This window comes from Geotrypetes seraphini, chromosome 1, assembly GCF_902459505.1.
Source record: "Geotrypetes seraphini chromosome 1, aGeoSer1.1, whole genome shotgun sequence".
Classification (NCBI taxonomy): domain Eukaryota; kingdom Metazoa; phylum Chordata; class Amphibia; order Gymnophiona; family Dermophiidae; genus Geotrypetes; species Geotrypetes seraphini.
In genome coordinates, this window is record NC_047084.1 from 469,796,344 (window position 1) to 469,940,522 (window position 144,179).

At 44.3% G+C, this 144,179-nt stretch overlaps 1 protein-coding gene across 1 annotated transcript; it reads right to left on the minus strand.

Moving 5' to 3' along the window:
- Positions 1-6,100: 6,100 nt before the first annotated feature.
- On the minus strand, positions 6,101-111,927 carry LOC117350295 (annexin A1-like). The gene is made up of 13 exons (XM_033924533.1): positions 111,778-111,927; positions 91,668-91,747; positions 81,707-81,797; positions 73,666-73,760; positions 55,624-55,737; positions 53,871-53,961; positions 42,897-42,976; positions 40,005-40,061; positions 34,713-34,806; positions 25,805-25,900; positions 23,990-24,048; positions 19,829-19,951; positions 6,101-7,450 (listed from the first exon to the last, which is right to left on the minus strand). Exons 2-13 carry the CDS (start codon positions 91,731-91,733, stop codon positions 7,388-7,390), a joined length of 1,029 nt encoding a protein of 342 aa, XP_033780424.1. The 5' UTR covers positions 91,734-91,747; positions 111,778-111,927; the 3' UTR covers positions 6,101-7,387.
- Between the last annotated feature and the right edge of the window lie 32,252 nt (positions 111,928-144,179).

The following is a 144,179-nucleotide window of genomic DNA, read 5'->3' on the forward strand; positions in this document are numbered from 1 at the left end:
GGCTTAAAAATAGCCATAAAATGAAAATAGTATTTTTGCCAAAAAATCACGAATAACCGAATCCGCGGATACTGAAACCGCGGATTCAGAGGGAGAAGTGTAGATGTCTTCTTTTCTTTACAGAATACTAGTATAATAGCTCAAAAATGTGCCTATACATTAGGCGTGAGCACGAATGACAGCCTTACAGCTGGTATAAGTGCAGGCACCTAAGTAGAAGAGATATGCCCATAACAAACCAGTCTATAAGTTACATCTGTGAGCGCTGCTCCCATGAGTACACCCTTTTGTTGTTAAAGATATGTGCATAATTACAGAATAGCACTTACAAAATGTGTATAGATTATAGTATTCTAATCTAATCACATTTGCTAGTATATGCCACATAACCTTGGGCTCTTATAGAATTATCCTGTTAGGAGGGAATTCTATAAAGGCACTGAAAAAGATTGATACTAAGCATTATTCTATAAAGAGCGTGTGATCTTATGGAATAATTCCTAAGTGCTGATTCCCGCACCCATGTCTGGGCACCAGACTTATATACATACACCTGCTGAAACCTGTGAAAATCTTAGTGCCCAATTTGGGTGCATTAACCCATCATTCAATAACACTGTGTGCAAATATTTGGAATGTCCCTGACCCACCCATGTTCCTCCCAAGGCCACACCCCCTTTTGGGTTGCACAGTATGGGATTTAGGTACCCAGCGTTATAAAATAGTGCACAGCTAGAGGTGACTGAATTTTCATTCCAGTTTTGGATTCTGCATTCTGCACCAAAACTGACCCTAAATCCTGGTTCAGGTTTTGGCAAAAAATGCAGTCTGTGCTACCACTGCCTCTAAAAGCACGGGCCAGCCCCCAACACAAAACATGCCATCTCGAGCTGCTCACCAACTCAGCCCTTCCCCCGCCCCTCATCTTAGGCCCTCTTCGAGCATATCCTTTAAAAACGTTGGTGGTCTAGTGGCTTCTTCAGAACAGGACCTATTTTTAAAGGCTCCAATTCTCACTCCTGCTCCAGCCCGCTGCCTAGTGAAAATGACAGCCACAAATTCCTGCAGCAGCCTCACAAGATTTTTGTAGGTCACAGCTGCCATCTTGAGATTGGAACCAACACTGATAGTAGCAATCCTGTCACTCTTGCTCATGCCAAGGCCCTCCCACTGCATCCCAAGATGCATTGGGAGGGGAAAGGTCCATCATTCTGAGCACACAGCCCTATAGGCAGAAGGGAGTGGGCTTCCCTCCTGCTGATTTGTCATCTGAAGGTAAGAGTCTGGGGGGTCTAGGAATGTTGGAAGATGTGTAGGGGGGAATGTCAGTGTGTGTGTGTGTGGAGGTGTAGTGCTAGAAGCAAGCAACCATTTTTGTGTGCAGCTTGAACAAAGAACTTTTGTGTTGGATTACATCATTAATACAGTTTTCTAATCTTGTTAGCTAAAATGGCAATTTAGAACATTAAAAGGTCGTAAAAGTAGGGGAAAAGCCTGTTTTCAAACCATAACAGGAACTGTAATTATATTTCAGGAAATATAATTACAATCAGACAGGTGGATAATGACCGTCCACATTTTCATGTAATTATGTATGCTGTTCTTATTAGTAAAGTTTTAAGTGATGTTTTGCGGTGATTAAAGTACCTGATTATGAGTTATAAGCTGCTCCTAAAAGCGGAACTTGAATGATAATGTATATTTACGAATGTTGAACTTAATTATAAGCAATTCTGAAAAGCAGTTTTGTGTTAACGGAAAACTCACATACAATATTTATTTTATAAGTGTGTTTATCTCACTTAGGGCTAGATTCACAAAGCAAACCGATTGTGTACCGATCAGTTTGCGACCCCGGCCCGATTCACTTACCTGTCTTCCGACCATCCTCCGATCCGCGCATGCAAATGAAGGCAACGGCATGCAAAGTAGGCAAAGTAGGCGAGTCACTAAACAAAACCCTGCAACACCGACTGGGCAGGCCAATCAAAAAAGAGTGACTTCTGAGGACCTGTTGCTGAAGCTCTTTGCGACTGCCCTGCTTTCTGCAGCCCTGCTCTCTGCCCTGTCAGCCCCGATCTCCTGCTGCCCCGAATGCCTCCTGCAGCCCCGAATGTGCCTGCCTGCCTGTCCCGAACACGCCTGCCTTCCAGCCCCGATCCCAAACACCCTGCCTGCCTGCCCCAACTCTCCCACCCTTCCCTGCACTGCAAATCTGTGGTTTTAACCCACGGGCTTAAGTGGGTTAAAACCACGGGCTCCCAAAAGTTCCTCGATCGCCTATTTTTAAAAAATCTATGCCGGCCCTGAGGTCCAACACTTTTCAGGTTCCATGGCTGCGCTTAGTGTAAAAAAATAGAAGAAAAAAAAAAAAACAACAACTCTGATGGCCCGGAGGTCCCGCACATGCTCAGACCATCTACAGCGTGATCCGTGCCTGCAGATGGGGGCATTCCTCCGATCATCTGCATGTTGGAGTTTGCTTAATTCGTCAGACCTGCACCGATCGGGCAGGTTAGTGAATCCTGGTCTTAATGACCTAGGGACAGGAATGACATTACCTATCCTGAAAAACAAAGTTTTTGCAACTAATTTACTGAGATTAGGAGCAATAATTACCTTTGGTTCACTGGAATCTGGCCAGTTCCGGAGTTTTTCAAACGTGGGTGTTTAGGCCATAAAATGCCAGTTATTGATTAATCAGCTAATTATCCAGCTTGGATAAAGTATAAAAGGGAGCAAGTGATAGTTAAACATCGGAGATATTGTATGTGTGGACGTCCAAAGGGCTGTTTGGCCTGTTGAAAGCTCTCTATCTTTGACTGCAACTTGGATCTCTCCAGTCACTGGCATAGATGATGTGTACCTCTGCTTCAACGGTGATGTATCTTTACTTTATGTTTATTTTATGTATAAGCGCATGAACTGTTTGTTAGACTGATGTATAGAGAATTAAAGCTTACTCTTTGCATAATATTGTGTCTTGTATTATCTGGCACAAAGACAACCAAAAGAATACCACAAAGCAACACAGGGGGGTCCAGGAATGTTGGGGGATTTTGGTGGGTCCAGGGATATCGAGGGGGGGGGGGTTTCAGAGATGTTGGGGAATGTCAGAGGGATGTTGGGGGGAGAGGTATAAGGCCCTTTTTCTATTTGGTTAGTTTGGAGGTATACTGGAAGGGATCCTGGCAGGGGGAATCCCCATCAGCTGTGCCAGCAGGAATCCCTGAAACCGGCTTAGCTGATGGGGATTCCCCTGACACGGTCAGCTGATGGCAAGCCAATGTACTGTTTCCCCCCAACTTTGGGTGGTGGGAGGGGTGTTGATGACCACTGGAGGAGTAAGGGGGGGGTGTTATGCCTTAATCCCTCCAGTGGTCATCTGATCAGTTTGGGCTGCTTTGGGGCACTTAGACACAACTAAAACAGGTCTAACTGCTTGTGTCAAAGTTCCATCTAGGATGTCCTGGGAAAGCTTTGATTATCACTGCATTTTGCTTATGCTCCACTGTGCGAGTTTTTCCTGCTTCTTCAGCCCAGTACTACGAAGACTACTTTTTCAGATAAGTGTTAAAGTATATTTCTTATTGATATGAGTATATCAAAATAACATCACACTTATCTGAAAAAGTAGTCTTCGTAGTACTGGGCTGAAGAAGCAGGAAAAACTCGCACAGTGGAGCATAAGCAAAATGCTATTCAATCTCCACCGCTTGTAAACTCTCACCACAATTTCCGACAGGGCTCCCTGTTTTGCAAACAAGCTTCAGGGAACTGAGCATAAATGATCCAGCTTCACCACCTATTGTATGTATGATTGTTTGTAGTGCTGGGTGGATTGTTGGATGTTTTTTGTTGAAGATGGATGTGTGTATGCCATTATAGGCGATATTGAATACTATAAGATATGCAAGTTAGACATTTAAACACAGGCCCCCACTCAAGTGTATGTCTATATGTAATCTACATGCTATCAAACATATGTGCATTGTTATAGAACAGCATGTAGGCATTTATCCACATATGTACAATACACACAAACACACATATGCTGCTATTCTATCCATTTAGGTATGTAATCGGCCTATACATTTTTATGCCTACTTTATAGAATCCACTTTGCATGTTGTATACTTCCCTCATCCCTTCCTCTTTTGGAGCCTCCCACTTTATCCTCTGCTGCCACCTCTTGTTGTGCTTTCTGCTTGTCTAGTTCAGACTTAAGGGCTAGATTCACTAACCTGCCTCTCCACGCCCGATTGCATGCAGGCTGACAAATTCACTAAAGGCCTGTATGCAAATGGGGACGATCGTTGGAGACTTAAATTAGTGCCTTTTTGGGCTTTTAACATAAAAACATAAGAATTGCCCTACTGGGACAGACCAAAGGTCCATCAAGTCCAGCATCCTGTTTTCAACAGTGGTCAACCCAGGTCCCAAGTACCTAGCTAGACCCAGTAGTAAAACAGATTTTATGCTGCTTATCCTAGGAATGAGCAGTGGATTTCACCAAGCCATCTCAAAAATGGCTTATGGACTTCTCTTTTAGGAAATTATCCAAACCTTTTTATACCCCGCTAAGCTAACTGATTTCACCATATTCTCCTGCAAAGAATTCCAGAGTTTAATTACAAGTTGAGTGAAGAAATATTTTCTCCGATTTGTTTTAAATCTACTACTTAGTAACTTCATCACAACCTAGTATTTTTGGAAAGAGTAAACAAGCGATTCACATCCACCCTTTCTACTCCACTCATTATTTTATATACCTCTATCTTATCCCCCCCGAGACATCTCTTTTTCAAGCTGAAGAGACCTAGCCATCTTAACCTTTCCTTATAGGGACATTGTTCCATCCCTTTTATTATTTTGTCACCCTTCCTTGTACCTTTCCTAATGCCCCTATATCTTTTTTGAGATATGGCGACCAGAACTGCACACAGTATTCGAGGTTTGGCTGTACCATAGAGGACACAAGGGCATTATAACATTTCCATCTTTATTTTCCATTCTTTTCCTGATAATTCCTAACATTCTATTTGCTTTCTTAGATGCTGCACATTGAGCTGAGGGTTTCAACATATTAACAATGACACCTAGAACCTTTTCCTGGGCAGTGATTCCTAACATAGAACCCAGCATCACATAGCTATAATTCAGGTTCCACTTTGCACTTGCTCTCATTAAATGCCATCTGCTAGTTTGAGGCCCAGTCTTCCAGTCTCACAAGGTCTTCTTGCAATTTTTCACAGTTCACCTTTATCCACATGTTCATTCACCCCGTCAAAGAAATGCAGTAGATTGATGAGGCAAGATTTCCCTTGACTAAAACCATATTGGCTTTCTCTCTTTAATCCATGCTTATGTATATGTTCTGTCATTTTGTTCTTTATAATAGTCTCTACCATTTTGCCTAGCACTGATATCAGACTCACCGTTCTATAATTTCCCAGATCATCTCTGGAACCCTTTTTTAAAATCAGTGTCACGTTGACCACCCTCCAGTCTTTTGGTATTATGCTAATTTTTCAATAAAAATAGCAAATTACTAACAATAGCTATGCAAGTTTATTTTTCAATTCTAGCAGCACTCTGGGATGTATACCATATGGTCCAGGCGATTTGATACTATTCAGTTTGTCAAATTGACCCATTACATCATCCAGTGTTATAGAGATTTGTATGAGTTTCTCTGATTCATCAGAATTGAATACCATTTCTGGTACCAGCAACTCACAGATGCCTTCCTCAGTGAAAACTGAAGCAAAGAATTAATTTAATCTCTCCATTATGGCCTTGTGTTTCCTGCGAGCCCCTTTTATTCCTCAGCCATCTAGCAGTCCAACCGATTCTCTTCTCGGCTTCTTGCTTTTAATAAACATATCCTATCATAAAAATAGCTTCTATCTATAACAAAAGCAAACAGAAAACTTTTGACACATCTCTGATGCAGAATGAAAAGAACAAATCTTCTGCTCAGCAACACAGACCATCCAAATGAATGTACATGTGAAGTGACTTTAAATAAATAAAAACAATGGGAAATGTATACGTTTCACTCTCTGCATAACAAAGCTCAGCCAATGTAATTCCACCATTTGTTTTAGCTAGTTATGTTTATTTTCATTTAAGTGAATACATTGTTTAATAAAAATGCAACATATTTAGCTAAGTACAACTCTAGCCTCCTCTCAGGACAAATACTTTCAGGGCCTGATTCACTAGAACCCATGGGAGATAGCTGGTGATCTCCGACCGTCAGCGGCAATACTGGAAATACAATGTCAGTCCCATATCCAGCTACCGCCATTGAATTTCTGTTCTATATTTGGCCAGCTGAGACATAGCCAGCTATGCCAACATTCAGCAGCTAGCCACCTAAATCTGCTATACCACCCTTTTAGGTGGCTGTCTTTGGCCGAACTTAGCCGGTGAGCTGCTGAATATTGCCAGTGATCAGCTATGCTGTGCGACACAGCTGGTCCCTGACCAATCCTTAAGCTGGATATTATTTGTTATTGTTACTGATATGAATATTGTGTTGCACTTTTTGTTAGTAATGGAAAATCAATAAAGATTTATTTAAAAAAAAAAAAAAGCTGGCTATCTCCCGATGAATATCAGCAGTTAGCTGACTATGTGCTATTAAACAGTGGAGAACCATTCTCAGCCCTGTAAATAGTGCTGAACATTGGTTCTCATGTGTTAATTTTGGCAATTATTACATAGCAACTGAAAATCCTTAGCACAGCTTAGTGAGAACCTTCCTTTTTTAATTTTTCCATCCTGTGCCTACAAGGGAAGAAAACAGTGAATCAGGCTGTAAACTGGAGAGTTTCACTCAATTGCAGGCCAAGAGTTTCTCTGGAATCTATGGATGCATTCTTGTTTTAAAATGAGATGAAAAACACCAACAATATTTGCTAAAATATGTGTGTGTGTGTGTGGGGGGGATTTCCATTTACCACCTGAAATAACATCAAACTAACAAAATATTGTTCATGACGTTTATGGATCAACACACACACACACTATTCACCAAAATTAATAAATGGATAAGGTCATGGATATGAACCACAAAGAGAATGGTCCAAAATGTATGCTCATTGTAAAATGCATATATACCACAAATAATAGTTTATGCCATTGTAAATAGTTTATGTGTGCGCTTTGTAAAAATATTGCTCATTTTAAAACAAAATAAAAAATTTACATCGGAAAACAAAATAAAAACAATAATGTTTTCCATACGTACAATATTCCAATTAGAATCCAGGCAAAACAACTGAGATTTTGGTTTCAAAGCAGATGTACAGTACAGAGTCAAGATATATGTAGTTATATGCATTAATATAAAATTGGCTTAATGCACAGCAGAATGAGTTTAGTTGTCCTGTCCAACTAAAGCCATGAGAATGGTCTCGTAGTCGCCTTTGATTTTTTCCGCCTGTAAATCAAAGAACACAACAAATTTAATAGTAAAAGATAAGTCGTTGGGTCATATCATGAGACTTTTAATTCAGAAGCTCTTTAGAATTTGCTGTGTTGCTAGATATTCCACATGATATCGACCTTTATACGTATTTACTCCATTTCGGGAAAGATTTATCTTTTTATTGGGGAACATAATGGATTTCATTGACATTAGGTGGCAGCTGCAACAAAAATCACATCAATTTAAACACTAGTGTAAGGTTCGTGGACATAGCCATGGAGGCGGGGTTGGGGGCTATGTTCCGTCTAAATCATTGGTCTCAAACTCGCGGCCCGGGAGCCACATGCGGCCCGCCAGGTGCTATTTTGAGGCCCTCGGTATGTTTATCATAATCACAAAAGTAAAATAAAACAGTTTCTTGATCATATGTCTCTTTAGCTATAAATCATAATATTATTATTAAGACATAGCCAAAAGGAAAAATTTACCTCATGCAAAATTGTCATTTCTTTAATAAGACATTAACTATGTTTTCTGAAGCCCTCCAAGTACCTACAAATACAAAATGTGGCCCTGCAAAGGGTTTGAGTTTGAGACCACTGTTCTAAACAGAGCGCATGAACAATTGGTCATACATTCTAGGTCTATCACTCAGAGATTTTACATGGTCACTCACAAAAATACTTTTAAATTTGGTTTTTAGAACTTGTTGGGCACACGAAAAACACATTTTTAGAAAGTGATCCTCATACGAAAAAAAAAAAATTTGGACATACCCGGCCAAGACTTAGAGGGAGGTTGGTACAGACCCACCCCGCCCCCACACACAAACACACACACACACACACACAAGTCCCTCTAGTGCTCCTGGAAAGAATCCTTGTTTTGGTGGGGATCTCAGGAGCTGCCAGTCGAAGGTACCTCTGTTGGAGCAACTTCTCCACTCTAGCCACAGTCAGCAGCAATTACAGAATGACTGTAGCACAATGTAAAATCCACACAGCTCTGCAGACTCTGTAACCACAATGAAACCTTGCAGGTGGCACATTCTATTCATGATCTTGTGGGATTATGAACAGGACTTGCTGCCTGGGAGGTGCTCAGATTGCTGCTGTGGCCAAGACTAGAAAGGACAGAGCTGCTGGTGACATTGCTGGCATGAGTTTTAGGAGACAGGGGAGAGACTTGTGGCATGAGGGGAGGAAGTCTAAATGAGAGACTGTTGATGCAGGTTGAGGTAGACCAATGCCTAGTACCCCTCCATATGAACCTTGGGAACCTCAAAAATCATTTCTGACTATGCCACTGGTGAAATTAATATATATGTTCAAAATCACCTTATGTATATGCTAGCATATAGGTTCATATGATGCCAATGATTCCCAGACCTGTCCTAGGGAACCCCAACTAGTCGGGTTTTCAGGATATTCTCATTGAATATTGCAATAAGCCTCTTCAGGATTAGAGTGGATTGGAGCTTTTCAGGAAAGGATTCCAAACAAGTGTCCAGGTTTTGAAGTCCTGCTCACACAGACTATCTCTGGAACAAAACTCCCACTCACTCCCTTTTTATAGTTCACTTAAAGTCTCAATTTGTAAATCCACTGGCTATAAAACTCCCCAGCTTTTCCAGTCAAAGAGAAAAAACAAAATTGTTTTCACCAAAAATAAACAAATGTTAGGAGTTCAATCCAAGGCTGTAAAGTGAGTTGGTCTCAGTTTTTACCCTTTAAAATCTTCCAGGCCCAGATGCACTAAAGCCAGCTTTAGCGACGATCGCATTTGCTGAAACGATACACAAAATGGCTCACTGCGCATTTTTTCCCTCAATCGCCCATTTTCTGATCCATCCCCATTCCACCCTACTATGGTGCCCCCCTCCTACCCCCATGTGAGAAAAAATGGCAGGGTTGCCCCATTCCCTCCTGCCATGCAAACACCTTCCTCCCCACCCCCATGGCAGCAAAATGGAAGGAGAGATGCCCACTCCATTCTGCCATTGAAGGCCCACCCCTGCACCAGGCACCCCTAAAACATTACCTCCCCACAAAAAAAAGGCAGGAGGGAGGGTTGCTTACTCCCTCCTGCCAGTGGAGGTCCCCTGAACAGTCCCCCAGCTCCCGAACCTCCCTGTACCTTTTAAGGAAGTTGGGAGCAGGAAAAATGCTCTGTATCTCCTCCTCTGAGGCCTGCCTGTCCAAAATGGTGGGTTTTCCCCTCCCTGGTGCATCATGTGATGCATGGGGAGGGGCCTAAGGCCATGATTGGCTCAGACACCAAAGGCCACTCCCCTTGGATCTTAGGCATCTGAGCCAATCAGAGCCTTAGGTTCCTCCTTCTGAACCACAGCCTTTGTGAGTTGGGATTGTCTTATTTTCTTAGCCTTTTGGGAATGAGGTTTAGTATGCTATATATTTTTCATATGCTTTGCTTAAGTAATGAGAATGGGAATTATGATAGGTTTAAAAAGATATGGGGGCCATTGATTGAATATTCAAATGATTAGACACCTTTAAATGTTTGAAATTTTATAATAAGAAGGGATATAATACATATATGAATGAATTTTATTGATATAGGGAGGGCTGGGAGGATGGGATGGGGGGGTAATTTAAAGTATTTAAGATTTATGGTTAAGAATGTACAAGTGATTTTGAATATTATAAGATATCATATTGTATACTTGTTAATTGAAGTGAAAATGAATAAAGAATTAAAAAAAAAAAAACCCAAACATCTTTTGACCTTAATATCAAATTGGAGTCCTCTATACCCCAAAAAATAGAAGCCCCATTCACCTATATGTGGACACCTCCAGTACGCCTAAGACATGCCTAAGTTGCGTCCACCTAACTCAAGCCTATCTAGTGCCCAACTCACGCTCAAAGGATTTAGTAGGCAATGTACTCGTGTGTGTGTGTGTGTATATATATATATATATATATATTTTATTTTTTTTTTTTCATGAACTTTGAGGAACAGAGGCCAAAAGAGGAACTGGACAAGTGTTGAAGGTACATGTTTAATATTTATCCTAGAGAAATGACTGCTTGTAAATCAAGATGACATAAGCTTGGCTTTGGAATTGACATGCAGTTTACTATCCGAGTGCGTGTGGTGCAATGGATAGAGCTACAGCCTTAGCACCCCCACTGCTCCTTCTGACCCTGGGCAACCAGAACTGAAGAGAAATATGATAAAGAAGCCTTCGGGGGGGGTGCAGACCTTCAAGGGGGTGCAGGCCTTCGGGGGGGTGCAGGCCTTCAAGGGGGTGCAGGCCTTCGGGGGGGTGCAGGCCTTCAAGGGGGTGCAGACCTTCGGGGGGGTGCAGACCTTCAAGGGGGGACACAGGCCTTCAAGGGGGGGACAGGCCTACAAGGGAGAGGGACAGGCCTTCAAGGGGGGGACAGGCCTATAAGGGGGTGGGACAGGCCTTCAAGGGGGTGGGACAGGCAGACCTTTAAGGGGGGACAGGCCTTTGGGGGGGACCCTGGCTGAGAAGTACACGGAGGGAAGGGGGTGTTCAAAGAGACGTGCATATGCCAAACTTTGGGGGGGGGGAGGAAGAAATAATGCGTCTGAAAATAGAGGAGAGGGAGAGAGATGATGGACCATGGGATTTAGGGAGGGAAGGAACAGAAAGGGAGAGAAATTGGACACAAGGGATGGTGTGGAGGAGGGATAGAGATACTGAATAGGAGGGTAATTGGGAAAAGAAAGAGAGAGATGGTGGACTCTGGGGTGGTGGGGAAGGAGGAAGAGATGCCGGATGAAAGGGTAGTTAAGAAAAGGTGGATCTGTGGAGGGAGATGAAAAAAAGGAAAGATACCAGACTTCCTGGGGAGGGGAGGGAAATGGAAAGGGAGGACAGAGTTGGCAGATGGATGGTTAGCACGCAGAAAGAAGGAGACCCTGGCAAGCAAGTTATCAGAAGAAAACCAGAGCCTTGGACCAACAAGATTTGAAATATAACTAGACAACAAAAGGTAGAAAAATTAATTTTATTTTCTGTTTTGTGATTATAATATGTCAGATTTGAAATGTGTATCCTGCCAGAGCTGGTGTTGGACTGCAAACGTGAGCTAGGATTTAACAGAGAGAGGAAAAGTCCTTTTTGTTTCTTTATTTTATTTACACCACAGCGCCAGTGTGGTTAGGAGAAGCCAAAGGGGGTGAAAAAGCTATAAAACCCACCAGGAGTTTTGAAAAAAATCACCCAACTGGGCAGGAAAATCGAATTGAAAAACCAATTCAATAGGCTGAATTGAATCGAAATTTTTTTTCCTGAATCTGGCAGCATTAGTTTGCGCTACTGTCTTAGACTTTAGGACCTGGGATTGGGGAGAGATGGCATCCTCAGTACTTTATAATGCAAGTGAAACGAGGATTTGGTCAGACTTTTGAAGGGTCTGCAGAAAAAAAATATTGTATAGGCCAGGGACATGAGACTGCAGGAAATGGGAACTTTTCTTCCTTCTATTTTTGTGAATGGAAAAGCTGAGGATGTCAGAGAGCTCAGTTAAAATATGTGCTTTATAAGAAAATATAATAATGTGTTTTATAAAGTTTATAGCATAGCTGGCCTGCCCAGTGAGGTGTTCCTAGTGGTGGTGGTGGTAGCGTGTCAATGTGTTGAGAGGAAGAGGTGGTCTGGAAAATTCTGCTGAGCAAACTCCGGGCCCATTTCCACCCCCCAGTTAGTCCACTCAACTCAACTGATTCACACACTGAGTGGGTCTTTGGGTGTTGTTTTGGGATCTCTTCCAGTGGTTTATCAGTATCTCCTTCTGGTCCAAGGAAGGAAACTTTGTTATCCTTAGCATTGACCTACAGAATATATTTGTAACAGCGCTGCTTGTGTGGCATTAGGCTATGTGGTGATCGAAAGAAAAAAACAGACCTTTGCACATTTTTGCACTATATGGTGGGTGTATGAGGAGATTCACATTTCCTGCACAGCTAAGTCCATGTGAAGTTACCTTGTGCTGTATTTGACATCTAGCAAGGTCTCTGTTTGAAAGGAAAGATCTAAACTTAAAAATGAAGTGGCCAGAAGTTATGGTAAAAGCAGATAGTGTAGCTGGTTTTAAGAAAGATTTGGACAAATTCCTGGAGGAAAAGTCCATAATCTGTTATTAAGACATGGGGGAAGTGTCTGCTTGCCCTGGATCGGTAGCATGGAATGTTGCTACTCTTTGGGTTTTGACCAGGTATTAGTGTCCTGGATTGGCTACCATGAGAATGGGCTACTGGGCATGATGGACCATTGGTCTGACCCAGTTAGGCTATTCTTATGTTATGTTCTCATCTGTAGGGGCCTTTGTTTTCACTTCTTATTTTAATGTATTTTTTTTCTGGGAACTTATCAGTGTTTTTTATAATGGGAACAAAAATGGAAGAGAATTAATGTGTGTGGGATGAGGGGGTAACTAATTTCTTCAGCTAAATAATTCAATCCACCTCAACCAGACATAGGAGAACTCACGCACCATTCACACACCCTCCAACCAAAAACGTCAAAAGAAAAAAACAGTTCGATAACCTCCTAGCCATTCGAGCTGCAACACTCGACCCCCAACTCTACAACCTATTGACCTCGACCACAAACTACAAAACTTTCAAAAAAGAAATAAAAACCTTTCTATTCAAAAAACACATAAAACTGAACTAACACAATCAGGGTCCCCCCCAAAGGCCTGTCCCCCCTTAAAGGTCTGCCTGTACCACCCCCTTGAAGGCCTGTCCCACCCCCTTATAGGCCTGTCCCCCCCTTGAAGGCCTGTCCCTCTCCCTTGTAGGCCTGTCCCCCCCTTGAAGGCCTGTGTCCCCCCTTGAAGGTCTGCACCCCCCCGAAGGTCTGCACCCCCTTGAAGGCCTGCACCCCCCCGAAGGCCTGCACCCCCTTGAAGGCCTGCACCCCCTTGAAGGTCTGCACCCCCCCCGAAGGCCTGTCCCACCCCCTTGTAGGCCTGCCTGCCTGTCCCCCCCTTGAAGGCCTGTCCCCCCCTTGAAGACCTGCACCCCCTTGAAGGTCTGCACCCCCCAAAGGCCTGCACCCCCCCTTGAAGGCCTGCACCCCCCCTTGAAGGCCTGTCCCCCCCTTGAAGGCCTGCCTGCCTGTCCCCCCCCTTGAAGGCCTGTCCCCCCCTTGAAGGCCTGCCCCCCCCCCTTGAAGGCCTGCACCCCCCCGAAGTCCTGCACCCCCCCCCCCCCGAAGGCCTGCTCCCCCCCTGAAGGCCTGTCCCACCCTCTTGTAGACCTGTCCCCCCCCTTGAAGGCCTGCCTGCCCCCCTTGAAGGCCTGCCTGCCCCCCCTTGAAGGCCTGTCCCTCCCCCTTGAAGGTCTGCACACCCCCCCGAAGGCCTGTCCCCCTTTGAAGGCCTGCCTGCCTGCCTGTCACCCCCCTCTCCCTTGAAAGCCTGCCTGCCTGCCCGCCCGCCCCACCCCGAAAGACCGCTCGCCCCCCCTGGCCTCCCCGCACCACCTATGAAGCAGCACTACCTATGCTCCCGGCCTTGCCGTTCAGTCCCCCCACCACCACCCCCGAAGGACCGCTCGCCCCACTGACCTTCCTGCACCACCTATGAAGCAACCACAGCAGGATCGCGACGTCAGCAATCCCTGCGCTGCGGTCCCGCCCCTCCTCTGATGTCAGAGTAGGGGCGGGACCGCGGCGCAGGAAGCAGCGCCCAAGCAGCTCAGGGATCGCTGACGTTGCGAACCTGCTGCGGGTTGCTTCACAGGTGGTGCAGGAAGGTCAGTGGGGCGAGCGGTCCTTTGGGGGTGGGGGGGACTGAACGGCAAGGCCGGGAGCACCCCCTCAGGGCTGGCACCTGGGGCGGACCGCCCCTCCCGCCCCCCCACTTGGTACGCCACTGACTAGGGGGACACTCGATGATACTGCAGGGAAATACTTTTAAAACCAATAGGAGGAAATATTTTTTCACTCAGAGAATAGTTAAGCTCTGGAACGCGTTGCCAGAGGTTGTGGTAAAAGTGGATAACATAGCTGGTTTTGAAAAAGGTTTAGACAAATTCCTGGAGGAAAAGTCCATAATCTGTTATTAAGACATGGGGGAAGCTTCTCCTTGCCCTGGATCGGTAGCATGGAATGTTGCTACGCTTTGTGTTTTGACCAGGTACTAGTGACCTGGATTGGCTACTGTGAGAACGGGCTAATAGACTTGATGGACCATTGATCTGACCTAGTAAGGCTATTCTTATGTTCTTATAAGTGGAATATAAATAATTAAAAGATAGATAAATAAAATATAATAGTGGTGCCAGCATTTTACCGCATACAATTTTAATGTAAAAAAACAACAGCATAAAATTGCCTAATGATGTCATAATTCTAACACACAATAACGTTATAGACGTTATTAGGATGTCTATGCAGTGCCTAAAAGGTGATTCCGTAAAGGACATCTAACAATATAGACACACTTAGATTCGCTCAGCACTGCAGAGCGTGATTCTCTATAGTGCCTCTATGCATTATAGACTCAAACTCAGCATTCTGCTGCAGAATGTCTAAACAATGCCTAATTTTTAGACATCCTTTACAAAATCTGGCTTTGTGCCTATATTCTATATTAAATACAGCCTGAAAATCAAAGCGATTTAAATGATCTGTAGAGACTCCTGGCTTTTTAAATTGCTTGCTCAAGACTAACCGTGAATATTCATCAGTGCTTAACCAGATAGTGCAGCTTAATGTTTGAGGTTGGCACCTGAGCTGAAACTGGCTAACTCTAGGGGTGAAGTTGGCACTTGTGTGGTTAAGTGCTGATATTCGGACCTTAGACACAAACTACTCTCCTCTTTATCTGGTTCATCTTACATGGTTAAAAGCTGAATATTGCACTTAACCACTTAAGAACATAAGAATTGCCACTTCCAAATTGTATTTCCTTCCCCATCCTTTCCTCACATTTTATTATGTTAGTAAAGTTAGTCTTCAATATGTTTTGTAAGGTTCAGTTTTTTGTTAGTTTTGTTGTCCCCCCCCCCCCAAGCTTGTAATTTTATTGATTTGTTCATCGCTTAGAATTTTGAATAAGTGATTAATCAAATTTTATAATAAACTTGAAACTTGATCAGTGGTCCATCCTGCCCAGCAGTCCGCTCACGCGGCAGCCCTCTGGTCAAAGACCAGCACCCTAACTGAGACTAGCCCTACCAGTGTACGTCCTTGTTCAGCAGGAACTTGTCTAATTTTGTCTTGAATCCCTGGAGGGTGTTTTCCCCTATGACAGATTCTGGAAGAGCGTTCCAGTTCTCCACCACTCTCTGGGTGAAGAAGAACTTCCTTATGTTCGTACGGAATCTATCCCCTTTCAACTTTAGAGAGTGCCCTCTCGTTCTCCCTACCTGTCCTTATCTACTAAGTCTATCCCCTTCAGCACCTTGAATGTTTTGATCATGTCCCCTCTCAATCTCCTCTGTTTGAGGGAGAAGAGGCCCAGTTTCTCTAATCTTTCGCTGTACGGCAGCTCCTCCAATCCCTTAACCATCTTGGAGGGTTATTTTCGATAGTGTGTCTAATTCTAACTTTGGATGTATCCAGCAAAATGTCCAAATATCAGGGCGGGCAAACATTCATTTTTGAAACCGCTAGACATCTAAATTTTATTTTTAAAATAACATATTTGGACATCTTGGCCTTTAGGACATCTAACTTTTTTGGTCATTTTCGAATACAAATACGTCCATGTTCAAAACATCCTAATCCAGACCATTTGGACATGGGAGAGGCCAGAATAGTCATGGATTAGCCACACAGACATCCCAACAGAGCAGTGAGGGCAGTTTAGAGAGCACTGCTGTGAACTTCACATCGATGATGTCAGATGTACGATATCTCACCATAACCCCCTTATAATTTATGATGAGCCCCCCCACCAAACCTACTATACCCACCTATCTACCTCCTCAATTGCTCTTATGGCTGTACGGTTTGGGTGGGTTTTGATGGACTCAGACTTAATACCATACCAAGGTTTTCCAGGTCTACATTTCCTGTGCCTGTCTTTGTGAATTGCACCTACATAGGTGCTTTAGGTCACCTAACACCTCTTCTGGCATTAGCCACACCCACAGTGGTATTAAATAGCCTAAAGCGCCTATAGAGGCACGATTCTGGTGATTTTTTTAGGTACCGCTAGGCGCTTTAACATTTTTTGCTGTTTTAAAAGGCATTTCTTAATTAACTTAGGTGCCGGTAGGCGCCATTTGTAAAATGTTGTCCTGTATGTATGGATCCTGAATTTCACGTATGTGTTCCAATTGAGCAATGATTGATCTTCATTACTCTTGGGATCCAAGATTGTTGCTTTCACAGTATTCTTAGTCCCTTCCATTCCAATGAGCAGGTATAATCTCCTACAGAACTTTGTGCTGTGCTGCCATTTTGAGGATGCCATCACTAGAGGCAGGAGCACGTGGGATTCACTTCAGCCCCCATCAGCCTCATTAGACTATCAGGGATCAAAGATAGGTTCTGCAGTGGATGGATGGGTGAGTGGGTGGGTAGGGGAGCTGTTAATGTCACAGACTGGAGAAGGGGGCTCAAAGGGCTCCAAAAAGGTGTTCAATAGTTAACTGGGTGCTAGCCTATATTCAGTGCTGGCATCCGCGAAGCTAAGCAGCTGAATTTAGGACAGCTTTTGAGCTGGCACTGTGGCAAATATTGCTGGCACCCAAATAACAGCCAGCTCCTCCCCTGTACCACTTCTTTTTATGGCTGGTTGGAGATAATATTACATAACATAAAAATCAATTTCTATGCTGCATAACCAGTAAGTTCTATGCGGTTCACAAAAATGAAGAAATAAAACAATTGAATGAAATATTTCAGTACAATAAAATTTAGAAAACAAATATGTTTTCAATTGCTTCCTAAAATGCTGGTAGGACATAGAGCTCAATAACGTGGAGGGGCATAATAAAAACAAAATGTCTAAGTCTCCTTTTGGCCTAAGTCAGCAGACGCTGAAGTTGGCAGCAGGGAAATGTCCATTCTCAAAAAAAACCTCCAAATTGAGGGTTTTTTTTGAGAATGGCTTACCTGCAAGTTCAGCAATCCACTGGCCGAGACTGCCACTACGTCTATCCCTACACCACATTCCCAACCAAAAAACTGCCCAAGTCCCAAACTCCCAAACCCAGACCTTTTAGGAGAAGGAGGGGCCAATCCTTTGCCTAAAAACAGGATTCTGTAACCGACATCTGTCAAAAAAACGGCAGTTACAGTATCCTGCAACTGGCCCACCTGCCACTGCAATGATCGTGATCCCCATCCCCTCCTGCCCGACAAAACCCCGAACCGGTAGGAGGATCCCAGGACCTCCTGCCCACGGTGCACCCCCCGACACCCCCACCCCCCCTCGAATATGGGCAGGAGGGATCCCAGGCCCTCTTGCCCATGGCGCACCCCCGACCCTATTGGCGTGTTCAGGGGCTACAGGCTAATCTCGGCTTCAGTAATGAATCTTAGTTCTTGTTATTCATTATATATATTTGTGTGCCACACACCAGTGGGAAAAATCCAGACCAGGACCTCTCACTTCACAAGCTGAACAGGAACTCATGAAGTGATAAGTTTCCACAATATCAGCTTGTGAAGTGAGAGGTCTTGGTCTGGATTTTTCCCACTGGTGTGTGGCACACAAATATATATAATGAATAACAAGAACTAAGATTCATTACTGAAGCCGAGATCAGCCTGTAGCCCCTGACGACGCCAACAGGCGAAACAAAGATTTGTGTTGGGCAATTGTGCTCAGTTTATGGTGAACAGCGATACAAGGAATATGGAATAACATACTCATGAAGTGATAAGTTTGCACAATATCAAGAACTTTTTTGGCCAGTATATGGACAGTATTGCAACAGAGTAGTTTTGAAATGAACTTTTAGTGGGTTGGTTGGGTAGGTTGTTAAGGTTTTAGTAAGTTATTTATGTGTATATTTATAATGATATGAAGTATTAACACGTGTGGGGTGAAAAAATCTTTTTTTTAAAAAGTATAAAATAAATAGAAGTGATTAATGAATGTGTGGAATCTTAGTTTATAAATTTATAACAAATATAGCTCTTTGTGTTTATAAAATATATTTTAATATAGTAGAGCTATTGAATTGATATTATAAATCCCAAAATTGTTTAATGCATATTCATTGGGGAAATCCTGAACACCTGACTGGATTGCGGCCCTTGAGGAGGGACTTTGACACCCCTGCCCTAGACCCACCATTCCGAGGATGGCGAGCCTATCAGCCGGCTGGAATTGGGACTCGTGCATCTGGCCAATGTTCAGGTAAGTTGGAAGGGTATCTGGGGTTAGGGGGGCCCGGATAGTGTGTGTGTGTGGGGGGCTTTTGAGGGTTTGACGGGTGGGGGTGTCGGGGGAGCACCGTGGGCAGGAAGGCCTGGGATCCCTCCTGCCCATATTCACAGGGGGGGGAGGGGGATGGCGGTTCGGGGTGCTGTCTTCAGCAGGAGAGATTGGGCATCCCTCCTGCCAGTATTCGTGGCAGTTCGGGGAGGATCGCGATCGCAGTAGGGGTTGGGCAGGTTGCCAGGGCTGCTGAGCTGATCGTGGCAGCCACAATCAGCTCAGCGGCTCCTATTCAGAACTTATGCCTGTTTTGACTTAGTCTAAGTCAAAACGTATAAGTTCTGATTGGGCAACCTCGTTAAACTTTTGATTATACCTGCTGTACAACTAAGTCTAGGTCGGCCCACCTCCCGCCCTTTCCCCTCCTCCAAAAATGCCTCTTTTCGTTCTTGGCGTTCAGTGGCAGGGGAAAGGCCTAAGTTGGTTTTAGATACGTCTAAAACCAGCTTTGATTATCGGTATTTGCATGATCTGTCTTTTTGATCGTCCAAGTACTGATTATGAGCCCCATAGGCTTTAAATCTTTGTCCCAAGAAGGTGCTTGAAAGGAAAAAAGGCGCTGGTGATATTTTTAACTGGCAACCTTTAGCCGATGGAAAAGTAAAAAGTGCATGGGAACTTCGAGAACGCATTGGCTTGGCAAAAAGTAAACAAATCTGTTAACTGTGTGCCAGATCATTGAAGACTTTAACAAATATAGCTGAACTTAAATTTAACGCGGGCCTCAACAGGCAACCAGTGCAGTTCACGAAGAAAAGGGGTAACATGATCATACTTTTTCACACCAAAAATCCATCGAACAGTAGCCTTCTGAATGATATTGAGCTGCACTGCTCAGTTAAGCACCACTGAATATCAGCAGGCAGAAGCTTCTTCTGGCAGAATTTAAGCAGGCAGAAGCCTCTTCTGCCTGCTTAAACCATGTTGATTATCATCCAACTTCTGTTTTTCATAAAAGTATTAAGAAAATACACAAAGCAGTTCATACCAAAATAGCCTGGCGAAGGGACACGCCGTACATTCGCTTGTACTGTTGCTTGATCTGATTGAGGTCTTTCTCGTAGTGAGAAATCAGAAGTCTAATCAGTTGTTTGTGACGCGTGCCAGAGCCCTGTTCAAAAGAAAACTTTTGTTATACACGAGCATCTCCGTTGCTGGATGCTGCACCATTTAGCATGCTTAATAACGGCGGTCGTCATGCCTGCCTCTACTTCCGTCTCTATTTGTGTTTGTAACTTGCAAAATATATCTCAATAAAACTCTTAACAATACAATCAAACCAACATCCCCCAAATCCCTCTATCTGTAATATGTCTGCTTTTTTAAGGGGCCCAAACACAATCTAAATTTCTCCCCACTCCTAACCTGAGAACTGATCCCTAAGCATCCCCAAAGTTCTAACAAAGGGGAAATCCCGTATGTCATACCCCTAAGATGACGCAATTCCTCTTTTCTCAGACAATACAGATCCTTCTCCCCCACTGACAACATAAAGGGGCAGCTCAAACCTTCTCATCTGGTCTTCAAGTGAAAATCAGGCAATGAGAACATTACCTTACCAGCAATTTTATAAGGAGCCACCCATTTTTTTTTCCAGTTATTTATTAAGCACATAAATTACCTCTTATAAAACGCTGACTAGTATGAGCTGTTTCATGGCATGAGCAGAGGAGTAGCCTAATAGTTAATGCAGTGGCCTGCAAATCAGGGGAATTGGGTTCAGTTCCCACTGTAGCTTCTTGTGACTCTACACAAGTCACCAAACCCTCCACTGCCCCGAGTACCACCCCCTCCCCCTTAGATTTTGAGCCCATTAGAGATAGAAAATATATCTTCATATAATGCATAAACCACTTTGATTGTAACACAGAAAGCATTACATCAAATCCATAAACCTACTTGCAATGGGGAAGAGTCTGGGTGAACACACATTAAATTACAATGCTCCCCCACAAATTTGAGGTCGCAGACTCAATCATTCGTGGTCTACTCCAACGGCCTCTTCCTTTAGTAAACTTGGGCTACACCAATCAGGAGCTGCGTGTCAAAGCAGCTACTGATTGTTGTAGCCCAACTTTACTACAGGAAGAGACGGTTAGAGCAGATCGCGAGTGATTTTCTTCATCCGCCGGCGCTCCAGCTGCCCTCTCCTGCCTCCCCTGCCTTTTGTCAGGCGATAAACCGCATTCATGGTTTTTTATAAATTTGTGGGGGTTCCTGGAATGGAACCTCCGCAAATTTTTGGGGAGCACTGTACTTAATTTGCATTTGTACAAGCAGAAAACACACTCTACCCTTTGCATCAGCCCTCAAGCTGGTATTAATTGCTAGTGCAGTGTATCGTGAACTGTGTGCCATGGTGAGATTCAGGGTGTGCCGTGATATGGCAGCGAGGAGGAGAGGCACCGGTGCCAGCTGACTACCTACAGGATGTGCCTTTTTGTAAGAGGAATGTCCTGTAGGCAGTCAGCCGGCGCTGGTGCCTGTCCTCCTCTCCGCACCTCTCCTCCCAGGGTTAGCAAGCTCAGGGTCCTGTCTGGAGGGCCTCCGCACGTGTACAGACGTCAACATAAATGTCAACAATTGCACATATCCAGAGGCCCTCCAGCCAGGGCCCTGAGTTTAGATTGCCAAGGCTTCAAGAAATTAACGAGACACTGTGCTAGTGCCTACATGTACATGCATTCTTTTGTACCTACTGTATAATTAATATTTTATAAAGTCAAATAGGCACAAATTGGCTTTATAAAACTGGCATCTGAAAACACACTTTAATTAGGCACAGCTTTATGAAATTACCATCCACACGGCCAAACAGCTGAGCATTTGACATTGGTACTGATGATACTGGGGTTGGATGCTATCCTCTTAGGCATAACGTTCTAGCACAACCCAGGACCACTCCTTGTCCTTCCCTTTTTAAATGTGAATAACTTCTGCCCAAACACTGTGCTACCTGGCCAAAAGCTATCCAAGAGCTGGCCCTGAATTTTCAACACCAAGAGCTTTTGCAGTCAACACCCAATGATAACCATATAAATCATTTTGAATACTGAACTCACTGTTTAAAGAAATAGGGAAATACTTTTTGAAACCAATGGGAGGAAATATTTTTTCACTCAGAGAATAGTTAAGCTCTGGAATGCATTGCCAGAGGTTGTGGTAAGAGCGGATAACGTAGCTGGTTTTAAGAAGGGTTTGGACAATTTCCTGGAGGAAAAGTTCATAGTCTGTTATTGAGAAAGACAGGGGGCGAGTCACTGCTTGCTCTGGATCGGTAGCATGGAATTTTGCTACTCTTTGGGTTTTGGCCAGGTACTAGTGATCTGGATTGACCACCATAAGAATGGGCGACTGGGCTTGATGGACCATTGGTCTGACCCAGTAAGGCTATTCTTATGTTCTTAAGTAACACTGCCTTAACTATAGTATAGTCCTCATGGCTCTTCTGTATACCAAATCCAAATTTTACCTACTCTGAGGTCTATTTGCTAAAATCTATTATAGCATGAGTGAGGGTTGAGTGTGGGTCTTCAAAGACAGAATCAGATAAGGGTATAAAAGTAAAGCACCACTCTAATAACACAAAATATGCTGAAGCCTGTTACTCCACAGGTACATTAACTGGAAATAAAATCTCTTTAAATAGGCTTATTGCTGACAGGCCCAAACATCACAATGCTGGCCTGGCTCCAGTCAAGTCTCAAGATTCTCACAAGATTCTAGATAAAGCTTTGCCTATCTTATCCAGGATTCCAAAAGTGTATACATTTCCAGTGAAAATATATGCTGTAGCACTGCTTCTATCTTCCCAGGCCTCCCTGGCTCGAGAGAAAAAGAGATGTGCTTTTGGGGGGCCGGAGCTGGATGGCATAACAGGGCGGGGCCATGTGTCCGGGTTTTCCCATCGGCAAATCTGGTAACCCTACTCAAGGGGAAGGTGAAAGTTAACTGGAGGAGATGGGGTAGGAATGGAGATTGGGACTAGGCAGGAAGGAATTGAAGGAGCGTGTACTTGGAAACAGGGATAGAGAATATATGAGGGGAGGCCTCCCCTTTGCTCCACCCAGTATGCCATCGACTTTGTCCAGCGATGATCTTGTCTCTCACACTGAAGTTTTGTTTTGCTAGCATAACCTCTGCTAGAAAATTGGTGAAGGTCACTGGGTTAACCTTCCTCCATCTCCCTAGACCATTTATCAAATATTACCCCACTTTAACAACTGATAGCCTTGACCCTAGATAATGATTAAAAATAGCAGACCTTCACTCCCTCCCATTCTCATTCGCTTTCTCCTCCCCAAAGCATAAAAGCAGCTGCAGCAGTGGTGCCAGCAGCAGCAGTAGTCAGCACAGGGCCTTGTGTGTCTGTGTGTGCTCACAGACCCCAGTACTCTGCATGGGTTTCCAGTATAACAAATGCCCACACAGAAGGAGGGGGCAAGGCCTGTGGATGTTCACCATCTTACAGGGCTCCTGCTGATTGCCATTACTGAGCCAGTGGAGGTCCAGAGAAAGGGGACAATATTTTAACCAGAGTGCACACTAGTTGCAACGCAGGGAAATTCCCAAAATGTCTGGTGTTCTCCTGTCATTTGGGGCAAAAATGATGTGAAATAACAAGGAAAATGCTAATGTTATTTTCTATGTCATTTCAAATGAATCCCAAGGCTGCACTAGATATAGAACTCATATAACATCTGCCAGTCATGTTGAAGTCTCGATGGAGAATCTGCTGATCAGTTACTGCTGGAACAACTGATGAGGTTGCCTGACAGTGGGAGTAAGGAACATGAGGAAACAAGAAATGGGAACTAAGGGAACATACACAATGCTGCCAACCTATCCTCCTGGCAGTGTTCAAGGCCCAGTTAAAAGCCCACCTCTTCAAGAGTGCTTTCAACTCCTAACTCCTCTCACCCCATTCATCCCTAACCCTATATGTCATGTCTGTCTGTCCAAGTTAGATTATAAGCTCTTCCGAGCAGGGACAGTCTATTAAATGTCAAAAAGTACAGCACTGTGTATGCCTTTCAGTGCCATATAAGTGATAAATAGTAGTAGTAGTAGTAGGCCTGAGCTTCAGACATTTAACATACTGCACAATTAAAACAAGAACAAAGTGAAACAGGTAAACATTCTGACATACCTTCATTGCTAAGTAGAATTTCTCAGCAAAGTAGGCATCTTTGTTTGAAGCATATTTTACTGTAATGGAAAATGGACAAGGCTGTCATGTGATCTATTTTTTAATAAGAGAACTATATATAATTTAAGATAAACGCAGAATATTTAGGATTCTCAAAAATATATATGAAATATATGAATAAGAGCTACCTTCTTCATGTCTTTCCTTGACAACTACTGGGAGCAGAGTTGCACTAATCACCAGAGGTTTAGGCCTTCATTAGGCAAATAGCTGCAGAGCACTGGGCTTTTCACAAATATCTACTGTCATAAAAAGACATTATTCCTGATTTACCAATATGCATTAATGTGTTAATGCTCATTAATACACATTAAAATGCACTACTGCAAATTAAGCTCTCTGTAAAAAGCTCCACAATTGTTAATGGATCCAAGTGTTCACATGCATTACATCATATGCTAGTTAACTCTAGACCTGTGTTTGTATACTCATCAAAAATTAATTGGAAAGTTGAATTAGACTAGTGTCATGGTGTGGAATGGATAAAAGTGAATCCAATTTTTTTTTTTTTTACAAAGACTAGGGGACACTCAATGAAGTGGAATGGAAATACCTTTAAAACCAACAGGAGGAAACATTTTTTCACTCATAGAATAGTTAAGCTCTGGAACTTATTGCCAGAGATTGTGGTAACAGTGGTTAATGTAGCTGGGTTTCAAAAATCGGTTTGGAAAAGTCCATAGTCTGCTATTGAGACAGACATGGAGGAAGCCACTGCCTGCCCTAGTACAGGGGTAGGCAATTCCGGTCCTTGAGAGCCACAGGCAGATCAGGTTTTCAGGATATCCACAATGAATATGTATGAGATGGATTTGCATGCACTGCCTCCTTGAGATGCAAAATCTACCTCGTGCATATTTATTGTGGATATCCTGAAAACCTGACCTGCCTGTGGAGGACCGGAATTGCCTCCCCCTGCCCTAGGATTAGTAGCATGGAATGTTGCTACTATTTGGGTTACTGGATTGGCCATTTGGAAGTAGGATGCTGGGCTAGATGGACCACTGGTTCCACAAATGTTCTTGCAGCTGTCTGGGTGGTGCTGTGTCTGAGTTTGTTAACCAAAGTTTCAGCTATCAGCAAGATTGCTGAAATACTGGCAAGGAAACTTGGATGAGGCACCACCCAGATAGTTAAGAACCATTATTTGGAAAGGTTCATGAAATCTCAGCGTACACTAGAAATAGATCCCTTCTATCAGTGGCATAGTGAGGGTGAGAGGTGCCCTGGGCAATGATGCCCCCTCCCCGCCCCCCCCCCATCCCATTCCTTCCCCACCCCCCTGCAGCTTGTACACACACACCTTCCCTACCCTGTACCTCTTTTAACTTCCCTGGTGAAGAGCAGCATTACCAACTCACTGCCCGCATCAGATCTCTCCCTGCCCTCACTTCCTAGGCACGGGTCCTGAAGTCAGAGGGAGAGCAGACGCTGGTGCAAGCAGCAGGATGGAGTTGCTGCTTATGCCAGCGAAGAGATCAAGGTACTATGGGGTGGACATAAAGGCATGCATGGTGGGGGGGGGGGGCGCAGAGAGGAGGAAGAGTGCCAGCGCCCTCATCAAGACAAAGTCCCGGGGTGGACTGCTCCCCCCCCCATTGCTATGCCACTGCCTTCTATATTCTCCATCATTGGGTGTCACCCTACTGCAAATACTGGCGAAAAGTGTCAGGTCTGGTCAGAGTGCAAGTCATTTGAAAGTGGCCCTCACGCTGCAAGGTAAGGGCCGAGTATATTAATCACTTGGTTACCCACCAATAGACGTCAGGCAGTTCTCAATATCGCCCTTCAGCTCCAGATCCAGTGCCTTGTTCATGTCATGCTTGCTATATCGGCAATACTGCTGAAAAACTGAAGGGAAAATTCACGGCAGTCAAATTGCAGTTCTGCAGTTCCTTAAATACAACATCAGATAATAAACAGCTGAAGATTCTGTGGCTCTGTCATTCTAAATGACACCGACTAAGGGTGTTATGCTGTTACCCAAGGAGTATCCACAAATTCCCACTGAAACATGTAGCATTTTAGTGGTCGACAGGCACTAATTTGCTAAGTGTTATAGGAAAGGGTCGTAATCACTTTGGAAGCACTACTGTCACTTATACTGTGACATGTTGAGGGGCATTCTAGAAAGGACATCCAATCAGCACATTACAAATGGATGACCCATCTCACATGTATTATAGAACAGGATACTATCTGTTCTATAATACTTGGGGGATGCATGTCTATGTGCTGAAAACACTCAGCATGAGCATCCATTTTACAAATTGAAATGATCATAAGAACTGCCGCTGCTTGGTCAGACCAGTGGTCCATTGTGCCCAGCAGTTCGCTCATGCGGTGGTCCCCAGGTCAAAGACCAGTGCTCTAAATGAGTCCAGCCTTACCTGCGTACGTTCCAGTTTAGCAGGAACTTGTCCAACTTTGTCTTGAATCCCTGGAGGGTGTTTTCCTCTATAACAGATTCCAGAAGAGCGTTCCAGTTTTCTACCACTCTCTGGATAAAGAAGAACTTCCTTACATTTGTAAGGAATCTATCCCCTTTTAACTTTAGAGAGTGCCCTCTCATTCTCCCTACCTTGGAGAGGGTGAACAATCTGTCTTTATTTACTAAGTCTATTGCCTTCAGTATTTTGAATATTTCGATCATGTCCCCTCTCAGTCTCCTCTTTTCAAGGGAGAAGAGGCCCAGTTTCTCCAATCTCTCACTGTACGACAACTCTTCCAGCCCCTTAACCATTTTAGTAGCTCTTCTCTGGACCCTTTCAAGTAGTACCGTGTCCTTCTTCATGTACGGTGACCAGTGCTGGACGCAGTACTCCAGGTGAGGGCACACCATGGCCGGTACAGGGGCATGATAACCTTCTCTGATCTGTTCGTGATCCTCTTCTTTATCATTCCTAGCATTTTGTATACCCTTTTCGCCACCGCCGCACATTACGCAGATGGCTTCATCGATTTGTCGATCAGAACTTCCAAGTCTCTTTCCTGGGAGGTCTCTCCAAGTACTGCCCCGGACATCCTGCATTCGTGCATGAGACTTTTGTTACCAACATGCATCACTTTACACTTATCCATGTTGAACCTCATTTGCCGTGTCGATGCCCATTTCTTGAGCTTGATTATATCATGTTGCAGATCTTTGCAATCCCCCTGTGTCTTTACTACTCTGAATAACTTTGTATCGCCAACAAATTTAATCACCTCACTCGTCATACCAATGTCCAGATCGTTTATAAAGATGTTGAAGAGCACGGGTCCAAGCACCGAGCCCTGCGGTACCCCACTGATGACGCTCTTCCAGTCCGAATATTGTCCATTTATCCCCACTCTCTGTTTTCTATGCTCCAGCCAGTTTTTAATCCACGTAAGTATTTCGCCCTCGATTCAATGGTTCGCAATTTTCCCAAGTAGTCGTTCATGTGGAACCTTGTTGAACGCCTTCTGAAAATCTAGATATGCAATGTCGACCAGGTTGCCCTTGTCTATCTGCCTGTTTACTCCCTCGCAGAAGTGAAGTAAGTTCGTCAAACAAGATCTACCTTTGCTGAAACCGTGCTGGCTGGTCCTCATCAGACATGTCCGTCAAGGTGATCAATGATGCAGTCCTTTATCAGTGCATCTACCATCTTTCCCAGTACTGAGGTCAGACTCACTGGTCTGTAGTTTCCCGGATCTCCCCTTGAATCTTTTTTGAAGACTGGCGTAACATTCGCCACCTTTCAGTCTTCGGGAATCTTTCCTGATTTGATCGACAGATTGGATTTTAGTTGAAGCAGTTCAGCTATAGTCTCTTTTAGTTCCTTGATAACCCTTAGATGGATGCCATCCGGTCCCGGGGATTTATCGCTCTTAAGCCTATCGATCTGCCTGCATACCTCTTCTAGACTGACCATCAACCCTGTCAGTTTCCTGGCTTCGTTTCCAGCATATAGCTTGATGGGTTCCAGTATGCTGTGTATATCTTCTTCGGTAAATACAGTTGCAAAAAATGTGTTCAGTTTGTCGGCGATTGCTTTGTCCTCCAACGGTCCCACCGCTTCCTTCGCGGGACGTCTGTGGCAGCAGAGGAATATCTACATTACAAAATGATCACACAAGCATTTGTAAGGAAGAACACCTGGAATGCTCTCCCAGAGGAGGTTATTGCAGAATCCACCGTTCTAGGATTTAAAAGCAAACTAGATGCACATCTCCTTACGAGAGGCAAAGAGGGTCTGATCCGGAGATGGCAGTTCTTATTAAAACAGCCGACTAAGAACCATGTCAGAGATGCAGAGTCACCAGTTCAAGTCCCAATACACCTTTTTGTAATTATTATTTTCTACTTGACCAAATAGTTTTGCCAAGGCACCTTAAACCAGCCTTGCACATCTCTTGTACTCCTCTACTCCTGAAGCTTCTCCCACCCCCCAAATTTATTTATTTATAAGATTTCTTAACCACCTATAACTAGGCAGCTTTACAAAAAGAACAATCATATAAAAATAAGAAACATACAACATATGTTATACAAACAATTCCTCCCTCAAGAATACCCCCCTTCAGAGTAGAATCTCCCTACCTCCCTGTAGCTACCTTCCCCCACAAGCCTGTGAGTATCCCTGGTGGTCAAGTGCTAGGCGGGCAGGCAGGCAGGAGCCCACTAGATGCCAGGGAAGCCTTGAGGTGGGCCTGGTGACACTTACAGAGTGGTGAGGGATTTGTAGGGAAGGGGTCTACTCAAAGGGGAAGCCACAGAGGAGTGTCTGTAGCAGGGAGAACTTTTTAGGGTGCCTCCTGGAAGCACTGGGCTGTGGATGGAAGAATCCCACCAGGCTTATTTTTTCAGCAGATATAAACCATCAGTTTTAATACCTATATACTAATCTGGTATGTATGGCACATGAACACTATGAGAAGTATGCTATGAAATGCACTTCAAGCACAGCATTAGTGAGATATGCATGCTCGTAAACGCAAAAAAACAAACAAACCCTGAAACTCCCCTATGATCTACCTTCCTACCTGATGAAAGAAAACTAATATTGTGATCCTCCATGATCATCTCTCCTATTCTGCTTACTTAAAAAAAAAATCCTATCACAATCACTTTTCCCATTCAGAGGTCAAAAAATGCCCTCCAGCACTGATCCCTCTCCAAGACCAAGCTAGCAATCTTCCACCACACAATCCTTGTTCCTGCCTTAAGGAAAAAAAGACTCCTTACCCTCAAGAGGCACAGTCGGAGCATTGCAGGATGCTGGACTGAGAGGAGGCAATGCCCTCTTCCTCTGCTGATCCAGCATTAGAGATGTTTGTGGAGGTTTGAAGGAATAGGAGGCATAGGGGTTATTTTTCTTCACCAGAGCTGAAAGGGGATTTGGGTAAAGGGGGTTCATTTTGACTTCAGGATAAGAGGATTGACAGTTGTGATTTTATTTGTATTTCCTCAAGCATGTGGGGTGATTAGTGAGTAGTAGGTAGGAACATTTTTTAGACCATGAGATTAGTGGAAGTTGAATGAAGACCATTTCTTAGACCACTGGTCAAGTGTAAAAGAGGCAAAAGTAGGAGGAATTGTTAATGTCTACAAGGACAAGCTCCTTCCCTTACCACGAGTGAATTGATAGTATGCCAGTTCGATGTGCTAATGGTTTACTTCTATCCCAAAAGCATCTCAATTTTACACGCTTAAAAAAGTGCTTTAAAATTTAGCTTTTGCTCTGGGTCCTGCTGTGCTTAGCATGTTAATGACTATCGAGAGCTTTAGCATTCTATACACCTGTTTTATATATGCTAGCCCAGGGGTGCCCAACGCGTCGATCGCGATCGACCAGTAGCTCAGGAAGGCAACTCGAGTCGATCGCACTCGTGTTGCCGTCCTGATCTACGATTTCAGCCCCTAGCGAACTTATGCTCCGGGCTCTAACGTGTGCGTGCAGGCTTCTCTTCTCTTCCCTCCGAAACCGGAAGTTATGCCCGGGGAGGGGGAGGGGGGGGAGAAGGGAAGCCTGCACGCACATGTTGAGAGCCCTGAAGCAAGCGTTCGCTACGGGCTAAGGCGGGAGACATGTTAGTGAAGCATTTCCTCTTCTTGCTGCCGGGTCCTGCCTACTTTCTGTTTCCGCGAAGGCAGGACCCGGCAGCATTTCCCCCAACAGTTCCTCGCGATGCTGGTCGGCCGAAGCAGGGAGAGGTTGGGGCGGCGTCGGCTTTTGGGCGTGTTATTGGCGTCGGCTTTCGGGCCTGTTATTGGTGGCGGTTTGGGTCCTGGTCCCCGATGGCAGTTTGGGTCCCCGATGGCAGTGGCAGTGTCTTGGGGGAGGGCAGGGAGAAAGAAAGAAAAAGGGCAGGCAGGGAGACAGAAGGAAAGAAGAGAAACAGAAAAAAATGAAAGGGAGGCAGAGAGAAAGAAAGGGCAGGGAGAGAGGAAGGAAAAGTTGGGGGAGGGAATGAGGTGTGGAGGAGAGGAAGCATACAGGCTGAAAGAAGGGAAGAAAGACTGGATGCACAGTCAGAAGAAGAAAGTGCAACCAGAGACTCATGAAATCACCAGACAAGGTAGGAAAAATGATTTTATTTTAAATTTAGTGATCGAAATGTGTCTCAATTTATATCTGCTGTCTATATTTTACACTAAGGTCCCCTTTTACTAAACCGCAATAGAGTTTTTTAGCGCAGGGAGCCTATGAGTGTCGAGAGCAGCGCTGGGCATTCAGCGCAGCTCCCTGCGCTCTAAAAACTGCTATCGTGGTTTAGTAAAAAGGGAGGGGGGTATATTTGTCTATTTTTGTATGGTTGTTACTGAGGTGATAGTGCATAGAGTCATCTGCTTTGACCTCTTTGAAAAACCCTGGAATAGGAATGATAATTAACATTTTCTATGCGTACAGTGTGCGTTGTGTTTTTTTTAAATTTTATTGTTGGTAGATCATTTTGACTTGGTCATTTTAAAAGTAGCTCGCAAGCCCAAAAAGTGTGGGCACCCCTGTGCTAGCCTATTAATATTTAAAAATGTTTGCATTGTATGAAACCGCATTTTTGTTAAATACTTACTAGGAGGCTTTGTGACTATTGCATTAGTTATCATGCAAGTTAGTTTGGCCTTAATGAGAAAGTTCCGCAAAAATAAAAGTGGGTAACGCTGATGATTTTTGTTGTCGTTTTTCACACATTGGAAAAAGCAGCAGCAGTTCAACTGCAAATATGAAGAAAAAAAAAGCCTTGTTTAATTATAAGTAAGGATCCTTGCTGGACCCTCACTAGCCTATCATATGACTGCAAATAAGAGCATACCAACTTGGTGTAGAGAAGAGGTGTGTGCCATTTGGTTATAGTATCCTCCTTCTTTGATGGATGCAGTGATTCTTCCTGCCGTTATACAAGAGAGACCTCTGAAAATGTTATGGTGAATTTTTAGGTTGCTTTGTGGATTTACTGATGAAGCAGTGTGCTTTTGAGATTCAGCCTTTGGTCCTACTTAGTTTATGTTCAGTGAAAGCCTCCCTTGAGTTTTCAGTTTATGCCTAGTGTGAAGTCAGTGTAAAAGAAAGGCTTTACTCACCTTTCTGCTTGCTACTGAATTACAGAGTGGAGCAGCAGTCTGATCCCTCAAAGCAGAAGGGAGAAGGAGCCTCAAGCCTCACTCAGGAGTTGGGTAACTGGAAGTGGTATTGTATGCAAGATGGTTCCTGCTTGGAGAGATCTGTGTGGAAAGGGATCTCAGAGATAAAAGACTGAAACTTGAACCAGAAGGGAATACAGTGGTACCTTGGAATCCGAATTTAATCCATTCCAGAACCCCATTCGAGTTCCAAAACGTTCACGTTCCAAGACAATTTTTCCCATTGAAAATAACAGAAACTGGATTAATCCATTCCTTGGTCCCACAAACTCAGACAGCAATACTGGAATCCCCACCGGCAGAGACAGCAAGATCAGGTCACCCACCGGCAAAGACAGCAAGATCGGGATCCCCACCGGCATAGGCAGCAAGATCGGCAACGTCAACTGAAAGCGGTGCTCAGCCCAAAGCTTCCCTCCCAGGTGGAAACAGGAAGCTGCGTCAGAGGGGAAGCATTGGGCTGAGCACTGCTTGCAAATCAGATTCCAAAGCAGCGTTCGGATTCCAGGGCAAAATTTAAAGAAAAAAAAGTTTGGATTCCAAGTTGTTCGAGTTCTGGGCTGTTCGGATTCCGAGGTACCACTGTACCTGGGAAACCCACGACCCCAAAGGATGGTAATTTTGAGAGAGATCATAGACACAGATAAAGGAAGTGTGTGGTGTACTTCAACGTTTAATAAGCTGTACAACTTCAAGCAGCGTTTGACTTGCACTTGTCTTCAGGAAGGAGAGCTTTGAGCACCCCACATCTGTTCTGAGGAATCCTTATACCAGGGCCTTGAAAGGAAATCCATTCCCTCTGGATAGAAATTGCTCCCTTGAAGAAGAGTGAGCATTGGGATTAAATAAATATAATAAGTGTTCTATTGGGGTCCTGGGGGGTGAATCTGTCAATAAACATTACATTACATTAGTGATTTCTATTCGCCATTACCTTGCGGTTCAAGGAGGATTACACAACAGTTGTCAGGAGGTTACAAGAGTTGTAACATTACAAAGAATTGTCGTAAGCATTACATAAGAATTGTCGAGAACTTAAGAATTACATAAGAATTGTCAAGAACTTAAGGAGCAACATGGTAATTAGAAACATTTTAGGTTGGATATGGGTGGAGTGTGTGGTGATGAGAGAGGAGAAGGGGGAAAACCGCTGCTGTCTGGGGCCAAACTGGAGAAGATGTTGAGGGCCAACACCCCCACCATCCCCGAGACCACCAGATTGGCAACTATACCTCCAGCCGCCAGCACTGAAGCCTTGTCAGGTGCCAACATAAATTCGGGGGGGGGGGGGGGGAACCCTCAGCAGCCCCAAGGGACTCCCTTCCACAGCAGGGGACCCAGCACAAACCTGCCCCTGTTTCTCCAAAACAGGGGCATGGTCACCTGAGGACAGTGAGAGGAAGGAGGTGTTTCCTGCCAAAAAACGGGCCAGAAAGCACTAAATTAAGAGATTGAGACCTGCATTGGCTAAAAAGCCTGGGTTTCCTGCTGCTAAGGCAGACGAGCTCTCCATCGCGATAAGGGAATCCCCAGCCGCTACGGCGGTAAGGGAATTCTTTGTACCCTGACCGTCGGTGGCTGCAGAAACTCCCGCGTGGGCGGAGGGGAAAGCCCAGACTTCCCCCTAAATCGTGCAGACTCACAAAGTACTTGTGGCGGGATTCCCAGGTCACTGGCACCCGACACTGACGAGGATCACCTACCGCTCCGGCCTGTGCAAACCTTGCACAGGCCGGCCGCGAGTGCCTTGTGGCTGGAGCACAATGAGCACTATCTCTCCTTCCGAGGGCTCATTGTGCTGTAAAACCAGAAAAAGTACTGGTTAGATGAGAAAAAATAGCAAAAGACAGCCAAGTGAAGGGAAAAGAACCCTTTTTTACCAGCACAGCCTCAGGATTTTTTGCAGGGTAATTTTTTTCCAACAGAACAGACTCCATAGCTCTCAAAGTTAGAGGCCTGGCCAACCAGGAGGCCAGCTGAGGCCCTCTACAAAAATGTGGGGAGGTGGAGGAAGGGGGGGAGGGACCCAGCATGAGACCCACCGGGTTTAAAACCCCTGAGGTCAGATAGATCCCCAAACAGAACCCATCCAAGCACTGTCCGGCAAAAAAGGGGAAACCAGGAGTCCTAAACAAATTCCAACAGACCTAAGAAGGGGAGCCGAATTAGTCTTATCACCTGCTTGGAGACTGAGAAAGACTTTATTGGTAGGGAAGTCTCTCCTTAATATACAAGTTTTGGTCTCAGTCTCCATCTGCTGGTCATGGTGAGGGATAAACCAATTTGTAAGAACTATATCGGTCTATCAGGCGATACAGAACCTTGGTTTGCGAGCATAATTCTTTCCATAAGCATGCTTGTAATCCAAAGCACTCGTATATCAAAGCAAATTTCCCCATAGGAAATAATGGAAACTCACGACGATTCGTTCCACAGCCCAAAAACTTTAATACAAAATACTATACATACTCGTTAGCAAGACCTTGCTCATTTAGAAGTCACTACACTCCTGCAGCGTCAGAGAGAGAACCATTGGCTCAGTTGTGATGATGTGATGTTTGTATACTTGTATTGCAAGACATGTGATGTATGTACTTGTATTGCAAGACATTGCTTGTATATCAAGTTAAAATTTAATAAAATGTTTTTCTTGTGTTGCAAAACACTTGCAATCCAAGGTTTTACTGTATATACTAGTAATTCACTTCTGTCTACATGTGGTTTTCTTGTCATTTGTGTAGGCATCATAGCAAATGTCATGTAGATAATGTTTAGGATGGTGCACTCCACTGTTCTCTCTGAGCGGGTATCCTCCAACAGCATTATCAATAGGGGGTGTTACTTCAATGTGTTTTCAATCTTTAGGTTTAGGCAGGTTCTCTGGAGTTCTGCAAAACTTTCCTGTCCTTCACTATTGAAAATGTATTAGTGAAACAGCACACCCTACTGGCAAGACTATATAGATGGAGGACTCCTGCTCAGCTTTGGGGAAACAGTGGCACTGTACTGTCCCTTTTAAAAATTGATATATAGTGACAAACCATAGCTCCTCACCTTTTCGGAGTTGTGGAAAAGATCTTAAAGTAAGGATGTTGATGAAAACATTAACATCAGTTCCTTTTCTCCTTTCTCCAGCTTCATACAAGGCCTGATTGAAATTGTAAGGTAACAGAATGTTTGTCATTCCATAATGGCACATTATCTTGATTATACTGCATAAGTACAGTAATTACATTTCCACGAGTTGTATTTTAAACCATTTCCAGAATCTGGAGGTAACTGCATTATATAAACACACAAAATCCATCTGGCTTTCCTGTTATAAATTGCATACTCTATACTGTATCAAAAAATGTATTCTGTCTCTTCTAAAACAAACAAAACAAACATTACTCCTAGCAAAATTCTATACAACAGCACAGTGCAGAATTTGCACAAATTCCCCATCCATGTATAATTCTGCACATACTGTGCAAAATTCTGTGCAAACCTTCCATTCTGCCCTTGTTCCCGCCTCTTTTCCTCCCGCCGATCACCCCTCCCCCTCCCCTTGAGATTACATAAATCTACAGGCCTCCCAAGGAACCAGTAGTGGTGGCAGCCAGCCGGCAGATGCAGAACTGTGAACAGGCTGTTTGCGGCCAGCCTCACCATGGCCTTCCTTCTGCCGTATCACTTCCTGTAGATAGATGACGTGGCAGAGGGAAGGCCCTGGCAGGGCCAGCCGAAAGCAGCCGGTTCACAATGCTGCCTCTGCCGGCCAACTACTGTCACCACTGCTGCTTTGGATGTCTCGCAGGTATGTCTGATTTCACGAGGGGGGGGGGGCGGTCAATAGGAGAGAGGTCAGACCCGCACAGGGGAAGAAGGGACAGGAACATAGATGCTAGATCACAATTTGAGGAAGGGGAAGGAGGGAACATAGATGCTAGGCCCATGGTGGGGGAGAGGAGGGAACAAGGATCTTGGACTGCAAGTAGGAGGAGGGGATATGGATGCTAGACCTGTAGGGGGAGGAAGAGAGGAGAAGGAAGGAGACATATATGCTAGATCTGCAGGAGAAGAAGAGGGGAGGGGGACATGGATGCTGCACTGCAAGTGTGGGGGAGGGAGAGGAGGGCACATGGATGCTAGACCTATAGGGGGAGGAGGAGAGGGGAGAGGACATAGATACTGGAGACATAAGTAGAGGGGAAAGGGGGTGAGAAGAAGAGATGCTTGACCGCAGAGAGGGAGAAAGATGCCAGGCCATGGGGAGTAGGGAAGGGATTCATAGTACAAGCGAGAGAGATGGTGGGTGGGGTGAGGAGAAACTGTTGCAGAACCCGCAAGTTGGGGTGGGAGGATGGTAGAGATAGTAAGAGAGTGTGATCAAAACCAGAAAGGGGATGGGAAGGGAGGAAGAGATGCCAGACTATGGGGGCCAAAGAGAAAATTTAGGGTGAAAGTGAGAGAGGGGTGGGATTTAGAGGGAGACAGAACTGCAGTTGGGGTGAGAGAGGGAATGGAGGAGGCTGGAATCTGAGAAAGGAAAAGGCAGGAAGAAATTTCAGGCCTCAGGATAGGATAACTCTATACAAAACACTACAAATAAACTCTGCAGAATTTTGAAATATTGTGAGAAGAATTTTCAAAAAGTTTGCTCAGAATTTTCAAAACTTTGTACAGAATTCCAAACATTTCTACATTGAATATTGATTTTGCTTGTGGTCCCATAAATCTTTTGGACTGCTTATCTTGCAGTTAAATTGGGATGCCTCAACCTTACTCACTGCCATTTATAGGAGATGAAGCATCAGAAGGAGATTCCACAAGTCTTTACTTGTGGTAGTATTCTCAATCCAAACCAAAAAAACAGGAAAAAGAAAGGCGATATGTGATGGAGAAGACTCGGTTGTGAATTTCAGAAATAAATCTGTCTGATATATTTCCAAGCAATAGATTACCAACAAACACAGGGACCGATATTCAGCGAGCCCAGAAATTCAATGGTGGGATGGATCCAGCGACCAACATTGAATTTCTGCTCTTTTTTTAGCCACTTTCAACAAAGCCGGTTAAGCCAATATTCATTGGCTGGCAGGCTAAGTCATAGCAGCCAAAGATAGACTTGCTATTTACGGGGTCTATCTAGCTGCTAAACTTAGCCAGTCGGCCACTGAATATCGGGGCTAACAAACTATGTTGTGCAATATAGCTGGTGGCTGGATTAGCTGCTGAATATTCAGTTAGCTGACTTAGCGCTATTTAACCAGCAGGTGGTGATCCTGACTGGTTAAAAAGCACTAAATATTGGGCAGACAGACCTTTGCTGTCACAGATATTATTATTATTATGGACAAAGACCAACTAGAGAATGACACGGGGAAAATATTTTTCCCCCCGTCCCCGCAGGAACTCAATTTCCCCGTCCCGTCCCCGCGAGTTATGTCGCTATCCTTGTCCTTGCCCCATTCCTGTAAGCTCTGCCTTAACCACACAAGCCTTACAATGCTCGTGTAGATGAGGATGGAGCTTGAAGGAATGGGGACAGGATGGGAAAACGAGTTCCCGTGGGGACGGGGAAAAATTTGTCCCCGTGTCATTCTCTAGTCTAAACTTGTCTGAGCCTCAAAAGCTATTTTTGTTATGATCAATTATTTTTGTTTGAGCGCAAAGCTAATTTCTGTGAGTTTTGAGACAGTAATAGCCTATATGATGCAGCCATTACGATGGTTGTCTAAGAGAAAATGATCAGATGTCATGCCCTTCTTAGTCATGATATCTATATTCTTCCCTGTCATTCCCCTGCATGCTCTTTTACAACAGTTTTAGATAAACCATTGATTATAATGTATATATAAGCTATGATGTACACAATGGTGTAGCCACAAGTGAGCACAGGTCAACCCATTTTTCCAGTCTAATGGCCCAAGACACCTCTCTCCTCTCCTCTGCCCCAAACCAGCATCTGCTCCTTCTGGGGGGCCATTGCCTAACATCTGTCTATCTTTCTCTGAAACACCTCCCTCCCCTGGTCTCCCTCATAGCGGTAGCTGGCAGTGATTCTTATAGATTTCCTTTGATGACATCATTTCCTGTTTCTTTACAGTCGAGGATACGGTAGAGGGAAGCCTGCAGGGCCAGCATAGGCTGCCTATAAAACTTGCTGCCAGCAACTGCTCTGAGGGTGTTTCAAAGAAAGATGGGCAGATGCTGGGACAGTACGCAGACGGGATAGTACGCCTTAGAACGCCAGACGGGAATTATGTGGAAACAGATTCTGAAAAAGCCAAACTACTGAACGATTACTTCTGTTCAGTCTTTACCTGCGAGGCGCCAGGGCAAGGGCCACGGCTGGAAGCAAAGGAAAGCAAGGAAGACCCATTTCTGAATTTTGAGTTCACACCAGCTGATGTTTACAGAGAACTTTCAAGACTCAAGGTGAACAAAGCCATGGGACCGGACAATTTGCACCCAAGAGTGCTCAGAGAGCTGTGCGATGTTCTGGCGGAACCGTTAGCCATGCTCTTCAATCTCTCCCTAAGTACGGGGAGAGTCCCCCTGGACTGGAAAACAGCTAATGTCGTTCCTCTGCACAAAAAGGGTTGCAGAGCAGAGGCTGCGAATTACAGACCAGTGAGTCTCACATCAATAGTGTGTAAACTCATGGAAACTCTACTTAAAGGTAAATTAGACACGATAATGGATGAAGGGAATCTAAGGGATCCCTGTCAACATGGATTCACCAGAGGCAGGTCATGCCAATCCAATCTTATAAGCTTCTTCGATTGGGTGACAGGAAAGCTAGACCTGGGAGAGTCTCTGGACATAGTGTACTTGGATTTCAGTAAAGCTTTCGACAGTGTCCCACACCGTAGACTATTAAACAAGATGAAATCGATGGGTTTGGGTGAGAAACTAACTGCATGGGTCAGGGATTGGCTGAGTGGAAGACTTCAGAGGGTGGTGGTCAACGGCACCCTCTCTGAGACATCGGAGGTGACTAGTGGAGTGCCGCAGGGCTCAGTCCTGGGACCATCCCTTTTCAACATATTCATAGGGGACCTGACCCGGGGGCTTCAGGGTAAAGTAGCACTGTTTGCCGACGATGCCAAACTGTGTAACATAGTAAGTGAAAGTAACCTCCAGGATAGTATGACACAAGATCTGATCACGTTAGAAAACTGGTCCTCGACATGGCAGCTAGGCTTCAACGCTAAAAAATGTAAGGTCATGCATCTCGGCAGAGGAAATCCATGCAGAACATACTCCTTGAATGGAGAAACGCTAGCTAGGACTTCAGAGGAAAGGGACTTGGGGGTAATCATCAGTGCAGACATGAAGGCTGCCAAACAAGTAGAGAAGGCCTCATCAAAGGCAAGGCAAATGATGGGATGTATTAATAGAAGCTTCGTCAGCCGTAAACCTGAAGTCATTATGCCACTCTATAGAACCATGGTGAGACCCCATCTGGAATACTGTGTGCAATTCTGGAGGCCACATTATCGGAAAGATGTGCTTCGAGCTGAGTCGGTCCAGAGGATGGCCACTAGGATGGTCTCGGGGCTCAAGGGTCTCTCATACGAAGAAAGACTGGGCAAACTGCAGCTCTATACCCTAGAGGAGCGCAGGGAAAGGGGTGACATGATTGAGACATTTAAGTACGTCACGGGTCGTGTCGAGGTGGAAAACGATATATTCTTTCCCAAGGGACCCTCGGTCACAAGGGGGCACCCGCTCAAATTCAGAGGAGGAAAATTTAGTGGTGACACCAGGAAGTATTTCTTCACAGAAAGGGTAGTAGATCACTGGAACAGACTTCCGGTGCAGGTGATCAAGGCCACCAGCGTGCTCGACTTCAAGAATAAATGGGATATCCACGTGGGATCCCTACGAGGGTCGAGTTAAGGAACTAGGTCATTAGCATTCAGACTTAATGGGGTGGGTCAATAGAGTGGGCAGACTTGATGGGCTGTGGCCCTTTTCTGCCGTCATCTTTCTATGTTTCTTTCTTTCTATGTTTCTAGCCCCCCTCCACCCCCATGCTAGTTTGGGGCGAAGAGACCAATAAAGAAGTAGAGGCAGAGGAGATAGAAAGGAAGAGATGGATGCGGGGGAGGAGAGGAAGGTTAAAAAAAGATATATGTACAAGGGTGTGGCCAGGGTCCACTCAAGTTAAATCTGGACCCACCCAAACTGGCAGGTCAGCCTACGTCCCTGAATGTACATATGTAAAAAGGAGACCAAGAGTATACCAGAACTGCATTCTGAACAGTCATGCCCATAGTTTCAATCAGTGATAGGAAACTACAATCAAAGGAATCAAGGATACAAAACTTGAAGGAAATATAAAAGGTTTCCTACCCTGGCATCGTTATCTGCAGCATCTTCATTCACACGGATATCTTCACTACGTTCACCCTGAAATTAACAGTTCCTATGCATGAATTGTTTGTTTTGTTCCCTGTAACTAGGAGTTTCTGTAACAGTATACAGGAATAACTTAAAAGTATCCAAGGCTGGCCCAAAAGCAGTGTTCAGAAAATTATTCTTCAATCTCAGTTAATATCAGATTTAACAGAAATCCAGATACACAGAGCATCTAGCTCCCACAGATTTATTTGTTAAAGAAATAACTTTTTTTTTAAAAAAGCTTTAATGCGATAAGTTTTAAAAGCAAAATTTGTATTTTCACTTTTTGTTAGAACAGGCAATACAGTCTCCGTGGAAACTAGCCACCATATTACAAGATTTTAAGACTAAGAAAAACCAAAACCTGAGCATGATACACAATATAGAATGGGTTCTATAAATAGCGCCTAAAAAACAACAGTGATGAGTGCCAACAGCCAAACGGTGGTCAAAGTTAGTTGCCATTGATTGAATAGCATTTAGCGTTGGGAATCATGCTTAACTCTGATGTGGCCATTTGCATCAATTGAAAGAGATGTAAATCCTCACCCCCTGGTCCACCCACAACCCTCCCATGGCCAAACCCCCTCTTTGAAATGGCACATAAATTTTACTTAAATCTAACTAGCACCCATAATGGCTTAAGATTCCAACTATCAGCACTAATTGGCTTTTTCAATTAGGCCCTCTTTTACTAAGGGCTCCTTTTACGAAGGCACGTGAGGGCCTTAACGCACAGAATAGCGCGTGCTAGCCGCTACCGCCTCCTCTTGAGCAGGCGGTAGTATTTCGGCTAGCGCGCCCCCATCCCCATGAGTTTTGTCGCTGTTTCTGTCTCTGCCCCCATTCCTGTAGGCTCTGCCTTAAACGCACAAGCCTCAAACACTTCTGATTTTAAAGTGTATGAGGCGTGTGCAGATGAGGGCGGAGCTTGCAGGAACTGGACAGATAAGCAAAGAACTCACGGAGATGGGACGGGAAAATGAGTTCCCACAGAGACAGGGAAAAATTTGTCCCCGGGTCATTCTTTAGTAGAAACCTCTACCGTGGCTTAGTATGTGTGTGTGTGTGTGTGGGGGGGGGGGTTACATTGCATGCCCATTAATCAGTGGTGACTGCTTTTTTTTTTTTTATGGACTGTTGACATCTAGTCTGGGTTTTTTAACCAGCATACTGTATACCATGGCAAACTAGTATACCTTCAGGCCTGATGTGTATGCCATGGAAAAACAATCGCTATAAAAAGAAAAAACTCTCCAATAACAAACTCTAATTCAGCACTCTGACACAGTAGATTATGTAAGGGAGCCCTCAATTATTAATATAAATACCCACCTTTCAATGGTATAGCTTTCATGGGTAGTACGCTCAGAATTATGCCCAATGTTTACTCAGGGTTCAAGAGCTTCCACTTAACATTCCTAGACGTCTCTCATTTTATAAACACATGTGAAGAATTTCAACTTTCCAAAAATGTCCCAACATAAGAGTGACAAATATAAATATATTAAGAGCTCATCTAAAGTCACTTATCCTGCTCCGGAGCCTGTAAAACAAAAAAAAACCCAACACATTGACGCTGTTCATATTCAAACTGCTGCTTCTGCCACAGAATCTCTCTTGCAGCGCTGGCCAAACAGTGCTCTAGGTCTGAACTAGGTGCCCCCATTTCAAAACGTCTTCAGGAGCCTTCCACTTGCAGTATGGGCAGAAAATTATACACTGCAAGGAGCAAGCAGATGGACAGCGATTGTGTTATTTCTCTGCTTTCAGAGCAAGGTTAGAGTTATGGCGAAACCGTCATCTTCAGTCCGTGCTAATGTTCAGACCAGCACATGGCTTCTCAGCTTCTCACAGTAACACCACTGGTAGCACTTCCATGTGCAAGAGCTCCTTTCAGAGCCCAGGTAACCTTCCTAGTGCACTGGTGACCTTATTTTAAATAGGCTATTGTCTAATACCATTTTATTGCACTTTTTTTTACAAACCTTATCAACCATGGACTCCTGAAGAAGGCGTGTGCTCCGAAACACGGACCGTGTCGGGTCTCTTGGTTTGTAATAAGGTGGTAACATTTAACTGCATTAAATATTTGGTATAATAAACATAGCCTGCATCTTGTACATACTAGTCTGCAGTTTTCTTTTTGCTTCTCGCTTGCCACTTTTGCACTGCAGATCTTGTTGGACTTCTTTTGCTGTTAGCCTTCCTAGTACAACATGAGCCCCAGAAGATGAGGCATGGATGGCGGCCAGGACCAGTTTAGTGCAGTACACACAGTCTACATCAGGGCCTCCTCTATACTCTTCTGGGAGTCCTCTTGAGCTCTGGCAGGGATTTCAGTTCTTCCTTAGTCCATCATTTGGCCATATGAATCTTCTCCCATCTCCACACTACCTTCCATGGAGGCTGGTGTTCCATTCGACTCATTTTTAAAAAATGTAGATATGCCCTGGGCTTGTAAAGGTCAGAAACACTAGACTTAAGCATCATCTCCTAATTCTTGTCGGGATGTTTTAATAATAATAATACACTGTTTTAAGTTTTCTGCAGCATCTGAGGGAAACATAACACTGAAGGGGCAATTTTCAAAAGACATGATACATTCACTAGCAGCTAGTGGATACTTATTGCTTAAATACCTAGGCTAATATTAAAAACAGTCCCCCAATATTCAGTGGGACTTAGCCAGCTGAGAATGGCTCCCAGCCAAATGCAAATATTCAGTGGGAGATAGCCAATACGCTTTTGGTATTGACAAGAATTTTTTTTTTTTCTTCATTTGATTTGATATCATGTACACAATTGAATTTGAGCGGACCAAAATTGCTACTGTAACCATACCTTGCAAAGGGCAAGTAAGGCCTTCTGAAGAGAACCAGATGTATCAGAAGCAATGTCTTTTTCCAGATCCTTTTTGAACTCTGCAATAAAGAGATCACCATTTAAACATGTTCACTATATTCTATTTCTAAAACAGTTTTCCGTAACATGTAGAAGGGTTTGTTTTTGGGTTTTTTTTTGTAAATCTCCCTATTAGTTTTCAATTATTAACAGTGAATTATACTGTGAATTTAAACATAAACGAATCAAACAAAAGCACTTTAAATATACAAATAATTAAACAGCAAACATTTTCACCCCCCCCCTTAACTAATGAAAATAAAACTACATGTATAATTTCAATAAAATAGATATAATGAATAATAATTATAATGTTTTCCCATTTCCCTCCCTCCCACCCTGGATATGTAAGGAGGACAAATAAGAAGAAAAGGTACATGACAACTATTGTGACTCATGTAGAAGTTTGGAAAAACAAAATTTTTTGAATGCTGGACATGTTGGGTAACAAAATGATCCAGTTCAAGCAATATTTGTATCAGGTGTAAAAAGACGTCGAAAGTAATTCTATAAAGAGTACCTAAATATAGGCACCAATGGAGCCTTTAATTTATAAAATAGGCACATTTACTATGGGTGAATAATGTCACAAATTGGCTTCTACATATGTTTGTACTAGACACTGTTCTAGCACATAACAGCAAAGGGACTGTACCACTGTGTAAAGCACGGGTGTCTCATGGGCGTTTCACCTAGCAAGATGCAGTTAGGTGGCACAGCTTCCTCCAGGCCAATGGAAGACATAAGCTGGCGCACCAAAGCAGCTTTGTGCTACTATTCTGTAATAAGTTAGGCGCCTTAATGCCATTGTAGAATTGACACTATGCACGCTTCAGTTGCCACCTTAAAAAATTGCCCCCAACATATAGAAAGTTAGATAGCAATACAAATGACAGCTGTGTTCTGTACTCAAGTCAGGGAACAAGCAAAGATGGAACATAAAGATAAATAAGAGAGAGTAACAGGAGTGACTAATTTAAAGAAACTAACAGTAAGGGACTAATTTAAAGAAAGTTGCATGAGAAGTCAGAAAGGTGCATGAATATAATCTTAGCTAGGAAAGGAGTGGGTAAGCAAATCCTGCTTTAATATGTTTAGCCAGTGTCACGCCTTGTATGTGTACATGTGACTAGCGAGTTATTTACTTCTTAAAGTGCTTTGTGGTATCACTGATCTTTTTTTTTTAAAAAAACACATTTTGGGAGGGAGCATACCGTGGTCAGAGTGTTGTGCCACTCTTGTGTTATCCAGCTAGTGTGTTCTGATTAGCACACACTAAGGGGGAATTCATTAAGGTGCACTAGCCAATAGGAATATATTTATTTAAAATATTTATATCCTACATATCCAAAAATCTTTGTGGGTTATAGAAAAAAACAAAAACAAACATAATATAAATAAACATACACACCCTAGCATTAAAATACTAAACACAGCACACTTACCCTCTCCTCCCCCCTTTCACAAAATTGTGCAAGAGGTTTATAGCGCAGGCCGGTACGCTGAATGCTCTGCGCTGCTCCAATGGTAATAGAGTTCCTATGAGCGTTGGAGCAGCACAGAGCATTCAGCACGCCAGCCGACGCTAAAACCCTCTTGCATGGTTTTGTAAAAGGGGGAGGGGGTTAAACTTTCTCAAAATACGCATACTTACATGCTAAAAAAAAAAAAAACCAAACCTAAATAATAATCTAATTCTTCAAAACATAAATAAAAACAATAATGTAAAAAAACCCATCGCAGATCTTAAAAAAACCTTCTGCAAGAAGTAAACTTTCAAACATTTACAGAAAAGTAAAAAAAGAAGAAATTTGACGAACATAATATAATGGGTGTCTTTGCATATAGCATGTGCTAACGCAGTTAATGACACTTAATGAATTCCCCCCTAATTGGCTAATGCTCAATTAACGCGGGAGCACTTAGGCCCTGGTTTTGTATAGGACGCCCAGGAGAGGTGTCCTATTCAGAATCGGGCCTACACTAAACCCCGATTCTGTAACCGGTGTCCATGTTACAGACGCAGGTTAGAGAATCGGGTTAGATTAGACACGGCCCGCTACACTTATCGCAGCAAGGGATCTCTCTGCCGCTATAAGTATAGCAGGCCGCAGCCGCCTGTCCAATTGCCAGCAGGAGGGTGCCCAAACCCTCCTGCCAGAAGATGCCCCCCCCGACACTACCGACCGCCCCCCCCACCCCCGACACTACCGATCGCTGGCAGGAGGGTGCCCAAACCCTCCTGCCACAAGATGCCCCCCCCGACACTACCGATCGCTGGCAGGAGGGTGCCCAATCCCTCCTGCCCGAAGACGCACCCCCTCCGCATCCTCCCCCCCGCGCTAACAGCCCCCAAACCTCCACCCTACCAAACTAACCTTTTCTTTTCGCCAGACGGGTCTTGCCCGTCCAGCCGGCAGGCCCGCCTCGTCGAAATGAGGCGGGCCCGCCCCTTCCCGCCGAAGCCTAAGGCCTGATTGGCCCAGGCTCTAGAAGCCTGGACCAATCAGGCCTAAGGCATAGTGGGTCCGCCCATCCCCACTAAGTCTAAGGCCTGATTGGCCCAGGCGCCTAGAGCATATAGCATATGTCTATATGTCTAAATTGCAGTGTTCTAGTCCAGTGTGACATAAGAGGGAAATCACTGGTGGGCCAGTCTATAAGGAATGTTGTCTGTGTTCCAATTCTTTTATGCCACTGTGACCTGGGTTTGAGGTTAGGCCTGTGTACAAACAGTCAGACACAAGCACCAAAGGTAAAGAAAACTCTTTATTAACTCAAAAATCCTGGGTCCTATTACTTCACTGGACCAGGCGTTCAAGGAACAGTCTCTTGGTTCACTAAACAAAAAGTCCTTAGATGGGTCTGGAGCTGGTACTGCCATGCCTCAAACACAGACTGCAAAAAGTCTTCCTTAGTGAAGTCTGGTCCTAGCCAGACCTTAGAACAGGGCTCTCATGTAGTTAGCACAAGAGGTTGGCTTACCTCAGCCAAGCAGAATATCTGGAAGCAGTGGCGTACCTAGGGGGGGGCGGGGGGGGGAGGGCCGCCCCGGGTACCAGCCCTGAGGGGGTGTTCCCGGCCTTGCCGCTCAGTCCCCCCCCACGCCCGAAGGACCGCTCGCCCCACTGACCTTCCAGCACACCTATGAAGCAGCCCGCAGCAGGATCGCGACGTCAGCAATCCCTCAGCTGCTTGGGCGCTGCTTCCTGCGCCGCGGTCCCGTCCCTCCTCTGACGTCAGAGGAGGGGGCGGGACCGCGGCGCCGGAAGCAGCGCCCAAGCAGCTGAGGGATTGCTGACGTCGCGATCCTGCTGCGGGCTGCTTCATAGGTGTGCTGGAAGGTCAGTGGGGCGAGCGGTCCTTCGGGCGTGGGGGGGGGCAGTAGCTTAAGGTAGCCCGGCGCAGGAAGCAGCTCCTAAGCAGCGCAAAGATAGCTGACGTCGCGATCCTGCTGCGGCTGCTTCATAGGTAGTGCGGGGAGGCCAGGGGGGCGAATGGTCCTTCGGGGTGGGTCGGGGCATCAGGCCTTCAGGGTGGGGCGGGCGGGCGGGCAGGCAGACTTTCAAGGGGGAGGGGGGTGACAGGCAGGCAGGCCTTCAAGGGGGGGTGCAGGTCTTCGGGGGGGGGGGGGTGCAGACCTTCAAGGGGGTGCAGGCCTTCAAGGGGGGGACAGGCAGGCAGGCCTTCAAGGGGGGGACAGGCCTACAAGGGGGGGGGGACAGGCCTACTAGGGGGTGCAGGCCTACAAGGGGGGGGGGACAGGCCTTCAAGGGGGGACAGGCCTTCAGGGGGGGTGCATGCCTTCAGGGGGGGTGCCGACCTTCAAGGGGGTGCAGGCCTTCAAGGGGGGGGACAGGCAGGCAGGCCTTCAAGGGGGGGGACAGGCCTTCGGGGGGGTGCAGGCCTTCGGGGGGGGGTGCAGACCTTCAAGGGGGTGCAGGCCTTCAAGGGGGGGGACAGGCAGGCAGGCCTTCAAGGGGGGGACAGGCCTACAAGGGGGTGGGACAGGCCTTCAAGGGGGTGCAGGCCTTTGGGAGGGTGCCAACCTTCAAGGGGGGGTGCAGGCCTTCAAGGGGGGGACAGGCCTACAAGGGGGTGGGACAGGCCTTCAAGGGGGTGCAGGCCTTTGGGGGGGTGCCAACCTTCAAGGGGGGGGACAGGCCTTCAAGGGGGGACAAGCAGGCAGGCCTTCAAGGGGGGGGACAGGCCTACAAGGGGGTGGGACAGGCAGACCTTTAAGGGGGGACAGGCCTACAAGGGGGTGGGACAGGCAGACCTTTAAGGGGGGATAGGCCTTCAAGGGGGGACAAGCAGGCAGGCCTTCAAGGGGGGGTCAGGCCTTCAAGGGGGGGGGACAGGCCTTCGGGGGTGCAGGCCTTCGGGGTGGGTGCAGGCCTTCGGGGTGGGTGCAGGCATTCGGGGTGGGTGCAGGCCTTCGGGATGGGTGGCCTTCAGGGGGGGACAGACCTTCGGGTGGGGGGTACAATCCTTCGGGGAGGGTGCAGGCCTTCAGGGGTGGGGTTTAGGCGTTCAGAGGGGGACAGACCTTCGGGTGGGAGGTAAAGTCCTTCGGGGGGTGCAGGTCTTCAGGGGTGGGGTGTAGCCCTTCTGAGGGGGGACAGACCTTCGGGGGAGGGGGGTCCTGGTGTAAAAGTACACAGAGGGAGAGAGGGAAGGGGGGGTTCAAAGATACGTGCATATGCCAGACTTTGGGGGTTAGAAATAATGGGTCTAAAAACAGAGGAGTGGGAGAGAGATGGTGCATAATGGGATTTAGGGAGGGAAGGAACAGAAAGGGAGAGAACTTGGAAACAGGGGATGGTGTGGAGGGGGGATAGAGATACTGGATAGGAGGATAGTTGGGAACAGAAAGGGAGAGATGGTGGATCCTGGGGTGGTGGGGAGTTGAGAAAAGGTGAATCTGTGGATGGAGACAAAAAAAAGGAAAGATGCCAGATCTCCGGGAGAGGGAAGGGAAACGGAAGGGGAGAACAGAGATGGCAGACGGATGGTTAGCACGGAGAAAGGAGACCCTGGCAAGCAAGACAACAAGAGCCTGGGACCAACAAGATTTGAATATTGATCAGAGAACAAAAGGTAGAAAAAATAATTTTATTTTCTGTTTTGTGATTACAATATGTTAGATTTGAAAAGTGTACATGAGACAGCTTGAAATGGGAACTTTTCTATTTTTGTGAATGGCAAGGCTGAGTTCAGTTAAAATATATGCTTTATAAGAAAATATAATAATGTGTTTTATAAAGTTTATAAGCATTGCTGGCATACTCGGTGAGGTGTTCCTAGTGTTGGTGGTGGTGGTAGCATGTCAGTGTGTTGAGAGGAAGAGGTAGTCTGGGAAATTCTGCTGAGCAAACTCTGGGCCCATTTCCACCCCCAGTTAGTCCACTCCACTCAACTGGTTCACACACTGAGTGGGTCTTTGGGTGTTATTTCTGGGTAGTTGTTTTAGAATCTCTTCCAGTGGTTTGTCAGTATCTCCTTCTGGTCCAAGGAAGGAAACTTTGTCAACCTTAGCATTGACCTTCAGAATATGTTTGTAACAGCGCTGCTTGTGTGGCATTAGGCTATGTAGTGATCGAAAGAAAAAAACAGACCTTTGCACATTTTTGCACTATATGGTGGGTGTATGAGGAGATTCATTTCCTGCACAGTTAAGTCCATGTGAAGACAAGGTCTCTGTTTGGAAGGAAAGATCTAAGCTTAAAAATGAAGTGGCCAGAAGTTATGTTAAAAGTAGATAGCGTAGCTGGTTTTAAGAAAGGTTTGGACAAATTCCTGGAGGAAAAGTCCATTGTCTGTTATTAAGACATGGGGGAAGCGTCTGCTTGCCCTGGATTGGTGCACTCAGCAGCAACAAATACTAGTTTTGGCTGGCTCTTTCCCCGCATTTCTCCTCTCTTCCCCACGATTTAATATCCAGTTCAGGCAGTAAGTAAATGCATCGGCAGGGGGGGTCTGGTAAGTCTTGGGGGCTGGGGATGGAAGGTGAGAATCAGTTCTGTAGGCTATCAGAAATTTGCTTAATTATCTACTCACACAGAAAAGCAGTAAAGTCAATAGGTTCTCTGAGTGGGAACAACCTGTTTGATCTTGCACTCTTGTGATTGACCAATTGTTTATCACTGTTTAATTTATCACATTGATTAATTTGAGCACACCTGAGGTGTCCTATGATGGTGTGCACTGCAGGCAGAGGAGCCTTATTGTGTAAAGCACTGGAGAATTCTCTCCTCTCGCTTACCTCTCACGCTGAGGACACCCTGCTTCAGTATAATCATTTATATGATTTATCTTATAAACATTATTACGTGGTCTTTTCCTCAAGTGCTGAGACATCAGGTTGTTCCCACTTGGAGAACCTATTGACTTTTACTGCTTTTCTGTGTGGCTTTAACATTTTTGCTATTCAGTATACCTAAACTATTATTCAGTAGAAAAAATTTGGTTTGTTCAATCAAATCCTGTGTGGACATTGGACTTCTATGAGTGAATGTTCTGCTTGATTGAACAAACTAAATTTTTTCTACTGAATAATAGTCTAGGTACAATGAAAGTAAATAGCAAAAATGTTTGAGTAGATAATTAAGGAAATCTTTTTCATATTGCTTGCTTATGGACTGGGAAAAAAGACTGTTCAAGCAAATGTCTCCAGAACTGCTTTAATGGAAAAATGTGATTTTTTTTTTTTTAAGTACTTTGTGAAATTTATTGTTGTTGTGAAATTTATTGTTATACTTTGTTTAAACTTAAAAAGCGGTGTCATTAACAGTGAATCTAATCGAAAAATCGATTCAACAGGGTGAATCGAATCGAATGAAATATTTTTCTCTGAATCGGGCAGCACTATTGGCTACCATGAGAATGGGCTACTGGGCATGATGGACCATTGGTGTGACCCAGTTAGGCTATTCTTATGTTATGTTCTCATCTGTAGGGGCCTTTGTTTTCACTTCTTATTTTAATGTATTTTTTTCCTGGGAACTTATCAGTGTTTTTTTATAATGGGAACAAAAATGGAAGAGAATTAATGTGTGTGGAATGGGGGGGTAACTAATTTCTTCAGCTAAATAATTCAATCCACTTCAAACAGACATAGGAGAACTCACGCACCATTCACACACCCTCCAACCAAAAACGTCAAAAGAAAAAAACTGTTCGACAACCTCCTAGCCATTCGAGCTGCAACACTTGACCCCCAACTCTACAACCTATTGACCTCGACCACAAACTACAAAACCTTAAAAAAAGAAATAAAAACCCTTCTATTCAAAAAACACATAAAACCAAACTAACATAATCAGAACTGTCCCAAGCATCACCTGCAACTACTCCATATGTACTTCTGATGTCATGACAATTCCGACATAATTTATGTTATGTTATGTTTGGAATAATGGTTACATAAATGAGGTTCAATAAAAGAAAATTTTCACTGCCTGTTTCTATTCTGACCATTTATTCCATTTCATGGTTATTGCAAAAAAAAAAAAAAAAAAAAAATTTTTCCATGAGGGGGGGGGGGGGGGTGGTCAAAAAATGATGGGCCCCGGGTGCCACATACCCTAGGTACGCCACTGTCTGGAAGCGATAGTCACGAAGTATGCTGGGGCCACTGCTTCCTCCTACTCTCCTGGGCCTCCTTAACCTAGCTCTGGCCCTATCTCTTATACTTCCTCGAAGCTGCTTTCCTGACTACTCCTTCTCATGTTACTTCTCCCTAAGGAGGAGCTTCCTATGTTAAGGTGGCTCTGACATTGTGAAGGAGTGTCCAGCAGAGGGAGTTGTAGTGTCCTATAGACCAGTGTTCTTCAACTGCCGGTGGGTGGACCGGTGCCAGTCTGCAGAAATTTCCTGCTGGTCCACAGGGCCAGCATGTGCATCGGGCCTGAAACAGTGTTCTTCAACCGCCAGTCTGCAGTACAATCGATGTGACGTTATCTTCAGGTTGGCTCCCTCTTCCTCACTGCCATAGTGCACAAAGCAGCGGGCTTCCATATGAGTTGCAGGATGCGCAAAGAGCCACTGCCCATGGCTTTGTGCACTGTGTCAGTGAGGAAGAGGGAGCCAGCCGGCAGATAACGCCTGGGGCAGCATAAAACGGCCAGGCGAGAGCAGGCCAGAAATTAAGGCACAGCATGGAGGGAGAGAGACAACAAAGGTAGGGGGAATGATTTTATTTTTAAATTTAGGGCTCCTTTTACGAAGGCACGTTAGTGCGTGCTAGTCCCTACCGCCTCCTCTTGCGCAGGCGGCAGTTTATCGGCTAGCGCGCGCTAATCCAGTGCATGCGCGTGCACTTAAAACGCTAGTGCACCTTCGTAAAAGGAGCCCTTAGTGATTTAATTGTGTCAATTGTGAGAATGTACATCTGCTGTCTGTATTTTGTACTGTTCAGGAAAAAATGCATTTGTTTCTATTTCTCTGGGGTTTGTACTGTATGCAGAGTCTTGAATCTTAGGGTTTCGTTTGTATATATTAGTACTTTTAGTTTTTGATCCTGTATTTGCTTAGGGGTTATCTGTGTTCTGGTAGGATTGAATGTTGAGACGCATACAGTGTGTTTTGTGTAGTTTAATTTTGTGGTTAATAAGATTATATTGTGTGTATAAATGAAAAGTGAATGGAAAAAATAGTGTTACAATTAGTACTATTATGGGAGCGGGATATGGGGCGGAGATTGGGCAGAGATGGGTGGGGTCTGGCCTACAACTTAGTCCAGTGTTCTTCAACCGCCAGGCCGCGGACTGGTGCCGGTCCACAAAATAATTCTTTTATTTCTGCCAATCCATAGGTGTTGCCCACCCCTGTGCTAGTTTATTATTTGTCATATTTAAACTTGACACACTCACTTCTATACTTCTACAATTATTTAAAGTCAAAAGAGTATTGGTAATAATCACATATAACATATGTTAGTGATAAAAATTAATAAAGAATTAAATAACAACTCTATAGACTCCCTTACAGCCATGCTCTGCAGTGTATGCCTTTGCCTCTGTGATATTTTAAAGACTTTTGTCAAATTTTCCACACCATTTTGGACAGCTACATTCTTAGGGTGTACGTTGATTGGGGCTCTATTTACTGAGCTGCACTAAAGAGTGGCCTTTGCAAGCTCTCACACGTTACATTTTCTGAATTAATGGCCATGCACTAATGTTCAGAATCCAAGATGGAAAAAAAAACAAAAAAAAACTTCAATTTGGGGTACAAACCCCTAAAAGGCGTTTTTTATAGAATCAATCATTGCACCATTTTGAGTAAAAAGGTAATAGAGAGTGCTTGTTGAGAAACACTCGAGTTAAATGTCCTTAAATGTCCAATAAAGTGATTATTCTCCAACTACTATATGAATTCTATGAGTTTAAGTTCAAAAAATAATGAGAACTTATCTAAGTGGGTTCAGATAGCGTTGACCCGGCGAGGTTCTCCGGGTCAACGCCGGGTCAACGCTATCTGAACCCACTTAGATAAGTTCTCATTATTTTTTGAACTTAAACTCATAGAATTCATATAGTAGTTGGAGAATAATCACTTTATTGGACATTTAAGGACATTTAACTCGAGTGTTTCTCAACAAGCACTCTCTATTACCTTTTTACTCAAAATGGTGCAATGATTGATTCTATAAAAAACGCCTTTTAGGGGTTTGTACCCCAAATTGAAGTTTTTTTTTTCCATCTTGGATTCTGAGCACCTTTACTCGTTTAAAAAGGTATTCTAAGTAGCTTGTTCCTTTATTAGTTGTTTGCCTATTCAGACATTTTGGGAACAAACCTCTTTTTGAAATTTTTCCCAGTTGTATATATTGGGCATGCACTAATGTTGTCATTAGCACAAGGCCATTAACAAAAACTAGTGCATGAGCATTTATCAGCACTTATTTTGTAGGCAGTAAAGTCTTATGTACTAATTCTGCGCTAATCAGTTGTAATGCAAATGCACTAATTGATTAGGATAAAAATGTCCATTCTTTGATACGGTAACTGAGTTCAAAGAAGCGTGGGATGAACACAGAAAATCTAGAATCAGAAAATAATATTAAATATTGAACTAAGGCCAGTACTGGGCAGACTTGCACAGTCTGTATATGGCCGTTTGGGGGAGGATGGGCTGGGGAGGCCTTCAATGGCTGGGAGGGTGTAGATGGGCTGGAGTAGGTTTTGACAGATTTCGGCAGTTGGAACCCAAGCACAGTACTGGGTAGAGCTTTGGATTCTTGCCCAGAAATAGCTAAGAAGAAAAAATTAAAAAAATTTAAATTGAATCAGGTTGGGCAGACTAGATGGATCATTCGGGTCTTTATCTGCTGTCATCTACTATGTTACTATGTTAATTAATGTGCGTTAGATCAATTCAGTGCACCTTAGAAATTCCCTTTTTAAAGAGATGTGTCAAACCAACAGAAAAAATGCTATGAAACTGGGAAAAATTTAAGAAAAACCAAATACAAACAAAATGATTCTTTCCAGCAAAGATCCCTATGAGCTAGGTCACTGGTCAGTTACCTGGGAAATATACAGCCAATACAGCTTTTCCCAAAGGCCCTGATTGGTTCACACGCCTAAGGCCCCTTCCAAGGGGTAGGGTCTTAGGCGTCTGAATTAATCAGGCCTTAGGAACCTCCCTATGTATCCAGGATACTGAGAGAAGAGCCTAAAGCCTTGATTGGTCAAGCCCCTCCCCATGTATAACATGATGCACCGGGAAGGGGAAGGCCCATCATTTAGACAAAGAAGCCTGAAGCAGGAGCTCCTCTGTGCAAATCATTTGCATGCAAATTTGATAGTGCATCGATCGCTGTTGGAGAATCGGACAGAGAATTGGCTGACAGTGATCGAGTCAGTATCTTTAGTGCATCTAGCCCTTTGGGTCTAAGCATTAACTTACCTTCCTTGTAAACCTTCTTAATCTCTTTGATCTCGTTGTTACTGCTTGATACCAGAATCTCAATCAGAGCTTCTTCGTCAGTTCCAAGACCCTATGGAAGGAGGTACGGTTAATCTGTTCTGTAATTTAATAGCCTACAACTAAAACATGAGATGGTAAAAAAAAACCAAAAAAACAAAGAAAGGTATCTGAAGGAAAAAGTATGTGTCACTTGTGCATGACCTGTTAAGTTCAGGGGTGGGTAACAATCCAGTCGAGTTTTCAAGATTTCCCCAATGAATATGCATTGAAAGCAGTGCATGCAAATGGATCTCATACATATTCATTGGAAAATTCTTGAAAACCCAACTGGATTCCGGCTCTCGAGGACCGGAGTTGCCCACCCCTGTGCTAGTTTATTATTTGACATATTTAAACCTGACACACTCACTTCTATACTTCTACAATTATTTAAAGTCAAAAGAGTATTGGTAATAATCACATATAACATATGTTAATAACAACTGAAATTAATGTTAAACAGTGTTGCAAGCTACCAGTATATAAATAATACGGAGGAAAAATCCTCAGACCCCCCCACCTCCATACTATAGAGACCATGTGCTAGACATTATGAGGTAGAAACACCTCATTGGGATTAAAAAACCCTACAATATTCAAATCACATTGGTGGCTCTGCACAATGCAGAATCACATTAATCTAGTAAGGAGAAAAATAACACTCATTTGTGTAAAGGATCCGTTCTATTTTAACACACCCTGAAGTAGCTGCCGAGGCAAAACGCTGGCCATCATCAGTGTTGTGATGGAATGGATTCTGCACAAGACATAGTATCGTGTTTCTCCTGATGGTGGTATAATAGAACAGATCGTTTACATAGATGAGTGTTAAATTTTTCTCCTTACTATATTAATGTGTTTTGGCATTGCATGGAACCACCAAGGTGATTTGAATACTGGAGTTTTTTTTATGCCGATGAGGTGTTTACGCCCCATAATGTTTAGCACCCGGTCTCTGTACGGTGAGGCTTTTTCTTCCAGATTATTTACACACTGGTGACTCAGGGTTGCGACACTGTTAACATTAATTTGATAACACAGTTGTTATATGTGATTCTTTACTAATGCTCTTTTGATTTTAAATACACTCCTCCCTCCTTATTTGCGGTTTCGGCACCTGCGGTTTTGACTACTTGCGGTTTTTGGTGCCGCCCCCCCCCCCCCCCCCACTAGTGAATCGACCTTACCTGGTGGGCTAGCGGTGACACGGGACAGGAGCAATCTTCCTACACTCCTGCCCTGTGCAGAACTGTCATCAAAAATGGCTGCTGTGAGTTCCCATGGTCTCACAAGACTACAACGGGAACTCATGGCAGCTATTTTCGATGACGGCTCTGCACGGGGCAGGAGTGTAAGAAGATTGCTCCTGCCCAGCATCACCGCTAGACCACCAGGTAAAGTCCGGGATGTAGGAGGGAAGTGGCCCAAAAGTTATTCGCAAATTTTCCATATTCACGGGCCGGCTCTGCCCCTAACCCCCACGAATACAGAGGGAGGAGTGTAACAGTAAGTGTCGTTGAGTATACACATTATTTTCTACTCTCTTGAGTTTTGTTATACTCACTTCTATACCATAACACAATAAAAAAGGACTCAGGCCTTATCAAAGAACCATGTTTATGGTAACAGGCAAAAAAATTCAGTCAGTCTCCATTTTTTTTATTACACAATTCCATCTGGAAGAATTGTATACCTTTGTGGCCCACTTGAGCTCATTGGCAGCAAACTGGGCTGGCGTCATCATCAAACCCACAACGACTTCTTCCAGATGACTGGAGAGTTTCTTTTTTAGAGCATCAACCAGACACTGTAACAAAATAGAACAGGAGATACACATGGATCATGTTAAAGGCAGAGCTGTGGAGTTGGAAGCAATTTTGGGTGGAGTTGAAGTCGGAGTTGGCAAAAATGTACCAACTCCACTCTAGTTTCAAAATAAAAAAATATTGTAAATGTATTGTTTTGTACTTATATATACATATTTGTTTCTTTGATCTAAACCATTGGTAAATGATAAGCTACATTTACAAGTACTTTAGATCCAGAATAAAAAATTTAGGAGCCAGTATTCAAAGCAATTTAACTGGCCGTTGACCAGTTATATTGCTTGGTCGGAGCTAGCCATTAATTTTCAGTGGCACTTAACTGACTAACTCCCTATTTTACTAAGCCGCGATAGAGGTTTTTTTTACTGCAGCCCATGGCACTAAATGCTCCGTCGCTGCTTTGACACTCATAGAATTCCTATGAGTTTTGGAACAGCATTGGAGCACTTAGCATCCCAAGCTGCGGTAAAAACCTCCATTGCGGCTTAGTAAAAGAGAACCTAAGTCATAGGTGCCTGCTCTTTGTGTGCTGTGGGTGCCTAAGCACCCCAATATTTTTCCCTGTAAATCTGTAGATCTGAGGAAACAAATTTCATGATGCAAAGCTACAGGGAAACACATGGAGGAAGTGCCTCTGTACCTTAGTTACTGTTCTCACCTCCCCTGCAGCTTGTCCAATAGAATAAAGGGGAGGAGGGAGTTGCTGTAGTCTAGCAGCTGCCAATGAGGCATGAAAGTGTAGCTTACTGGCATTGACAAAAGGAATAGTTTCAGATAACTTTATTGGCATGACAATTTAACCTATGTTGCCAAAGCAATAACTATAGCAGCTAACAAAAAAAAAAAAAAAAAAAGACATACTGGGAGAGGAATAAATGGAATAAGAAAGGAGTGAAGGAAATGGTTAGGAGAGACAATGCTGCTCTGAAATACTGGAAGAGGCAGGGTAAAGGGAACAGGGAAGAGAAGAAGGGTGCTAGGGACTGGAACTAATAGTGGAGCTGTGGAGGGAGGAGTAGAAACAGAAAAGAGTGTGAGCTGTGGGGAGAAGGTTGCTAGCAGAAGGAGGCAATCTGAAAGAGAAGAAGAGCAGGCAGAGGTGATATAAGGTGCAAACATAAAGAGGTAGAGAGCAGCTGTGTAGGACTGAGAAAGGGGAAGGGGTCATGATGGAGAGAACAAACATGAAAGTGAGGAAGAAGTAAGACTAGAAGAAAGTGAGATGAGAGAAGCTATAGAGAAAATCCATGGAAAGACAAATGTACATGGAGGAAAAGAAGTGATGAAGAAGGTCTGGAGAGAATTCTTTAAAAAAAGGAATTTGGGGACAGAGAAAAATGCACTATTAAGTAGAGACAAAAGCCAAACTACAGACACAAAGATTGGAAAATTGTTTTAAGATTTTAGTAAAGATTTCTGTGCCAACTGAACTGCATCAAGGGTAGGCAATAGCTATATTTTGCCTTTCTCCTTCAGCCCTATAGTCACCAGAATTAATATGTTATTGTACTGGAAGGACATAGGGGGTGGGGAGGGGGAAAGAGGAGGAAGTGATTATGCCAGTATTTGATGCCACAGTTTGAGAAATATTTTTAAAATTGTTTCCTTTTGGCAGCTCTGAAATACAGAGACCTATGATTGAGTTTCAAATTGAAAAGGGAATAGAGAGTAATGCCATTTTCTTTTCTTTTTTTTCTCAAAACTAAAACACGCATTCCCTTGTTAAATCTTATGGGAGAGAGTGGTGTGAGACTAAGTAGGCTCATTATGAAGAGCATGGCAGCAGCTGGAAGAGATTACAAGAGAGATGGGTGAATCTGGAAGAGGCAAGAGGTTCTGGGTTTGGTTTTCCTCTTGGCTCAGCTGCTAAACCCTGGCTTTCCATTCCCAATGTCAGCACAGCTCTGCCACAGGCTAGCTTTTGGGGTCTATGGCTTTTTGTGGCTGTGCAGTAGAGAATGACACGGTGACAAAATTCATCACCATTCCCGTCCCCACGGATAACCGCGGTAAACCATCTTCATGTCATTCTTTAAGGAGAGAGGGAAGAATCAGAGTATAATTGGGCACAACCATTGACCCGCAAGCTTTGCTTTGAAGAATGCTGGTGTAGAAGGACCGAGGTTGAAATAGACACTAGAAAATGACATGGGATTATTTCCCGCGGTTATCCGCGGGGACGGGGACGGTGATGAATTTTGTCACCATGTCATTCTCTACTGTGCAAGTCATCATGAATGAGGGGATACTGCTATAGTGGTGTGCCACCTCATATTCTTCCACTTAATATGGGCCAAGAAAAGAGAGGATTGGGGGTATAATGCTGCTGGTCAAAGAAAGGAGAGAGTAAAAAGGATGTTGTGCTGGAGTAATAAAGGAGGGGGCATTGTGCCAAAGTTGTTACCACCAAATGATGTGCCAATTTCTATTTTTGCAGAAGGCACTAGAGTCGTTGCTAACTGAGTTCCCAACTAGTGTTGTCCGATTCAGGAAAAAATATTTAGATTAGATTAGATTTCATTTTCTTGCCCAATTGGATGTTTTTCCCCAAATATCCTGGTGTGTTTATTTTATAGCCTCTTCACCTCCTTTGCCTTCTCCTAACCACACTGGCGCTGTGGTGTAAACAAAATAAACAAACAAAAAAGACCTTTCCTCTCTGTTAAATCCAGCTCTGGCAGGATACAAATTTTAAATCTGACACATTGTAATCACAAAACAAAAAATAAAATTATTTTTTCTACCTTTTGTTGTCTGGTCATTATTCAAATCATGTTGGTCCCAGGCTCTGCAACAAACGTCTTCTGATAACTCGCTTGCCAGGGTCTCTTGCCCATTTGTCATTTTCTTCTTTCTCTGTGGTAACCATCCATCTTCCATCTCTGTTCTCCCCTTCCATTTTCCTTCCCTCCCCCGAAGGTCTGGCATCTTTCCTTTCTTTCATCTCTATTCCTGTAGCTGCAGCGATGGACCCCCACCATCATCAGGTCCACCATCTCTCCTTTTCTCAAATACCCTTTCATCCAGCATCTCTCCCTCCTTCCCCACCACCCCAAGTTCCACCAGCTCTCCCTTTCTCTTCCCAACTACCCTCCTATCCAGTATCTCTATCCTTCCTCCCCCCCTGACACCATCCCTTGTGTACAACTTCTCTCCCTTTCTGCTCCTTCCCTCCCTAAATCCCTTTGTCCACCATCTCTCTCACTCTCCTGTTTTTAGATCCATTGTTTCTTCTATCTCTCCCCCAATCTCCCCTCTTCCCCATCTCCCCTTTCCATTAACTCCCCCAAGTTCATCTCTCCCTCCCCCAAGCCCATCTCCCCTCTCCATGATCTCCCTCAAGTCCATCCACTATCCATCTTCTCCCCTCCACCAAGTCCATCTCTCCCATCTGAGGTTCCAAGGTTTGTGCATTGAGGTGGTGGAGCATCTCATAGGACCTTCCTGGATGTGGAACTGCTATTGTATTTCAATCTGTGAGTTATAGATTTGAACGGTGTCTGGGGCTCTGGGAAGGGGGAGTAGGAATATGATCCTTGCCAGGAAGGGCGAGGATAAAAATGTTGAAATGCACGAATGAATCTGCTTAGGAACTATGAGGAATGGTTGTGCCTAGCCTGCAAGGGGGGGGGGGCACTGAGCAAGGCAGAGTGAGAAAGAACCCAGTGGGGGAAGGAATTAGTAGGGGGCAAGGCAGGTCAAGTTGGGAGGAAGTAAAGAACAGAGAAGTATACAGTAGAATGGGGAACTGGAGGAGGCATGGGTGGGTGATGCTATGGAAAACAGAATAAGTTGAGAGGAGGAGGAAGACATTAAGGCACAGAGGGTCTGAGAAAGAAGTAGCAATGGTCTAAGACACAGTTCTTCAACCGCCGGACCGCGGACCGTTGTCAGTCCACAAACAAAATCTTGCCGGTCCGCAAAGGATTCGGTCTCCGCCGCAACGAAAGGCCGGCATCAGCTGACTTGCAACTTCCTGTTGCAGTCGCTGTGCCGGGACTCCTGCCTTCCACCGCGTTTGCCTCCTGCCTTGTCTCCGCACCTCCAGACCACCAGCGGCAGCTCTGTGTACTTTTAACTTCGGCACAGAGCTGCCCCTAATCAATAGTTTAGCGCAGTTTCATAAGGCAGCCTCGGGGCCTTTGCTAGGCCGGCCCACATCGCATCATCGAAGCGGGCCAGTCTAGCAAAGGCCCCGAGGCTGCCTCATGAAACCGCGCTAAACTATTGATTAGGGGCAGCTCTGTGCCGAAGTTAAAAGTACACAGAGCTGCCGCTGTTGGTCTGGACTTTTGGGCCGCTGAAGGAGGGCAAAGAGCAGCTGTCCTGGAGGTTTCCCTTCCTCTCGCCTTTGCAGGTCCCTTTTTTCCACCTTTTTTTTTCCTTCAAACGGCAACAGGTCCCAGCATCGACATCAATCAAGTAAGTTCCACTGTTCCTTGCAAGCGGTTCTGCTCGGCCAAAACTTCCCCTCTGACATGAGCCACCCTCAGGGGAAAGAAAGTGACCCACAAAGGTGAGGGGAAGGGGGGCAGATGATGGAAGTTGGGGGGGGAGAGAGAGAGAAGGGGCAGATGATGAAATGGAGGAGATGAGAGAGAGAAGGGGACAGAAGATGGAAGTGAGAAGAAGGGAGAGAGAGCAGAAGGCAGATGGATGTTAGTTGAGAGGGGAGAGCAGATGCTGAATGGAAGTGGGGAAAGAACACATACTGGAAGGAAGGAGGAGATAAATAAAGGGGGAAGAAAATAGTAAGATAATGGAGGGGTGAGGGAAAGTGGTGACAAGCTGTGGGTAGACACCGTGAAAAGAGGGAAACGGGACTAAATAGTAAGAAAGAATTTAATTTAGATGGAGGCAGAAAATAGAGAAGGAAGACCAGAGAAGAAAAGGGAAGAGAGAGCAGAGAATGATATCAGTTCTGAGTGGAGGAAATGAGAAGAGAGATATGCTAAAAACCACAGGGGGGAGGGAAAGATAGAGATGCCAGACCATGAGGGGAACAGAAGGAAGATGATGGATGCCAGACCAAATTGGGGGGGGGGGGCAGGAGGAGAGATGGCAGGGAAAGACAGACAGTGAATGGAAGGGGCAGATGCTGGACTGAAGAGACAGAGAAGGTTATCATGCCGCTGTACCGGGCCATGGTACGCCCTCACCTGGAGTACTGCGTCCAGCACTGGTCACCGTACATGAAGAAGGACACGGTACTACTCGAAAGGGTCCAGAGAAGAGCGACTAAAATGGTTAAGGGGCTGGAGGAGTTGCCGTACAGCGAAAGATTAGAGAAACTGGGCCTCTTCTCCCTTGAGCAGAGGAGATTGAGAGGGGACATGATAGAAACATTCAAGGTACTGAAGGGAATAGACTTAGTAGCTAAGGACAGGTTGTTCACCCTCTGCAAGGCAGGGAGAACGAGAGGGCACTCTCTAAAGTTGAAAGGGGATAGATTCCGTACAAACGTAAGGAAGTTCTGTGGTAGAAAGCTGGAACGCTCTTCCAGAGGCTGTTATAGGGGAAAACACCCTCCAAGGATTCAAGACAAAGTTAGACAAGTTCCTGCCGAACAAGAACGTGCGCTGGTAGGGCTAGTCTCCGTTAGGGTGCTGGTCTTAGACCAGAGGGCTGCCGCGTGAGCGGACTGCTGGTCATGATGGACCTTTGGTCTGACCCAGCAGTGACAATTCTTATGTTCTTAGGGCAGACACTGGCTGGAAGAGAGTGAAACCAGAGACGACAAAAGGTAGAAAAAAATAATTTTATTTCTATCTTGTGATTCAAATATATCAGATTTGAAATATGTATCTTGCTAGACATAACTGGGGAGTGCAAATCCCAGGCAGTGCTTCTTTAGCTTCCAGCTGGCTTAGGGCTCTCTCTGACCAGGGGGCAGTTGCCCTAGTTCCACTCCCCTAACACCATTTCTGTCATGTGTGACTGTGGTATTCTGTTACATGATATTTGTGTAGCATTCTGTAATAATTTGGCTTATTCAGTTTTCTTGATAGTAGAGGGGATATATGTGAAGGGGAGGGGAGACAGGGGTTTTGTTGATCTTTGCCCTGTATTATTTGTATTTATAAAATGACAATTGTATAGAATATTGTTTCTTTTTATACTTTAATAAAATATGTTCAATATAAAATCATAACTACTTGAGGCTTGTGCAGATGGGATCAGATGATTTATGGGACCGAGCTCGCGGGGACGGGGCGGCAATGGTTTTTTAAAAAAAATTTCAGTCTTAGTAGTTTGCCGGTCCACGAAATAATTATTTTATTTCCGCCGGTCCATAGGTGTAAAAAGGTTGAAGAACACTGGTCTAAGAGAAGTGAAAATGTATAATGTACACAGGTTTGTTAGGGAAGAGTAGGGTTACCAGACGTCTGGATTTCCCCGGACATGTCCTCCTTTTGAGGACATGTCCGGGGGTCCAGATGGCTTTCCAAAACCGAGCACTTTGTTTTGAAAAGCTTCCAACGTTGGGATGGCATCCACGAATGCACAAATGCAACACATATACACATAATTAAGTTACATGCGCAAATTGGGTATAAGCACCGATTTGCACATGAAACTTAGGAAACCATATACAGAATTTGGGCCTTAGTGGCAACTTTCAATCTAAATTCTACCAGGTAACGTTAGGTCAGCAAATAAACCAATTATACCGGTGATTCTCAAATCTGGTCATGCAGGAACCCCCAGCTAGGTAGGTTTTCAGGATATCCAAAATAAATATTCATGAGAGAGATCTGTTTCATGTCTTTGTGTTTTATTCCCTGAATCTATTTTCACAGTCTCAGTCAAATTTTGTATTCTTAGGGGCTGATTCTACAAATGGCATCTCAATTGTAGGCAGAAGTAGGCAACCTACCACTGTCTCACCAGCCAACTGGGACACATGTCTTTTTTTTAATGGATGTGGTAAACGATGCCTATATTGCAGGCATCTGTCTCATGCCTACAGAGATGCATAGAGACGCTTAGGGATGCCTAAAGCTGTCATGGGCTTGGTTTCCACCGGAAGTAGCCTTAGTCATCCGTAAGTGTCCCTGTGTGTCTCCATAAGTGTGAGACAGACACCTTAAATGTGAGCCTATAAAATGCTAGCAAACGTTTAAAGCAGGGGTGCCCAACACGTCGATCGCGATCGACAGGTCGCTCGCTCAGGCGACCCCAGTCGATCGCAGAGCGGGTTCCCTTCTCTTTTTTCCCCTCCTGACTGGCCTGCTCCTGAATTCTGCTGCTGCCTCCGCTGCTCAACATTAAAAAAAAAAAAAACGGCTTGGAGAATTTATGCTCCGGGGGCTAACGTGCGCTTGTACTGGCTTCCCTTCTCTTTCCTCTGAAACCGGAAGTTATGTCAGGAGGGGGGGAGAGAAGGGAAGCTGGCACGCACATGTTAGAGCCCCATTCGCGGGCTAAAGCGGGAGACTGGTCAGTGAAGCTTGCGATTTGCTCTTCTTGCTGCCAGGTCCTGCCTACTTTCTGTTTCCTCAAAGGCAGGACCCGGCAGCATTTCTCCCAATAGGTCGATCTTGGGCCGATCAGCCTTTCTCTCCCCGACGTCAATTCTGCCTCAGAGAGGAAGTTCTGGCCAGCGTAACTTCCTCTCCGAAGGCAAAATTGACGTCGGGGAGAGGAATGCTGGTGCGCCCGAAGCAAGGAGAGCTTGGCCGGCGGCGGGCGGCTTTGGGGGCCTGTTATCCGGCGGCAGTGGCAGTGGCTTGGGGGAGGGCAGGGAGGGAGAAAGAGGGCAGGCAGGGAGACAGAAGGAAAGAAGAGAAACAGAAAAAAAGAAAGGGGCATGAAGAGAGAAAGAAAGAGAGGGCAGGGAGAGAAGAAGAAAACGTTTGGGGTGGGGAATGAAGTCAGGAGGAGAGGAAGCAAACAGGCTAAAAGAAGGGAAGAAAGATTGGATGCACAGTCAGAAGAAGAAAGTGCAACCAGAGACTCATGAAATCACCAGACAAGGTAGGAAAAATGATTTTATTTTAAATTTAGTGATCAAAATGTGTCTGAATTTATATCTGCTGTCTATATTTTACAATATGGTCCCCTTTTACTAAACCGCAATAGAGGTTTTTAGCGCAGGGAGCCTATGAGTGTCGAGAGCAGCGCTGGGCATTCAGCGCAGCTCCCTGCGCTAAAAACTGTTATCGTGGTTTAGTAAAAAGGGAGGGGGGTGGGTATTTGTCTATTTTTGTATGGTTATTACTGAGGTGACAGTGCATAGAGTCATCTGCTTTGACCTCTTTGAAAAAACCCCGGAATAGGAATGATAATTGACAATTCTATGCGTACAGTATTTTTTTTTAATTTTATTGTTGGTAGATCATTTTGACTTGGTCATTTTAAAAGTAGCTCGCAAGCCCCAAAAGTGTGGGCACCCCTGGTTTAAAGCATCTGTTAGAAAAAAAAAAAAAAGATGAAACAACAAGGAAAGACAAAGGGGATGTCTTAAACAACCAAAACAAGTCTTTATTCATAATAGACTTGTTTTGGTTGTTTAAGACATCCCCCTTGTCTTTCCTTGTTGTTTCGTCTGTATCCTAAGATGAGGGGCTTTTCTGTTTTGCCTCTTAGAAAAAAAAAGATGCAATTCTCTAAAGCACAGTTCTTCAACCGCCGGTCCGCGGACCGGTGCTGGTCCGCAAACAAAATCTTGCCGGTCCGTGAAGGATTCGGTCCCCGCCGCAACGAAAGGCCGGCGTCAGCTGACTTGCAACTTCCTGTTGCAGTCTTCTGTGCCGGGACTCCTGCCTTCCACCGCGTTTGCCTCCTGCCTTGTCTCCGCACCTCCAGACCAACAGCGGCAGCTCTGTATGCTTTTAACTTCGGCACAGAGCTGCCCCTAATCAATAGTTTAGCGCGGTTTCATAAGGCACCCTTTGCTAGGCCGGCCCACATCGCATCATCGAAGCGGGCCGGCTATCAAAGGCCCCGAGGCTGCCTCATGAAACCGCGCTAAACTATTGATTAAGGGCAGCTCTGTGCCGAAGTTAGAAGTACACAGAGCTGCCGCTGTTGGTCCGGACTCTTGGGCCGCTGAAGGAGGGCAAAGAGCAGCTGTCCTGGAGGTTTCCCTTCCTCTCGCCTTTGCAGGTCACTTTTTTCCAACTTTTTGTTTTTCCTTCAAACGGCAACGGGCCCCAGCATTGACATCAATCAAGTAAGTTCCACTGTTCCTTGCAAGCGGTTCTGCTCGGCCAAAGCTTCCCCTCTGACATGAGCCACCCTCAGGGGAAAGAAAGTGACCCACAAAGGTGAGGGGAAGGGGGGCAGATGATGGAAGTTGGGGGGTAGAGAGAGAGAGAGCGAAGGGGCAGATGATGGAATGGAGGAGATGAGAGAGAGAGAGAAGGGGACAGATGATGGAAGTGAGAAGAAGGGAGAGAGAGCAGAAGGCAGATGGATGTCAGTTGAGAGGGGAGAGCATATGCTGAATGGAAGTGGGGAAAGAACACATACTGGATGGAAGGAGGAGATAAATAAAGGGGGAAGAAAATAGTGAGGGGTGAGGGAAAGGGGTGACAAGCTGTGCGTAGACACAGTGAAAAGAGGGAAACGGGACAAAATAGTATGAAAGAATTTAATTTAGATGGAGGCAGAAAATAGAGAAGGAAGACCAGAGAAGAAAAGGGAAGAGAGAGCAGAGAATGATATCAGATCTGAGTGGAGGAAATGAGAAGAGAGATATGCTAAAAACCACAGGGGGGAGGGAAAGATAGAGATGCCAGACCATGAGGTGAACAGAAGGAAGATGATGGATGCCAGACCAAATTGGGGGGGGGGGGGGCAGGAGGAGAGATGGCAGGGAAAGACAGACAGTGAATGGAAGGGGCAGATGCTGGACTGAAGAGACAGAGAAGGTTATCATGCTGCTGTACCGGGCCATGGTACGCCCTCACCTGGAGTACTGCGTCCAGCACTGGTCACCGAACATGAAGAAGGACACGGTACTACTCGAAAGGGTCCAGAGAAGAGGGACTAAAATGTTTAAGGGGCTGGAGGAGATGCCGTACAGCGAAAGATTAGAGAAACTGGGCCTCTTCTCCCTTGAGCAGAGGAGATTGAGAGGGGACATGATAGAAACATTCAAGGTACTGAAGGGAATAGACTTAGTAGCTAAGGACAGGTTGTTCACCCTCTGCAAGGCAGGGAGAACGAGAGGGCACTCTCTAAAGTTGAAAGGGGATAGATTCCGTACAAACGTAAGGAAGTTCTGTGGTAGAAAGCTGGAACGCTCTTCCATAGGCTGTTATAGGGGAAAACACCCTCCAAGGATTCAAGACAAAGTTAGACAAGTTCCTGCCGAACAAGAACGTGCGCTGGTAGGGCTAGTCTCCGTTAGGGTGCTGGTCTTAGACCAGAGGGCTGCCGCGTGAGCGGACTGCTGGTCATGATGGACCTCTGGTCTGACCCAGCAGTGGCAATTCTTATTTTCTTATGTTCTTAGGGCAGACACTGGCTGGAAGAGAGTGAAAAGGCAATGAAAGCAGAAACCAGAGATGACAAAAGGTAAAAAAAAAATAAATTTTATTTCTATCTTGTGATTCAAATATATCAGATTTGAAATATGTATCTTGCTAGACATAATTGGGGAGTGCAAAGCCCAGACAGTGCTTCTTTAGCTTCCAGCTGGCTTAAGGCTCTCTCTGACCAGGGGGCAGTTGCCCTAGTTCCACTCCCCTAACACCATTCCTGTCATGTGTGACTGTGGTATTCTGTTACTTGATATTTGTGTAGCATTCTGTAATAATTTGGCTTATTCAGTTTTCTTGATAGTAGAGGGGATATATGTGAAGGGGAGGGGAGACAGGGGTTTTGTTGATCTTTGCCCTGTATTATTTGTATTTATAAAATGACAATTGTATAGAATATTGTTTCTTTTTATACTTTAATAAAATATGTTCAATATAAAATTATAACTATTTGAGGCTTGTGCGAATGGGAACAGATGGTTTGTGGGACCGAGCTCGCGGGGACGGGGCGGCGATGGTTTAAAAAAAAAAATTTCAGTCTTAGTAGTTTGCCGGTCCACAAAATAATTATTTTATTTCTGCAGGTCCATAGGTGTAAAAAGGTTGAAGAACACTGCTCTAAAGGACGCCAGGGCGTGACTGACACATGATCAGCGGCCACTTCTTAGGCAGCTTCCCAGATCGGCGTTCTTTAGAACAGTGTTCTTCAACCACCGGTCCATGGACCAGTGCCGGTCCACAAAAATTTCCTACCGGTCCACAGGGCCAGCACGTGCATCAGGCCCAAAACAGTGTTCTTCAACCACCAGTCCACGGTGCGATCGATGCGGTATTATCTTTGAGCCAGCTCCCTCTTCCCAACTGATTCAGTGCAGAAAGCCACGGGTAGTGGCTCCTACGGGCATCCTGCGCCTGAACCGGAAGCCTTCTCTCTGACGTTGCAGCATCAGAGGGAAGGCTTCCAGATGAGGCACAGGATGTGCAAGGTGCAATTAGTACTATTATGGGGGCGGGGTCTGGGGTGGAGATTGGGTAGGGTCTGGCCCGCAACTTAGCCCAGTGTTCTTCAACCGCCGGTTCACGGACCGATGTCAGTCCACAGAATATTTCTTTTATTTCTGCCGGTCCATAGGTGTAAAAAGGTTGAAAAACACTGCTTTAGAGAACCAGGCCTTAGTGTTTGAATAAACTCACTTTGATTTCTAAACCAATTCTGCTGTTCCTACTTTGCAAGCAACTGTGTATCTTAGCTACAAGGAAATAAGGTCACCTCGACTCACTAGAAAAAGTCAACAAAATCACAATGACTAGCATCTGGCACCAAACTTAAGGACGAGGAGTATTCCTGCTATTGTACCATGACAACAGATAAACTGTTGTAACCAGACAAGCTTTAAAGTCTTGGAGACTGATGTACTAGGATTTCTTTTCGACAGATACAGAATGGGAAAAGGCCTCGGAAAATCTAGCCCTTAAATGAACATAGCTAATGGCCCAAAGAAAATATAAATAAACCCTGTTCATTAATGTTTTTTTATGTACTTGATATTTTCCTTTTGGACTTTACTTTCAAAGCAAGTTAAAAAAAGAAAACTAGGGAGATTTAACTAAAATATAACTTAAAATCTGCTGTATATTCAGCAGTTATGACTAAATCACAGTAGCATGGCTGGACAATTACACAATTGTTTCTTGCACTGTTTATCTGAGAAGGCTGAAAGATTTTGTTTAAATGTGGACTTATCTACACATTTATCAATTTGGTTTCCCACAAATGAGTCCGGCACACATTTTGTTCTTGTTTCAAACAGACATTAGGAAATCTAGTTGAAATTTAAAGCAGCATACACTTCAGGCCAGGGGCATAGCCATGGGTGAGCCTGGGTGGGTCAGTTTGGATTCAGGTCCATCCGGCAATGGTGTAAATGGCATGTGTGGGGGAAAAGCTCCATGGCCCTGTATCTCCCTTTCACCTTCTCTTCAGAAGCTTCTTTCTTCAAAACGACAGTAGCAGCAATTCCTACTCAGTGCTTGCTGCCACATCTCGCCCCTCTCTGACATAACTTCCAATTTCTGTAAGGTGGAAAGTGGCAGAAAGGCGGCTTCTGGGTCAGCCGCAGGCAGCGAGAAGGAATCTCTGCCACTGCCATGTTGAAGAAAGAAGATTCTAAAGGGAGGAAGAGGGAGATACAAGGCTGCAAAGCTCTCCACCACAACCACAATGCTGGCTGTCATATGTGGGGGTTCTAGACTGGAGATGCTAAGGAAAGGCTGGACAATGGAAGAAAGGGAAGAGAGGGAAAATTGCTGGACAAGGGAAGGAGGGAGACATGCTGCATGGAGTGGCAAGAAAGGGAGAGCTGCATGGGAGGAGGGGCAAGAGAGGGAGAGATGCAAGAGAGCGATAAATGTTGGGCATAGTAGTGGAGGGGATAGAGAGATGCTTTATGGGGAGGGGAGAGATATTGGACCTAGGTTGTAAGGTAGAAGGGAAAGGAAGTGAAGGGAATGGGACTTGAATACCGCTTTTTTGTGGTTACACATTCAAAGCAGTTTACATATATACAGGTACTTATTTTTTATCTGGGCAATGGAGGATTAAGTGACTTCCCCAGGGTCACAAGGAACAGTGCTGAGAGAGTGAAATTGATGGTGGACAATGGAGAGAGGGAGAGGTGTTGGATATGGCAATGGAGGGGACAGAGATAAATATTGGACCCAGGGGGTAAGGGAGAGAAAGAGAGAAATGGTGGACAATGGGAGAGATACACAGGAGGGGTATGGAAGAAAGAAAATGTTGGGTCCCAGAGTAGAAGAAATTGAAGGAGAGATTTTGTACAATGAGAAAGAGAGAAGAAGGGAAAATGCTGGAAGGGGACAGGAGGGAAGAGAAAAGGAACAGGGAGATATCACACTATCTGGGAGGTGAGAAAGAGGGAGCAGATGCTGACCTAGAAGGTTGGAGGGTGATGATGCTGGGAATGGTGAAACCATGTGGGAGATGCTGATGGGGGAGAGGGGAAGGAATGAAAAGAAGACAGTGATAACAAGGGGTAGAAGCAGATTAAATATGGAATGGAAGGCTGGGGAGGAGTGAGATGGGGAATGGGAGAGCTAATAGGTGAGACTAGGATGCCCACTCCCTCCAGCCACTGCCACTGGCTCCAGCCACTCCCAAACCTTATTTTGTAGAAGGGAGCAGGAGGGATGCACAGTCCCTCATGCGTCAGGCCTGTCTCTACAAAATGGTGGTTCTTTCCCTTACTGGTGCATTCTGGGATGCACTGGGATGGGCCTAAGGCCATGATTGGCTCAGGTGCTTAAGGCCCCTCCCATAGGGCCTTTACTGCATGTCAGTGTTGACGGTGGCAGGATCCACTAAGATAAGTGTTGCCCTATATACTAAGTGAAATGTCTGTTCAGTCATAGGTTTCATATGAATGGTTTGTTAGATATATTATTTATGGGTATTACATGGGTATTAAACTAAAAAGTTGGGTTATTAATAAATAAAAATAAGATTAAGGATGATAGGTGGTGGTGGGCATAAATGATTAGAAAGATATACAAGATGGGGACTTGAAATGATATATAAATCATAAGAGGTTCTGAAGATTGACGTCTGTATAGTTATGATATGCCCACCATCGGTTTAGTTTACTCAGAGGGAAAGTGAGTAGGTATGCCAAAGATGAACAGTAGAAGTTAATGTCAGGAAGCAATTATGACAGTTTGAAAGTTGTGATGACAATTAATATCTGTTTGTTAATTTGTCATTAAAAAATATACAGTAAAACCTTGGTTTGCAAGCATAATTCGTTGCAGAAGCATGCTTGTAATCCAAAGCACTCGTATATCAAAGCAAATTTCCCCTTAGGAAATAATGGAAACTCAGACGATTCGTTCCACAACCCAAAAACTTTAATACAAAATATTATACGTACTTTTATTGCAAGACCTCGCTCGTTTAGAACAGTCACTACACTCCTGCAGTGTCAGAGAGAGAAGAACCATCGACTCAGTTGTGATGTGTGTATACTGTATGTACTTGTATTGCAAGACATTGCTTGTATATCAAGTTAAAATTTAATCAAATGTTTTGCTTGTCTTGCAAAACACTTGCAAACCAAGTGACTTGCAATCCAAGGTTTTACTGTATTTGATCATCTTAGTGACTCATTTTTCTGCTATAAAAGATAACAGTTACTGAGAGGTCTAGTTTTTGGGCCCTTAGCAGGCCACCACTAGATGCCTTAGGGCTCCTTTTATCAAGCCGCGCTAGTGGTTTAACGCGCGTAATACCGCACGCTAAACCACCATCTGCGCTAGCCTCTAATGCCTCCCTTGAGCAGGCGGTAGTTTTTAGGCCAGCGCGGGGGTTAACGCGTGATGAAAAGTCGCAAGCGTTAATCCCGCTAGCGTGGCTTCATAAAAGGAGCCCTTAGTGATGTTAGGGCATCAATCGGAAGGCTCATTTTAATATTAATGACCTTGTTTTAATACTAATGAGGTTATTTGCATGACAGAATTGGAGAATGAACGAATGCACTGAAAAGCACACAGTGGGCCATTTTGTACATCTGGCTGGCAAATTAGGTCCAACGCTAAACCAGTCAAACTGGTTTAGTGATGATCGTTAAAAGTTGGAGAGCTTTGTGTATCCTGCTCTCAATATGTATATTTTGGAGGAAAGGCAAAAGAAGAGAGATATGATACAGACGTTTAAATACCTACATAGCATGAATGTACATGCGGCAAGTCTCTTTGAAAAGAAGCTCTGGAATGAGGGACCATAGGTTGAAGGTGAAAGGAAATAGACAAAGTAACCTCAGAAAATACTTTTTTCACAGAAAGTGTAGTGAATACATGGAACAGCCTCCTGGTGGAGGTGGTGGAGACCAAAAACGTAACTGAATTCAAGAAAGAGACCTAACGTACTTCTCCCAAGATAAGGGAGTGGAAAGGTTAGTAGATTGCATGCAAAGGCAGACTAGATAGGCCATATGGCCTTTATCTGCCTTCATTTTCTCTGTTTCAGTAGTGAGACATCAGAATTTGAATCTTATTAGATATTTTATGTTGAAGCTGTAAAGTGGAACATTCCATTTTCTGCAGTATGCCCACTATGGACAGAGGTTTATTGTTTGATCTAAGAATGCTCCATATGAATAAATAATTATACTTTATAAGACTGACATTCAAAGGCAATTATGCATTCACAAACGAACATATAAGGATAATTTCTGGGTCATTTAAATTGTTAAATGGCCTTATGTTATCTCTATTTGTGGGTCAATTTAGAGGAGGTAAAAAAATTATCCAGATAACATTATACAATTAGTTAACACTTGCCAAACAGCAGGCCGAAACAGTTAGTGCTAGTGAAGTCACTAAATTTTCCATATACTAAGCACCGATACCAATATGGATAATGGTGCTAAATACACAGAGTCAATTAAGCAGCAGTTCTGGTTTTTAACATCAGCCAGTGACCACAATGGGTGAAAATTTACTACATGAATGACCCATAAACAGGGACACACAAAAAAAATAAAACAATAGTTTGCTCAGGTCACCACAACCCCTGGAGCAGCCCCTGACAGATTGTGAATAAAGGCGGGTTGGGACGTGAGTGTTTGTTTCCGAGGCATTTCCCAAATATTCCATACTTACACTTCAATGGGTGAAATTACTTTTGCCCTAGCTCTTCTTCAATATTTAGGAATCTAAGTAAGAGCTCTCCAGCTCACCCTGGAGTGCACTGTTACTGTTATGTTGTGTAGGATTAAAGCTTAAGCAGACACCAGCTGCTGAAAAAAAAGGGCCATATTCTATAAACAGTGCTGTAAGTTAGGTGGTAGTAGGCGCCCTACCACTGCCTAACATAATTATTTTAATTGGCTTTAATTAGCATCGTTTTGTTTGTTTTGTTTTATTTATAACCCACTATTCCCAAAGCGGCTCACAAGTAAAAACATACATACCGTGTTTCCCCGAAAATAAGCCCTAGTTGAAATGCTTCCTCCCGCTCTCTGCCGACCCTGACCCTTCCATCTCTCCCTCCCATCACGTCGGAACTGCTTAAGCTGCTCAGTGCAGGAAGTTCGGCAAGTCTCACAAGTAGCGCGTTTACTACCTTCCTGTTGCTGCCATTTTGCGCCCTGTTAGCTTGAGTAGCACGGTGTGGGAAGTTCGAGCAGGTCTCACGGTTTAGAATCTCGCAAGACCTGCCCGAACTACTCAAGCTAACAGGGAGCGAAATGGCAGCAACAGGAAGGTAGTAAATGCACTATTTGCAAGGTGAGGAGAGTAAGTGCACCGTAGTAAAAACTGGAAGAGGATACGAGAATGAAACAGGGTGACTGGAGGAAGGGGGCGATGTGTGTGCGAGACAGTGAAGACTGGAGAGCGATATAAGAGACTGACAGACTGATTGGAGCAGAGATGTGTGAGTGAGAGAGACGCACGAAAAAAAGAGAACACTGGAAGGAGATATAAGAGAGAGAAACCGGGTGAAGGCATGGGGTATATATGAGAGAAATAGAGACACTGGGTTGAAGGCTGGAGGGGGGTATGGGCGTGAAAAGTAGTGAAGAGTCACAAATGGGTCCTGGTTTATCTAAAACTGCGGTACCTTTGCAAAGGCTAGAGGGGATCCCCAGCTGAGAGGTGGGACAGGAAGCAGCAGATAAGCAGATTGTTATGAGAAGCACCTGACAATTTTTCATTGTTCAGGTTTTTAATTTCCATTGAAATGGCTGTTGAAATATCATGTTTCCCTGAAATAAGACCTAGTATGTTTTTTGGGCCCAAAATTAATATGAGTGTCTTATTTTCGAGGAAACACGGTAATAAAAGTACATAATACATGTAAAAAAATATTCACAAAATAAGCGACCAGCGCTTACACCAAAACAGATGCCTTAATGCCCTTATTTCACAATGCAGAATAAATGTCTCTTCAATAACTTCTTAAACCCATCAAGATTGCATTGCTTTTTGATATACAAGGGTAGAAGATTCCATTCCTAGGGTCCCCTACTGGAAAACATAGTGTAATTGACTGTGTCATTTTAAACCAATTAAAAACTCATTAAACAAAAAAAGTAGGGAGCTGACTTCAGTGTAGGTGCCATTAACTTGTCTACAGCAGGACACCTAAAGGTTAAGGACAGAGCGGGACTTAGGTGCCTAGGAACAATTTAATAAAGAACTTATATGCCTACAATGTAAGCCAATAAAACGCTGACCCTCACTGCAGGCATCTAAGTTTTTTTAGGCATCGCTAGCCGCGATTCTGTTAATGGCACCTAAGTGTGACTAACATGGGACCGGCGTCCATTTCTGTAGATGCCATCGATTTAGGCACCATTTAAAGGAACTGACTCTAAATGTGAGATGTTTAATGGGTTCAGTGCTTACCTTCCCAGTGGCCTGCTGGTAGGCTGACTTGATGAACTGACGTTGCTCACAGTTTCTTTTTGTCACGATGTCTATGATGGTGCCTTCATCCACACCTGAAAGTTCCAGAACACAGCTGGAAATACTTTTGTCATAGTTTTAGGTTTACCCTCTTTTTTTTTTTTTTTGTTCACCCAAACCAAAAATTTTATTATTCCTTTCTAATTTTTAATATTGTAAATCGCCCAGATACTTGTGATGGTCGGTATATCAAGCCATGAATAAACTTGAAACTTGTTGAGGAGACCCATATTTTAGAAAGAACTCTCCACAGCCGTGTCAAAGAAACATTTATTACACTGCATATAAAACTTAACAAAAATTAATCTTCATATGATATTTTGCATTTGTTTGTATTTTTTTCAGAAAATCAAGATTTTAAGGATGTTTAAAAAACCATATTGCACGTGAAACAATTACAATTATGTTCATTTGCATGGAAAAATATACTAGAACTGAGGCTCTGAATGTAAACCTTCTTCAGGAAGAACTGGGATTCACAAAAAGTAAACTTTCCCTTTCAGTAGACCTCTAACAGTGAAATACCTGAGGCTACAAATCAATGAAAATGAGCAACAGCTGTTATGAGACTAGCCACCCATCAGCATTGAGTGTTTCCAAAGAGCTACAAGCAGTGGAATTGGATGTTTATTTCAAGGCCTAGATGTATGCATGTAGTTAGAATAACTATCCTTCCCAAGTTTAGCTATTCATTTCAAATCTTTCCAGAAAAACTGCTGTAACTGTCCTTAGACAAACAGAAAAAAAAAGTATTTAATTTGGAAAGAAAAATCAGCTACACTTCCCAGAAGAATCCTGTAAAAGACTAGGAAATAGAAATGAGGAGGTTTAGGGTTGAGGGTACCAAACAATGTGGTACTTCAGAGTCTGTCAATCAAAAGCTTTTTTTAAGGTTGCTCATACTTTTTATACCAACTTCAGCGGGAAGCACTGGAGCAGCTAGTGTTAGCCCTCACTTTTACAGGACACATTTTCTGGGCTATGCCAGGGACACATTAAGAAAAATTCAACAGCCCTTCATCAAGACAATATGAGGAGTTGGAATGTCCCCAAACCAAGCCTATTCTCAGTTGAGACTGTCTGAATTCAAGAAGGCCTTGGATAGGCATGTGGGATCTCTCTGTTATTTCCTTCAGGTACCCTAGGGAATGGTTATTTGAGATGGAAACAGGTAGGGTTGTTTACGGTGAGCCAGTTGAAGAGGAGAATGAGTTTCTGAGGTCTCAAAAATTCAGAAACTCTATGAATAAATAATTATCTCCAGTCATAATAGATAAATATATGTATACCTTTATGCTAAGCATTTTCTTATAACTTGAAGAGCTAAAGAACCTTCCCATTTGAGGGGGGGGGGAAGTTATTTTACTGTTAACCTAGTTTACTGGTAGATCTCATTGAATAAAATGGGATCAGTGCTAAAGTAGCACAAGCAGTGGTAAAAATAAATAAATAAATAACACCTCATCTTAACAGTAGCCCACGTTGATAACTTTTCCCCAAGACTTTAAAAGATTCATTTTTGTCATTTATAAAATACTGAGGAATATTGGCAAAGATAAAGCATAAATCTAAGGTAGCATGGTAACAGGACTCGAAGATTCAAGTTAAGGAGAAATAAAGCAAAGAGATTCAACTGAATACTAGCAAAATGCCCATTTGTACATGGATCTTGAATAATGGATACAACGTGATGTATTGATAATATCTTACCTGACCTTGCTACAGACTGAAGCAGATATGTGCAGAATGTGGAAGACCGTGTTGGAGGCAGTGTGGGAGAGGATGGTACCAAGGAGCCTGTGAGTGGGGGGTGGGGGTGAGATATGTGCAGAATGTAGAGGACAGTGTTGGAGGCAGTGTGGGAGAGGATGGTACCAAGGAGCCTGTGAGTGGGGGGTGGGGGTGAGATATGTGCAGAATGTAGAGGACAGTGTTGGAGGCAGTGTGGGAGAGGATGGTACCAAGGAGCCTGTGAGTGGGGGGTGGGGGTGAGATATGTGCAGAATGTGGAGGACAGCGTTGGAGGCAGTGTGGGAGAGGATGGTACCAAGGAGTCTGTGAGTGGGGGATAGGGGGGTGGGCATGTATTATGATAAAAGAATTTCAGACACAAATCTGTGAAATCATTAAAAGGTACTGTCTAGGGCAGTGGTTCCAACCCTGTCCTGGAGGAACACCAGGCCAATTGGGTTTTCATGCTAGCCCTAATGAATATGCATGAAGCAAATTTGCATGCCTATCACTTCCATCATATGCAAATCTCTCTCATGCATATTCATTAGGGCTAGCCTGAAAACCCGATTGGCCTGGTGTTCCTCCAGTACAGGGTTGGGAATCACTGGTCTAGGGCAGATATGGGCAACTCCGGTCCTCAAGGGCTAGAATCCAATCGGGTTTTCAGGATTTCCCCAATGAAAATGCATGAGATCTATTTGCATGCACTGCTTCCAAAGCATATTCATTGGGGAAATCCTGAAAACCCAACTGGATTCTGGCCCTCGAGGACCGGAGTTACCCATATCTGGTTTAGGGTGAGATCCAATCATCTCCAGTCTGTTTTGTTTTGGAGGCTACAGTGCCAGTTGTGGACAGAGAAAAGGTGAAGGTAATAAGCCACCTATTGGTAGTTGCCAAATGTTACATTGCTGTGAAATAGAAGAAATGTGCAAGAACCTTCCTGATTGCATTTTTATTAAGGAAAAACTAAACGCGTGAATTAGAGTGTTAAATGTATTTTGAAATATTTTTGGGGAAGAATGGGATTGCAGTGAGACTGACACATTAAGAGCTAAATTCACAAACAAACCAATCGGTATGCGACCCCTTAGCGACCCCGGCGCGATTCACTTACCTCTCTGCCGACCATCCTCTGATCCGTGCATGCAAATGAGGGCAACGGCATGCAAAGTAGGCAGGGACGCGATTCACTAAACAAAACCCTGCAACACCGATTGGGCTGGCCGATCAAAAAAAAACGACTGCTGAGGACCAGTCGCTGAAGGCCTTTCCAACTGCCTTCTGCCACCTGCTCTTAGCCCTGTTAGCCCCGATCTCCTGGAGACATGCCGTTCAGAAAACAATAATCCCTTTCATTTTTATAGAAAACTGTGCAAAACCAGATCTGCTGAAGAGACCAAAGTGCCCGGCTGTGTAGCATGAGTGCTGCCACCTCAGACCTGGGAGATACTTCTGCCCCTGGAAGTGGCAGGTGTAGTAGCGCCTAAGAGTGTCATCGGAGCTCTGGGCCCTCTCTGAAGCCTGTGCTTCTTCAAACACACTTTTTGGGCCAATCAGCCTCCTAGAAGCCAAGATCTGCAGCGGAGAGATCCTCGTTTCCCGGAAGCCTGCTCCCTGCAGATATCTGTGGCTTCTCTTCCCACTCACTGGTGTTACCAGCGTCAACTCCAGGGGCTGCTGCTTCCCCAGCCTCAACTCTTCTGCCTGCCCCGACTCTCCCACCCTTCCCCGCAGTGTAAGCCCGTGGTTTTAACCCACGGGCTTAAGCGGGTTAAAACCACAGGCTCTAAAAAAAAGTGAAAAAAAAAAAATTCTGTGCTGAGCCCAGAGGTCCAGCGCATGCACAGCGCACAACAGCGATCCGTACGGGCAAATGGGGGCGCTCCTCCGATCACCCTCATCTGCATATTTTAGGTTCCAGAATTCGTCGGACCTGCCCGGATCGGGACCGGATCATGCCTGATTGGGCAGGTTGATGAATCTAGCCCTAAGACCTGAAAGGGTTAACTAAAAGTAGAGAGGGGTTCAATTATGTTATTAACTTTATGAATCAACAAGACAAGTGAGTGTTAAGACAAGCAGCAATTTGCAGCAGGACATGGCTTGTTTAACCGATCAGGTGAGGCACTGATTTAGGACACCAGCGATAAAGAGCACCTAAATCTCCAGCCTCTGAGATTTGCCGTTCTCCTTCAATTCGACCTCTCTGCTGCCTTTGACGTTGTCCACCATGACATTCTAATCTTCCTACTCTCCGAGATAGGCATTAGTTCTACAGTCCTTGACTGGTTCTCGAACTTCTTACGTTCTCGCTCTTACACCGTCACCAAACATGGTTCCTCTTCCTCCCCATGGAAACCGACTTGTGGAGTCCCACAAGGCTCCCCCCTTTCTCCCATCCTCTTCAACATTTATATGTCCTCCCTGAATCTTCTCCACCTATCCCCCCTAGAAACACTCTACACTTACGCTGACGATATCCTGGTCCTCATCGAGATCGACGCGAACCTCACCAATCTCGCAGCTAACATTTCTTCTTGCATAACCAAACTTCAATCCTGGGCTCACACTGTACAAATGAAATTGAACGAGTCCAAAACTAAACTACTTTGGCTCGGCCCTAAACTTGATCAATTACCCACTTCCATCCCACTGCCCACAGGCTCCTTTCTACAGCTGGAATTCTCTAGCAAAGTTCTGGGCATCACCATAGATTCATCATTATCCTTCAACGACCACCTCAACTCCCTGATAAAAAAATGCTTTTGCAGCCTTCACATGCTGAGGAAAGTGAGATCTTGCTTCCACCAAAAACACTTTGCCGTCCTCGTACAATCCATTATCCTCTCCAGATTGGATTATTGCAATTCCATTTACCTAAGCTTAACAAAGAAAAGCCTCCACAGACTCCAACTAATCCAGAACACCGCGGCCAAACTTATCTTCTCAAAAAGTAAATTTGACCATGTCACACCGCTCCTATCCAAACTCCACTGGCTTCCCGTTATTTCCAGGGTCTACTTTAAATGTGCCTGCCTAACCTTCAAGATCCTCCACGGTATCCTTCCTCCTTTTATCCCTCTATCCTGGAATTCCTCAAATCCAACCTCCACTAGATCCACTCAAAAATTAAAACTATCCTACCCCTCCTTAAAAGGCATCTCCCTTGTTGGTAAACTTGGCTCTTCCCTCCCTTTCAGAATCACTCAGCTCTGGAACAGTCTCCCTTCCCCTCTCCGCAATTTGAGCCCCCTTCTACCATTCCGTAAGCATCTGAAGACCTGGCTCTTCTCCAGAACGTAACCCCGTCCCGCTCCTGGCACTCTCACACCAACCTCTCTTCTCTCATACTTATATAATTCCACTGGAGTTCCGTTCCTTCCCTAACCATGTAAACCGTGTCGAGCTCCATCTACGGAGATGATGCGGTATATAAACCCAAGATTTAGATTAGATTAGATTAGATTAGCTGGTCTAATGAATAAGCTGTCTCTTCCATCTCCTTCCCAAAGGTCCAGTTATCACTCCCTCCCTTACCCCCCTGGCCTGGTCTCTCTAATTACTTCCTCCACAACCCCCCTCCCTGTGGGTCTAGCATCACTTCTCTCTCCCTCCCGACTCTGTCCTCTAAATTGTGTGTGAATTGCTGTTAGCAGCAGCTTGAAAACAAACTGCCTTAGCCCAGGCTCTTGGTCTTCCTTCTGTTATGTCTTGCCCACAGGAAATTCCATCAGAGGAGGAGGGATATGGCATAGGGAAGACTCTGGGCCTGGGCAAAGGCAGCCTGTCTTTAGGTTGCTGCTACCAGAAACTTGCATACGGTTTACCATATTTGTTAAGACAAAAAAAAAAAAAAAGGGGACACATGATCCTGCCTCAACCCCAGCCCCACCCACATCCCTTCCCTGGCTCCACCCATAAGGCCAATGAAAACAAATGTGATTTAATCCTGGACTTTAGTCCCTCTTTTACTAACACATACATGTTAGTCTATGAATGCGTTAGTGTGTAGCACACGCTAATTTGATTAGCGCGTGTTGATCGGCTAGCACACCTTAGTAAAAGAGGAAGTTAAAGCTATTACTCTTATGGCTCTCCCAACTCCCCTACCTACCTCCTCCCCAATCACTGCAATTCTGAATCTTCAGACAGACAGCAGTGGCAACAAAGGTGAGCCGGCTGCCATCAGCCTATCCTGGAAGCCTTCATTAGGCAACGTCTCGCCTATGCAGGAACAGAAGTCACTGCAGAATGAAGGCTTCCAGAGCGGGCCGACCGCAGCAGGCTCACTTCGTTGCTGCTGCTGGTTGCCCAAAGATTCAAAATTGCAGCAGCTGGGAGGAGGTAGGTGGGGGAGTTGGGAGAGAAGAGAGACATATCCGAGTCAGGGGAGGGGTAGGCCGGCCCTGCCAAACTGGGTGAGCTTGTGGGCCAGCTAAACCTGGACAGACTCCCCCATTAAAAAGAGGACAGACTTCCCCATTAAAAACCTGGACAGATTCCCCCTCTACAAAGATGATGCGTCTGGGTTTCCCCAGACATATGGTAACCCAAACCATGGGGGAGGGGGAGAGAAACTGGACTGAGGAAGAGATACTAGAGCTGTGAGGAGTGGCAGGAAGCACTGACACAAGCTGTCTCAGGGTACACAATCCTTTGAGTTGGCCCTGCAGCTGGAATGTTGTAATGTGCAAGAGAGTAGCAGTTTGTTTTATTTATGTTGGATGTCTGAACCATGAAAAGAAAGGCTCTAGGCATAATCCTGTTATGTTGTGATATACGCATGAAACTCGAGTTGGGGGGGGGTCGAGGGAAATATGAGACAGCATTATAAATTATTACAAGACTTTAAGAATGGAGAGGTTGTGGGATGGGCCCCAACAGCACCACCACCTAAAGAATAAGTACAGGCTAATAAGTTAGTGTTTAAGATCTATGTCTGTAAGCAGTGCTATGAGATGGTGATCAGCTGTGATGGTCTCATAGGTTGGTTGTTGGGTCTGTGAGGGGATATGATAGACTTTTAAAATACTATATAAGAACATAAGCATTGCCTCCGCTGGGTCAGACCCGAGGTCCATCGCGCCCAGCAGTCCGCTCACGCGGCGGCCCCACAGGTCCAGGACCTGCACAGTACTCTTCTATCTATACCCTTCTATCCCCTTTTCTAGTAGGAAAATGTCCAATCCTTTTTTGAACCCCAATACCGTACTCTGCCCTATTACGTCCTCTGGAATCGCATTCCAGGTATCTACCACACGTTGAGTAAAGAAGAACTTCCTAGCATTTGTTTTGAATCTGTCCCCTTTCAACTTCTCCAAATGCCCTCTTGTTCTTTTATTTTTCGAAAATGAAAATAAAAAATAGTAATTTGGGGTCTGAAGAAGTGGGGGACCTGAACCTTACCCACAGAAACTGTAGCAAATTACTTTTAAATCATTTCACAAGTCACAAGTCATAAAGTTCCCATAGGAAATAATGAAGGTACTCACAGTTCTGTAGTGACTTTGCCTGTCAGCATTTTTTTAAAGCAGCTGAGTGGAGAAGAAGGACTTTCTGCCTCAAACAGCACCAAATAAATAGATAGACTTTTAAATTACTAAAAGGATTCATCAAAATAGAGCAAGAAACATTGTTATTCACAATGTCAAATGTGACACGGACAAGAGGTCATGAACTGAAACTGAGGGGCAACAGGCCCAGGACAGATGTCAGGAAGTTCTGTTTCACACAGCGAGTGGTGGACGCTTGGAATGCTCTCCCGGAGGAGGTTGTGACGGAGACCACCGTTCTGGGATTCAAGGGCAAGTTGGATGCACACCTTCTTGCAAATCACATTGAGGGATACGGGTAAACAAGGTCTTCATCAGGGAACACCTAGCTTGGTCTCCGCTTGTGCGGGTCACCGGACTAGATGGACCTAAGGTCTGATCCGGTGAGGGCATTTCTTATGTTCTTGTATATACATTTTCCTGAATTAATTTATTTAAAGAAGTTAAAGTTGTTTTTTTTTTAAATTTTAAGGCGATAATTTATTTAGAGGTGATATACTAGAAAAATAATAAAAAATTTTGAAATAAAAAAAATGAAAGTTTGAACCCTTCTACTGACTTTCGTCCTACTTCATCATGCGTTTCAATCTCGTCCCTTGGAAAATGTCTGTAGAAAGGTGTGTTTGTTCAGTCAGTTGTGCTTGGCTCTTTTGCTCAGTTGTGAAAGAATAACATAGTCATGCTTTTTTTACCTTTAGCTTTCATTGCTTTCTCCAGCTCTGCAGCATCAGCAGCGGGATCAAAGCCAGGATAAGCTTGAAGAGAGGGTCCAACATTCTGTGCCTGTGGAAGCAAGGACAACCCATTGCAAAATCTGGCAACATAAGAACATAAGAATTGCTGCTTCTGGATCAGACCAGTGGTCCATCGTGCCCAGAATTTTTTTTTTTTTTGGGGGGGGAGTTATCAATTTGGGCTACCATTAAGAAGTGTTATTTTACTGTTAACTCAGGTTATGAATAACTTAGTCTTACTGCATAATATGGGATCTGTGGTAAAATAACCCATCTTAATGGTAGACCACACTGATAATTTCCCTCCTTAGGCTCTCTACTATGGTCTTGTCCTCCCTTCAATCTTCTAGATCAGGGGTGTCTAACTCAATCACATAAGGGGCCGAAATCTAAAACATAAGCTGCCGCAGGCCAAATTTTTTAGTTAAGATACTTAGGGGTCTTATTATTAAGGTACGCTAACCGATTTAATGCGCGCTAAATGCGCACCTTAATAAAAGGAGCCCTTAGTCTCAGCAGAAGTATAGGGTTACAACCTCTCCAAACCCACGCAGGCTCTGTGATGTAAATAAAAATAAATTAAGAAGACTCTTTTCCTCTCTCTTTTAGGTCCTAGTTCACACCGGTCAGCTGTAGCGATTCTAGCAGGCTGCCATCAGCCTCCGCAGCACGTTCCCTCTGCTGCGGTCCTCCCCTCCCCTCCTCTGACATATGGGACTGGGGCAGAGGGATCATGCTGCTGAGGCTATGGCAGCCTGCTAGGAGCCCAGAACGAGTTACAATGATACATACACAAAGTGCACCCTCCCCCCCCCAAAAAAAAAAAAACAACCCACAAATGATTTCTCCCTGTACTAAAAGGCAGAAAAGCAAAATACATGAAATGATATTTATACACATGAAATTGAATAAACTAGGAGAGTAAAACAATATCAAGATTTCAAAAAAGAAAAGATAGAGCAGTAATGAAAGGCAAAAAGTAAAAAAAACAATAGAAAATTAAAAATAAAATAAAACAAAGTCGAGAATTTGTCCGTGATTCATCAACACAGAAGTCAGACTAACGCCGAAGATGGGAGAGCAGGTAGGCCACAAGAGATCTCCCGATGTCCAACTGTCTGTAGTTCCCAACGACAGGGGAATGGCGCATAACAGCCTCAGGACTCCCGATCGCGACAGAGTAATAGCCGCCGGCTCACATTCAGCCGCTCCGAACAGGGCCGACTCGCCGGTCTGCAGAGATGAAGCACAACGCTGACATCTAAAAGGAAGCCTCCATTCTCTCTCTGTGAGCGGGAAACCGCTTTGGTCTTCGACTTTCCTGCCTTCCCTCCAGCCTTAAATCGGCAACCTGCTGTGGACCCCATGCAGATCACACTGTCGGCAGCACCTTACCAAGCTCAATTCTCTGGCATCCTCCACGACGCAATCTCTCTGCAGCAACAAGAGGGGGAGGATCGAAAGCCAAGGTAGGTGGTGGGAGCTTCACTGAAATTTTTTAATTGTCTGGCAGGCCAAATTTTATTACACTGCGGACCAGTTTGACGTCTGATCTAGATGTTCAAAGATTTCTCTTACCGTTTTTGATGCTTCAAATGTTTCTAAAAAAGATTTTATTATACAGTACAGTATGTTTTTGCCTCTGAGGCAAGTTTCTTTCCAAGTCTCTCTTCACCTTCCTTATCAGTCCTTTGTATTTTTTATGCTCTTTCATATTATCTTCATTTGAATTCTTCTTCCTTTTACTGAAGGATGTTTTTTAGCTGTAATAGCCAGTATGGTTAAAAAAAAAAAAGAGTTGTATTAGGTTGTCATTTGGCCGTCCTTATGCCTTTAATATGTGGAATATATCTGGTCTAGGCTTCCAGGATGCTATTTTTGAACAATGCCATGCCTGATGTAAACTTCTGACCTTTACTAGTTATTTTAACCTTTTTCCTCATTTTCTTGTAGTTCTTTCTTTTTTAACGTGAAATGCTAATGTTTTGGATTTCCTGTGTGCACTTCTACCTCTCTTCTACCTTCCAAAGTATTTAGATCAATGCTGTCTTGTTAAAATGTTTATTTTATTTTTATTTTTCCTCTAACTCTACTTTTCACTTCTCTATTATCCTCCAGGTACTTTAGTTAGATTGTGAGCCTTCGGGACAGTAAGGGAATTTTTCAAGTACCTTTCTTATTTCTAATCTTAATGTATATTTTCTGTAAACCGCTTAGAACCTAACGGATGTAGCGGTATATAATAAATAAATTACATTACATTACATTATTGAAAGGAGATATGATAGAATCCTATACAGATATAAGTGGGGTGGAACAGGAAAATAAGAGATGGTCGTTTATTCTTTCAAATAATACCAAATCAAAGGAGCACGCCGTGAAACTAATAGGAAGCATATTTAAAACAAATCAGTGAAAGTATTTTTTTCAGTAAACTGGAATTTATTGGCATAAGATGTAGTCAAAGTGGTTAGCATGGGTTTATTAAGAGTTTGAAAAGTTCCCTGAGGAAACATTTACAAACTATTATTAACCATGTTAACGTTCTGAGGAGCACCTACTCCCACTTTCCATCAGACTAGACCTCTCTTCATTATCTTTTGAGTAACTGTGGAGCAAGGCCTCAGAATGTTCTTCCAGCTACACTTTGATTCATTTATCCTTCCTCTCAAGCATGTTGTAACAGTCAGGATGACAGTAGTAATTCATTTTTAATTATTTTTAACACGGTAGCAATCTTCTTAGTTGAGCACTGCAACACAAGTATGGCATTACAAAAGTAGTCCCGTCACACATTCAGCTGGTAGATTTTGACAGCCAGTGGTTTTCAGTCATAGTATGCATATTTCTGAGGTACTACTGCAGTCACTGTGATTAACTTTCCAAAGCACCAACTACAGCAGGGGTGTCCAACCTGCGGCCCAGTGAAGTATTTTGTGCGGCCCCAGTCGAGGGCGATGCAGTGTTTTCCTCTGCTGCCCCCGGGTGTTTACAGTCTTGCCAGCTCCTTCCTCTGTCTTGCTGCAGCGTTTTTAATGTTTGTGCGGCCCCAGAAACATTTTTTTCTCGGCCAATGCGGCCCAGTACTGAACGACAGTATTAAGTAGAACCATTTCTCTCATCATAAATTTCTTAGGTATTAAGAGGATTTAAAAAAATTAAGCCCTTTATATGGTGCTAGTGCAGGAAACAGGCTACCACAAAATAAGTTAATGTTTTGTAGTATTGCTTGTTTATACATGCTATCTCATGCATTTATATATATTTTTTAAGTTGCCACCTTGTGAACCTAAACTACTGAATTTATTTATACAACTGGCATTTATACATATTTTTTTAAATATATTTTTCAGAGGGGGTGTGTCATGGGCAGAGTATGAATTAACTATTCAAGAATGGTCCATCTTCGACCACCTCTTTAGTATCTGGGTTTATGCATTCAATCCTCACCGGGTCAATTTAATGCATTTCTTCTAATTAGATGTGATTATACCATTCAAATTTTTTAATATTTTTAAAGCTTTAATACTTAGCTTATAAGTGGTCGGATTTTCAGGGATTAATAAGCCAACATGTTTCACCTGGAGGGTTTCCACAAGGCTACTATCCCTTTGTAGAGCTTGTCGCCTGCATATCAACCACCAAGTTCTTGTTATCAAGATTGAATGCATAAACCCAGATACTATGAAAAAACACTTGAGTATCATGGTGGCATTTCTGAGGGACAAAACAATTAATGACTATAAGGGAGAGTGTTAAAGAGGTGGTCGAAGTTGGACCATTCTTGAATAGTTAATTCATATCATATACTCTCAGGATCAGTAGGAAAAAAGAGCACAAGTAGGTCACATCAAATCACTCAGACAACCCACGAGTAAAGCACGAAATGGAAGCCCAAGGAAGTCAGAAGATGAGCTTTCCTGTCTTCTGCATCGACTGCAATATGTATGACTACCTCCCTTCGGGGATCCAGGCATACATTTGCGATCGATGCATGGAGATGGATAGCTTGAAATGTCAGGTAAGACTATTGGAGGGAACAGTGATGGAACTTGAAGACAGAATCCGAGCACAGGAGAAGATTCTAGTGGAGTACAGCCCAAACGACGAGGTCAAGGATCTAGAAATGTTCATAGAGGAAGCTCATCAGCACCACGTAGAGATCCCAGGGCTGGAAAACTGTACTCAGGAAACCCATGTGAATAGAGAAGACACCCATGCAAACACAGAAGAAAACGAAGACGAGGTAGGAGACAACCGCACACCAGGAGGAATAGTGAGAGCACAGGAAGATGTCCCCCCGCTCAAAGAACAGGAAACAATTTCAAGAGTATCATTGGAGGAAGATGACTGGCCCTACTCCAAGGACGTGGACCTACGCCCCCCAAGGAACTCCCGAATAAAGAAGATGGGGATCATCATAGGCGACTCCATTATACGACACGTGGACAGCCACACCGCAGGAGGAAGAGAGGACAGAGTCGTCACCTGTCTGCCTGGAGCAAGAGTAAAGGATGTGACCAACAGGATCTCCAGGATCATAGATGGAGCAGGGGGAGTGGACACCGCTGTGCTTATCCACGTGGGAACAAATGATGTGAGCGGGCGGAAGTATGACAGGGAAGAGATGAAGGGCCAGCTCCGCTCACTCAGAAGACAACTGAAGATCAGGGAGGTGAAGGTGGCCTTCTCTGAAATCCTTCCTGTACCAAGAGCAGATGGAAAGAGACAAGGGGAATTGCAAGCGATCAACGCCTGGATGAGACGATGGTGCGAAGACGAAGGCTTCGACTTCGTGCGAAACTGGACGGCGTTCTGGGGAAAAAGCAAGTACTACAGAAGGGATGGACTACACCTCAACAAGGAAGGAGCAAGAGTTTTGGCAGGCAACATGAAGAAAGCAATAGAGAAGGCTTTAAACTGAAGGACAGGGGAAAGCCGACAGTCGACCACCGGTCGATGGTACGGACAACAGGATGCCCCGACGTAGGAACAAAGGACTACTACTCATACACAAGAGAGGTCAACCTCACAGCCAACAAAGGAGAACAAGCAGGAAGGGACAACTCAGACACAGGAGGGGATGACCACACAGCAAACATGGGAGATAACACAGGAGCAGTAAAGGATACCGTAAATGAAACTGTAAGGACAGCCAAGAGTAGAAGGTCCAAAAAGGTAACACGAAGGGAACTTAGATGCATGTATACAAATGCTAGAAGTCTAGGAAAGAAAATGGGAGAACTAGAGACGATAGCAAGACATGAGAACATGGATATCATTGGCATAACAGAAACATGGTGGAATGAAGAAAACAAATGGGACACAGTACTACAGGGATACAAACTATATAGAAGGGATCGAGAAGGGCAGAAAGGTGGAGGTATTGCCCTATATGTTAAGGAAGGAATAGATTCTGTTGGAATGATTACAACGGACAGGAAAGAGAAGCTGGAGTCCCTCTGGATCAAAATTCCTGGTCAAAATGGCGCAGATACAAAAATTGGCCTTTACTATCGTCCCCCAGGACAGGCGGAAGACACTGACTCAGAAATGATGGAGGAAATCAAACAAGTATGCAAGACAGGCAATGTAGTTATATTGGGAGACTTCAATCTCCCAGGAATAGACTGGAAACTAGGAGCCTCCAACTGCGGCAAGGAGGCAAAGTTCCTGGAGGTGCTAGGGGATTGCTTCCTGGAGCAAATGGTAAAAGAGCCGACAAGAGGCGACGCCACCTTGGACTTGGTCCTAAATGGTCTCACAGGACCGATAACAGAAGTAGAAGTCATGGCTCCACTGGGAACGAGTGATCACAATGTAATCAACTTTAAACTGGACATCGGGAAAGGGAAACATGCCAAAACCTTAACCACCACCTTAAACTTTAAAAAGGGTAAATACGATTGCATGAGAGCCATGGTAACAAAACGACTCGAGAAGATGGTGGACAAACTTGAAACAGTAGATCAGGCATGGTGCCTATTGAAAAATACTATTGCAGAAGCGCAAGATCTCTACATTCCGAGGATTTCTAAAGATCGGAGAACTAAAGGCAAAGGAAAACCGGCATGGCTTACCATACAGGTGAAGGAAGCCATAAAAGAAAAGAAGGACTCTTTCAAAAAATGGAAATGCACAAAGACAACCGAAGCCTGGAACAAACATAAAGATGAACAGAAGAAATGTCACAAGGCGGTGAGGGATGCAAAACAGGACTATGAGGAAAAAATAGCCCGGGAGGCCAAAAACTTCAAGCCCTTCTTTAGATACGTGAAGGGGAAAAAACCTGCAAAAGAGGCAGTGGGACCCCTGGACGACAAGGGAAGAAAAGGGTACATCAAGGAAGATAAACAGATCGCAGACAAACTAAATTCCTTCTTTGCGTCCGTCTTTACGAAGGAGGACACCTCAACAATACCTGAAGCGGAGCAACTGTTTACAGGAGAAATAGAGGACAGCCTCACCACAGTTGAAGTGAACTTAGATCAGATATACTACCAGATCGACAAACTTAAAAGTGACAAATCCCCTGGACCGGATGAAATTCAACCAAGAGTCTTGAAGGAATTGAAGGTTGAAATCGGAGAGTTATTGCAAAAACTTGCAAACCTGTCAATCAGAACTGGTCAGATACCAGACGACTGGAAGAAAGCGAACGTCACGCCAATTTTCAAAAAAGGATCGAGAGGAGAACCGGGCAATTATAGACCTGTGAGTCTTACGTCTGTCCCAGGCAAGATGATTGAATCACTGATCAAGGATAGCATAGTTCAGCACTTGGACACACACGACTTGATGAAACCCAGTCAACATGGATTCAGGAAAGGGAAATCGTGTTTGACGAATTTACTCCAATTCTTTGAGACCGTGAACGAGCAAATTGATAGTGGAAAGCCGGTGGACATAATATACTTGGACTTCCAGAAAGCGTTCGACAAAGTTCCACACGAAAGACTTCTCAGGAAACTACAAAGCCATGGCATAGAGGGAGATATACAAAGATGGATAGGCAAATGGCTGGATAACAGGAAGCAGAGAGTGGGCATTAATGGGAAGTTCTCCGACTGGGAGATAGTGACTAGTGGTGTACCCCAGGGCTCAGTACTTGGACCGATCCTTTTTAATATTTATATCAATGACTTGGAAAACGGAACATCCAGTGAGATCATCAAGTTTGCAGATGACACAAAACTCTGCCGGGCAATCAGATCGCAGGAGGATAGTGAGGAACTCCAGAGCGATTTGTGTCGGTTAGAAAAATGGGCGGAGAAATGGCAGATGAAGTTCAACGTGGAGAAATGCAAGGTAATGCATTTAGGCAGTAAGAATAAGGAATACGAGTACAGAATGTCAGGTGCAAGTCTGGGAAAAAGTGTACAAGAAAGGGATCTGGGTGTACTGATAGATAGGACCCTGAAGCCGTCAGCACAATGCGCGGCAGTGGCAAAGAAGGCAAATAGAATGTTGGGCATGATAAAGAAAGGAATCTCGAGTAGATCGGAGAAAGTTATAATGCCGCTTTATAGGGCAATGGTCAGACCCCACTTGGAATACTGCGTCCAACATTGGTCTCCCTACCTAAAGAAGGATATAAAACTGCTGGAGAGGGTGCAGAGACGAGCAACCAAACTAGTGAAGGGTATGGAGAAACTGGTATATGAGGATCGACTTAAAACACTGGGATTGTTCTCCCTTGAGAAAAGGAGACTGCGTGGGGATATGATCGAGACCTTCAAAATACTGAAAGGAATCGACAAAATAGAGCAGAGAAGATTATTTACATTGTCCAATTTGACACGGACAAGAGGACATGAAATGAAGCTAAGGGGGGACAAGTTCAGGACTAATGTCAGAAAGTTCTGCTTCACACAGAGAGTGGTTGGCATCTGGAATACTCTCCCAGGGGAGATTATTGCAGAATCGACAGTCCTAGGCTTCAAAAGCAAACTAGATGCATATCTCCTTGAGAGAGGCATATAAAGTATGGTTGGCTATAAAATAAACCAGGTGTATACCTGGCAGGGCCTCCGCGTGTGCGGATCGCCGGACTTGATGGACCGAAGGTCTGATCCGGAGATGGCGCTTCTTATGTTCTTATGTTCTAAAATAATTTGTGTGCTGACATGGGCAGAATATGGGCATGGAAGTATTTACGAGGGGCCACTGAAAAGTTCTCAGCCCAACCAACAAAGTTGGGCAATCTCCATCGAAAGCTATGTACTTAGAGGCTGATTCTACAAATGGGCATCCCCATTGTAGGTGATGGTAGGCGTCCTATCGCCGTCTCACAGCCAATCAGGATACACATTTTTTAAAAATGCGGGTGGAGAAGGACACCTACATTGTAAGCATAGGTCACATGCCTACGGAGACACATAGAAACACTTAAGGATGCCCAAGGCATGGCGTTGGCATGGTCTCCACCAGAAGTAGCCTTGGGCATTCGTAAGCATCCCTATGCATCTCCGTAGGTGCAAGACAGACACCTTAAATGTAGATATGTAAAATGCTGGCCTACATTTAAGGCGTCTGTTAGTAAAAGTAGATGCGATTGGCATCCTATAGAGAATCAGGCCCTTAGTTCAGTGTTTTCCCACTTTTTTCATTCTGTATTTTTCTGATGGATTGAAAAAAGTGGAAAATTACTGGACTAAGGGCCTGTTTTACAAAGCCGCGGTAACGGCCCCGAAGCCCACAGAGATTTAAAGGGCTTTGGGGCTGTTGCCGCGCGGCTTTGTAAAACAGGCTCTAAATGTACAGCCCTCGATTGAGACTGCTCCAACTTTGTTGGCTGGGCTGAGAACCTTTCAGTGGCCCCCTCACATGATTACTGCATGCTAAGTAGTTAATACAGTTAACGAGAGAGCACTTAGCGCCTCCTAAATGAGTGGGTTCCTGTGTTAACTCTTAGCAGGTACCACACGCAAATAGGAACATTAGTGCTGGACCTCCAAATAAAAATTCAAGAAAGATGCCACATAAATAAAGGCTTAGCTGTGTTAGAAGGCGTTAACACCACTTTCAGTGCATTTTAGCAAAAAGGCTCCCAAGTATCTGACTTAGCCAAAAAAATCAAGTTTTGCTATTTCTATATGTATGATTGAACAGAATTATTTGGAAGAACAGAATTATCTAGAAGGAATCATCTTTAAAGGGGTGAAGCACTGCTTTAAAGATGCCACTTTAATAAGTAAACTAATCAATGGTCAAAGAGAAAGGAAATGTTAGCAGATGATGAGAAAGCAAAATAGATGGATCAATGAAGATAAGGGCTGGAAGAACAGGAGTCATACACCCTGTCAACCATCTGAAGATCCAAATAAAAAAAGGAATGAAACAAGTAATATAAAACCTGTTTCAAGAAAAGTAGTTATAATGAATGCCTCCCACTGATATTGCATGAAATGCAAAGGAATAAGAAAATAAAGTATTGCAGTAAAATGAAAAAGTGTGACTGGAATTGAGGTGTTTGAGAACTCTACTCTCCTTTCATAAACATAGTACTCTTTCTCCACCCAAGGAAATGTTATAAACACCTATGTGAACATATAGGGCTCCTTTTATGAAGGTGCGCTAGGGCCTTAACATGCGGAATAGCGCACGCTAAATTGCCACGTGCGCTAGCCGCTACCCCCTCCTTTTGAGCAGGCGGTAGATTTTCGGCTAGCGCATGCTATAGCGCGCGCTAATCCGGTGCGTGCATTAAAAAGAGCCCACAAAGCACAGTTCTACTTTACATGCTCAAGTCATTCATAAAATTATTCCCTAAATTATCATTTCCTCAGGTAAATTGTTGTGAAAATTGTTTTCACAATGCTAATGACTTTTTTGTAAGAAGGTAAAATTTCAACTGAGAATAAAGTTCTCAATGTCTGTTTACTGGACCTGCCAGTGACGGTTGTGGTGCGATACTTACGACACACTCTTGACTAGCTTCATCAAGGAACTTGGCCTGCCTTAAGAATTCCTGTACGAGAGACATGCTGGAGCAAGTTTCTGAAATGCAAAAAAATACCATACAGGTAAGCTTCACCTTACCAGTTGCTTAACCTATACATCCAACCGTTAAAATCAGTGACAGAAATGTAGACTTAGAGGTTCTATTTATTGAAACAACCATATTTGCCTTGTCCGTAACAATAAGAGAAAGTGCTTAAAAAAATTAAAAAAATAAAAAACCCAAAACACCACATACTCAAATAGACGCTGCCCAATATTCAACGCTATTTAGCCAGGCAGGAATGGCTCCCGATCGGGCAAATAGCACCTAGCCAGCTATCCGCCGATATTCAGTGGAAGATGGCCGGTGGCCAGCTATGCCACTATGCACTTACACTGAATGTCTGGGTGAGCTGCGATCTAACAGGGGTTATACAGTATGATAGCACGAGCAGGCGTAGGGCATGGACCCTCCATAGACACAGCCAAACAGCAACATGCAAGTTAAACAAACTCTTATTGTTAGGTTGCTCAACCACATACACACAAATCTGTCCCCAGCACAGGCCTGTGAACTTAGGAATAAGCAGAATCCTCTTGTAACTCGGTTCAAATACAAACAGCCTGGATCTTGCCAGGCTACCCTTAGTAACAGCTTGCACTGGAACATTACTAAAACATTCAATAAACAAGGAAAGGCCTGGCTTCTGGCAAGCTACCAGGTTAGCAGTTCACAATTTCAACTGAGATCATTCCTACCGTAGTCACTCTTCTTTTTCCTTGTCCATCGCTTGTAAAGTTCTACTGTGAAGTGCTGTTCCATCCTGCTCTGGGCTTTCCTGTCTCATTCCTTTTCTGTTGTTTTTACGTACTTCTAACTGGCGAACCATGCCTTCCTAGCTAAGCAGTTTAGAGCTAGAACTCTCTTTAAGGTGACACTGTGAGAGCATGTACTCAAGGAGAACCAGATTTATTCCACATACTATATAATGACATGGTGACAAAATTCATCACCGTTCCCGTCCCTGCAGATAACCACGGGAAACCATGCCATTCTTTATGGAGTGAGGGACGAATCAGAGCATGAACCACTGATCCTCAAGCCTTGCACTGAAGAATGCTGGTGTTGGAGGACTGAGGTTGAGATAGACACTAAAAAATGAGGTGACAGGTCAAAAGCGCACAAGACAATCGTGCGCGGACAAAAACGCCCAGACAACTCAGCGCTAAGACAATGGCGCTCACAGACAGTTGCGCTCAAATGTCTTACGCTAGGTTGTCTTTGCGCTCACTTGTCTTAACGCTCAATTGACTTCTGCTCATTTGTCTTGCGCTCAGTTGTCCGCGCGCAATTGTCTTGCGCGCAATTGTCTTGTGAACCAAAAATGACATGGGATTGTTTCCCCGTGGGGATGGGAATGGTGATGGATTTTGTCACCATGTCATCCTCTACCACATACTTCATCACATGCAGGTACAGCAGATAATCAGTGCTATATCTTCATAGTTAAACTGGACAAGTTAAGACTGCTATTTAAGTGGTCCTGCTTGCTCAGTTATACAGACACTGAATATTGTCAGTGCCTGCATTAACTTTCAGTACCACCCCTGGGCTGCCCAGACACTGATAGGACAGTGTTGTAGCAATCAGAGGAGATATTTAGTGCCATTGATTATACCCTCCAAGCCCACTCACCACTCAGTGTGGTTTAACTGGGCTGGAGTGAATAATATTATAATAACTTTATTCTTCTATACCGCCATAATCGTGTGACTTCTAGGCGGTTCACATTGAAGAGAGCTGGACAATCAGCGAGTTACAATATGCAGATAGTCAGCGAATTAGAGTATGCAGAATCTTAAAATGCAGCAAATTACAATATACAGTTTAGTAAGAATTTCAGACTTATACGCAGGAGGGGACATATTAGAAATAATAGAAATTGGATTTAGTGTTTGGTGTAGTTACTGTTTAGGTGATAAATCTGTCAAATAAGGCAGTTTTTATGACTTTTCTAAAAGCGTCGTAGGTCAGTCTAGCTCCATTAATGTAGTTGTCTAGCTAGTGTTGTTTGTTTGCTTGGTACATAAAAGTTCTATCCAGAAAGGTTTTGTATTTACAGCCGGTAATGCTTGGGTATGCAAATAGATTGCAGTTTCTGGTTTGTCTTATAGGGCTGTATAGTACGAAGTGAGGAAGCAGGTAGGTAGGAGTTAGTCCCCAAACCAGCTTGAAACATATGCAAGAGAACTTGAATATTATCTGTGCCTCCACTGGCAGCCAGTGCAGAAGTCTGTAGTAGGGGCTAATATGGTCGCTTTTTTTCAATCCGAATATCAACCAGACCGCTGTGTTCTGAACAATTCTAAGTATTCCTCACTATTTTTTTTTGGGTATACCCATATAAACGATATTGCAATAGTCCAGTGTAGAAAGAGCACTAGTGATTGCACTAGTAATCTAAATGATAATGGGTTAAAGTATTTTTTGATGGTCTTTAATTTCCATAATGCCAGAAAGCACTTTTTTACACATTTGACAATGGTTGTGTGTTCAACCATTGTCAAATGTGTGTCTAATGTGATTCCCAATATTTTTATTGTTTTAGTAATCGGGTAGTCGTGATCTTTTAGATGTAGCATTGTTTTTGTAATTTTGTCCGTTAGGCTTGCAAGGAAGACTTTTGTTTTTTCTGTGTTTAGTTTCTGTTTGAAGTTGATTGTCGTTCTATTTCAGTCATAATATGAGAAATGTGTTCCGAGGTTTCGTTTGTTATGCTGTTCACTGGGATTAAAATGGAAATGTCATCTGCATATATGTAGTAGTTTAAGTTTAGCTTTTGCAGTAAGTGTCCTAAGGATGATATGTAGATGTTGAATAGTGTAGGTGATAGTGGTGAACTCCCGAGGGCTTTTTCCAGGAGTTTGAGTATGTCCCACCACTAACCACATGGTATGATCTCTTTGTTAGGAAACCCTGTAACCAGTTCCTTACTCTTCCCGTATGTCCTATTGCATCTGGGCAGTGTAGCATTATTTCGTGATCAACAAGTTCAAAAGCACTTTCCATCTTCAAATAAGTAATTGAAAAGAGAAACTCTTACTACTGAAAAGATGGTGCCCAGTTAAAGGGACGCAATGTCAGCTTTCTGATATAATGGCTGAATTACAAGGGCTGAGAGAATTTATAGTCCTCCTTCAGGACACCAGCAGAATTAAAGTGGAATTAGCATCAATGGCAGAGCAGCTGATGAATTTTCAGCCTAAATGCGGGCTGCACATGGTAGATAGCCACTTTAAAGATATGGAGAGGAAACGTAAAGCTAAACATAGTAAATTGTTATCTTGATCATTTGTTGAAGTCAAAATAGGCACACTATCCCCATTTTGGGGCTACCAGAAGGTAAAGATGGGCCAGACATATTTTCATTTTTGGAGAAAGCTTTATCATGAATATGGAGGCAGCTTAAAATCAAAAGGGCTCATTGTACCCCCTTCACACTCTCTACCAGCACATGGAGGGGCATTTTCAATATGGCATCTTAATCCAAGTTTGGACATTTTGCAGAACACATACAAAAATCCAGTATTGAACATGACAATTTTCGAAATAGAAAAGCGTCTTGTCTTTTTGTTTTGAAAATGATCATTTATCAGTTTTGCTTGTCCTCAGTGAATTTAACTTTTTGAACCATTTCCGGAAAAAAAAATGTTCAAAAGAAAAACGCACAAAACAAGCCATTGGGATGTAGGAAGGGCCAGAACCTTTATTAGACTGGCCACATAAACATTCCAGCATAGTGGAACACCCTAGGGAGCACTGCAGTGAACTTCACATAAAAGGTCCAGGTACACGTCTCATAAGAACATAAGAATAGCCTTACTGGGTCAGACCAATGGTCCATCAAGCCCAGTAGCCTGTTCTCATGGTGGCCAATCCAGGTCACTAGTACCTGGCCAAAACCCAAGGTGTAGCAATATTCCATGCCACCGATACAGGGCAAGCAGTGGCTTCTCCCATGTCTTTCTCAATAACAGACTATGGACTTTTCCTCCAGGAACTTGTCTAAACCCTTCTTAAAACCATCGAATGTCCCCTAGTTTTGTAATTTTGGACAGAGTGAAAAATTGATGCACTTGTACCTGTTCTAGTCCACTCAGGATTTTGTAGACTTCAATCATATCTCCCCTCAGCCGTCTCTTTTCCAAGCTGAAGAGCCCTAACCGTTTTAGTCTTTCCTCATATGAGAGGAGTTCCTTCCATCCCTTTACCATCTTGGTCGCTCTTCTTTGAACCTTTTCTAGCGCCACTATATCTTTCTTATGTAGTGATACCTCCAAAACCCACTCAAAACCTACTAGATTCAACTATATAGCATATCAATAGCCCTTATGCCTGCAGGTGTCACCTATAATTAGGTACAATGGGATTTAGGTGGGTTTTGGAAGGCTCACATATTGCACCATAAGTGTTGTATTTAGACTTGACAATTGATTCTGTATCTTCGCTGTATATGTACAGTCTCTTGCATTGTTAACCGCTCTGAACTGTTTTGTGGTATTTGCGGTATACAAAAATAAAGTTATTATTATTAGACTGGGATATGGACCCGAGTCTCCATCTCTATAGTTCACTATACTACTACTGCTTATCACTATACTGCCCTCTAGGCTACTCCAAGAACCTGCTTGCTGCTTTACTAGTACTGGTCATAATGCATGAAACTATCATACAGACAGGTATGTACTGCTTTATTCACATCTCTGGAGGGTGGGAGGGGGGTCAGTGATCAAGGGGGGAGTGTGTGTGTGTGGGGGATCATGCCTTTATCTCTCCAGTGGTCATCTAGTCCACAGTTCTTCAACCGCCGGTCCGCGGACCAATGTCGGTCCGCAAAAAAATCTTGCCAGTCCGCAAAGGATTCGGGTCCCCGCCGCAGCAAAAGGTGCCGGCTTCAGCTGATGTGCAACTTCCTATTGCCGTCGCTATGCTGGCACTCCTGCTTTCCACCACCGACTCCTGCTGCGTATGTCTCCGCACCCCCAGACAAGCAGCGGCAGCTCTGTGTGCTTTTAACTTCAGCACACAGCTGCCCCTAAGCAATATTTTAGCCGCGGTTTCATGAGGCAGCCTCGGGGTCTTTGGTAGACCGGCCCACATCGCATCATCGAAACGGGCCGGCCTACCAAAGGCCCCGAGGCTGCCTCATGAAACCGCGGCTAAAATGCTGCTTAGGGGCAGCTGTGTGCCGAAGTTAAAAGCACACAGAGCTGCCGCTAGCCTACATAGAGGAAACATTTGCTGGAGAAGGAAGGAGGGAAGGGAGAAGGGGTACGCCTGGACAAGGGAGGGGAAGGGGCTACTGCTGACAGGGGAGAAGGGAAAGGGAAGGGATGAGAATTACTGTTGGATAAGGGGAGGAGGAAAGGGAAGAGAGTTACTGTTTGATAAGGGAGGAAGAAAAGGAAAAGGTACTGCTGGACAGGGGAGGAGGAACATTGGAAGGAAACAGCTGGCAGGGAGATTAGAGGAGGGGAAGGAGTCAGGATGGAATGGAGAGATCAGATGAGGGAAAGGGGAGAGACAGAGGAATGACAAAGTAGAGAGAGATTGATGCTGGGAAGGGGGGGTCAGATGAAAAATAAGGAAAGAGGGACAAAGATGCTAGATCTGATGTAAGAGAGAGGGGCATAGAAAGAACGCAGATACCATATGGGAGGGGGAGGGGTAGAGGGCAGACAGTGGATGGAAGAGGCAGATGCTGGATTGAAGAGAGTGCAAAGACGATGAAAGCAGAAACAAACGACAAAAGGTAGAAAAAAATAGTTTTATTTCTATCTTGTGATTAGAATAAATCAGATTTAAAATATGTATCCTGCTAGAGCTGATGTTAGACATAACTGGGGAGTGCAAAGCCCAGGCAGTGCGTCTTTAGCTTCCAGCTGGCTTAGGGCTCTCTCTGACCAGGAGGCAGTAGCCCTAGTTGCACTCCCCCTAACACCATTCCTGCCATGTGTGACTGCAGTATTCTGTTAGCATGATATTTGTGTAGCATTCTGTAATAATTTGGCTTATTCAGTTTTCTTGATAGTAGAGGGGATATATGTGAAGGGGGGGGGGAGACGAGGGTTTTGTTGATCCTTGCCCTGTATTATTTATATTTATAAAATGACAATTGTACAGAATATTGTTTCTTTTTATACTTTAATAAAATATGTTCAATATAAAATCATAACTATTTGAGGTTTGTGCGGATGGAATCAGGTTGATAACGGGACCGAGCTCGTGGGGACGGGACGGCACTGGGGTTTGAAAAAATTTCAGTCTTATTAGTTTGCCGGTCCACGAAATAATTATTTTATTTCCGCCGGTCCATACGTGTAAAAAGGTTGAAGAACACTGATCTAGTCAGTCTGGACAACTTTTGGCACTTATTTGTTGTGGTCAGTGCAACAGCCTGAGAACCTGGGTTCAATTCAAAACCAAAAACCCTAAACCAGCTAGAAATTGTATCACTCAAAATATAAGCTGGATCAGCGCATTAGAAGCAACTGCTTCCGATTCCTTCTCATCCAGCTTATATTTTGGGAGAACTGGGTTCATTTCCCACTACAGCTCCCTGCGGCTCTGAACAAGTCACTTAACACTCCATTGCCTCGGGTACAAAATAAGTCCCTGTATATAATATGTAAATCACTTTGATTGTAACCACGGAAAGACGGTATGTCAAGTCCTATGTTTGATTATTGCAGAAAAACATTCAAATTACAAGCTCACCCTAGTTACGATTACTAGACGTCTGGATTTCTCCGGACATGTCATCTCAAAATTACTGACCAAAACAACAGACATAAAAGAGTTCCGCAAAGAAATAAAAACACTACTGTTCAAAAAATACCTCCCATCATTCTAACCACCACCCAATGAGTTCCCAACCAACGACTTCGGAAACACCCATCTAAACTATCTCTTTGTCCATGACCAAGAATGTACTGTAACTCTTCTACATTACACCCGATTTAAACGATCAAGTTGACATGTATTACCTCTACAAAATGCATTATCTTCTGTTATATGTAATAACTTCTGTGATAAGTATTATCTTCTGTGAACTTGAGGTATCATAACTCCTTACTATTACTGTAATATACTCCTATCCGAAATGTAACTCTACTGGAACTACCCAGATATCTTCTAAAATGTAATCCGCCTAGAACCGCAAGGCACAGGCGGAATAGAAGTCCCTAATGTAATGTAATGTAATGTCCTCCTCCAGACATGCACTGGGCTCCGGACGGTTTTCAAAACCCGGCACTTTGTCCAGGTTTTGAAAAGCTTTCCTTCGTGCAGGAGGGCATCCGCGCATGCGCAGATAAGGCGCAATGACTTTATTGTGTCACATTCGCACATGCGCAGATGTGCGAATGTGACGAGAACAGGCAGCGGGGGGCGGGGCTGGGGTAGGATTGGAGGTGGGGCTGGGGCATGACGGGGCGGGCATGTATGGGACTGGGCGGGCCTGGGGTTGAGTCTAGGAGTCTGGATTTTCCAGACGGAAAATCTGGTAACCCTAACCCTGGTCCCACCCATGAGATTTAGGTGCAGTGAAGACAACCACATTAGAAATACATCTATAAAGTGGGTTTTGAAAATAGCAAATTTGGAAGGGTTTGGTGAGAAAAATGTCCATCTGCCTCTTTATGTCACTTTTCTGGGCGCTTTTCTTTTTTGAAAATGAGCCCCATTTTCTCCATACTCTAGTATGGCTAAGGTTCTACGGTGCTACAACTTCTTATATGGAACAGAGAAAGTCCCATAAATGGCAGAAGGGAAAAATATTCTAATATGACCACTGAAGTCTACATAAGAAAAAACAGCTCTTAGTAATGAGACTAAAGCTGAAAACACTAGGAGTGCATTATGGCCTACTGTAATTGGCCAGGATGAGGATTACATGGAGAATACAACTCATAACTTTGACTTCCCTAGCACTTTGGAGCAGTATGTGGCGTAGACAATATTTCTGCCATGATGGATTTTGGATATTCAACATTTGGATGAGAAGTCCTCATCTTAGCCATTTTATCATTCTTTATACGGCACCATCTTTTCTGATGCCTTGAAAGGTGTATCCAGTGGTGTAGTGAAGATCGGAGGCGCCATGGCAGTGGCGCCCCCCCCCCACACACATACATGCACCCTCCTCTCTACCCCAACAACGCTCCTTCCACGCCAAACCCCCTGATCCTCCTCTCTGCTTCCCCCCCTTCTGTGCCAGCATACCACACTCGTGTCCTCCCCACCCCAAATATCTTTAGTCTTCACCAGCGCGAGCAGCTTCTCCAGCCTGCTGCTCGCACTGGCATGGGCTTTCCCTCTGATGTCACTTCCTGACTTTAGAGGGAGCCAGGCCAGTGTGAGCAGCAGGATAGAGTAGTTGTTTGCACTGGCAAAGATTTTAAAGAGGTACATAGTGGGGAAGGGAACGCATGAGCATGGCGTAGGGGAGCAACGAGATGCTGGTACCTCCGACAAGATGGCGCCTGGGGAGATCCACCCCCTCCCCTTACTATGACACTGGGTGTATCAATATTAATATTTATTTATTTATTCATTCAATTTTCTATACTGTTCTCCCAGGGGAGTTCAGAATGGTTTACATGAATTTATTCAGGTACTCAAGCATTTTTCTCTGTCTGTCCTGGCGGATTCAAAATATGTATGATGGCTCAGTTTTTGGGGCTGTTCTACATTGGTTCCTCCAGACCTCTGAGTCCCCAGCATTGTTTGTTGGTACGATTGTGTCCCGTTGAACGCATTTTTTTTCATGGTTTTTTTGGGGGGTTGAGATTTAATATAGTGAGATATGGGGTGGCATAAAGTATGTCCCAGGTTTCCACAAAAGTACAACTTTCACATGGACCACCTTGGATTTGAAGGCTGTCACTATGTGTAAAGCTTAAATCATCTCATCAAGCATACAAAGGTCCTTAAACACCTTTGGGCAGATACTGCACTTCTGCAAAAAAAAAAAAAAAAACAACAACCCACCAAGAGAGGTACCAGAAAGCACAGTTACTTACCGTAACAGGTGTTATCCAGGGACAGCAGGCATATATTCTCACATGTGGGTGACGTCATCTACGGAGCCCCGATGCGGAAGCATTTTCAAGCAAACTTGATTGAAGATTTAAGTTTGCTCTGCTGCTCCACGCATGCGTGCCTTCCTGCTCCACTAGGGGGTGCATCCCCTCGTGGTCTCCAGTTCATTTAACTAGCAAAGAAGCCAACCTCGGGGAGGTGGGCGGGTTGTGAGAATATATGCCTGCTGTCCCTGGATAACACCTGTTACGGTAAGTAACTGTGCTTTATCCCAGGACAAGCAGGCATGATATTCTCACATGTGGGTGACCTCCAAGCTATCTGAAAAGGGATGGAGGGAAGTTGGCAATTTAAGCAAATAGATTTCGTAAAACCGATTGGCCGAACCGGCCATCGCTCCTGGACAGTGAGTCCAGACAGTAGTGGGAGGTGAAGGTATGAACTGAAGACCATGTGGCAGCCTTGCAGATTTCCTCAATAGGTGTGGACCTGAGGAATGCTACGGAGGCTGCCATCGCTCGGACCTTGTGTCCCGTTACTCGACCATGCAGCGCGAGACCAGCCTGAGCGTAGCAAAAGGAGATACAATCGGCCAACCAGTTGGACAAGGTGCGTTTGGAAACTGGATGACCTAACCGGTTTGGGTCGAAGGACAAAAACAGTTGTGGGACCTTCCGGTGTGACTGAGTGCGTTGGAGGTAAAAGGCCAACGCTCTCTTGCAGTCAAGAGTGTGGAGCGCCACTTCTCCGGGGTGAGAGTGGGGCTTGGGAAAAAACACAGGTAAGACAATGGACTGATTGAGATGAAAATCAGACACTACTTTAGGCAAGAACTTTGGATGGGTGCAGAGTACCACCTTGTCGTGATGGAATACCGTGAAGGGTGGGTCCGCTACCAGAGCTTGTAACTCACTAACCCGTCAGGCGGAAGTAAGCGCGAGCAGGAAAATCACCTTCCAAGTGAGGAATTTTGGATGGCATTTGTCTAGGGGCTCAAATGGGGGTTTCATTAGTTGAGCCAGAACCACGTTAAGGTCCCAAACCACCGGGGGAGGTTTGAGAGGAGGGTGGACGTTCAGAAGACCCTTCATGAAGCGAGAGACTAAGGGATGGAGCGAGAGGGCTTTCCCTTCCAGGGGCTGATGAAAGGCCGCGATCGCACTGAGGTGTACTCGAATGGAGTTGGTCTTTAGGCCGGAATGAGATAATTGAAGTAAATAGTCAAGGACCAGAGGGACGGGGACCGACACCGGGTCCTGGCTGTGGGAGGAGCACCAGGTTGAGAATCTGGTCCACTTTTGGGAGTAGCAGGTTCTCGTCGAGGTTTTTCTAGAGGCCTCCAATATCTCCTTGACTGATTGAGACACGGGGAGAGCAGTCAGGGGAAGAGAAACCAAGCATTCAGATGAAGAGATTGAAGATTGGGATGTAACAGCGAACCCTGACCCTGTGATAGTAGAGAGGGAAACAGAGGCAGAGGCAGTGGATCTCTGACACTGAGTTGAAGTAGAAGGGAAAACCACGGCTGGCGTGGCCAGCGCGGGGCAATCAGGATCAGGGTGGCTTGTACTGTTTTCAGGTGGACCAGCGTCCGCAGTATCAGAGGAAACGGCGGGTACGCGTACAGGGACCTTCCCTCCCAGTCGAGGAGGAAGGCGTCGGCCTCGAGCCGGTCCGGGGAGTACATCCAGGAGCAGAAGAGAGGCAGCTTGTGGTTGTGGGGGGGACGCGAATAGATCTATTTGAGGCGTCCCCCACTTTTTGAACACTTGTCGTAGGATCTGAGAGTGCAGTGACCACTCGTGTGGCTGGAGGAGGCGGCTGAGTCTGTCCGCCAGACAGTTTTGTTCTCCTTGTATGTACACCGCTCGAAGGAAGGTGTTGTTGGAGATTGCCCATTTCCAGAGGCGCAGGGCTTCCCGACAAAGGGACCAAGACCCTGTTCCCCCTTGTTTGTTTACGTAGTACATTGCTACCTGGTTGTTGGTTCGGATGAGAACCACTCGGTCGTGGAGCAGATGTTGAAAAGCTACAGCTGCGAGATAGATGGCCCGAAGCTCTAGCACGTTGATGTGGCAGCGACGGTCCTCTGCTGACGACATCCCTTGAGTGCGTAGGCCGTCCAGATGGGCTCCCCAAGCGTACTCCGACGAGTCCGTGGTGAGTACCTTGCTGTGGGGTGGGGTGAGGAAGAGCAAACCTTTGGAAAGATTTGAAGAGTCGGCCCACCAGCGGAGCAATCGTTGCAAGGAAGGCGTCACTGTCACGGGACGGTCGATCGGGTCCCGGTCTTGACGCCATTGAGAGGCCAGGGTCCATTGAGGAATTCTCAGATGGAGGCGGGTGAAGGGTGTGACATGGACGGTGGAGGCCATGTGGCCCAGAAGAATCATCATCTGCCGAGCTGATACCGAGGTCAGCAGGGAAATCCTTCGACTCAGACTTACTAACGCCTCTAGGCGTGGAGGGGGGAGGAAGGAACGGAGGCGAACCATATCCAGCGTGGCCCCGATGAACTGTAGGGACTGGGAGGGGCGTAGTTGGGATTTTGGGAAGTTTATCTCGAACCCCAGACTCTGTAGGTAGATAATAGTCTGTTGGGTCGCTGAGATAACCCCTTCCCTGGACGGAGCTTTGATCAGCCAGTCGTCCAGGTAGGGGAATACCTGAAGGCCCTGGGAGCGTAAGGTAGCTGCGACCACCACGAGGCACTTGGTGAAGACCCGAGGTGACGATGCTAGGCCGAAGGGGAGGACACGATATTGTAGGTGCCAGTCCCCTACCTGAAAACGCAAGAACTTGCGGTGAGCGGGGTGCACTGGGACATGTGTGTACGCCTCCTTCAGATTGAGGGAGCAGAGCCAGTCGCCCTCGTTGATCAGGGGGTAGAGGGTCGGTAGGGAAAGCATCCAAAATTTTTCCCGTACCAGAAATTTGTTGAGGCGTCTCAAGTCTAGTATTGGGCGTAGGTCTCCCGTTTTCTTCGGTACCAGGAAGTAACGGGAGTAGAAGCCCTTCCCCCGTTGGCCGGGGGGAACCTTCTCCACTGCTCTCAGGTGAAGCAGGTCTCGAGCTTCGGAGAGGAGCAGGGGTAGCTGCGTCTGGTTGGGAGGGCAATTCCTTGGGGGGTTGTCCGGAGAAATGGCCCGAAAGTTGAGAGAGTATCCTGATGAGATCACGCCAAGGACCCATGCGTCCGACGTGACTTGTTCCCAGCGAGGGTAAAAGGCTTTGAGGCGACCCCCGATGGGAAGGAGGCCTGGGACTATGGCGGAGGGGGCCCGCCCCCTTCCGCGCATCCCGTCAAAAGGACGGGGATGGTTTGGTAGTCGCAGGCGGTTGGGACTTGGGTAGAGCCCGATGGTGGGCCTGCGGGCGCCTGGGTGGAGGCCGCGAGAAGGCAGGAGTGGATTTTTGCGGGTATCGGCGTGGAGGGGCCCTGAACGGCCTGGACGCGGTCGGTTTAGGCTTTTGCCGGACGAGGGAGGCGAACGAGCGTTCGTGTTCGGAGAGGCGTTTTGTAGCCGCCTCGATAGTGTCATCGAACAGCTCTTTTCCCACGCAGGGGAGGTTAGCCAACTGGTCCTGCAAGCTGGGGTCCATGTCGACCAGGCGCAGCCAAGCTAGTCGGCGCATGGCGATAGCAAAGGCTGCCTCTCTGGAGGAGAATTCGAAGGAGGGCCCGGTTCTGGAAAGTAGCGCACTGGGGGCAGGAGTCGGTTGGATGAGCCACCCCCAGGCAGAGGATGCACCGGCGATGCGGGTCTGTGATGGAAAGAAGCCGCTCACACCGGGTGCACTTTTTAAAGCCGGTCAAAGGCCGGGACATAGAATCAAAAGTAGCCGCGGCTCGAGTAGCCACGCGGCCACGGGGACCCAGAAGCCTCCGGGTCGTCAAAAACGAAGCAGGAATCAAGTTGAAAAGTAAAGAATTCGCGCACAGCGACTTAATCGAGAAAAAAACAAGAAAAATCGCGGTGCTAGAAGGCAGTTGGGGCAGAGCCTGAAAAACACGACTTCTAGGCTCAGCGGAAAATTTTGAACTGGAGACCACGAGGGGATGCACCCCCTAGTGGAGCAGGAAGGCACGCATGCGTGGAGCAGCAGAGCAAACTTAAATCTTCAATCAAGTTTGCTTGAAAATGCTTCCGCATCGGGGCTCCATAGATGGCGTCACCCACATGTGAGAATATCATGCCTGCTTGTCCTGGGATAACTCCAGAGTGCATGAGTAGAGCAATGTATTTTTTCTAAAGCTCATGGCAAGAAAAGTGGGGTATTCATATGAATGGGTCTTAATATACAGCCACCAAAAGTTCAACAGGACGAGAACCCACAGGTACCAAACAGCAAAGAAGACAGTGGGAACAGACAATGAGCACTCCAAAAGAGCCAGTAAGATGAAAAAGGGTCTTGTTTATTTCAGTCTGAGACGTACAAAAATAACATGTCACTTTGTTCTTTATAATAGTCTCTACCATTATGCCCAGCACTGACATCAGACTCACAGATCTATAATTTCTCAGATCACAGCTGGAACCCTTTTTAAAAATCGGCGTCACTCTCCAGTCTTCCGGCACTATGCTGGATTTTAAAGAAAACATACAAATTACTAGCAATAGTTCTGCAAGTTCATTTTTCAATTCTCTTTTAGCTCTAATAGCTTCCTTCATCTCACTCATTAACCACTCCGGCTGCCATTTGGTCTTCCTTCCTCCTTTTTTAATACATAGAATATATGTAGTCTGGGCTTCCAGGATGGTATTTTAATAACATCAAAAGATTAGGTTCTTACCTTTGCTAATCTTTCTTTCTTCTAAATCCACACTCTATTCCTGGACAAGTGGGTTATGCATCCCATGTCATGAGACTGCTTGTAGGAAGCCTCATATACATAATTTTTCTGACCCTCCCCTCTTTCCTCAGGACTGCCCTCTGGTTACCAGTTCATGCAAAAGCAGACAGTCACGCCTGTAGAGGACTTAGACAAAAGGGAGGGGTAAAGGGAAACTCCCAGACAAAAAAAGTCTAATCTGCTCAAAGCATGAAAAGTCTTAACAATCATAAACAATTGAAACAGGTTATTAAACAGTATAAACCTGAAAGAAACTGTGCTATAAGGAAATACAGCCTGCACTAACAGAGGCACCTCAGGTAGGATCCCCCAAGGCAAAGTGCATAACAGATGAATGGTACTCTTAGAAAGGCTGGTCAAGAAACTATAAGTTCAGCTTATCAATACTTATCCAGGCAGACAGTCAGCAAAACAGCAACTCTCAGGGATAGAATGTGGATTTAAAAGAAAGAAGATTAGCAAAGGTAAGAACCTAATCTTTCGTTCTTGTACAATTCCACTCATTCCTGGACAAGTGGGACTTAACAGAGCAGTCCCTTAGAGTCAAGGTGGCACTGATGAGCCTGCTGCCAAAACGAAGGAGCCAAAAACAGCATCCTCCTTGGCTGCCACATCGATTCTGTAAAACTTTGTAAAAGTACGTAAGGAGAACCAGGTGGGGGGGGGGGCGCAGGGAGCAGCACCAGCTGGGGGCGGTCTGCAAATCTCCTCAAGAGAAATCACCGATGACTCTGCCCATGAGGAGGGAACACCTCTAGTAGAATGTTGAGCCCTCACAGAAAAAGGGTGCTTCTTTCCGGCATCGCTATAGGTAGATGAAATAGTCATAAGGATCCATCTAGAAATTGTGGCTTTCAAAGCCGGCCTGCCCTTACAAGCAGGACCCACCAGTACGAACAGGTGATCGGTTACCCAAAACTCCTTCATGACATCCAAGTACTGCAACAAAAGCCTGCGCAAATCCAACAACCTCAGCACTCAGTGCTAGTGCTGCCTGATATCTGATTCAAATCGATTCACCGATTCACTTCCGGTGAATTGATTCAAATCTATTTGTGTTTTTAAAAAATCAGCCTTGACGATTCGGTGACCAATCCTCCTCCCGGGACAAAATGTTTGTTGAGTGTTTACATTCACTAACCCAAAGTTTCTCACCACTCGTTGGGGGTATGCAGACTGACTGCCCCCAGCTGGTGCTGCTCCCTGCCCTCCCCCCCCCTACCAGTGCAGCTCATCACCCGCTCGCCGCTGCTGCTCCAGGAAGGGAAGGGCCAGCGTGCAGCGACTGCACACTACCTGCCAACAAGCCTCATCCCCTGACATCAGTTCTGATATCAGAGAAATAGTCCGGGCCAGCCAATCGCTGCTTGGCTGGCCCAGACCTTCTCTCCAACGTCATTTGACATCGGGGGAAGGCTTGTGGGCCAGCAGCATGCAATCGCTGCACGCTGGCCCTTATCTTACCGGAGTTGCGGCGAGCAGCGGTCCAGGGGAGAGGAGGAGGAATCGACTGCGGGTAGACAGGCTTTGGCGCAGCAGGGAGGGAGGAAGACAGGCTTCAGCGCGGCAGGAAGAGAGGGAGGAAGGGAGCACTAACTTACATAGGAAGGAAGGAGGGAGGGAGGAAATAGAAAGGGACAATTGTTGGGCCTGCATGAAGAGAGAGAGAGAGGATGTACAGTTAGAAGGAAGTGCAACCAGAGACTCATTAAATCACCAGACAACAAGGTAGGAAAATTATTTTATTTTCTGTTTTGTGATTACAATATAATTTGAAATGTGTATCCTGCCAGAGCTAGAATTTAATAGAGAGGAAAGTCCTTTTTATTTATACCACAGCGCCAGTGTGGGTAGGAGAGGGCAAAGGGGGTGGAGTGGGTGAAGAGGCTATAAAGTAAACCCACCAGGATGTTTGAAAAAAACACCCAATTGGGCAGGAAAATTAAATTGAATCAAAAAATCGATTCAATAGGCTGAACCGAATCAAAATTTTTTTTCCTGAATTGGGAAGTTCTACTCAGTGCTGCTTCCTTGAACCCAAGGGAGTAAAAGTAGGCAGTCGGACCTCCTGGTTGATGTGGAAACAAGATACCACTTTCAAGAGAAAGGAAACATGCTGGAATCCATATTCCAAAGAAAAGAACCTAATCTAATCTAATAAAGCCTGAAGTTCAGAAACCCTGTGGACTGAAGTTATAGCCAGTAGGAAAACTGTCTTAATAGTGAGATCCACCAAGGACACCGGTTCTAGAGGCTCATAGGTCATCCAAGTCAGCGACCAGAGAACCAGATTGAGATTCCAAATCATACAGGGTAACCACAGTGGGGGACGAAGCCACAATGTACCTCTAAGAAATCTGAAAACATCTAGATGAGCAGCCAAAGAGCCTCTCAGAGGCTTAGGACCAAAACAAGAAAGACTGGCAATATGAACCCTCAAGGAGCCGACGGCCAGACCCTTTTCCAGCCTGTCTGAAAGGAATGTGACAATCAGTCAAACCGACGGCAAGGTCTGGATGCACCAAGATTGATAACATCGCCAAACCTTCGCATAGGCTGCCACAGACCACTTTTTTGCTGTGCAAGAAAGTAGCTATCAATCCTGAAGAGTAGTCTCTGCAAACTAATGCTGCATGCTCGAGAGCCAGGCCATAAGACTAAAGTGGTCTGAATCCTGGAGCATAATTGGGCCCTGTGTAAGGAGAAGAGGATAGTAGGGAAGCCTGAGTACCTTATCTTGCTGTAAATAAACCAGGTTGACATACCATGGCCGTCTTGGCCAGTCGGGCGCCACCAAAAAATCATCCAACTTCTGTCCACCTTGATCCATCTCAGCACGTGGCCTATCATGGGCCATGGAGGGAAGACATAAAGAAGACCCTACCGTGGCCATGGCTGCACCGGCACACTGATCTGCCTTTTTGTTGGCCGCCGACACCATAAGTTTGAACGTTGAACGACCCCACTGCTTCACTATGCAGTTGAAGGCTTTCTGACAGGAACCATTCCCCCAGATCCATACCACCCGAGTAAAGAGCTGGAATCCATTGTCAGGAACACACAGTGTGAGATCCAGAGGGGAAGACTCTGGGACAGGGATAGAGGAGTCAACCACCAGGTCACATTGTTCCAAGCCTCCACCGTCCAAGGGAGCTGGGCATATAGTAGATCCCTCTTGCGGACTCCAACGGGAAATAAGCACATCCTGTAGTGGGCACAGATGGGTCCTCACCCAGGGAACCACATAGATGGTTGCAATCATGGACACCAGGACCTGCAGGTACTGCCAGGCAGTTGGCGCAGGAGTTTTCAGGAAAGTATGTACTAGCTGGCAAAGTTTCCTGGCCCAAGTCGTGCAGAAAAACCTTGTTCTGTCCTGTGGCAAAGCAGACTCCCAGATATTCCAAGTCAAGACTCAGAACAAGCTGGCTCTTTCAAAAGTTGATAACCTGGCCTAGATATTGAATCAGCTGAACTATTTGGCAAACCACCTAATTCCCCTTGGACTCTGACTGAGCTCTGATTTGCCAGTCATCCATGTACGGATGAACTTGAATTCTGAATTTCCGTAAGTGGGCCGCCATATGACCATCACCTTAGTGAATGTCTTGAGCACCATCACCAACCCAAAGGGCAAGGCCGCAAATTGGAAGTGCTGCTGCAGAACATGGAACCTCATATATTTCCTGTGTTTTGAAAAAATAGGGATATGAAGATAAGCTTCCATCAAGCCCAGGGAAGCAAAGAATTCCCCAGGAGCCACCAAGGTGATCAAAGAACGCACAGTTTCCATCCTGAAGCAGGGGACCGCTTTGAGGTCCTAGACTGGTCTCCAGTCTTTGGAGCTTCTATTTGGCATGATGAAGTATATCGAGTATCTGCCGGAGCCTGAATTGTGCTCTGGAATGGGTTCCATGGCCGCAGTGTCCAGAAACCTTTGGACTGTGGACTCCACCCAGGCTGCCTTGTCTCGTTTCCCACCGAGCTCTCCTTAGGCTGTGGGAACTGTGATCCACCAAACTGCTGTTCAGCTGACTTCCTCCTGCAACTGAAGGCCCACTCCCGTGCCAGGTGCCCTCCCCCCCAAATATCCTCTACTCTCATCCTTCCCCCACGCTCCAAAAAAAGGCAGGAGGGATGTCCATTCCCTCTTGCCACCAGAGGTCCCCTGCCACCCTCCGACCCTCCACCATGTACCTTCTCAGAGATGTTGGAGCAGGATGGAAGCTCAGTCTGTCCTGCTCGTAGGCTTACCGCTTCCAAATGGCGGGGCTTTCCCACCCTGGTGCATCATATAATGCATGGGGAGGGCCTAAGGCCCTGATTGGCTTAGATGCCTAAGACCCCACCTCCAGGTCATTATGCTTGTAACTGCACATTAATGCTAATTAGAACTACCACCCCAATTCTTAGTGGTTATTTTTATTTTTGTTTATGCCAATTACCACCTAAATTCCCAATTAACTTATGCATATAACTGCCATTATTTTGTAAACTGTGCACACAATTTGGTGTACTAACCACAAAAATGTGCCTGCAAGATTATAGAAAGGAGGGCGTAAATGTTCATTAGCGTACAAGATATTTTGATCAATGGCACTGATGAATGATGAACAAAGTTGTACACCAACATTTTCATTGGATATCATGCTGTCCATAGCCCCTCATCACATTGTTTCTCACCTTGCTCACCTCTCCCTTTTCCTGTGGGACTGTCATCCGAATGCTTTCATCTTTCACTTAAATATACTGATATTTCTCAACATTTGCTTATATCTGATCTGAAGAAGGGTTACCTTTAAAAGTTTGTCCAATTAAAAAAGGTATCACCTTCTCTATGTTTTGTTCTATTTCTATATATTACCATTATCCCCACCCCTTATTACAAAACTGCGCTAGTGTCTGCCCCTGCAGTAACTTCCCCAAAGAGATTTAAAGGTCGTCGGGGCTTTTGTTGTGCAGCAGCTTTTACTAGGAGATTCAATAAAATTTGTGTAAAAGTATAGTGCCTTCCAAATCCCTCCACACCTACATTATTGCATGACAACACCCAAATATGCCTTGCCTTCACTTGTACTTTCAGAGAGCAACAACCTGCCAAACTTGTTCATAGTGAACAGATGTGTAGTTATGCAACAAGTCTTTAGTTATGCCATTCTGTTATAACTAGAAAGAACTACAGTATTACAAAAATTCTGTCTCCCCCCCTACAGTATTACAAAAATTATGTCTCCCCCCCTACAGTATTACAAAAATTATGTCTCCCCCCCTACAGTATTACAAAAATTCTGTCTCCCCCCCCTACAGTATTACAAAAATTCTGTCTCCCCCCCTACAGTATTACAAAAATTCTGTCTCCCCCCCCTACGGTATTACAAAAATTATGTCTCCCCCCCTACAGTATTACAAAAATTATGTCTCCCCCCCCCTACAGTATTACAAAAATTCTGTCTCCCCCCCCCTACAGTATTACAAAAATTCTGTCTCACCTCTTCCCCCCCCCCCCCCCCTCTCCCTAGTAAGCATACAGATTTCATTCAGTACAAATAGCTACCTTGGTACACAAATTTGCAAACCTAAGCGTTATTCACATCTAGAATCAAGATTCCATAGCAAACATATTTCTCTACAACGAGCCGACTGGTATGAAATGGCACAGCCCTCTCTGCAGGGTGAGGTCTGAAGGCCACAGAGTATATGTGTCATAGGCAGTTGGAAAAAAAAAAATAAATCAACCCAGCAATTTTAAAAACAGGAATTATCTGAAATTTCCAAACATGGAGATGTTGCATTCTGTCCTATGACTCATAACTTTAACTGTAACTATTTTTTCCAACAGTTCACATCCTCCAAAATATAATAATAAAGATAAGATTTAAATCAAATTTCTTTTTAAGCATATTCTATCCAATTAAGGTTTCCTGAGACTTTATCTGAATAGCTTATTTCACAGATCTAGCAAGATTTTATGTAAAGGGTTCCACCCTTTTTTTCTTCCGGACCTAGGAAAGAAACCCAGGCAGGGAACTGTGTGCCATCCCATGCAGGCAATGAATCAACAGTATCTTACAAATAGCAAAAGCAGGCCACAGTGCAGAGAAAAGAAAAGAATCAATAAATAGCACTTACCACTGTTCTAAACTACACAGGAAATACTGCTCTGAAAGCTGCCGAGTGAAGAGCTATGCCTTAGGCTTGTGATTTTTTTTATAAAGTGTTTCAGAAACCACACCTAGCAACTGAAGTAAGACTGGCTGTGTTTTCGTCAGAGGACAGGAATCTGCAGCTTTCCCTAGGAAACGCCTCTCGAGCGAGCCTATTAACTAATAACAAGAGTTTTGACCCGTTTCCAAGGTGTTCTGCTTTTTACCATCTCCTAAAAAAATAAAAGCTACAGGAACTGATTTATAATGAGGAGGAGAGTGAGCAAGACAGTCTTTGCATGCATTTATATATTTCTTGTGTTTATTCAAAATGTGGACAAGAAGCATGGAGAGTGAATGCTTCATGATGGAAGGATGCCCTTGGGTGAACCCTGGGACCGTCTATAAATGTCAAAAACGTACAGCGCTGCGTACGCCTTTCAGTGCTATATCAGTGATAAACAGTAGTACTGTAGTAACTTGGGAAAATTAATTTTGAAAGTTGCACTCGCAGAAGTTTCAAATTAGTTTAGTTTACATATACTGTATGTCAGAAACTACAAATCTGAGTCACAGCCTATAATTGAATTGAAATAATCTAATAATATTGAGGTCTGCCCCTTTAAACAACTTTGAGTGCTGGGAGGGGGGATTCAGCAGCATTTCACTGAGCACTGCCACTGAACATCTCCTCCATTTGTCATTGCCCTGCTGGGCTGTGCATGGGCAGAGTTAGGATGTAGCCTTATTTGACAGATTTATCACCTAAACAGTAACTACACCAAACACTAAATCCAATTCTATTACTTCTAATATGTCCACTCTTGCGTATAAGTCTGTAATTTTTAATAAACTGTATATTATAATTCGCTACATTTTAAGATTCTGCATACTGTAATTCGCTGATTGTCCAGCTCTCTTCAATGTGAAACGCCTAGAAGTCACACGATTATGGCGGTATAGAAGAATAAAGTTATTGTTATTGTTATTGTTATTATCTGGTTTGCTGCAATATTTGGACCGGATTCTCAAAACTCGCTGGTTAAATCTGGCGAATCAATATAGTGGCCGCAGTGGGAGCGATTTTTATTTTACAGGCAATTCTCAGCATAATAGCATGCAAATTATATGCACACTATTTATGCGGAGAATTGCCAGTAAAAAACAGGAGGAACTGTGCCTGGAGCTTGTTCAGAAGAGCAATCACAAAGTACAGCTCTTCCCTTCTGACAAAGCTGCTCTCCCTGCTCCAATCAACCGAGCAGCAGGTCTCTCCAAGTCCTTCCGGCTCGGCTGATTGACCAGCAGGGAGAGCAGCAGAGGGAAATGTTCCACCTTCCACCGACACCTCTCCTCGTCTGCTACTGCCCATCCCCCAACACCCTGTACAAGATAGGCAGGAGGGATGCCCCACTCTCTCCTGCCATGGGGTCCCCCCGCCCCCAACCCCCCAGTAGGAGGGATGCTCACTTCCTCCCATTGCTGTGGTTCCCTACCTTCTGAGAACCTCCAGCCTCTCGTAACTCTCCAACCAAGGCTGGTTGGAGGGATGCCTCTCCCTCCGGCCGACAGGCCCACCTCTTCAAAATGGTGGGCTTTTCCCTTCCCAGTGCATCCTGGCATGCAACATAGGGAGGCCTAAGGCTCTGATTGGCCTAGGCACCTAAGATCTGTCCCATATGCAGGGCCTTAGGCACCTGGGCCAATCAGAGCCTTAGGCTCCTCCTCCTTCTACATTTGCATGGCAGAGTCGGAGACTGCTAGGAAGCTCGAAAAAGACCACAGTGAACCATTCTAATAATCATCTGTAAAATACTGGCATACTAAACCAGCTGGAACTAGTTTAGCGACCATTGTTAACGGCACGATAAGTTTTGAGAATCTGTCCATTAGTTCGCTAAACAGGTAGGTAAGTAGATAAAGTTAGGACAGTCTTTTTTGCTGTCCAAACTTTATCTGCCAAGCTTCCTGGGCATCAGTCTGAATATCAGCCAGTACCCATGTAACTTCAGAATTAAGCCCTGATGATCTAAGCTTACCATTAAAATCCTATGGGTCGTTGTACTGCTGGTAAATTTTCCAATTTCAAAAAGATGAGTGATGCTGCAAAAACTTTGCATGCAAATGAGCTCCACGAAGGTAGGGTTCTTAATTTAAAAATGAGTTCATGTGGCCCTGCCCTGTTCCACCCCCATTCCTGCCCCATTCCAACCGCAGCCCTGCCCTGTTCCACTCCAAGTGCTGCTCCCTTGTCTCTCCTTCCCCAAGTCTGGGACACATCTGGAGAGCTTCTGAGCATGTGTTGATACAATCGCAGTGATGTGAGGCTCAATGCCTTGGAAGAGAATGTATTGCAAACCATACATTACAAGCAGGTCATGGGCCTGCTCGGTGGTATGGACACATCTGGAGTAAATGGTGAGTTGGGATTGGCATGCCAGTTGCAGATCTCAGTCTTCTTCTTCTCCATGCAAACAGAGCAGACCCTTGCACAAAGAGAGTAATCCAAAATTTGCAAATATACAGAGCAGATCAAAAATATTCCTTCTGACTCGCGTGCACAAGGAAAAACTGAAGGGGACAGCAGAGCCCTCTGGTGAAGGAGGAGAGATTCAAAAGCTGGAGTGGATTCTTTCTGCATGGCTCGCAAACCTAGGGATATTACTTGTCCATCCAGAATGACACACCTATTGCATTAGAAGAGCAGATACCAGCAGCTACCCAAAATTTAAAAGCCCAATTAGTAATATTATATCTCCTACTCAGTGACTCTTAGGCTCACTCAGTTGTGCGATGAACCAGGAGCACAAAAATCTAAAAATTATCTTGCTATTACTTGTTCTTATTTTTTCCTTCTCCTGTCACTTCCATTCCTCTCATCACTCCTTGGTGCTTCTTCCTTCCAACCTGATTCTCTGCTCAGAAACCTTTTCTCAGCCTATTTCCCCTATCAGCCCCTTTCAATGAATCCCTCACAGTTTCTCTCCTTGTCCTCATTTTTCTCTTTCTTCAGACTATCCCCCCACCCACGTCCCTTTGTAGCACAGCCCATGCCCCCTTCCCTGGCTTATTCACTTCAGCTCTGTTCTCCCTTTCATAGTCTATATCTCTTTCCACAGCCTCTTTTCGTCTCATAACCCACAGGTGTCAAAGTCGGTCTTCGAGGGTCACAATCCAGTTGGGTTTTCAGGATTTCCCCAATGAATATGCATGAGATCTATTAACATACAATGAAAGCAGTGCATGCAAATATATCTCATGCTTATTCATTGGGGAAATCCTAAAAACCAAACTGGATTGCAGCCCTCAAGGACCGACTTTGACACCCCTGTAATTGTGTTACTCTTTCATTTCCATGCTTCCCTATTACTTCCTCATTCCCTCCCAATGCCTCCTCTCCTTCTCCCCCTCTCTATGGTAGACCAAAGGCAGGAAGCCTCTCTGACCTCTCTACTGTTTTTCTCTGCTTCCTGCTATGAGCCCAGTGCTCAGCCATTACTTAACCAGCTAATAGCTGCAATGGGAAGCAGGACCAGTAGCTTAGAAGACATCAACCTTCCATCCTGCTTTCCCCTGTGTGACCAATGGTATCTCCTAAGCTGCTGAACTTGCCTCCTTTGCAGCTTATTGGCTGGATAATGTAGGGGTGTTCCTTCTTCTCACACCTGGGGTTAGGCCTCTATGATGTCACAAAGCCTGAATCATCTTTTGCAAGAAGAGAAAAGAAGAAATCATCTTTGTTGCCTGCTGCCTGCTAGGTGCATTCTGGATGTTTACAAGGACTCTGTGTTTCTTCAGTGAAGGACATCTGCCCGGTTCAGCTCCTGAGAAAGTTGTAGGAGGAATTAGCTTCCATGATCGATATGTGTCTCTCTCTTATTTACTAAGGCACCTCTCTCTCTGAAGGCTGGTACACAAAGATACAGAATGGTTACTAATTGGGGAAAGGCTACTAATTGGGACTGTTTCTGGATTGGTCAGAGGGAGGTCATCTGATGAGGACTAAGGAGAAGGTGGCTAATTAATTTTTAGTCTGTGCTGAGGTGTGAGGGAACTTGGATCTCAGCATAGATCTCCCTGCACACCTTCTATAATAATAAAATCTGAGAAGTTACCTCTTGTGATTAGCTCTACCAAAGAGTGAAGAAAACCAAACTCTATACAGATCTGGTTTCCTGCACATAAGGAAACTGTTACAGACCTAATTTACAGCTTTTCCAGTGACAAACTGATCTGTCTAACTCGAAGGAATTTCAATATCTGCTGCTGAAGGAACAGATTCTTTCTCCCTGATTTTGCTGAGGCCTAATCTAAGGGTGAGAATAAGGAATTATCTATTTTTTCAGCTGGGTAGATAAAATTCTATTGTTTGGGATAAGGTTAGTTGGGTCCCATGGTGATAAGCTATTTTTAGATTGCTGCTATTCAGGAATTATTAGTATAAGGAATTACTTAGTGTGTAAGAATTAGTATGTGCTCATTTACTTAGAGATTATTGTGTAATAATTATGTAATGAGATATATGTATGTATACAGAGATATATGTAACAAATAATTAGTTATTATTTATTGCTGGCTTGTGAATTATATTTTTCTATTTCTATAATAAAATATTTCATATAGCCCTGGTCTCTATTCTTAGTATAAACTGGCAAGATAACGAACCTAGATAAGGAGTTTATGGTTTCCCCTAGAACACTAGAGATATGCACATAACTTGTTTATGTAGCATTAATTAGTTAGACCCATAAATCTACCGACAGTATGGAATATCTGACCAGTAGTTTGCAGGGGGATCAATAGATTCAGAGACATAGCCTCACTTCCTACCTTCCCCTTCAGCTCTGCATCAGGAAAATTTCAGCTCTGGGCAGTGCTGGAAAGAATATTGGGGATGCTCTAGCACTCACAACACTCACAGAGCTGGCACCAAAGACAGACGTGGGAAATTATTTATCGCCTTGCATGCCACATACATGGCTGACCCCTTGAAGGATTAGATGACTGGAGCCTATGTTGTAAGAACTGATTCAGCTGCCTAATTGCAGGAATGCTATAACTTGAACAAAAGCAGATAAGATCAAGAGGGATAAGAGGGATGATTACTCCCAGGCACAAAAGGCCACAAGGTAAATGACAACTAACCATGGAAGCCAGCAGCAAAATCCATCTGTGGAAAGGAAAGGATTTGATTTCCACATTTCTTTGGCTATAATCAAAGGAGTTTCCATATTACGTACAGGTACTTATTTTGTACCTGGGTCAATGGAATGCTTAGTGAGTTGCCCAGAGTCACAAGGACCTGTAGTGAGAATTGAATCCAGTTCCAGTGACATACCATCCAGTGAAGTGGAGGTGGAGAGGAGGGCAATCATTCCCAGCAAGAGGTGAAGAACACCTTGGAGTGGAATATCAGTGGATCTGGGCAAAGGGAAGATCAATTATTTCATCTAGCTATTGATTTGCATTAGGAAAACAATCTGCTCAGGATAGATAGTCTTTAATAAACTTGATGAGAGATGCTTTGGTATCAGAATTAATCTCTAGAATCTAGACCAGGGGTGCCCACACTTTTTGGGCTTGCGAGCTACTTTTAAAATGACCAAGTCAAAATGACCTACCAACAATAAAATTTTAAAAAACACAAAGACATTGTATGCAGAGAAAATGTTAATTATCATTTATATTCTGAGTTTTTTTCAAAGAGGTCAAGGCAGATGACTCTATGCAATGTCACCTCAGTAACAGCTATACAAAAATAGACAAATATACCCCTTCCCTTTTTACTAAACCGCGATAGCAGTTTTTAGCACAGGGAGCCGCGCTGAATGCTCCGCGCTGCTCTCTACGCTCATAGGCTCCCTGGTCTAGACCCTCAATTGAACACTAATCTTCTTGCTCACCCAGATGGTGAAATGACTGCCACTGCCAGCAATACTCTCATCCTCCACCTCTGAACATTTGTATGTAAACCACTTATGCTATATGTGGTATATAAATAATAAATAAACATTGGATGTCTTCTCAGTTTTTCCATCCTCTTTGTCCCATCCATGAATGTTCCCCACTGATGTCTGCCAACAAAGCCTGTTCTTCCACGCCTTCCATGGGGAAGCCGAGTTGGGCAAGGCGGAGGCTCTGGGATCACAAATATTCTCACTAATCATTTATAAACATTTAATAGCTTGGCTGCACATTAATATGCCCCAGTCAAATGGCATACTCAGTTATCACATCCCCCGTGGTAAATGTCTCCTTTCTGTATTGATTGTGGTCAGTTATTCCTATTTCTGCAAGTTGAGACTGGACAACTATGCCCCTGCCAAGAATAGCATTATGGTGTTTCATAATGCTGACAAGCTTTTTGTTCTATTTGCCTATGCCTCTTCACTGAGATGTAAAATGTATTTCCCATTTTCTACATAGTAAAGGAAACAATCTTGCAATGTGACTGCAAGAGACTGTTGAAATAATTGATGGAAATATAAGAATCAGCAAGTTAGTCTGAATGATTATGGATTGCAATGAGACAGTTCCTTTGAAATTAGTTTTAACCCTATAGTACCTAATAGAGAATGGCATGCATGTGACATCATTCACACATGCTCAGAGGCCCTCCAGACGCGGCCGGAGGTCGAGGCTTTCCAAAACCCGGGATTTGAATAGTCCATCCAGGCACCCAGACAGTCCTCTAAACAGAGGACATGTCCGGGTTTTCCTGGATGTCTGGTAACCAGTGGCGTACCAAGGGGGGGGGTGGGGGGTGGTCTGCTCCGGGTGCCAAGCCCTGAGGGGGTGCTCCCGGTCCGGTCCGGTTCCCCCCCCCCACCCCCGCGCCGGGTGTCGCGTTTGGAAACAGCCTGCAGCAAGATTGCGATGCTAGCGATCTTTGCCTGCTTCGGCTGTTTCCTCCGCCACGGTCCCGCCCCTCCTCTGATATCAGAGGAGGGGCGGGACCACGGCGGAGGAAACAGCTGAAGCAAGCAAAGATCACTGGCATCGCGCGATCTTGCTGCAGGCTGTTTCCCCAGGGAAATGAAGCTTGGAGGCCGGGGGAATGAGCAGTGTTTCGTGGTGGTGGTGGTGGAGCCGAGCAGTCCTTCGAGGTAGTGGGGGGGGGGGGCAGCAGGCCTTCAGGGTGGGGCGGGCAGGCAGACCTTGTTGAGCGGGGAGACAGGCCTTCAAGGGGGACAGGCAGGCCTTCGGGGGGTGACAGGCCGTCGGGGGGGTGCAGGCCTTCAGGGGGGTGGACAGGCCTTCAAGGGGGACAGGCAGGCCTTCGGGGGGGGGGGGGGGACAGGCCGTCGGGGGGGGGCAGGCCTTAGGGGGGGGGACAGGCCTTCAAGGGAGGGCACAGATCTTCAAGGGGGGGACAGGCAGGCAGGCCTTCGAGGGGGGTGTAGGCCGTCGGGGGGGGTGCAGGCCTTAGGGGGGGACAGTCCTTCAAGGGAGGGCACAGACCTTCAAGGGGGGACAGGCAGGCAGGCCTTCAAGGGGGGGACAGGCTTTCGAGGGGGGTGTAGGCCTTCAGGGGGTGTAGGCCTTCGGGGGGGGGTGCAGGCCTTCGGGGGTGGTGCAGGCCTTCAAGGGGGGGCAGGTCTTTGAAGGGGGTGTAGGCCTTCGGGGGGTGCAGGCCTTCAAGGGAGTGACAGGCCTTCAGGGGGGGGCAGGCCTTCAAGGGGAATAGGCAGGCAGGCCTTCAAGGGGGTCAGGCCTTCGGGGGGGACCGGCCTTCGAGGGGGGTGTAGGCCTTCGGGGGGGTGCAGGCCTTCAAGGGGGGGACAGGCCTTCGGGGGGGTGCAGGCCTTCAAGGGGGGGACAGTCCTTCAGGGGGCAGGCCTTCAAGGTGGGGCAGGCCTTCAGGGGGGGCAGGCCTTCAGGGGTGGGATGCAGACCTTTAAGGGGAGGACAGGCCTTCAGGGGAGGGGGGGCCCTGGTGTAGAAATACACGGAGGGAAAGGGGAGGGGTTCAAAGAGACGTGCATATGGCGGACTTTGGATGGGAAGAAATAATGGGTCTGAAAATAGAGGAGAGAGAGAGAGATGATGGACATGGGTTTTAAGGAGAGAAGGAACAGAAAGGGAGAGAAGTTGGACACAAGGGATGGTGTGGAGGGGGGGGGATTGAGATACTGGTTAGAAAGGTAGTTGGGAAAAGAAAGGGAGAGATGGTGGACCCTGGGGTGGTGGGGAAGGAGGGAGAGCTGCTGGATGAAAGGGTAGTTAAGAAAAGGTGGATCTGTGGAGGGAGACAAAAAAAGGAAAGATGCCAGACATCCGGGGGAGAGAAGGGAAACGGAAGGGGAGGACAGAGATGGCAGATGGATGGTTAGCACGGAGAAAGAAGAAAGAAGGAGACCCTGGCAAGCAAGTTATCAGAAGACAACCAGAGCCTTGGACCAACAAGATTTGAAAAATAACCAGACAACAAAAAGGTAGAAAAACTAATTTTATTTTCTGTTTTGTGATTACAATATGTCAGATATGAAATGTGTATCCTGCCAGAGCTGGTGTTAGACCGCAAACGTGAGCTAGGATTTAACAGAGAGAGGAAAAGTCCTTTTTGTTTCTTTATTTTATTTACACCACAGCGCCAGTGTGGTTAGGAGAAGCCAAAGGGGGGTGAAAAAGCTATAAAATAAACCCACCAGGATGTTTGAAAAAAACAACCAATTGGGCAGGAAAATCGAATCGATAAACCAATTCAATAGGCTGAATCGAATCGAAATTTTTTTCCTGAATCTGGCAGTACTAGTTTGTGCTACTGTCTTAGATGTTAGGACCTGGGATTTGGGAGAGATGGCATCCTCAGTACTTTATAATGCAAGTGAAATGAGGATTTGGTCAGATTTTTGAAGGGTCTGCATTCTGCAGAAGAAAAATATTGTATAGGCCGGGGACATGAGACAGCAGGAAATGGGAACTTTTCTTCCTTCTATTTTTGTGAATGGTAAGGATGAAAATGTCAGAGAGTTCAGTTAAAATATGTGCTTTATAAGAAAATATAATAATGTGTTTTATAAAGTTTATAGCATTGCTGGCCTACCCGGTGAGGTGTTCCTATTGGTGGTGGTGGCAGCGTGTCAATGTGTTGAGAGGAAGAGGTGATCTGGGAAATTCTGCTGAGTAAACTCCGGGCCCATTTCCACCCCCCAGTTAGTCCACTCCACTCAACTGGTTCACACACTGAGTGGGTCTTTGGGTGTTGTTCCTGGGTAGTTGTTTTGGGATCTCTTCCGTGGTTTGTCAGCATCTCCTTCTGGTCCAAGGAAGGAAACTTTATTAACCTTAGCACTGACCTACAGAATATGTTTGTAACAGCGCTGCTTGTGTGGCATTAGTCTATGTAGTGATCGAAAGAAAAAACCAGACATTTGCACATTTTTGCACTATATGGTGGGTGTATGAGGAGATTCACATTTCCTGCACAGCTAAGTCCGTGTGAAGTTACCTTGTGCTGTATTTGACATCTAGCAAAGTCTCTGTTTGGAAGGAAAGATCTCAGCTTAAAAATGAAGTGGCCAGAAGTTATGGTAAAAGCAGATAGCGTAGCTGGTTTTATGAAAGGTTTGGACAAATTCCTGGAGGAAAAGTCCATAGTCTGTTATTAAGACATGGGGGAAACATCTGCTTGCCCTGGATCGGTAGCATGGAATGTTGCTACTCTTTGGGTTTTGACCAGGTACTAGTGACCTGGATTGTCTTCCATGCGAATGGGTTACTGGGCATGATGGACCATTGGTCTGACCCAGTTAGGCTATTCTTATGTTATGTTCTCATCTGTAGGGGGCCTTGTTTTCACTTCTTATTTTAATGTATTTTTTTTCTGAGAACTTATCAGTGTTTTTTATAATGGGAACAAAAATGGAAGACAATTAATGTGTGTGGAATGGGGGGGTAACTAATTTCTTCAGCTAAATAATTCAATCCACCTCAACCAGACATAGGAGAACTCACGCACCATTCACACACCCTCCAACCAAAAACGTCAAAAGAAAAAAACAGTTCGACAACCTCCTAGCCATTCGAGCTGCAACACTCGACCCCCAACTCTACAACCAATTGATATCAACCACAGACTGCAAAACCTTCAAAAAGAAATAAAAACCCTTCTATTCAAAAAACACATAAACCGAACTAACACAATCAGAACTGTCCCAAGCATCACCTGCAACTACTCCATATATACTTCTGAAGTCATGACAATTCAGACATAATTTATGTTATGTTTGGATTAATGGTTACATATATGACGTTCAATAAAAGAAAATTTTCACTGCCTGTTTCTATTATGACCATTTATTCAGTTTCATGGTTATTACAAAAAATATTTTTTTACATGGGGGGAGGGAGTGTCAAAAAATTATGGGCCCCGGGTGCCACATACCCTAGGTACGCCACTGCTCTTAACCCTAATTACTAGCAGCAAGATAAAAGAGAAAATTCAGCATCAGGCCTAGCAGGCCTTGCAGTGCCTCATCTCTTTGCATTGGTTTCCATGGCAATAGGGAAGGGGAAGAAAAGTGGAAAGGACTGGGGCACCACAGGCCTGGCAGGATCTTTCTCTGTTCCCACTCTGTCCCTGCAGGCTCTTCCCCATCCCCACCGACTCTGTCCTCTGTTGCACAAGCCTCGAACACTTATGATTTTATATTTACATCTTTTTATCCTATATAATAAAACACTAGCCGCGCATGCGCACTCAACTGCGTGCTTCTGTTTTCCCTGATCTGTGAGATGTAGGTCCGTGGCCTTGCAGGAGTGCGCATGCGCACCTAGGGTTCTTTTCAGTTCGTCTTCGCCCCCCCCCCCCACACCCGAATCCCCGTTGAGCCTCCCACCACGGTCTGACCCTCCCATCCGATTTTCCCTCTCGCGGTCTGGCCGGCTCCCTTTGTCCATTGCCGCCGCCGCTGCAACCCTTTTCCCTTCCCGCGATCGGCAAACCTCCTGGCTCTAGCAGCGGCCGCAACACTGTAAACACGCTGCTTTGCAGCCTCTACTGGCCTGATTTGCTCTGCCGCATCTCTGATTATGTTATCAGGGACACGGAAGAGCAAATCAAGGCAGTAGAGGCCGCGAAGCAGTGTGTTTACAGTGCTGCGGCCGCTGCTGGAGCCAGGAGGTTTGTCGACCGTGGGAAGGGAAGGGGGTGGCGGCGGCGGTGGCGGCAAAGGACTAGGGAGCTGGCCAGACCACGGGGATGGCGCGCATCTTCAAAAATGTGTAGGCGGGAGGCGCGTGAAGGAGTTTCAGCTCAGAGGAATGGCTGGAGGGTGCTGCAGGTGGCCCATGCAGGTAAACATTCTCACAGGAGGGGAAAGGGGGCTGCTTCGGGGGGAGGGGTGTGCTGGGAGGCAGATCGTTTTGCTTAGGGGGGAGACAGAAGGGGGGCCATGGAGAGACAGGGAGGAACTGGAGGGGCAGAGGGAAAGGGGTCTGCTTTGGGGGAGGGGTGTGCTGGGAGGTAGATAGCTTTTCTTGGGGGGGAGACAAAATGGGGGGCCACGAAGACATGTTCAGGGAGGAATTGGAGGGGTAGAGGGAAAGGGGGCTGCTTCAGGGGGAGGGTTGTGCTGGGAGGCAGATCGTTTTGCTTAGGGGGAGAAGACAGAAGGGGGGTCATGGAGAGACAGTTAGGGAGGAATTGGAGGGGGAGAGGGAAAGGGGGGCTGCTTTCTAGCACCCGTTAATGTAACGGGCTTAAACACTAGTTAAAGTATAAAAAGGGACAATATTCTTTACAACTGTTTATAAATCACAAATAGAGCTTTCCATTTTGATCTGGTTTTGGTACAACCTTCCCAAAGATTCAGTTGCTTAGGTTTTTACATAATCTGGGAAGGTAATTGGATTGTCTCTCGGACATAGGTGTAGAAGAGAATCTAAACTGTGCAGTAGATGAATGTGAAAATAAGAGTCTATTAAATGTTGGAAATGCTCCTTGAAGTTAGCAATGATGGATGAATCTGTTGTAGTAACAGTAATGTAGCGCCCCCCCCCCCCCCACTCTGCTGACAAGGGTACTGTAGCTTTATTTCACCTCATCTGTAGCCGAGTTACCTTAGGCTGGGTACACCTACTCAGAGGGGGATGGGGGGGTGACCAAAGAAATCACTAACTAAATCTTGATTTAGTGCTCCTTTTACTAAGCTGCGCTAGCGTTTTTAGCGCGCACTGAAGATTAGCACACGCTAACCCCCACGCTAGGGGGAAAAACTAACGCCAGCTCAATGGAGGCGTTAGCGTCTAGCGTGCGCTAAAACCGCTAGTGCAGCTTAGTAAAAGGAGCCCTTAGAGAAAGTGTCAAGAAGAACCTGGTTAGGTACCTTCAGTTAATTTAAGAGATTCAGATTTGATGTTACAATGTTTTTCTAAGATTCCCTGAGGTAAGAGTGGGAGTCAAGAAAATATTTTTATTGCGCTGAATTCCCAATAAATAGGTTAAAACAGTTAAAAACAGGTTAAAACCTGTAGAGAACAAATGTGTTCACATTCAAATCTTACAATTTGCACTTAAAATGAGGTGTGTTTATTTTATTTGTTTCTTTCTTTAAAAGACTTATAGCTCGCATAAACTTAAGCGGGTTCCAAAGTACATACAAAATTATAACAAAACATAATTAAAATCCAAAACATAAAGCAAATTAAAAGCATAAAATATACATCCTACCTCTTTTCTTCATCTCTTAACTGGTACTCACAGGGCTTAAATAAAAAGCTTCTTCAAAAAGCCACGTTTTTAGAAGCTTCTTTAATTGTCGTACATCAGTAATCTCATCTGTCCAACCAAGTTATTCCACAATTGCACCTCTGCTACAGAAATGACCATGTTCCTAGTACTAGCATATTTTATTTGCTGTATTCCATCCACCATGTTATAACTTCAGCAGGGACTAGATTGCTAGGAGTCAGAAAAAGCACTGAACTATAAGAAAAAACAGACTGACTCAATAATATACACAGCCTAAGAGGAGGGCTCGCTGTGCAAAAACTTAGCTCAGAGAAATAAAACTCTGAAGAGGGAGAGGTTACCCCCTCTTGGGAAAAGAGTTTGTCTTCCAATCATTGCTTAATCAATGTTAAAAACGAGACCAGCTCAAAGGTGTAAAAGTGTATCAACTAAGTTTGTAACACTTGATTACTTAATTGAAACTACTGTATGGAAATAGGTCAAAAGAAACTTTCTTGCAATTCAGGTTGCCACTAATACTTTCAACTTAGCTTAAGAGCTTGACTTGATTCAAATAGCAAAAGCTATGTGGGGTCCCGACGCGGCCCCGTTTCGGTGTGTCCTTCAGGAGACCCCGCCAGAAAAAGGAACTTGATTCTGAAGACAGGTAATAACCATAGCACTGTTCAAAAAAATCATGCAAAATGTAGAAAAGTATTTCATCCACCGACAATTGCATTGCCACCTCTGAATTCAATGATTGATGTGGGTGATATAGCGATATGACATTTGACAAATACCACAGTACTCCTTGATGGATAGCATGAAAAATCAGTACCAGTACCTTGTTATGTGAGATCTAATAGGCAGCCAATGTAGTTGACACAACAGAGAGGTAACATGTTCAAAATTACTACCACCACCACAAATTAAACGTGGTGAGAAAGCTGTGAGTTACACCCAAACCCCCTTGTATCTGGTTGTAATCCAAGTATAAACCAATTCAATTACAAACATTCCAAAATATTGTCTCAAGTGAACAATTTAACAAAATTGTAATTGAAAAAGAGAGGAAAAGATCCCAGAAGACTGTACATGACATCTGGGGGCTTCAGACCCCATTATTCATGCTTTCTGGAGTACTGTGTCCAGTACTGGTCACCGTACCTCAAGAAGGACATGGCGGTACTCGAGGGAGTGCAGAGGAGGGTGACTAAACTGATAAGGGGTATGGAAAATTTTTCATACGCTGACAGGTTAAAAATGCTGGGGCTGTTCTCCCTGGAGAAGAGGAGACTTAGAGGGGACATGATAGAAACCTTCAAAATCCTAAAGGGCATAGAGAAAGTGAATAAGGACAGATTCTTCAAACTGTGGGGAGCCACAAGCACTAGGGGTCACTCGGAGAAATTGAAAGGGGACAGGTTTAGAACAAATGCTAGGAAGTTCTTTTTTACCCAGAGGGTGGTGGACACATGGAACGCGCTTCCGGAGGATGTGATAGGCCAGAACTCTGTACAGGGGTTCAAGGAAGGTTTGGATAGGTTCCTGGAGGATAAGGGGATAGAGGGGTACGGATAGAACTTGAGGTAGGTTATAGAAGTGGTCAGAAACCACTTCACGGGTCACGGACCTGATGGGCCGCCGCAGGAGCGGACCGCTGGGCGAGATGGACCTCTGGTCTGACCCAGTGGAGGCAACTTCTTATGTTCTTATGTTCTTCTTATGTTCTTAAGTCTGAAAAATTCCTATGTCCAACATATGTCATTCCCCAAAAGGCTTATCAAATGTGTTTCAAGAAACAATACCTGTGCTCCTTCAAATATATTTGAAACCATGTCAACTCATAATCATGTTTTAAGTTTCAAGTTTATTTTGACTTGTTATACCGCTTTTACATACCAAAGCGGTTTACAGCTTTACGATATTAATCATGCTAATTCAATCCTTAAAAAAATAAAAAATAAAAACCAAAACAGGCTCTTCAGCATTGGGTTCTGCAAGTGCCTTTTTAGAAGGATTCAACCAGCCTGATTAACTATGTTTAAGATGTTTCCCATATTTTAGGAACAGCACAAGCATTATTCAGTTCCTAGAGTCTCTTCTAGCTCAACATGTCTCCTGCCTCTATCCAGGCCACAAAGTTCTGTCTATGAATGTTGCAGTCCCATAAAAGTACAGAACTTACACTTCTTTCAGCCCCACAAAATGCACATGATGTGTTTGGGACAATGGGAATCTAACTTGGTTTAGGGCAGGGGTAGGGAACTTCGGTCCTCGAGAGCCGTAATCCAGTCCCCAATGACTATGCATTGAAAGCAGTGCATGCAAATAGATCTCATGCATATTCATTGGGGAAATCCTGAAAACCCGACTGGAATACGGCTCTCGAGGACTGGAGTTCCCTACCCTTGGTTTAGGGCCTGATTTGAATTTTAGATACCCATAGGCAACAGAGAGTGGCAGGAAAAAGTCACTGTTGTCCCCCAAAGATTGCTGCTTCCAAATCCTCCTCTCGTCCCCTCTCTCTTTATGAAGTTTCTTCCGGGACTGATCCAATCACTAGTTAGGGTTACCAGATTTTCTGCTGTAGAAACCCATCACATGGTCCCACTCCGTTCTGCCCCCCAGCCCCACCTTGTTCTGCCTTCAGTCCTGCCCTGTTCTGCCTCAAGCCCCACCCTGTTAGCCCCCCCCCCCTCACAAAGCTTCATCTTTCTTCTCTGACCTCTGGGTCACGTCTGGAAGGCCTTTGAGCATGCACAAATGTGTGTGATGTCATTTGTGCATGCTCAGAGGTGGGGGATTTCCAAAACTCAGACAAACTACCCAGACAGTCCTCTAAAAAGAGGACATGTTCAGGTTTTCCTGGACTTCTAGTAACCCTAATCACTAGCAGCCTAGCAGTGCTTCATCTCTTTGTATCAGTTTCCGTGGTAATAAGGAACCCATGCAGTGGAAGGGGGTAGGGCACCCAGGCCTGTGAAGCCTAGCACTAAATTTTCTATTTAAACTTGTTGTTACTGCTGCAAGGTACCAAGAGACAAATGGCAGACCAAGGAGAGGTTTAATAGTAATGCTCCGGCACTTATCAAAATTTGGCACTGGAGGCAGTTACAAATGCTGTCTATGCATACATATGTGTGTAGCATGGCCAATGGTTGGCTCACATATCCCTAGAATGAATGCTAAACCTGAAAGGAATCCCCAATTTGAGCTGGGCTTGAGACTTTAGTGGTTTCCTCAGCTCTACCTTATCACCATTTTATGATTGCTTATCTTTTAAGATTTGTACTCTGTTATTTGATCATGAAATTTTATAGCTTGCATAGCCTGATTACAGGCAGGTGTGACCTGGTTGTTAGGCCAACAACTTTCATCTGCACATGTATTTTTATCTAAAGTTGTTTATAATGGCCCTGAAATTCTTTCAAAGTAAATGGAATGTTTATTGGTGCCCAATCACTGCCTAACACAGACATATCCCCAAAAGATATTTCAAGTCAGTGCTACAGAGACAAACTAAAGAGCAAAGCTGCTCTGCACATCTAAACATGCACATGCCCAGGTTCCGCTGTTGCTCCAAGCAAAATAAAAAGATAACAAAGTGTAAATATATGATTATGTTAATGACAGTGAAATTTCAAAAGCACAAGCTCATGAGCTATAATCACAGAACAAAACAGGGGTTGTGCCATTGAGTATATTCGCAACAGCAACAACAAAAACTCAGCCTAAAAATGTGTGGACGAGATCTTTACACAAATGTGACTAGATTGCCTCAGTGAGGAAAAGCTCTACTACAACTAAATTTAATTATTTAGATTTTTTAAAATGCCTTTTTCATGAAGGGATTTACCCAAAGCAGTTTATAATACATTGAATAGTAATCAGGTACTCTTAAGTATTTTCCATATCTGCCTCTGCAGGCTTAGTCTAACTGCAGTACCTGGAGCAATGGAGGGATTGTGTGTGACTTGCCTAGGGTCACAGGGAACAGGCTGAGATTGCACACACTATTATACACTTACAAGAATAATTCTCCACCAATAAAATATATCACTCTCAAAGTGAGGAATCTATCATAATAAAACCCTTAGCGCGCATGTGTACTTTAATCTCCATGCCTCCATGCATTGTGCTTCTGTGCCGTCCATGCGCAGTACAATAATTTGCCTGCCGCCGATCACCCATGCCTGCCTCAGCTGTTTTCCTGCCTTCTGCCCCGATCTCTGACACAGGCTGATTTCCTGCCTTCTGTCTATGCTGCCGGGACGCCTCTTCTTCTCACCCCTGGACCAGCAGTGGCAACAGCCGCGGTTTCATCAAGCAGCCGCGGGACCTTTGCTAGGCCTGCCCACTTGGATAATGCGAGGCGGGCCAATCTAGCAAAAGCCCCGAGGCTGCCCGGGCTAGCGGATGCTGGACAGGGGGAGCAGGGAAGGGAGAAGGGGTACTACTGGACGGGGGGAGATAAAAGGAAGGGAGAAGGGCTATTGATGGACAGGGGGGGGAGCAAGGAAAGGGTGCTGCTGGACTGAGGCGAGGTAAAAGGAAAAGACAAGGGCTACTGCTGGACAGGGGAGCAGGGAAGGGGTGCTGCAGGAGAGAAAGAAAGAAAGGCCTCAGCACCCCATTGTGCTAAAAGTTTATACATCTATTCTAGCACCCGTTAATGTAATGGGCTTAAACACTAGTATATTTTATAAAGAGATATTAATTTGGGGAAAGCCTTGCCTCTATGTAGCTTAGCTCTATATAATATATATTAAAGAACAGAAACTTAGAGCAGGGGTCTATGGACAAGGGAAAATGTGCCACAGGACAAATATTGCTAGAGAAGCAGACTGACTAATTTTAAGCTGGATTTAAAAGATATTCACAATGATGCAGGCCTTTGCTGTAACAATACATGCAAGAGCACATCATATTTTAGTTGTTCAGAGCATAGCACATGTTTCCAGTGATGGTCCAAAGAAAAGGAGCATATGAATTTTCCTCTTTTTATGGATTCTGTAGAGTTGAAGTTTGTAGGCAGAAACTGTCCAATCTCTGAAGAAGAAATTATAGGCCGGTAAGTCTGACTTCTGTGGTAAGCAAATTAATGGAAACACTTTTAAAACAGAGAATGGTCAAGATTCTGGAATACTGTGGATTACAAGACTGGAGGCAACATGGATTCACTAGAGGTAGGTCTTGTCAGACAAATCTGATCAATTTCTTTGACTGGGTGACCAGAGAATTGGATAGAGGATGTGCGCTAGATGTGGTGTATTTAGATTTTAACAAAGCTTTTGACAGTGTTCCACACAGACGTCTAATAAATAAACTGAGCACTCTCGAGATGGGTCCCAAAGTGACAGGTTGGGTCAAGAACTGGTTGAGTGGAAGGCGACAAAGGGTAGCGATCAATGGAGATCACTCTGAGAAAAGGGATGTTACCAGTGGGATACCTCAAGGTTCTCTTCATGTGCCTGTGCTTTTTTAACATTTTTATAAATGATATTGCTGAAGGATTGTTGGGTAAGATTTGCCTCTTTGCGGATGATACCAAAATCTGCAATAGAGTAGACATGCCGGATGGTGTAAATAACATGAGGAAAGACCTGGCGAAGCTTGAAGAATGGTCTGAAATTTGGCAGCTAAAATTTAGTGCTAAGAAATGCAAGGTCATGCATTTGGGCTGCAAAAAAACAGAGGAAACGGTATAGTTTAGGGGGTGAAGAACTTATGTGTACGACGGAAAAGCAGGACTTGGGTGTGATTGTATGTGATGATCTTAAGGTGGCCAAACAGGTTGAAGAGGTGACGGCGAAAGCTAGAAGGATGCTAGGTTGCATAGGGACAGGTATGGCCAGTAGAAAAAAGGAGGTATTGATGCCTCTGTATAAGACATTGGTGAGACCTCGTTTAGAATATTGTGTACAATTCTGGAGGCCGCTCCTTCAAGAAGATATAAAAAGGACAGAGTCGGTCCAGAGGAAGGCTACTAAAATGGTGTGTGATCTTGGGGATAAGGCATATGGGGACAGACTTAAAGATCTCAATCTGTATACTTTGGAGGAAAGGCGGGAGAGGGGAGATATGATATTGTCATTTAAATACCTACATAAAATAAATGTATATGAGTCAAGTCTCTTTCATTTGAAAGGAAACTGCAATGAGAGAACACAGGATGAAGTTAAGAGGAAATACTTTTTTATGGAAAGGATGGTAGATGCATGGAACAGTCTCCCGGAAGAGGTGGTGGAAACAAAGACTGTGTCTGAATTCAAGAGTGCCTGGGATAGGCACGTGGGATCTCTCAGAGATAGAAAGAGATAATGGTTACTGTGGATGGGCAGACTAGATGGGCCATTTGACCTTTATCTGCTGTCATGTTTTATGTTTCTATGAGTCTGGAATTTTCTCCAATCCAGTGCAGAATTTTCAATTCAAAACTTTTTTCCTGTTTTTAATTGCATAATGCCATCTGCTTGAATTTTAATAGTGTCTGTTGTCTTATCTCAGTCTGAGTGGCTTAGGTTCTGCTATGTATAGTATTGGCTAGGTAGGGCCTGATTATAGTTTAATATTGTCTTTTCAATCTTGAGTGACTTAAGTTAAAAAGGGCTAGTTGCACTAAAGTCAGCGATCGTTGCTAAACTTGTTTTCACAGCTTTAGCGATGATCGCTGTTACCGACCCGAAGCTCAAACTGGCCCATTGCATGTTTTTCCCCTCGATCGCCCACTTTATGATCCGGTCATGCAAATTAGCTAAAACCCCATGCAAAATAGCCAAGCGATTGATGCACTAACTTCACTCGGCTATTCCCCCCCAAAATGGGGGTCTTAGCTATCGTAAAAACTGACATGTCTAGATTCATGTCTGACATGTCTTGATCATACCTTTTTCTTTTTTTTTCTTTAGAAAATGTAGCATTCATGAAGTATGCTTCAGTTGTATTAAAAGGCACTCATCCCCGGAACAAAACAAGCTTGATGTATCTTTCCAAAACAGCACAGAGTTAGGTCTGTTAATAATGAGTGGATCTGAAGAGGTAAGGGAAAGGGATTCAGACTGATATACTGCCTTTTTGAAGTTTTACAATCACACTCAAAACAGTTTACATACTGATACTTCAAGCATTTTCCTCATCTGTCCCAGTGGGCTTGTAACTTGGGACAATGAGGATTAAGTGACTTTCCCCAGGATCATAAAGAGCCACATAGGATTTGAACCCATGATCTCAGGATACGGAAGCAGTAGCTCTAACCACTGCACCACACTCTCCTCTCCATCAGTGGAGGAGCAGGGAAGGCTTGAAAATTGCTTCATTGCCAATACCACTACGGTTTCTATCACCATGATTCTGGTTTATTTTAAACCCCAGAATTAATTTATTTTATTTTTTTGTTGGACTCCATTTAATCTGTTAGTAAACACATTTTCAAATAAATGGCATTTCAGCGGAATTGATCCCACTTGATTTTTCTTTTACAAAGAATCAAACCAAAGGTTATAAATTCCACGGACATCTTATAAACCAGCTGAAAAGTGGACTGATGAGAAATGATCATGACTAAGAACAGGAAATGCGATCTCCCATGCCAGACTTTTCTACTTTCCATATGAAACAGAAGCCAGCTGCTTGATGGTGCTCTTCAATTATTCAGTATCTCATACGGAGCTCTAGTACTGTACACATCTGAGCTAGTTTCCACTTGCCCAATCCAGAAGTTGTTTGCTCTTCAGCAGTGTCTATCTAACCATGGAAGCAGGTAAATTTGCTTTGGTTATCAAACAAATGCATGCGTTTGCTCATTCAAACCTGCCATTGTGGTTTAGCTTGTCATACTAAGCTTGTTGCTCTGTCTGCTTTCTAAAGACTCTAAAGAACTGTTTATGTTATTACATTGAACTCCCTTTGTATTTGAATAAAATATCTACTACTACTTATCATTTCTATAGCACTGAAGGTGGCTCAGCTGTGGTAGATTGGAATAGGCTGAGGCTACAACTTTTGTTAACACCAGCATAATTGCAGAACCTTCTGCAGTCATGTAGAGTCATGTAGAGTTGGAGCATGGTACGTCTCTTGCTCTTGCCATTATCTAATCTAGGGTCACCAGATTTGTTTGTGCAACAAAAGAGGACACGTGACCCTGCCTCGTTCCGCCTCCACTCTAACTCCAGCCTCACCCAGTTCCACCCCCACCCCCACCCCCAAACCTCGTCTCTTCTTCCTCGAGTCCAGGCCATGTCTAGAAGGTCTCCAAGCATCCAACATGATAATGGCACACACATGCGTGCATGTGTGTGGCGTCATTGTATCGCATGTTCCATGACTCTCCAGATGCAGCCCTGAGCTCAGGGCCTTCCAAAACCCGGACAAACTGTCGAATTTTGGAAATCCATCTGGCACTTGGACAGTCTTCTAAAACAGTGATTCCCAACCCTGTCCTGGAGGAACACCAGGCCAATCGGGTTTTCAGGCTAGCCCTAATGAATATGCATGAGAGAGATTTGCATATGATGGAAGTGATAGGCATGCAAATTTGCTTCATGCATATTCATTAGGGCTAGCCTGAAAACCCGATTGGCCTGGTGTTCCTCCAGGACAGGGTTGGGAACCACTGGTCTAACCTAGCTTTCATGCTTTCTCTCTCCTTGTGAAGTGGAGGAAGAGTCTAATGGTTACTGCAGTGGGCTGAGAACCTGGGGAACTGGGTTTGATACTTACTGAAACTCCTTATAACCCTGGACAAGTCACTTAACCCTCCATTGCCTCAGGCACATAAACTTAGATTGTGAACCCACTAGGGACAGAGCAAGTACTTGCATATAATATGTACTCTTTTTTATTATGTTTGAAACTTTGAAAAAAATAATACAAGTATTATACAGTATAATCATATACTTCCAGAAAAGGGAAAATTACAACAGAAAAAAACATTCCTCCTCTTTTACAAAGCTGTAGTAGCAGCTGCCGCAAGGCAAACGCTCCAATGCCTATTAAATTCCTGAGTCTTTAATAAATATTTCCTCTCTATTTTGTTTTTAATTGTGTCCTCAATAGAAACAACTCGCTGCCGAGACCCAATTTCTTGTTCCTGTGTTCCAACATTTTGATTAATTTCTCCAAATTTATCTATTACTAACTGAAAATGAGTGGTCAGAGACTTCTCAAGCAGGAAAATTCCTTCACAAAGAGTTTCAGAATTGAAAACAGTAGGTCTTACCAAGGTAGTCTTCATGCTAATCACACCTTGTTCAGTCAGGGTCACATGAGGACACAGATTCCCCTAAGCTTCAGAAATATTCACAGAAAGTGAGGCACAGATCCACATGGGTATTCTCATCTGTCTGAGCAATGGCATCATCAGTGCCTATTCTCCCTGCTAATGGAGAAGACATTCTCAATGGAGTCAAGGTCTGCACTGCTGTGGCTTCAAGTGTTGTCCTGGAGTCTTCTCTAGTCAGCTGAAATGGAGTTCTCCAAGCCTCCAAGGATAAAGAGACTGCCAGCTGAAGTAGTAGCAGAAAAGCCTCCTTCCACCCCACCACCATCTGCAACAAGCCTCTTGGAGTTCCAAAAATGCCTGACTAAAGGAATTGATCATAGGCTCAGGAAGCAGTAGAACTTGCTTGGTCTTCTCCTTGCAAACCATAAATTTAAGCTGCAAGAGCTCCACATCAGGACTTCTTGGTATATCAAATCCATGCCCATACTGAAACCAAAATTGTACCAAAATATAACTGCCTATGGTGCTCATTTTCAAAGCACATGGATGGATATCTCAAAATGCCCCCCCCCCAAAAAAAAAAAAAAAAATCCATCTGCTGAAAACTTCCAAATGTCAATTCTCAAAAAGCAAAAAGGAAATCGATTGTATAGCAGTCTGTCCAAATAGCAAGGAGACATGTTGGAGTTGCGTTTTGGGTGGGAAAAGGGTGGGCCCACAAATAGGACATCTTTGGGCGATAATGGAAGAAATGTCCAAGTCAAAAAAAGAAGTGCATTTGTATTTAGACTTGTTTTAATCACTTCCAAGTATCAAAAAGGTGCTCTGATTGACCAGCTAACCACTGGAGAGATTGAGGCTTGATCTCCCATAATCCCCCAGTTGATGCTGTCCTCCTCTCCACTCCTTGAAACTAAAAGGGGGTAGCAGGTACTATGACCGAATCAGGTATTATGAGCATACCAAAGAGAGCAGCAAGCAGCTCCTAGAAGTAACCCAGTGGTCACTGCAGTGGTTTGTACACAAGGGGATCCAGGCCCAAATCCTACTCTAACTAGATGTTTTGGGGTAGAACTTGTGAGCCCTCCAAATACATCAAAATACCTAATATAGCTACAAATAGGAGTCACCTGCAGGCTTGAAGGCTATTGTAATAGTGTACACTTAGATACAGGGTTCACAATACATAATAAAAGAGTTAAAGTGGGATTTGTACTTGAGTGCTATTTATTAAAGTCCACTGCACTAACCACTAGGCTGCCCCTCTACTCTACAGAGAAGTCTGTGCGGCCATTTTTGTACAAATAATACCAGGCAGAAGTTTTTGTGCCTGCTTTTTTGGCGTTCATATTTTGAACATTTCAGTTTGGAAAATGGCTGGTCGTTTGGGATGCTTCCAGCGCAAGAACGGCCTTCTCCTGTATTTTTGAACAGATGTTTTTCCTGCTTGAAAATAGCTGTGAGATTAATTTCTTTTGAATGTAATGAGCAGGATGTACCAATTCTGACTTGGATGTTATTTTGAAAATGCCCCTCCACATGTGGTTGGCATTGTGACCAATTGCCAGTTGTCCTGTTTATAATGCCAATGTTTGGTCAAAAGGGAGTATGACTAGAAAAGAGTGATGGATATGGCTCTGGTGCTTTGTAGGGCAGACTGGATGGACCATGCTACTATGTCTGTCCTAAAGCATGTTGTGCAGATGTTTCCATTCCCACAATCTCTTTTCTCTGGATTTTTCTCTTCTAGAAACGTCAGGAAACCATTTCTAATTCCCAATTATGCAAGCGTAGATATTTCCTAAAACTTAAAATCTGGCTTTAAGTTTAAAGCAACACTTGTAAACATGAGCTTTGAGGAGTGGGTGATTGAACTTTGTAATGATCAGCACAGAGAAGGACAGAGCACACAAAACAATATAGCAAAAAAAAAAAAAGGGCCTCAATGAACAAGGACTTCTCTTTATTGACCCAACACAAGCTGTGCTTCAGTGTACAGTGCCTGCATTAGTTGTCTGCAAATATATCTATATCATATATACATAATTTAATAAAACATTACTACCAATAAAAATGTTTAAAACAAATGACTCTTAGAGAAAGCATGAGAAGTAAAATTTGACAAAATCATAACATTAATGAACATCATTATCAGAGGTGAACAAAGTGAAAGTGAAATACTTGAGTGATGAGTTATAGAGGATTAGAGCTTAGATTGGTGTCTCTCAAACTGTGTGCCACGACACAGTGGTATGCACCAAAGAGATTCCGGGTATGCCATGAGAGATTCCAGAATTTTACTTTATTTTTAAAAAATTCCCTTCATAAGTATACGCCAGAATAGATGATATGTACGTTCCATATGCAAGAGTCTGTCAATTGTATTAGCGTCTCTGTGCATAAGAATACAATCACCCAGACAAGCATCATTCTTTGACTTGATTGGTCCTTGAAAACTAATGACAAGTAAGTATATATATTTTTAATGCAGTAGTTATCTTAACTAGCAATAAAGCAATCAATGCATAGTTACCATTTGGATCTTCTTATCTTTGCGAACTTGGATTTTCAGCTCTGATAGAAGTTAAATCAAAAGAAAAAGAGCGACTGCAGATGGTGGATGATGAAATACATGTCTGCTTTTCGATTATCGAGCTGCATTTTGAGTTAATTTGCACTCAAAAACAAGCACATCCATCACACTGATTAGCAATTCTATTCTATCTACTTTAGTTCCACCATTGTTACAATTACCCATACATAGCTTAAAGAACTTTAAATAACTAACTCTCAAATTTAATTTTTTGTTGGTTTTGCAATTTTATCATTTCTATTATAATGTGCCATGAAAAACATTTGCTCCGTTTAGTGTGCCGGAGCTAAAAAGTTTGAGAATCATTGGCTTAGGTCAACAAACTTTGATAAATGATGTGAGAAATGAAAGATATGATGTGACACCCGAATGTCGGTGAGAAGTAAAGCAAATATGAGAGATGATCCAAATCAATTGTCAGAATCATTCCGGCCAATAAGCAAAATATGATTACCAAACTATATATATGCTGCTTATGGTATTACTATAACTCATTTGGCAGTTTTAGGACTGATTATGATCCCCAAATATTGGTCGTGTTGGGTCAATAAAGACAAGACCCCCTTCATTGAGGCCCTTTGTGCTTTTTTCGTTGTATTGTGATTGAACATTGTATATATCACAGAAGATGTGTGCTGTATATATACCCTAGAGCAGGGGTCTCCAAAGTCCCTCCTCGAGTGCCGAATCTAGTCGGGTTTTCGGGATTTCCCCAATGAATATGCATTGAAAGCAGTACATGCACATAGATCTCATGCATATTCATTGGGGAAATCCCGAAAACCTGACTGGATTTGGCCCTCGAGGAGGGACTTTGGAGACCCCTGCCCTAGAGAATGATGTGATTATGCATGTGCATAATTTCCCACATAATTAATAAGGATGCAAATGATAACATAATTCCACATATATTTACCCCAAACCTTCATTCACTCCTTCCACCTAAATTCTTCTACCCTGCAACTTCTTCTGACAACCTACAAACTTTGACCTTGCCTGGGCTTTCTGGTTCCTTCCCCCACCCACCTCTAAAGGCAAGAATGATGTCCTGCCTCTGGTTGCCCTCCTTATCCCCCCCCCCCCCCCCCGGATTTTCTCACTCCCACCAGCATACTTCTGGCCCCCTGGACTTCTTAAACCCCTATCACCCAAAGTCAGGGCAATGGCCAATTGATCCTGTCTGTAAATAGTGGCAAATGATCTTTACACATATTTTTGAAAACAACAACACATCAGAGGCCTCACAGAATGGGATAATACAGTTCTCTTTATTGAATGACTAGACATGGGCCATGTTCAATGACATTGGCCGTGTTCAATGACATGGGCTGTGTTTTGACAAACCTGTCTGATAAAAATGCCAGTGTGAGATTCAAAGGCAGGTTGTGGGCAAAGCAGGCAGGCAACGCAGGAGTTATCTGTTTCACTTGAATTCATATTCTAGTTATTCTATTTAAGTGATGTGGTTTCTGTCTTGTTCTGCAGACATTTCCTGAATGGGTGAATCAGCTCTTACAAGTAAAGCACCAAAGTAGAGATCAACACCCATAGAAGTTAAAAAAGAAAGAGTCAATTGTTTAAAAAATGAATCAGGGGTTCAATTTTTTAAATTTAGTAGAGCAGTATGTATTGATCTCTTTGCATTGGCTTACACTAGTGGGTGAAAATTAAAGCAGTTTGGACAATTTTTTTAAAGCCCTAATGATTTAGTCTGTGCCACAGTATTTGAAATTTGGGCAAACACAATTATTCTCTGCCATTTTCAGGTCTAAAGTATGGAATTCTTTCCCCTAAAGCCTTGATTAATTATTCTAATTTTGATGATTTGTAAACATATTCATTTTTTAAAATTATATGTTGATAAATGGTGGGGTACAAGATATAAATGATTAAAATAAATATTATTCAGTTCTTGATTGTGGTAAACTTAAATTCAATCAATACTTCACTGAAACTCAAATTATATTGAAATCTTACAAATCTATCATATCAATTAAAACTATCAAACTCACTGTCATTATTGCTATACTATCCTGTGCACACATGCCGCCCGATGTTCAGCGCTATTTAGCCAGCCAGGAATGGCTCCTGGTTGCCTAAATAGCGCTAAGCTGGCTAACCACTAATATTCAACAGAAGATTGCTGGATATCTCCCACTGAATATCCAAGTCAGCAGCTAGCCTGGGCAGTGGCTGTATCGCATGACATAGTCATCAGTGCCAATATCCATGGGCTGACCAGCTAAGTTTAGTGGCCAGATGGATCAGCCTAAATAGCGGATCTAACTGGCTGCTATGACTTAGCCAGTCAGCTGATGAATATTGGTTGGCAGGCTATATCACCCGCAGCTGAAAATAGATCGAAAATTCAATGCCAGTCGCCGGCTTTGGCCTCTGGCATTGAATTTCCAGGTTTGCCACTGACTGCAGAAGGTAGCCAGGCTGCCTTCTGCAGTCTGAAAATTGGTTCCATAGAGTTTAGTATTAAGAACTTTGCGAAAAAGAGAAAAATACATGGATAATAGCAAGCTTTTTCGGCTGGGTGCTTGAGCACCTATAGTACTGAACAGACTCCTTCACTGTGTTCAGATAGAGCTAATTTTTGTGAATTTTAGCATTATAGATCGTTTGGAATAGTTTGTTGCTATGAATATTTTGTGGATATTTTGATGCAAATATTCAGCTGAGTAGACATCACATAGGCCCCCTTTTATCAAGCTGTGCTAGGGTTTTTGTCACCGACCACTGTAGTAAAAGCTCAGGCACTCATATGAGTGTTGGAGCTTTTACCGCAATAAAAAAATTATAATATGGCTTGATACAAGTGAGCTATAATTTGTATGTATAAATTTATGTGTATTTTTAGGAGCATTTTTGCGCAAAAGTGCCTCACTGAATTCCCATTATCCATATAAACTATGGGGGTAAAATTCAACCAGCAGCACACTATCTCTACATACCAACATTAAATATCTGGATATGTGGGACAGGCCAGCACTTAACTGAATGAATGCCAATATCCAGCTCTTCACCAGATAAGTTAAACCAGTCAGAAATAGCACTGCTATTTATACTAGTGCTGTTAGATTTGCAGATTCGAATCGATTCACCGATTCACTTCAGTGAATCATTTCAAATCGATTCATTGTCCAAGAAAATCAGACTCACCGATTCAGACCCCACACCCTGGTGAGACCGGACATACCTCCGAGGCTTCCTAAAACAGCAGCCGTGGCAGCGCTCTGAATGGGCTGCTTTGCAGCCTTCCCTGCTGGGGCCTTCCCAGGGTACATGGCAAGGAGAGAGAAATGGTAGGTAGTGGGAAAGAAATAAATGTTGGATATGATAGTAGAAGGTAGAAAAAAATGCCTTCAAACATGCCTTTGTCACTCCCCTCATCAAGAAACCATCACTGGACCCCACGTGTCCCTCCAACTATCACCCCATCTCCCTCTTCCCTTTCTTATCCAAGTTACTTGAACATGTTGTTCACTGCCATTGCCTGGACTTTCTCTCATCCCATGCTATTTTGGATCCGCTTCAGTCAGGCTTTCGCCCGCTGCATTTCACGGAAACTGCCCTTGCTAAAGTTTCCAATGACTTGTTCTTAGCCAGATCCAAAGGCCTCTATTCTATCCTCATCTTTCTAGAGCTGTCTGCTGCTTTTGATACTGTTGATCACACTTACTCCTTTTTTTTTTTTTTTTTTTTAAATAAATCTTTATTGATTTTTCAAGCTACAATTGTGCAACAAATGAATCACACCTACTCCTTGATGGGATTCCAGGGTTGATGGGATTGATGGGATTCCAGGATTCCTCTCCTGGTTTTCTTCCTATCTCTCCCCTCACACCTTCAATGAATGCAATGGTGGTTCCTCCTCCACAGCAGTCAAGGCTTTGTTATCGTTTGGATGTTCTTATCTATGTGAACTTGAATTTTCAGCTCTGACATAAATTAAATTTGAAAAAAAAAAAAAAAAAGAATGACTGCAGATGGCGGATGATGCAATGAGTGCTTGCTTGTTGACTGTCGAACCATGTTTTGAGTTAATTTGCACTCTAAAACAGGCACATCCATCACACTGATTAGCAATTATACTCTATCAACTTTAGTTTCACCATTGTTACAATTACCAGTGCATAGCTTAAAGAAATTTAAATAAATAACTCTTATATTTAATTTGTTGATTTTGCAATTTATTTATTTTTTTTAAATCTTAATTCATTTTTAAAACTCACGGTAAGTGTAACATAAGATACAATCATTTTATACTTTAACATCACTTAATATATCATCAAATTCTAACTCGCATCAAATATCCCCCCTCCCTTATACCCAACAATTATTCATAAGCATAAGAATCATAAAATATTCCCATCCTCCCACCCCACTCTGGACCTGTATGAACAAAAGGGAAGGAAATAATATTTATTCTGTACAGTAATTTGTTAATGGCTCCCAAACATCCCCAAATTTCTTAATATGCCCTTACTGTATGGCTATTGCTCGCTCCATTTTTAAAAATTTGGCATAATGAATTCCACCAAAAATTATAATTTAAACGATCCCAATTTTTTCAGTTTTTCATGATTTGTCATATGGCAACCCCTATCATGATAAGCAATAATTTATTATTATTTGAAGAGATTTGACTCTTTCCTTAATTTTATAATTTCAATTATAATGTGCCGCGAAAAACATTTGCTCCATTTAGTGTGCCAGAGCTAAAAAAGTTTGAGAGACACTGTTGTAGACAAATGCATGCTTTCAACTGGAAAAAGATTTTCAGCCTGATGCTCTGCTAGTGGCTATGACCCTACTGCATGTCCTCTTACAATGACTATACACTATACAGTATAGTAATTATACCATTACATCTTCATGTACTGTAGGTATGCTATGCTCCACAGGATAATTGCAGCTGATCACTGACTTCTAGAAATATCTATTTGATGGAAATTCCCGGGACATGAATCTAGTCTTCATTTCATTCATGAAGCCTCTTTTTGAATCCTATAGAAATAAAAGTCCTCAGATTCCTGGAAAGTATTCTTTCAAGTAGCAATCACTTCAGCTAGAACAATTAGACCCAGATTTTTAAAATGACATCCCCTAGGAAGGCGCTGGTAGACGCTCTACTGGCGCCTAAATTAATTGTTTTAATTGGCTGTTAATGGCAGGGTAATTGACTGTGCTGTTAAAAACCACGAGGCTCCTACAAAACACGGCACTGGAATCACATCTACGCATATGCCTAGTGGCGCTGAAAGTCAAGCAAGACGTTATGGGCGGGGTTGATGTTTGGTGCTGCTAAGCGTGATTCTAAGTCGAAGGTAGGCCCTGGAAATTTAGGTCTTTAAAAATCTGGGCTATATTTCAGGTGCCTTTCTTCAACGCAGGCCGTGATTCTGAAAACAGCACCGCAATCTGAGTGGCACACAACTGGCACCATTTTTTCATGTGCCTGCCGAATCCAGGCCTTTTTCACTTTATCCATTCCTCTGCAACAGAAAGATAAAAAACAAACTATCTTTTTCTCCAGTGTTAAAAGCATTAGACAATCTTATGACAATCAAATGGCATGAAACATGCAAGATCTTGCTGTGACACAATGATCACATTAAGATACAGGATAGACTAATCAATTGGTAAATATGGCAACAATGCGGAATCTCCATGATCTGCTCGAGAATTCTAGATGGAAACCTTTTGATGAGCTACAGGCTTGCTATAGCTTGCCACAACACCAACACTACCGCTGGTTGCAATTGAGACACTGCTTTCCCTGAACTGATGCAGTTAAAAGACACCCCAGATTTGATATCTCATATTCTACAAATCAATACTAAACAGAGGGTACTCCCTCATTAGAAAATCTGCAACTACCTCTCTAACAAGCATGATGTGTACCTGGCATGGTGATTTGGATATCACCCTAGAGCAGGGGTAGGTAACTCCGGTCCTAGAGAGCCGTATTCCAGTGGGGTTTTCAGGATTTCCCCAATGAATATGCATTGAAAGCAGTGCATGCAAATAGATCTCAGGCATATTCATTGGGGAAATCCTGAAAACCCGACTGGAATAAGGCTCTCGAGGACCGGAGTTCCCTACCCCTGCCCTAGAGGAAGAGGTTTGACAAGAAGTGTGGATTAGCTCAAAATGAAATCAAGCATCTACAAATTATTCAGAATGCTTCTATCAAGCTCATATTCAAAGCCAAGAAGTTTGATCACGTAACACCCCTTCTCAATAAAGCGCACTGGCTTCCAGTTGCTCACCAGATAACATATAAACCAGGGATCTCAAAATTCCTCTTTGAGGGCCGCAATCCAGTCGGGTTTTCAGGATTTTCCCAATGAATATGCATGAGATCTATGTGCATGCACTGCTTTCAATGCATATTCATTGGGGAAATCCTGAAAACCCGACTGGATTGCGGCCCTCAAGGAGGGACTTTGAGATCCCTGATATAAACTATGTTTGCTCACATTCAAATCCCTTCTTTACAAAACTCCAGCTTTCATTTACAAGTTATTAATTCCATATACTTCCAATAGAACGTTAAGATCTACTGAACAGCACTTGCTGATGATTCCCTCTCTTAGAATTATTAATACTAGACGGCAATTGATTTTTTCTGTTACAGCCTCCCAAACTTGGAACTCACTTCCTATTCACTTGAGGGAAGAACACAACTTAGAAAAATTCAAAAGTAAACTAAAGAGCTTTCTTTTTAAAGACGCCTTTGAAAATTAGCCATTTAGTCTTCCAACCAATTTTACTTTTTCTCTCTAATTTTATTGAAGTAATTTATAACTTCCCTTTCCTTCTGTATCTCCCTTATATGTCTCTTTAACTTTTAAATAATTTGTAGTTCTTATCCCTCTCTTCCCTTATGTTCTTAGTTTTGTTACATTTGTCAATAGTCTTGTCAGACCTGATTTTTGTTATTTATTGTATTGTTCCCCACATTTTGTAATTTTATTATTATGTACATCGCTTAGAATTATGATTAAGCGATTAATCAAATTTCCATTAAACTTGAAACTTGAAACTTTAGATCTTCTCGTTCCGCTAGTGTTCTTCAAGCTATATTCTTTTTGTTGCATAGAACACATTGGACTCCAATTAAAGTAGCAAAATTTTCAGATGGTCTTACCCCCCGTGTATTGGTCATGTAGTTCTCAAGAAGGGTCATTAGCTTACATGATTTACCACTGCAATCATCTGCAAGTTTACTGGAGTAGAGTTTGGGAAACAATTTCTTCTATCTTGTGCATACAAGAACCATTAAATTTGTGCATTATCATACTAGGCCATCACGCCTCTTGCATACTTTGGGCTTCTTTTACGAAGGTGCGCTAGAGGTTTTATCGCACGCACCAGATTAGCGCGCGTTAGCAAAAATCTACCGCCTGCTCAAAAGGAGGCGGTAGCGGCTAGCGCACGCGGCAATTTAGTGTGCTTTATTCCGCGCATTTAGCTCCTAGCGCATTTTCGTAAAAGGAGCCCTTTGCCTATTCACAATGCAAAACTACTCTACATTCTGTTATTTTTGGCTTTGAAAAACATCCTTCATTGCTGGAAAGACCTTTCCAAGGCTGAATACTCCACTTGGTGGAATACGGTGTGCCTTACAGCTAAATTTGAAAGCGTTACAGCAGAGAAGCACAAGTCCATGAGCTCATATCTCAAAACTTGGAGTCCGGTTAATTCCTTCTGTACTATTGATTGATGACATTCAGTTGAGTTCTAATGATATTGTCTTCAACAGTCCCGATATTTCCATCTTTTGGCTCAGTTCTTGATGTAGTTATTCGACCTCTAGCCCTGTGTCTCTCAGTGCTCTAGATGTTATTTTGATACTTATGCCGATATTCCACCCTATGGATA

Excerpts from the sequence above, each read along its gene's own strand:
- LOC117350295 (XM_033924533.1), bottom strand. The coding sequence starts at position 91,733 with ATGTCTCTCGTACAGGAATTCTTAAGGCAGGCCAAGTTCCTTGATGAA. Across the intron at positions 55,738-73,665 it reads ACCAGCAGGCCACTGGGAAG|TGTCTGGTTGATGCTCTAAA; the intron begins GTAAGCACTGAA and ends ATTTTGTTACAG. Across the intron at positions 25,901-34,712 it reads TTTTCCACAACTCCGAAAAG|TTTTTCAGCAGTATTGCCGA; the intron begins GTGAGGAGCTAT and ends TTTTCCCTTCAG.